Source organism: Chelonoidis abingdonii, chromosome 9 (assembly GCF_003597395.2).
Source record: "Chelonoidis abingdonii isolate Lonesome George chromosome 9, CheloAbing_2.0, whole genome shotgun sequence".
NCBI lineage: Eukaryota > Metazoa > Chordata > Testudines > Testudinidae > Chelonoidis > Chelonoidis abingdonii.
In genome coordinates this window covers 59,018,674-59,162,852 of record NC_133777.1, presented here as the reverse complement: position 1 = coordinate 59,162,852, position 144,179 = coordinate 59,018,674, and the positions used below count along the sequence as shown (strand labels likewise).

The 144,179-nt window shown below is 42.1% G+C and overlaps 2 protein-coding genes and 1 pseudogene across 3 annotated transcripts in view; 2 read left to right on the top strand and 1 right to left on the bottom strand.

Moving 5' to 3' along the window:
- Nucleotides 1–54, top strand: part of LOC116821170 (tetratricopeptide repeat protein 24-like) — a 20,431-nt pseudogene extending 20,377 nt beyond the window's left edge.
- A 54,800-nt stretch (nt 55–54,854) lies between these two features.
- Nucleotides 54,855–125,726, top strand: LIPC (lipase C, hepatic type). Its single transcript, XM_032774121.1, has 9 exons — nt 54,855–54,936; nt 102,197–102,384; nt 105,153–105,332; nt 108,573–108,690; nt 112,762–112,995; nt 114,500–114,742; nt 121,154–121,274; nt 122,744–122,962; nt 125,603–125,726. The coding sequence occupies exons 1-9, from the start codon at nt 54,855–54,857 to the stop codon at nt 125,724–125,726; spliced, it is 1,509 nt and encodes a 502-aa protein (XP_032630012.1).
- An 11,235-nt stretch (nt 125,727–136,961) lies between these two features.
- ADAM10 (ADAM metallopeptidase domain 10) overlaps nt 136,962–144,179 on the bottom strand; it is a 133,783-nt gene continuing 126,565 nt past the window's right edge. For both annotated transcript variants that reach the window (XM_075069588.1, XM_075069589.1), the window contains 2 exons: nt 139,832–139,958; nt 136,962–139,224 (listed from right to left, as the gene is read on the bottom strand). In XM_075069588.1, the coding sequence (XP_074925689.1) occupies nt 139,130–139,224; nt 139,832–139,958 (222 nt within the window). In that variant the 3' untranslated portion in view covers nt 136,962–139,129. The remainder of the gene's footprint in view (nt 139,225–139,831; nt 139,959–144,179) is intronic.

Genomic DNA, 144,179 nt, shown 5'->3' with positions numbered 1-144,179 from the left:
AGGAATGTCACTTTCAGAACAGATTCAATGTAATCTCACCTTATTCCACAGTAACAAAGGTGGTGGCAGGTACTGCAGATATAGTTTTAAAATGTTCCATTTATTTTATATTTAGGGTACAAACCCTTGGCTTTCTGATGCCTCACGTCTGAGCCTCTGATAGGTCAGTTTTACAGAGTAGGACACGGTTTGAAATATACAGACCTTGCATTCATGCAATTTTCCTTTATAGAAAAACTGACCCTGGAGGAGAGAGGGAAACAGAACAGGAGGATGACTCCATTTCTGGGCACATGAACGTAGAATCACCGATGTGGGCCAGAGTCTTCATTTCCTTACGTGTATGTGCACCTGGAGGAACACCATTGAAGTTAGTGGAGATACACCATTGTAAGAGCAGGAGATGTAAGAGCAGACTCTGGCAACATGGAGGCAGCACAGGCCATTACACATACACAGACTTTTCTTTAAATCCTGTGGTAGAACAAAGGCTGTAATAACCAAGAAATGGTAAAACATTATGAATCTAAGACAACACTGAACATTAGATTAAAATATAGGTAGGATTCAATGTTTATCTTTAGGAACATGATATTAGATTGGTTTAATATCAAAGACATTTACCCTGAAATCATTGAGGACAATAGGATTTTGCTATTGACTTCGATGGCAGCCCAATTAGGCCCAAGCAAAGTGCATTTAAAAAGAAGGGAGGAATAATAATTTGTATGATAAAATAGAATTTAAAAAAGTCTTCTTTGAAATAATAGCAACAATGATGGTGTCATTTAACATTTGTATAGCTTCTTCCATCCCAAAGGATCCCAAAGCACTTTACAAAACTACTGGATAAAACGGTACTAGAGCATCAACTACTGAGAATTCAGCCACCTCTGGGAAGGAGATTGGCAGACAACTGCTTTACATTGGGATTAGAGGATATTTTAGTCAAGAACACAGGCTAACCTCTACTGTCATGGAAGGTGTGTCAGATTATTTGATAGTCACACAAAACAGCAAGGTCTTCTTTGACTTTTAAGGTCTCTTCCAAAACACTGAAGTATACACTGTAATAACTGTGCTAACTTTCTCAGTATGTTAGTTCCACCCCAGGAGCTGTAAATGCAAGAAAGACAATTAACTCCTTGGAAATGCCTCCGTTCAGCTGATTATTCTAGTTTCTAGTAATTAAGATTGCATTTCATGATCCTCAGCCTTATTAAATTAGTGTTTACAGTTCTGTATGCTACAAAAATAAAACATGGTTATTTTAATTAAATTATTCATAAATGGCATTGGTTCCACCTCAGATGTGTGTATAATGAGAACGGGACCAAGCAGAGTCGTCATTCATCATACATTTTCATGTATTTTTGTCTGCTAATTGGAGATACATGGAACTGTTCAGATTAATGCAAATCTTTCCAATTTCTCTATCCTCCTCCTTTCTTAATCCATTTCCTTCTACAGGCCCATGCTCAGAAGTCTTATTTACCTGCCCTCCCTCCCTGGTTGTGGACCCTTATTTCTGGGGATATTCTTCCAGTCCTGACTGGTTTTCAGAAGCTCACTGATTTGCCAAATTGCCTGCTCTGTCACAAAACACACAGAGAATATTAAAGAGCAGTAACGACTGTCTTCACTATTTTATATAGCAACACATATGCTGTCAGTAATTCAGTACAAAAGGAAATCAAGTCTAGTTTTAAAAGAATGAAATATTAACAGTAGTCAGAGCAGCTCCCAACATATTTGAATTGTAGATGTTACATATTGCTGTTTGCAGCCAAAGAGACTGTTCTAGTATTGCAGTTCTAGGAGTGATGAGCCCAATTCTTCTGTCATCCTGATCAGAATTCTGATTAATCCCATTGAATTCAGTTGGGTTACACTAATTTATTCTGAAACTGAGTTACTCCAGATCTACACCAGTGTAACAAAGCTGAATTTGGCCCCATGTTTCAAGGTGAAAGAGAATTTTGTGACAGATTTTCTGTCCTGTGAACAGGCAAAGGGGAACAGAAATTACTGGCAAATTCCCAGCATACATGGCCAGCTCTTACACCTCTCACAATGCATCCACTGAGGTACGGGATGTTTTGGGGACAGAAAAGGGACCATAGTCAATCAGCTGGTGAAAGCTAGGTCAGTCCCTAGGCTGCCCTAGTCTGTTCTGGGACTAGTACAGAATATCAGAGAAGGTTCCTGCTTGTGTAACCAGAACCGACCCTTCACCCAGTCATTAGTTTAGAACTGGAGGAGAGATTCCCTTAGAAATGCTTTAAAGTAAGGCATGATCCAAATTCAAGGCAGTATGGAAAACATAGCTTGAAATGATAGGTTTAGACCAGGAATCGGCAACCTTTGGCTTGCGGTGCCCCAGGGAAAGCCCCTGGCAAGCCAGGCTGGTTTGTTTACCTGCCGCATCCACAGGTTCAGCCAATCACAGCTCCCACTGGCTGTGGTTTGCCATTTCAGGCCAATGGGGGCTGCAGGAAACAGTGCAGATCGAGGGATGTGCTGGCCACCCTTCTCACAGCCCCCATTGGCCTGCCTGGAACGGTGAAATGCAGCCAGTGGGAGCTGTGATCGGCCGAACCTGCAGATGCTCCAGGTAAACAAACAGTCCTGGCCTGCCAGTGGATTTCCCTGACAGACAGCGTGCCAAAGGTTGCCAATCCCTGGTTTAGACCATACTCTTTTCCATTTGCCCTCCCAACACACATTTAACTGACTGTTCTTAAAAATACAAAGAATTTCTTTGCTCTTCTCCTCTTCCATTCTGTATCAACTCCAGAGAATGCCAATAGAAGTTCCATGAACAAACCACAAATACAGTCCAATAGAGACTGGCACTATAGATAATGGAGAATGCTGACCTTACTGGCACAGTCTTAAACAGAGTTTTGTTGTTGTTTTAAACAAAAGTTTTATAACTGTTATTGCACAAATCAGGGCATTTAGGAGCTATTGTGACAGCCTCTTCATCAGTACAATTAAGCAGAGAAGTTCCATTGGAATCTAATATAAATCTGAAAAAAGTGCTCTACAATTTAGACTGAGTAGCTAGGTAACTTGACCATTCCTTCATTTGAACCCAATCAATGTCCTGCATAAGGGCCCAGGGGGTAAAAGGCAGGGGGTGGGGGGAGTGGAGAGAGGGGAATAAATCCATAAAGAACAAAGATCACAAAAATGAAACAGCTAAGGAGCTGCAATACAAAACAAAAAGCATGTCCACAGACACAATCCTAGGTAATGCCAAAACCACCAGCAGCAGCTTCATCCTCCTGGTCAGCAGATTATTGCCTACAAGTGACAAGTAAGCTGTACTGTTCTGGAATGACAGTCATGCATCTGAAGAAATGAGTTTTTTACCCACAAAAGCTTATGCCCAAATAAATCTGTTAGTCTTTAAGGTGCCACCAGACTCCTTGTAGCTTTTTATTTATTGGTCAACTTAACCCTGCGGGGTTTCCTTTGTCTGCTGAAGAACAGTCTTCTTTGGCTGGCGTAAGGCAGGTATTCTTTTACCATCTCTCCCTATATCTCTCTTAATTCCTAGTTTTCTTCTAGTGTCCTCTGTATGTGCTTGAAAACAGCTGGGGTCTAGTACCTCACAACCACTCTATAGCAATCTGAATGTAAGGAGCAGGCAATAAGGGATTTGAGAAAGCACTTTCTATGGTGAGTAGGAACCGGAGCTTTCATATTAGAGAACACTGCTTTGAATAGCAGAAGAGCTAGAAAATCTCTGGATTTACATCCTTCACATTGCCAGGATGCAGTCATTTCTGACAGCACTGAGTTGCACTTCCAAGTCTATTTGCAAATCCCAATGTTCTTTCCAGGTTGGAATTCTTCCTGAGCAGAGCTGCTGAAATTCAACATTCCTTCCACAAACCATTCCTTATCACAGTTTCTTCAGAAAGTTGTATCTTCATTTTTCTGACTGTTAAAAATGACTCTTCAGTGATTAATTAGTCTCAGTGCTGGTAGCCATGGTACATTGGAATGTGCTTTATTCTATGCCAGTAATAGTAATGCATACACAGTGAGAAATCATGACTCAGAGCTTAAAGGGATTAATTATTTTTCACATTCGGTTAGTCATTTCTGATGATATTTCTTTGAAATATTTCTACCAATACCTTTTTGTCTTTTTTGAAATATATACTCAGGATCTGTGGTGTGTGTAGCCACAAAATCATAATGCCTTTGTTTCTCATGTAAAGTTGTAAGAACTTTAAAAAAAAAAAAGTTAACATAGAGCCAGTAGTCATTTTGTTCTTAAAGTTGCTACAGATGACACACACACACACTGCTCTTCCATGGAGAAGTTATATTTGCTCTTTCAGGTTTTCCTTTATCTAAAATAAAAGTCTTCAGACTAAAAGTATATGACTACTCTTTGTGTTTGAAAAAAATATATCATCTCAAAACTGGAATGGATCATACACCAAGTACAAAAGGAGACAGGAAAGTGTCACATGACCAACAAGCTTATCCCATTTAAGTTTCCTTTCCTCCATCTTTACCTCCTTTTCTTCAATTCTCACCAGCGAACTACCATTAGGGCAGCTCTAGCTCCACCAGAGATAACAGAAAATGGAAGACGAGCTAGCGCAGACCGGCCACTGGCTTTTTCACCCCCATGTTGTCTAGACCTGCTCTCCCCTTTGGGGATTTCTTGATGGGGGAATATCTCTGAATTTTCCTATCCCACAGGTCTGTGCAGTCCTCGCTATGCAAGAGCCAATAGTTATATTCTCTCTCCAGAGGGACACACAACACTTCAATTATAAACATGGCCACATGCATGAAGAGGTCATAAAAATCTGTATTAAGAATAATTAACTCTTCTATAGTACTTTTCACCTCGAGATTTCAAAACAGTTTACAAAGGAGCACAGGGGTCAGTATTCCCATTTTACACATGGGGAAAGTGAGACGAAGAAAGGAAGATCACAAAGCAAATCAGTCGCTGAGGTGGGAATAGAATCCAGCTCTCCTTTCTCTCAGTTTACATGGCTACAGGCTGGACCACACAGCTTGTAATTGTAACTAATACCAATGCTATGACTTCCTGGTGACACCTAATATGCTCACATTATTGGAAGTCTGGGTGGAATGATCCAAAGTCACAACAACAATGGTGATTCATTAAAATGGGAGGTTCGATTAATGGGTGTTTGGATAATAAAGATTCGATTGTAACAGCACATAAAGGCAAGCATTGAAAGGGCTGACCTATGTGAAAATGAAATATTTGATCCAAAATATTCTGATTTATTAGCATCAATGTCACAGTCTGTGGCCATTTATTTTCCTTTACAAAAATGCAAGAGCAACAATGCATAAGCTTCCTTCTCCCTGTGCTTTCTGGCTTTTTGCTATTGCACTGACTGTATGGAGACAAACATTACTTCTTGGGGGACTGCTCATCCAGTAAGGATTCTGATGCCATGAAGTGGGGATGTTATGTAGAATATAGCACTGTGCATTAAGACTGTCAATGCAGAAATAATAAGAGACAGGGCCAAATTCAGTGTGGTGTAAGCAGAGGCAATACATTGGCTTTAGTAGGGCTGATTACACCACAGCTGACTTTAGCCCATGATACTGGGCAAGTATTCTTGCCAGCAAGTTAAAGAAGTATGGGCAGGATGAATGGATTATAAGGTGGATAGAAAGCTGGCTAGATCGTCGGGCTCAAAGGGTAGTGATCAATGGCTTCATGTCTAGTTGGCAACCAGTATCAAGTGGAGTGCCCCAAGGGTCGATTTTGTTCAATATCTTCATTAACGATCTGGAGGATGGTGTGGATTGCACCCTCAGCAAGTTTCCAGACGACACTAAACTGGGAGGAGTGGTAGATATGCTGGAGGGTAGGGTTAGGATACAGAGGGACCTAGACAAATTAGAGGATTGGGCCAAAAGAAATCTGATAAGGTTCAACAAGGACAAATGCAGAGTCCTGCATTTAGGACGGAAGAATCCCATGCACTGCTACAGACTAGGGACCGAATGGCTAAGCAGCAGTTCTGCAGAAAAGGATCTAGGGGTTACAGTGGACGAGAAGCTGGATATGAGTCAACAGTGTGCCCTTGTTGCGCCCTGGTTGCAAAGAAGGCTAATGGCATTCTGGGCTTGTATATGTAGGCGCATTGGCCAGCCAGATTGAAGAGACATGATCATTCCCCATCGATTTGGCACTGGTAAGGTCTCATCTGGAGTACTAAGTCCAGAAGGGGGGTTCCAAAGAGGATGGATCTAGACTGTTCTCAGTGGTACCAGATGACAGAACAAGGAGTAATGGTCTCAAGTTGCAGTGGGGGAGGTTTAGGTTGGATATGAGGAAAATCTTTTTCTCTAGGAGGGTAGTGAAGCACTGGAATAAATTGCCTAGGTAGGTTGTGGAATCTCCATTTCTGGAAATATTTAAGAGGAGGATGGATCTAGACTGTTCTCAGTGGTACCAGATGACAGAACAAGGAGTAATGGTCTCAAGTTGCAGTGGGGGAGGTTTAGGTTGGATATGAGGAAAATCTTTTTCTCTAGGAGGGTAGTGAAGCACTGGAATGCGTTACGCAGGGAGTTGGGTTGATTTAGTTGGGGTTGGTCCTGCTTTGAGCAGGGGGTTGGACTAGATGACCTCCTGAGGTCCCTTCCAACCCTGATATTCTATGAGTCTATGACGTACTATCACTTCAAGAGCTGGTGGAACTCAGTAAAAAGCCTGAGGCAACAGGAAGAGGTGATTCAGATATTCTTATCTTTTTTAAGGGAAGAAAACAGTCTATCACGACCACACACAGCTACAGCCAGCCACAATTGGCTCTTATCAGATTTTGTTCAGAGGTGTTGCCAGGGAAAGACAACCCACTCCACAGTGAGTGGCAAGAAATGCTAAAATAAATGGTTGGCTCCTGAGTGCAGTCAGACTTGAACTCTTTCTTGAGTGTTTCAGATCCTTTCACAGCCTTCCATTCACTTGAAGCATAGAGGCTTGAGTTCCTCTGTCTACCAAGACAAGAGGTACAGCACTGGCAGTGGCTGTTGGGTTTCTAACTTGACCTTTGGGCTTCAGACAAAGGTCTGGGGGAGAGAAGTACACAGTGTTCATGCCCACACAGGTTTTTAGCTCTCCACACTGCACTACAAAAGTATGAACTTGTTAATTAATGTCAGTTGCAATACGACAGTGTTTCTGGTACTGTAAACACCTGCCCACTCTGAACTGGACTGGAACCACCAACTCATTTCACACAAGCCATCCTACAATCGTTAGATGTCAACAACTTTTGGTCATCATCACCTACAGAAAAGCCAAGGAGATGGTGTTTGGATCTCATTTAGGAGAACATTTGGGGCTCAAGGTCAAGGCCAAGACCAGGGTAAGGTTTGTTATTAGTTAGTAGCACATTCTGGTGAGATTTCAGCACAAAATAATAGTTGCAGTGAAAAATCTCAAGAAATCATTAGTTTGTGAGATTGCCACCATCTTGAGCCAAACATGAGATTTTAGTCTCATCCAGATCCAAACCTGACCATAGGTTCTTCTACTGTTCTAGTTATCACCTGGAACCAGAATTGGAGGGTGGGGGTGTGAGAGATCCAGAAACATGAATTCAGATGTGAACCTAATCCCCCTACACTTCATGCAGTCTGATGTTTTGTTCTTGGCCTATCTTCTACCATTAACTTGGGCTGCATTCATCCATTGATCTAAAGGTGAAAGAGCTGTGCAAAAATGAAAGCCTCTCTTTTCTTCTGTGTTGTCTCTGTTCTCACTCCTCCCTTTTTATTTCCTTCTACTCTGCTCTCTCTCTCTGCTGTACCCTGCGTACGTGAGCAACAGCAGAATGAAAATGACTAAAATCCTGATTTCTGAAGTGCTTCCAGCAGTGCTCACTGGCTGGGGGCAATGATACAGGAACTAGAGACCCCAGCAGCTGGGCCTACAGTGTGGTTGAATGCAATCTTCGTGGCTGGACTTGTGTTTCAGCTGCTGTTTATCCTAGAATGGAGGTTTGAATCTTGTTGCCAAAAGGCCACAGCTCCCTCAAATAAAGCAAAGAAAACTCCCACTGCACACGCAAGAGTAGTGACAAGCTTGCCTCAGCTAAATAAACATGCTGCACTGGCTTTGGTGAGATTATTTATATTATGGCCACACCTAAATCCCTCAGTCAGAATGGGGCTCCTTTACACTGAAAGCCACATAAGGACATGTGCTCTGGCCCTGAAGAATTTACAATCTAAGATGACATTTGATATACAAAAGGAGGGGGAAAGGAATATGTAAAATTTGTCTATTTTACTGTATGATCACTTTTTTTTCTGATGATTATAAACAGTAAATCCAACTATCCTTATCTTACCCTCAATCAACTCATTTCATATATGCACCAAGCCAGCAGTGGATCTTGAGGAGATATTTGGAATAGGTAGCAAAGATCTTACAATCCATTTGCTCATTTTTACTGGAGTCATACCCTGAGCTGATGAGTACAAGGATTTCATGCACTAACTCCCAAATCCCAGGGCTGCTAGGTATGCTATATCAATGCTCCATTTCATCTGTATATCTCACAGTATTAATTTAAGTTTGTCTGTATTCACTTTATTTTCAGTCTACCTACGCTATCATCTTAGAGATAAATCTTCCTGAATATTCTTCAATTTATTTATCTTCAATTTCAGTATCCTCAGCAAATAGTTATCTTACAATTGATATTGCTATCCATCATAATTAGATACAGCAATCAACAAAAGGATATCTCATAACTGACCCCAAAGGAAATGCACCATTTTCTAACAGTCACTCAGTTACTTGTTTCTGAGACTGATCTCTATCCATTAAACTATTTTCCCTTCTCACATAGAGAGTCTTTACTATACCATCACCATGGTACCTTAAATTTTTTTTTAAATGTAAATTTATTCTGTATTATATCTCCTGTATTAGCTGTGCCAATCACAGCAGTGATACTGTATCTTTGAAGAAATGCGAGAAGATAATGAACCAAGACCTCCCTCTCCTAAATCTAGCTTGATTGGATCTTATAAAATTAAGTTTTTCAAGGTGTTCCTTCACAAACTTCTGCAAAACAGACTGCTGATATTCTCAGCCACAACTGTTCTTGAGGTAACTACGCTACTCTAACTGCTTGCCAATCTTTCCTAACCTTTACTTTGAATTATGTTTACCGCAGAATCTGATCATTTAAATAGCACATTGGGATTTAATTTCTACTCCTATTTTCCTTAAAATTCATGGGTATGTATTATTTGGACCTGCATTCACTCTTAGGGTACATCTACACTACCTACCAGATCGGTGGGGAGCAATCGATCTATCGGGGATCGATTTAGTGTAGACACAATAAAGCGATCCCCGATCGCTCTCCCGTCAACTGCTGAACTCCAGCTCGGCGAGAGGCAGAAGCAAAGTCAACGGGGGACTGGCAGCCATCGATCCTGCGTCAAGAGGACACGCAGTTAGTGATTCTAAGTCGATCTAAGATACATCAACTTCAGCTATGCTATTCTCGTAGCTGAAGTTGCGTATCTTAGATCGATCTCCCCCCCCCCCAGTGTAGATCAGGCCTAAGAATTCCAGTGTTTAAACAACTATTTCCACTCTTATCTACACACTAGCTAACACTTCCTGTGTCCCAACAGGAAATCTGATCTCTGCCATATACAGTTCTTTATCCTTTCATTCCATTTTAAAGCCAGCTGAAAACTAATTGTTCTTTAAGGGCAATGAAGTAAGTGACAGGGCATCCATAAGCTTCAGTAGGAGCAGAATTTGGCCTTAAGTCTTCTACATCCTTATGGGATTTCCCTAGACTCCCCCTGAATTTCCCCAACACCCCAGTTACATGCAATGTTGCCAATTTAGTTGTTGGTTGGAAATTTGAACTGAAATTAAAACATTAATACATACTTTAAAAGCATATACAGTATATGAGAAAATACTTGTACCTGAGAAAGCATAGAATATCACGGTTGGAAAGAACCTCAGGAGATCATCTAGTCCAACCCCCTGCTCAAAGCAGGGCAAATTCCCAGATTTTTTTTTTTAACCCCAGTTCCGTAAATGGCCCCCTCAAGGACTGATTTAGCAGGCTAATGCTCAAACCACTGAGCTTTCCCTCCCTCCCATAATGGGTTTGAAAAGTATGAACAAAGACTAGCTTCCTCATACAGCTGTTACTTATGACAATGTTGGCACATTTATTTCAGCTGTCTTGGCACACCTAATCATTTCAAATTATTATTTATAAGCAAGGTCTGAATGATCTTTCCCCTGACAGCTAGTGATGAACCAGGGATGGTTGGAAAGGCTTCAGAACTAGACTATATTTACATGAACACACCTTCTCTGCTTAGGTATCCAACAGACAGAACTGTGATCAGTTTTGGCTGGTGTTGGTTACAAATCACTTAAGTATTAAATGTGGAGGTTATGAAATGTCATTATCCTTATTGTATGAGTAAAGAGCAGCAGAACTGTACTTAGCCTGACTGAGGGCTTGTCTACGCTGGCAAGTTTTATTGCCAAAAACTGCTTTTTGGCGACAAAACAGAAATAGCGTACACATTGCAAGGTCACTTTTTTTGAAAAAAACATTTAGATTTGGCGTAAAAAAACTTCCACCCCAGCGAGAGACTTTTGTCTTTTCCCCTCCCTTTATTGTCAACAAACAGCCAGTGTAGATACTACAGAGTTTTTTTTTAATTATTTTATTGGCCTCCAGAAAGTATCCCGCAATTCCCATGCTGCCGCTCTGGTCAGCAGTTTGAACTCCAATGCCTTGCAGCCAACCCACCCTCCCCTTTGCAAGCCTCAGAATTTTTAAATCTCATTTCCTGTTAGCCAGCTTCTCAGAGGAGCTTCCCAGGTGAGCTGGCTGGCTATCACACCAAACGCTCTCCCGCTTGGACCACTGCAGAGTTGTTGGATCTGATCAGTATATGGGGAGAGGCATCTGTTCAGTCACAGCTGCGAGTGACCCATAGGAATCAGGACATATATGGGAAAATTTCTCAGGGCTTGTGCGAAAAGGGCTATGATCGGGACACGCAACAGTGCAGAGTGAAGATAAAGGAGCTGAGGCAGAAGTACCATAAGGCGTGGGAGGCATGACCTCACCTCCATCGCCAATTGCCCCGTGGATACTTTGCATGCAGCTGAAAGAGGGAGTAACCTGGAGGCTGAAATTGTGGATGAAGAAGTCGAGCTAGAAGAGGATGCAGTGCTCCCAGGGGGTTGCCTGGTGGAGCAGCCAGCCAGGAACTTTTCTCCACTCCAGAAGTGCTCAAAAGGGAGCAGGAAGCAGATGAGATGTCAGGTAAGTTGCTGTGGCTTGTGTAGGGAATCGAAAAGTGGGAGGCAGGTAGTGTTTTCTGTTAGCTGGACACTGCCCTGTGTAACTAATCTGCATGGCCAACCAGGGTGTCGATGGACATCGAGACCTGCAGGGAATCCTCCAGAGAGAGGCTCTGGAAAGTTTCCAAGAGGTACTCTGCCACAGATTCCAAGGGATTGCAGCCTTGTTAGTTCCCCCATTGTAGGTAACTGTTCCATGCCATTTAGCAATCACTGAAGCTGGGACCAAAGCAGCATATAGCTGAGATGCATATAGACTGAGGTGAAAGCTGTAAGCATTTCAGCAGCTGAGCCCTGGTTTCTCTGGTCACCCTCAGTAGCGAGATGTCAGCCAGCAGGTTGGCCGCCTGTGAAAAATTGTGGGATAATTTTAGAATGAGATCCCTGCTAAGGTGCCCTGCAAGCTGTGACCTTTTTGTCTGTATGCACAACCACCTTCCCCCACTCCTGAAACTCACCATGATTGGGGTGCTCGCAGAGCTGTGTACCTGCCTAGTCTCAGAGAGAAAGTGATTTCTACTAGCAAAATGCCCTTTTTACTAAAATGTTTCAATCATTTGCTGGAATGTAACAATCCCACTTCGGTTCAGCACAGACCTTGAAGAACATACCATGCACCACCATGAACCGGTTGCGGCAGATAAGAAAAAAACCTAGGTGCAGCAAAGAAGACATGCTCCGTGAGGTTATACAGCACAATGAGACACAAATCAGGGAACGGAATGAGTGCTGGGAAGTCAAAAGGCAGGCCAGAAAAGAGAATGCTGAAGTCTTTGATACAGCTGCAGACTGAGCAGATCTGAGTTCGAACGCCACTGCAGCAGGTGCACAATAGGGCTGCTATGTGATCAGGACAGAATAGAGAATTTAGAACAGAGAGTGGAATATCATACGATGAATGAATGAAGATTTAACTTCAACTTCTTTATCAACACTAGTGGTTCGACCCAATCTTTGTGCTATGTTTCCTGGGATGAAAGAAGTAGGAATTCATCTCTTGCTACTCCAAGTCACAAAAGTTACAGCTGAGCATACTTTTTCCTCATTGAATAAAATTTTGTATTCTGAAAGAAGTCGCCTTCTGCCTGATCATGAGCATATCATGAATGACTGGAAGTAACGGACACACAAGAAGATACCAAAGAGTGCAAAATTACAACAAGAAACCAAGACGGATGTAGATGTAATGCTTTGTAGTAGGCTTGAGTGGCCAACTTTTATTTTTGTGACGATTTTAAAACATGAGTTAAAGCTAATAAAATGGTTGTGAAACATTTTTCAGTTTTTACTATGGAGCCATACAGCAAACCTTTGCCCTCACGGTCTCGACCCTCATTGGCCCTCACCTGCCAACGCCTCCCCTAATTTCAGTTCCTGGGGAAAACACTGCTTACTTTCAATCTGTGCTTGCCACTATAATGAGTGGACCAAATACATGCAGATGAGCGATGTAGCTGTCTCACAGAAAGGATAACCTTTAGTTCATGTGGGAGAGGCCTGTGGTTTCACAATTTAAAAAAAATCTAAGTTGCTCTCCTGAATTCCTGTTTGTGTGTGAGATTTATACAGTAATTGTGTCTATGGTCATATGGATTATTATTCAAGTGACCTTGTTTGGGAATATATTTGAAGAACATGTTAATTCTGCAGTCTCTTTAAAAGGGTGATAGCGCTGTGGCTTCTATTGTAGAACCCACAAAATAGTGACACTAGCTGGTGAAACTATTCACTGTCTCTAAAAAGTGAATTTTCATCACTGTTTGAAAGCTTCACTTTACAGTGAAAACCATGTCAAACTGTAATCTGTTTCAAAGTCAGGTGAAAGGGAGTGTTCTGATTTTGTTATATACTATAAGATAAGGAGGGCCAGATTCTGGTATAACAGAGGTACTTCTGGAGTAACGTCACTCAAGTCTGTGGAGCTGCACTGATACAAAACTTGAGAGATCAGCTCCAAAAAGCTGGAATCAGAAACTTCTATGCTACTTTGGAGTGAGAATTAAGTGGATGTCCTTCCCCTAGCTGGCTCACCTAAGATGTTTATGAGTCTCCTACTGTTCCCAGATAACAGGCCTAGTTCTTTAGCTTAAACAGCAGAGACTCCTTGATTTAAAAGCAAGAAGCAGCAGGCTTTTATCCCCACTGGGTATCACATTGAAATTCTGACATTCATGTAGATTTCATAATTACTTCAATACAATTCCACTATTTACCCTCAGTTAACTAAACAATTATATGGATTTAGGTCACTTAGGCACATCTGAAAATTTTACCATAAGTTATATTTTCTTTTATATTAGTACATCTTCATATTTTCTTGTATTGTTCCTACCACTGAGGCTATAACTGAAGAAGATTGAAGAAATACAAAGCACAAAAGAATCAGGGTTAAATGCCACTAAAATATTGCGCTAAGATTTTGTAATTTCAATATTTAACACTGTGTTCTAACACCAATAGATGGGTACTTGGCATCACAGACTAAAGCAGATGTTAAGGCAAGAAAACTGGTAAACACTCAACAGTGCAAAAGGGTTCTATCATGATTCAGAACTTGCTGAAAACATGCTATGATTGGCTAATATTGTGCCTGCCAATTAAAAAGAGCTAGTTACATTATTTATTTAAAATGATATCTTCTGAAAAATAACCCTTTTCTTGTTAGTGGATTGTTCAGGAGCTGATCATAGTTTCCTCAAATGCATGCATAATTCATTAGTATTCAGTCTATGGGGGTTGTTCATAAACTGTTCACTTTGATTAATCACCATTTGTATTATAGTCGCCTGGTATAGATTTTCTGTTCCCTGACTGGATGATAGATTTTTAAGTCTAGAGAATAACTTCTGTTTTCCCATATACAAGGAGCAACCCTACACTTTCAAACACAATTACCTCTATTTTACATTAAAAGGAACAAGAGAGCACAATAGTAATACAGATACAAGCTACGTACAGCAAGAATAATGATTATAAATGCTAAATAATGAATAACCCACTTCTGAGATGAATGTTTCAATAACGTGAAACAAACTTCTGGGATCTGCAGACATTTTACAGCAAATTGCACTTAGATATTTTATTCACAGCCATTCATAAATGAAGCGTTTGGGTTTTTTTAAATATTTACGCAATTCCACAATAACTAATTATTCAATTCCTTAACGGGTTCACATTGTATGTCCCTCCTGCACTTTAAAACGTCTGGTTCTCACCCAGCCCTGTGTTTTTGGGGTGCAGATCCATCCCCAGAATCATAAGGAAGCCCAGCAATCCAAGCCACTTTAACACTGCTTCCCTCCTCCTACATCAAACACTTGCACGCATACAGTATCCTACCGAAATCAGTTTCTCTCTCGCACAGGCCTTGGTGCCCAAACAGTGTTCCTAGTGTCCCAATCAAGTCAATGGGACTCCGAGCAAAGACCCCTACACTGTGCTGTGCCCCACACCAAAGCCTGTAGGATGCTACATGGACACCAATTCTGCGCTAGTGGATTTCATGGCAGGGCTAGGGCCTTGGACTGGAAGCTCCTTGGGGGGAGGACCATTTCTTGTTTCTGTTAAGCACCAAGTCCTCTTTTGGGCAAACAATTTTTTTTTTTTAATGATGGGAATAAATGGCTGATTTTTCCTGACTTTCTTTGCTAAATAATGAAGGAGAAAGGCACTGTTTGCACTTAGCAGAATGTGAGTACGCAAGGGTAGCTGTGCTGTACCTACTAAACTCAAGTTGTCTGTGGAGAGAAAACCTTCATGTTCTGGGACATAATCTCTGCTTTCAGGCTGCTGGATAAATCAGGCAGGCACGGTTTTGCTTCCATTCACAGCATGGGGGCAAAGGTTAATGGAACTGGCAGCCTCTAGTAGAAAAGTGGTTCCCTACATCCATTGTATCCATTTTGCAGTTTGAACAAAGTGTTATTCTGGCATGTGGCTATTCCCTGGGCAAACAGGATTGCACAGATCAGTTATTTATTTAGCTGCTTTCTTTTTTAAGCTGTTTGTTTTAGAAATAGTCTAGCAGCTGAGCATCTACACCTAAGAACATGAAAGGTTAAAAGTTCAGGTGCTATGAGGTGTCTGGACAAAGAGACAGGAAACTGAGCGTGCTGCTGTGATTGAGCAGTTTAGGAGGTAGATAAAACTTTTAAAAGGCTGTCATATCTTATGCTGTCTCATGCTTCCGTGCTCTCAGTTTCCAGGCAGAGTCTGAATCTCCTTTTAAGTATCTCTGACATCATTTAGTTCGACATGTAGTGCTACAAGAGGCTGAACACCAAACCTCTTGAATAGTTTATCAGGTCTCTCTGCAACCTCCTTCATCTTTACTTCTGGAAGATTAACAACAATCCTGTTAGCTAACCCCTTTTTACAGTTATCGATACCCACAAAGCATATGACTGAGTCTCCTATTACAGGTTTCAGAGTAGCAGCCATGTTAGTCTGCATCCGCAAAAAGAACAGGAGTACTTGTGGCACCTTAGAGACTATTACAATAAATCTATATCCTTCTTTTGCTTCCCAGTATTCTCTCATTATGCTTTGCTGCACAGTGAACCGATCCTTTGAATCATATTCAGTGCCAACCAGTACCTGAAACCATAAGCACTTCATTTCCCTATATAGTATTACTTTTATCTGTCCAACAACATCTCCTGCCTTTTACCTATTCACCATTTAAGAGCAACTAGTTTTATCTATACTGTGCCTCTAAAACACCCTCCACACAGTTCTCAGACATTCTGGGGCTAAAATGATAACACTCATACAGTACCTTAGATCTCGAAGCACAGTACAAACTATGCCCACGAATCACTTCATACACCACTGAAACGAAGCAACTCATAAGCTGAAAGGCAGCAACTGCTTAATAGCAGTTAGGTCAGCAAATGGTGAATAAATTTGTTCCATTTGAACCTGCTGTTGGGATTTAGGGTAGGGGTAGGCAGAATGTAATTACGGTAAGTTGGAATTTGACCAGGACAACAGTCTCGAAAGATGCTTTGGGAGTTTTAAATGACCACAAGTGGTCAGGACCTTATTTTTACATTTAATCTGGAAGATGAATGGTCACTGTGTTGTCAACGAACCTCTAACTGGTTTGCCTCAGAGCTTTTAAATCAATACCTTCTACCTCCCACTCTCTATCAAACAAAGATTTTACACTCAGTACAATGCAGTCCCCCTGTTTCAGCATGACAGCATGGTTTTAAAGAGAGGACTGGGAATGCTTATAAATTTACCATGTGTGTTGAAAAAACTTTCGTTTGTTTTGAACTAATTGTCTGGTCTGAGCAGGCAGAAAAAAAACCAAAAGCTTCTAACTAATAGTCTGGGCACAAACTAGGCTTCTATTAGCAACTTTTAAAAAAAATGTTCTCTGAGCTCTGCCACCTCCCTTGAGCAAAGGTCAAAAAAGAAGGGTTAGTGTCCTTTTCTGTTCTCCCTCCTGACAAAAACTAAACAGTGTCACTTCCCAGTGAAAATACCTTGAAATGTGGGAAATAGCCATTTAATTATTTCTACTCTACAGTAATTCTATGACTTGATTTGCATTAGTTCAATACAAAATAAACCACACCCTGAATTTAGAGAGCTGTGAATGACTGGAAAAGTATGTGTGCACTGCAATTAGACACCCACGGCTGGCCCGTGCCACCTGACTCAGGATCCCAGGATTTGGGCTAAGGGTCTGTTTAATTGCAGTGTAGATGTTGGGGCACAGTCTGGACTCCAGGCTTCAGGACCTTGTGAGATGGGAAGGTCCCAGAACCTAGGTCCAGCCTGAGTCCAAATGTCTACACCACAGTTAGACAGCTCTTTAGCCTGAACCCAGCAAGCCTGAGTCAGGTGGCATAGGCCAGCTGCGGGTGTCTAACTGCAGCATAGACATACCCAATGAGGCCAGAAAAGAGAGCAAATACAATATGATGACCACTGACACAGGTGCACAATTTCTCTCAGATTCACCAAGTTCTAAGATTCCCTTTATGTCAGGTGTGGCAAACAGAGCTCCTGGAGCAGTACTGGACCACCTGATGTTTCATGTGGAACCACATAAATACATTTCAATTTTTCAGAATTTGAGTTTTCATTTAAAAAAAAGTTTCAAGCCTCGTGACTGCAAAGAAAGTTTTCCAAATATGAAACTGTGTTGTCTTGACTCTGCAGACAGCCATAAACATCAGTTTGGAGGTGTGAAATTTTCTGCCTCAGATTCATCTCATCAAGATGTGAACTCTAAGCCTAATGGTGACACTTCAAATGTGAGCTATTTAACCAATTATTTAGTAGTTGATCATTTTAGCAGATGGAATGGGAGAAGGGGTGGGAGAGAGGGAAGTGTGAGGCTGAATCTTTTAGCCTGTAAGCTTTTTAGAGCAGAAACTGTCAGGGCCTGGTTGCAGCTACCCAGGAGAGTAAGACCACCCACGATGGCCCTTTGCAGTTCCCTGCACCTTGGATCCAGAGGTAGGCAAGAGAACAGGGGCAGCATGCTGTATTCCATTACCCAAACTCTTGGGATAAAGAAAGGTGGTGGAAAGATGTACAGCCTGCAGCCAGCTGGCCAGCAGAACTAAGGGCTGGCCTACACTGAAAACTTGCATAGGCATAGCTACCTCTTTCAGGGGGTGTGAAAAATCCACACTGAAAGAGATGTAGCAAAGCCAGGGTAGACGGAAGAACTCTTCCATCAACCTAGCTACCGCCTGTCAGGGAGGTAGATTAACTGCAGCAATGGAGAACCCTCCTGTGTCTGTAACGAGTGTCTAGGGCAGTGGTCTCCAAACTTTTTTGATCACACACACTCCATCAGTAAAAAATTTTGAGCACCCACTGCCGCACCAGCTCTACCATTTTTGCCAAAACCAAAAAAAAAGCCGCTCGGACTCCTGCCCAAACAGCCGTAGCAAAAAAAAAAAAAGAAAGGAACTGCTCATCCTGCCACGCACCCCACTTTGGTGACCACTGGTCTAGGGAAGCACAAAAGCTGTGCTGCTATAGCGTTTTAAGTGTAAACATAGCCTTAATCAATACCAGGGGATGGGAGCAAGCCACACCTGGAAGTTGTCAGTAGCAAATTACTTATCCCTTCCCCACTTCCTATCTACAGGAGCAAGAGGAGATGGGCTCTTCCCGGATGGCATATATTCACATAACCCTGTACTCAGGGCATCAGGCAAAGGCTAGGACTATAACAGGGTTTAAAAGAGAACTGGATAAATTCATGGAGGTTAAGTCCATTAATGGCTATTAGCCAGGATGGGGAAGGAATGGTGTCCCAAGCCTCTGTTTGTCAGAGGGTGGTGATGGACAGCAAGAGAGAGATCACTTGATCATTACCTGTTAGGTTCACTCCCTCTGGGGCACCTGGCATTGGCCACTGTCAGTAGACAGGATATTGGGCTAGATGGACCTTTGGTCTGACCCAGTACAGCCATTCTTATGTTCTTATGTAAAGCCCCAATAGTTCAGTTACTGCATAAAAGCCAGGACTACGCTACAAACTTTTGCTGACGTAGCCTTGTCAGTCAAGAGTGTGAAGAGGTGTGATTTGTGACTGATAATTGTGCTGGAAAAAGCCCCTTGTATAGCTGCTCTTCTACCGATATAGCTTTTTAAATTATTATTTTGGTGGAGCAGTTGGGAATATTACCTGGACTAAGCTATAGTGGTAAAAACACAGTTTTGCTGTTATACCAGCAAAGCTTTCCAAGTGTGGATGCAGCTATAGCATACTGGTGTAGCTATACTGGCAAAACGATCCCAGTATAGACCTGCCCAAAGGCTATAACCTATCCTTGAGCCTTGTATCAACCTCCCACAGGTAATTCTGTTGTGGGTGAGAGGAATACTCTCTTAAACTTACTTACTGGCTTATAATTAAATATAGATCAAATATAAATCAACTCACTCACAGAACAACTTTGAGTCCCCTGCATCAAGATGGGTCTGTAAAGCACATTTTCCAGAAAGACCTTCAGATTCTACAGATGAATCCCTCAAGTGAAAATCCCTCTTCAAGGCTCCCCACCATACTGCGTAATGTATATTAATATGTATCAAGCTTCCTATATGTACCATATAGAGAAGGCCAGGAGAACATCTGGGACACTGTTTCAACCTCTAGGTAAAATGGCCTTCCTCAGAGCAGGCAGTTTATTGAGGGAGCACTGTATTTTATGATAGGACTAAGACAGTTCTTCCTTCCTACATAACGAAGTTGGAGCAAGCAGTGTGAGACTTAACATCTCTGTGACTTCCACCTCAGGAGGCCACAACAAAGCAGAGTACTTTTTTCCAAAAGTATTTTATTGTAAAAGTGAATGAGTAATATTAATGCCTAAAACATGCACCAAGGGAGCAATATTAAATTAACTGTAGACCAGATTAGCATAGCTTTGATCTGCAAGAACAGTACTGGCAATAAATTTTAACTTTGTACTGAATTTTTTTAAACCTCACTGTAGTTTCTTCTATTTTTGTGCGTGTGCCTAATCTTAACTTCAAATTCAGCATGCAAGTCACCCCACATGTTTAAGTCTAGCCCAGATTTATACAGAACACACATCCTCCTTCTTCAAAGGTTGACTGATCCAAGTCCAACAACTGTAGTCAAAGGATGCGTTTTATTTTTGGTTTAATGTTAGCAGCTGAAGTCGAAAGTTTGAAGTTCATACTGAATGTGTTTAACAATGTTATATTTTAATAATTCAGATAACTAGCCAAAAAACCAACCCTAATACTTATGTTAAAAAAAAATCCTTTTAGCCACTTTAAAAGACTGTCAAATTTGACATCACAAAACGCACAAAGGTGATTTTTATTCCCTCAGGTTATTAGCACACCTAGACAGAAACTATAACGATCATTTTTGAAGTTTTTCCATTTTCTATGTATCTGAGTTTCTGCCACTCAAACCAGTACAACGAACCTAAGTTTAGAGAAATATAAAAATGAAGCCTATGTCCCAGAAGGCACTCTCATGCTTTAGTTAGTACATTTGTAACATATTTACAATTTAAATATTTTGCACTGATTTCCCTCTCCCTGCAACTGAAGCTTTTAAGGATCTCTGTCTATTTTTTTCTAGGGTTGAGAACTATTCTCCTCATGAACCTTCTCACTTTGACAGGGATAGGCACAGCATTTTCCTTTTGCTAGGAAAGTTGCTGATTAGCACTTTCTATAATGTTGCTGTTCAGTTCAAGAGCCATGGAGCTGTGGCCATCCTGCCATGAACCCAATAGTCTCCCTTTTATGAAACTCCAAAGTTCCACCTGCTCAGGAGGAGCAAGCTACAGGCATTCCTAAACCTGGAGCTGCTGCACACTACAGTGCAAAATGCAACAAGGCCACTAGGGCCATTCACAAGGCCTGCTCAGATGGGTCAGATTTTCAATGGGCCTCCTTGAGTGTACCTGCAAACAGATTGAGTGCATCCATTTTGCATACTGAAAAACCACCAGCTGAATCATGAGTGCTTAGACTGAACAGAAAAGGAGACTCCCACTCATAAGCATCAGAAAAAAATAAAGAGCCTTGAAAAGGAAGCACTTTATATGGGAAAATGGCTGTACGTATTGGCATTTTACATTTGAATTTTTGCTTATTTGGTATAAAGGAAAATTGAAAACGTTATACAATGTCAGCTATTACCATGTACATAATAATTGGGCCACATAATTCATTTCTAGTAGCTATTAGTAGGAAGCCAAGTGTAAAAGAAATAGTTTATGAGCAAGCCCTTTTTCTAAGGATTTATGGTTGCATGTGACCTTCAGTTAGCAAAGCTAATGTGATTCATTCCACTGAAGGAGTCGGAGTATGTTTTCCAAATCCTTATTTTGAATCTCTAAAATCCTTTGTCTTTTGGTTTCTTCTGTATTCATTTTGAAGAGTGTGTAATTTAACACATGAGGTAGTTTTTCTTCCTATAATTGGCTCGTCCATTTAAAGATAGGAAAGCAGCAGTGCTAGCTTTTTTTTTATTTAATTTCTTTGTTTTTTAAATTAAATTACTTCCCTTGAAACTAAATAATAATGGCTCCAACTACAAAAATCAAAATAAGTAGTGTCAGCAAAAAGGGGGTGGAGTGCTCCACAAAGAATACAAATGGAAGGAAAAGATGAAATATCCACGCTTGCAATCTTTATACAGCCAAAACTCCCGGTGAAGCCAGTAAGTACATGCCTGACTGTAAGTGATATGCTCCATTCAGTGTTGATGGTTTTGCTAAATTCTCTACAATTGCAGTGATCTGCTAAAGCCTTAATATATTTGTTATGGGATCCAAAATGGTAAGGTCCCTATCCTATCCCAAGTAAGGGCTTCCTATGCAGGGCAGGGAAGAAAAGAAAAACAACTAAAAAATGAAATGAAGGGTAGAGATATCAAAAAATTATGGTTAGATCAAAAACAAATACAACCTGTACTCCGCTCCATTTCTTAGTGCTCTATCAATTTTGACATAGGTCCTGAACTATGTGCAATCTTAAAGTCAGAGTTTTAATAAATACAGGAAATGACACTTGATTCTATTCTTAGCTCTTCAGAAATATTATACAGTGGATAGATTAAAATATAGACGTGTCTGAGGATTTATTAGTCATTGTTTGGAGTCTGTCATTTCAGAGCTAAGGGAAGTCAGTTTATAACTTCTCCCATTAACAAATACTGATTACCATGTGTAATCCTTCAAAAGTTATTTCACTGATTTGGAACAAAGTCTGGAGGACAATAATTTTTTCTAAAAATCAGTAGTCCATGTGCCTGTCAGAAACACAACATTCTGTTTTACTACTGAAAATAAGAGGATCAAAGTAGTCTTCTAGCACCCTTAAAAAATAAATTCCCAAGTCTTTATTTAAGAACAGAGTTTTAAACTTCTTTTTCAGATAAGATTTCTACTACTGAATTATGCTGTATATTTCACAGGCTCTCTCTGTAACAACAAAACAACTGGAATTATTAACAGAACGTTCATTTGCATAGCACACTCACAGCTCAAAAGCAGAATAATATTTTGCATTTATATAGCACCTTTTATCCCAAGGGATCTTCCAAAGCTTGTCACAGGCTATACACATTAAACACCACTGAAACATACAATGCCTTCTGATTTGGGGAAAACTTCCACTGAAGTCAGTGGGAGGTTTAAATGAACACAGTGTAGAATCCGGCCCATTGAACTTGTGATTGCCAGCTAGAATATACAAAGCATTAAGATTTTTTAAGTATTTTGGTTAGGATATTGCAGCAAACCAAAGATTTCTGACTTACCTCTATAATTGATAGTATTCGTTGCAACTGGATTTTTTACTGCTCTTCTCAAACAGCCTATTTGCAAGTTACTCCTGTTCATATTTCTAAAGATGATAGCACTGGATCCTTTGAGTGGGATGGAAAAAGGATTCCAACTGTAAACAGTGGATGAATATGCTGGAGGAAAAAAAGGCGAATTCCTACTAGTTTATCAAGCCAGATCCCTGCAAGTCAAAAAGTTAATTTGTAATATTACTAATAATTTGTGTTGTGATGGTGACCAGAAATCCTGGCTCCATCACGCTAAGCACATTACAAAAGACAGCTCCTGCCCCAAAGATCTTGCAGTGAAACTAATCATGCAGGGTGAAATTCCATGCTGCATCTGAGGGTATGTCTACACTATGCAATTGGGTCAATTTTGTAGAAGTCAATCTTTAGAAGCGATTTTATACAGTCGATCGTGCGTGTCCCCACTAAGCGTATTAGATTGGCGGAGTGCGTCCTCAATACTGTGGCTAGCATCAACTAGCAGAGTGGTGCACTGTGGGTAGCTATCCCACAGTCCCCACTGCCCATTGGAATTCTGGGTTAAGCTCCCAATGCCTGATGGGGCAAAAACATTGTTGCGAGTGGTTTTGGGTACATGTTGTCAGCCTCCTCTCCCCCCCTCCCTCCTTGAAAGCAACGGCAAACAATCGTTTCACACTTTTTTTCCTGGGCTACCCATGCAGACACCATAGCACAGCAAGCATGGAGCCCTCTCAGCTCACCGCTACTGTTGTGAGCATTGTAAACACCTCGCGCATTATCCTGCAGTATGTGCAGAACCTGGCTAGGAGATGCCAGCATGAGGATGATCGTGAGGAGGACATGGACACAGATATTTCTGAAAGCATGGGATGTGGTAATTAGGACATCATGCCAGCAATGGGGCAGGTTGATACAGCGAAACTCCAATTCTGGGCCTGGCAAACAAGCAGAGACTAGTGGGACCACATAGTGTTGCAGGTCTGGGATGATTCCCAGTTGCTGTGAAACTTTTGCATGCATAAGGCCACTTTCTTGGAGCTGTGTGAGTTATTTTCCCCAACCCTGAAGTGTAGGAATACAAAGATGAGATCTGCCCTGACAGTTGAGAAGCGAGTGGCAATAGCCCTGTGGAATCTTGGAACGCCTTACTGCTACCGGTCAGTCAGGAATCAATTAGGAATGGGCAAATCTAGCATGGGGGCTGCTGTGATCCAAGTAGCCAAGGCAATCAGTAACATTCTGCTAGCAAGGGTAGTGACTCTGGGAAATGTGCAGGTCATAGTGGATGGCTTTGCTGCAATGGGTTTCCCTAACTGTGGTGGGGCGATAGAAGGAACGCATATCCCTATCTTGGCACCGGACCACCTTGCCAACCAGTACTTAAACTGCCAAGGGTATTTCTCAATGATGCTGCAAGCACTGTTGGATCATAAGAGACATTTCATCGACATCAGCGTGGGATGGCCGGAAAAGGTGCATGACGCTCGCATCTTTAGGAACTGTTCAGCTGTTCGAACAGCTGCAAGAAGTGACTTACTTCCCAGACCAGAAAATTACCATTGGGGATGTTGAAATGCCAATAGTTATCCTTGGAGACCCAGCCTACCCCTTTCTCCCATGGCTCATGAAGCCATACACAGGCAGCCTGGACAGTAGTAAGGAGCAGTGCAGCTATAAGCTAAGCAAGGGCAGAATGGTGGTAAAATGTGCCTTTGGATATTTAAAAGCTCACTGGCACTGTTTGCTGACTAGGTTAGACCTCAGCACAACCAATATTCCCATTGTTATTGCTGCTTGCTATGTGCTCCGTAATATCTGTGAGAGTAAGGGGGAGATGTTTATGGTGGGGTGGGAGCTTGAGGCAAATCGTCAGGTGGCCAATTTTGAACAGCCAGACACCAGGGTGATTAGAAGAGCACATCTAGATGCACTGCACATCAGAGAGGCTTTGAAAACCAGTTTCATGACCAGCCAGGCTACGGTGTGACAGTTGTGTGTGTTTCTTCTTGATGCAAAACCGCCTCCTTTGTTGAATTTACTTCCCTGTAAGCCAATCCCCTTCCCCCCTTCGACCACAGCTGACAAAGAAAATAAAGTCCCTATTGTTTTGAATCCATGCATTTTTTATCTATTTAAAAAAAAGTGAGATCACTAACAAGGTAGCCCAGGTGGGGTGGCGGAGGAGGGAAGGACAAGGCCACACTGCTTATTGTAGCCACACTACAAATCAAAGCTGTTTGAATGACAGCCTTCTGTTGCTTGGGCCATCCTCTGCAGTGGAGTGGCTGGGTTCCCAGAGCCTCCTCCCCTCCCTGCGTTCTTGGGCGTCTGCATGAGGAGGATATGGAACTTGGGAGGAGGGCAGGCGGTTATACAATGGATGCAGAAGCAGTTTGTGCTCTTGTTGCCTTTCCTGCAGCTCCACCAGATGCCTGATCATGTTTGTTTGCTCCCCCATTAGCCTCAACATCTCCTCCTGCACGTTCTGATCACACTCACTGAATGCTTTCCTGGCCTCTGCCACTGAATGCCTCCGTGCATTCAGCTGTGCCCTATCAGTGGGGGAGGACTGCATGAGCTCGGAAAACATGTCATCACGAGTGAGGTTTTCTCACCTTCTAATCTGCAATAACCTCAGGGAGATAATATGGGGAGCATAGAAACATTTGCACCTGCGGGAGGATAAAAAGGGAGAGTAAAATTTAAGAAGATACACTTCTGAGAACAAAAGGGAGACTCTTTCACAGTGAATCAAGCAATTCACCGCAGACAGCATATGCGCTTTAGGTACAAGGTTGCATTTTGCCTTTTATACTGAGTGCCCTTCGGTATGGTGACACATCACACGTGGCTGGGCAACAGAATTTAGCTTCCAGGCAGCCATGGTAAGCCAAAAGGTATGCAGGGCTGGCTTCTTCCACATTCATAACATGTAGGAATGGTTTCAAACTCCAGCGCCCTCCCTTCCCATTGCAAGAAATGCCGGTTGGGTTTGCTGTTTAAAAGGAGGGGGCTACGGTTTTGGGTTGGATGTGCAGCACACCCCTCCCCCCACCGCATGGCTATTCTCACGGGTGATCCCTTTTAGCCAAGCACAAACAGCCCAGCGTGAACAGGGTCCTTTTACTGTTCCCTTACAAAAATTCTCCTATTTCAACCAGTTGACCATGGATGATATCACTCTCCTGAGGCTGACACAGAAAGATAAAGACCGAATGTTGCATAAATGCAACCAAAACCTAGGAACATTCGCCGCCATGCTTTGTGCTGTAATGATTCCAGACTACTTGCTACTGGCTTGGCATGGTAAAGTGTCCTACCATGGAGGACGAAATAAGGCAACCCTCCCCAGAAACCTTCTGCAAAGGCTTTCAGAGTACCTCCAGGCATAGGCGCTGACTCCGTGGATGCTCCAGGGCTCGAGCACCCATGGAAAAAAATCGGTGGGTGCTGAGCACCCACCGCTAGCTCCCCGTGGCCCTGCCCAGCCCCCTGCTCCACCTCACCTCTGCCTCCGCCTCTTCTGTGAGCGCGCCACTGAGTCCTGCTTCTCCCCACTCCCTCCCAGTGCTTGTGCCGTGAAGCAGCTGATTCGTGGGGCGGGGGGGGGGAGAAGGGGGAACGTGGTGCACTGTGGGAAGAGGTGGGGCCGGGGAGGGGATTTGGGGAAGGGATCCAGTACGGGCAGGGAGGGGGCAGAGTTAGGGTCAGGACTTTGGGGATGGGGTTGGAATGGGGGCGGGGCCAGAGGTGGGGAAAAGAGCGGGGAAAGGGGTGGGGCATGGGCACCCACAGGCGCCGGAGAAAGTTGGTGCCTATGCCTCCAGGAGAGCTTCATGGAGATGTCCCTGGAGGATTCCTGCTTCATCCCCAGATATGTTAACAGACTTTTCCAGTAGCTGTACTGGCCATGAATGCATCCCAATTCTTCAGGGCAAATCAAACATTAAACACTGGTGCTTTTAAACCCTGTACTGTAATTACAAATGTGCACTCACCAGAGGTGCCTTCTCTGCCTTCTGGGTCTGGAAACCCGCCTTGGGAAGGTATTGGCTCCAGGGTGATCAAAAAGGTCCTGATTGCTGGGGAGAACGGATTCTCCACTTGCCTGTTGCGCATTCCCCTGGTCCTCTTTCTCCTCCTCCTCCTCATCCACAAAATCCTCCTCTGTGTTGCGTGAGACTCCCCCCCCTTGCAGGTGTCCACGGACAGTGGTGGGGTACTGGTAAAGTCCCGCCCTAGAATGCCATGCAGCAGCATATATGGGGCTCTGACCCAGAGTGACTATTTGCCTCCTATGTCTTGTAGTAGGCTTGCCTGAGCTCCTTAACTTTCATGCGGCACTGCTGTGTATCCCTGGTGTAGCCTCTCTTCACCATGCCCTGTGAGATTTTGGCATATATATAATTAATATTTCTTCTTTCTGATCGGAGTTCTGCCTGCACAGATTCTTCTCCCCATATAGCAATCAGATCCAGTGTCTCCCATTCGCTCCATGCAGGAGCTTATTTGCAATTCTGGGAATGCATGGTCACCTGTGCTGCTGAGCTCGCCACGCTGACCAAACAGGAAATGAAATTCAAAAGTTCCCAGGGCTTTTCCTATGTACCCGGCTAGTGCATCTGAGCTGAAAGTGCTGTCCAGAGTGGTCACATTGGAGCACTCTGGGATAGCTCCCGGAGCCCAATACTTTTGAATTGCACAACACAGCCTGTACACTATCCCAAATTCGAACCAAGATTTTAGCACTACTCCCCCCACCAGAGAGAAGTACAGCAGTCAATTTTAAGAGCCCTTTAGGTCAACGGAATGGGGTTGGTTGTGTAGTCACATGGCTTATAAAATCAGCCTAACATGGCTAAATTCAATCTAACCTCATAGTAAAAGCAGCAGAGAATCCTGTGGCACCTTATAGACTAACAGACGTTTTGGAGCATGAGCTTTCATGCGTGCATACCCACTTCGTCAGATGCATGTAGTGGAAATTTCCAGGGGCAGGTATATCTCTGCTGCTTTTACAGATCCAGACTAACATGGCTACCACTTTGATACTTAACCTCATAGTGTAGACCAGGCCTAAAAGGCACAACACAGAACTCACAGCTCAAAGGGAGATAGGCTAAGGTGCCTTTAAGGCTTGCTGCCCAATCATAGAAGGCTCCCTGGGCTGCCCTTTGCATCTCAGAACTACACAGAATATCATAGTGCTCAACAATGTGGCCTGGCCCCAGACATGCTTCTTCTACCCTGCAAGTGCAAACCCCAGTACATCTCCTAAACCAGGGCTTGAGATGGGGTCCTCAAAGGGCAGCCTTCCATACTATCTGCATCAAGGGAATCCTCCCAAGGATACAACCAGGACATTTAGGGTATGTCTGTGCTGCCATAAAAGATCAGCTGCAGCTGATCCAGGTCAGCTGACTTGGGGAATGGGCTGGGTCTCAGAGCCCTGACTCCAGCCTGAGCCTGAACATCTGTACTATTATTTCATAGTCCCACAGCCTGAGTCCTGAGAATCTGAGTCAGCTGACCTTGGCTCAGACTTGGTGCTGTGGGTTTTTTAACTGCAGTGTTAACATATCCTGTGAGCCCCTGTACACTGCTCCAGCCCTTTTACCTAGCTAAAGCTAACAGAGCAATGGTCAGGTTCTGAGCCTCAAACTTAAACCCTCAACAGAATTAGCGAGGCTGTTTAAACACATCTGATCAGCTTTAATCATGAATAGTTATTCTGCATTCTCTCTGTATAAACAGTTGGGGCTAATACACTCATCCCAAGCTTATACCAATGAAACATTTGTACAACACCCAACCATTATGCATTTTCTCCACATAAAGAGCTGTCCTGTAAGAGTTAAACATATAATGGGTCTGAAAGCAGCTCAGTGTTCAGGTCTTTCCAATCTTTACTTCAGTTCCAGAGTCACTTTAGAGAACTCCAGACAAAAGCTTTCATACTCTGGAAAGGCCAAGATAATCATAAAGTTCATCCAAATGGGAAAACAGGTAGGGCAGGCGCCATTGAGCAAGCATTTGTTAAAGTGAAATCTAAGAAATCCAATGCAGTTTAAGTGCATCACTTTTTCTCTCAATAAATGTTTTAAAAGAGCACTCAGTGTCTGGCTTCAGGATGTTTTTATGTTTCTGGTCTTACAGTTTCCATTCTATGTGTTTAAATTCATTTGAATTATTTAGTAGTCTCAAAAAATGATCAATGGGTAACTAATTATTATAGGCCATTGTGACTAAGCATGGGATAAAGTAAATGTCTAATTTCAAATTATATTTATTTACTTCGAACTCTCAAAGCTAGGCAAGCTCCCTCCAGGAAAAAAAAGTGTGTTTATATAGAAACAGAAGGGAATTGTTTTAATGATCACAGAACAGGAACTGAATAATTGTGCACAACTAAGGCGGTGTCTTTCCTGCATCTTTGTTTTTCTTTTTGAGGGAAACAGAAAGCTTCCTGGCACCACTAGATGCAGTTGTACTAAAAACATGAAGAAGGCTCCTGTTCTAACTGAACACAATACAGCAGAAATGTCAGAGAAGCAGCTGGATTGTTTCGCAAAATCTTCGTTGATCTATGGAGTACAGTACGCAGCATTGTCATTTGCAATATGGCAGATTAACAAAGTTTGAATTGTACGTATGAAGAGTTAAAACAAATTCCTTATCTTCCCGCATATTGTGAAGGAAAAACAGGATACTAATAAGCTTTAATGAGATGCCTCCTCTTCCTCTCATGGTCATATTTAGTCAATTGGATTGTGCAAGAAACTTTTCAATAAACAGAGTTAATATTCTTGCAAACATTTGAACAAAGCACACACTTCTTTCCTACTGGGATAGTGAACACAGAGTTTTGTCAGTTTCCTAGAAGTTAGGATAAGCCCCAACAAACTGTAAAGAGAGAGAGAGAAATTTACATCATTTATGTTGTAGGTAATGTTTCCATACTTTAACATAAGCTTTTTATACATGTAGCAGTATTTTTATCAGAACAGATGTGTTTATTTCAGGGCTTTAGAGCTGTGCTCCGGCTCCGCTCCAGCTCCACGCAAAAACCTGCAGCTCCACTGCTCCGGAGCTGCTCTGTACTTCAGCTCTGGGCTCGACTCCAAAGCCCTCATTTATTTATAACATTCATTTGGACATTCTCCTTATTTTCTATCAACATAAAGAGATCCCAAATAAAGGCTGATTTCATTCAACATAACTCGTGTTAGATGTACAGACGGTTACACTAGGGACAAGCACTCTTGGATACTCCAGAAGAAAGGATGCTAACTTCAGCCCTTAAAAGAGGGGGAAGCAGGACGGGTGCAAAGATGTTCTTGCCCTAGGCAAAACTTCCACCTTGCACCCCACCCCGAGCCCTGTGGCAGCTTCCCACCCCCCCTGCCCTAAGGCACCCCCCCCCACAGCAGCTCCTCACCCAGTTCACCTCTGCTCTGCCTCCTCCCCAAGCACGCTGTCGCCACTCCACTTCTCCCGCCTCCCNCCCCTGCCCTAAGGCACCCCCCCCCACAGCAGCTCCCTACCCCCCTGCCCTGAGGCACCCACCCCACAGCAGCTCTCTGCCCAGCTCACCTCTGCTCCGCCTTCTCTCCGAGCACGCCATCACCGCTCCACTTCTCCCACCTCCCAGGCTTGTGGCACCAATCAGCTGTTTGGCGCTGCAAGCCTGGGAGGGAGAGAAGCGGAGCAGGGCAGCGTGCTCAGGGCAGGAGGCAGGGCAGAGGTGAGCTGGAGCGGGGAGCGGTTCCCCTGCGTGCCGTGCCCCCCCTTACTTGCTGCAGGCAGCCCTCCCCGCACCCCCCTGCCCCAGGTCCCTCCGCCTAAATGCCAACAACAACTGAGGTGGCTGAAGATCTGGCCGCGGCAGTCGCCGCTGAAGGACCCGAAGTGCCGCCCCCCAAATGCTAGCACTCTACATGACCACCTACGTTGCCTAATGGGTTGCACCGTCCCTGGGGGGAAGCAAGTCTTCAGAGGCAAGGGAGATGGTTATTACTCTCCTCATATGATACCAGGAGGAAGTAGATTAGTATTACCACGCAGAGAGATGAACACCCCAAGATGTATCAGGCTGATTACAGAATAAGATTGCTTTGTAGAGATTAGATTAGTGGTCTCAGAAAGAAGTATAAAACTCTGGAGTGACATGTTCAAATCATAGCCAGCATGACTTAGTGCCTCATTCTTCAGTTATGTATCTAGAGTAACAACCTGTTCATTGTATGGGGGCCTTTCAGATATTGGCACAGCTCAGATGAAGTTGGGCATAATTTGTGAAAGCCTTTGGAATGAACGTGCAATTCTTGCACTACTTTCACATTTCAATAAAGTGCAATTCTACAGTAACACGTTCAATGTTTGATTTATAATAACCCAAGCAAATTTTCTAACCTGAAGATGTAGATATGCACTGAACTCTTCTATTTTATCAAATCCTATTGTCTAAAATAAATTACTCAAAATCATTTTGCACCATCCAGCAATAGATCACAGCCCATGCTCACAGGCATAATGTTTAAAAAAATGTGGTTGACATGATGCAAGCAAAATTTATTAACAGCACATTTGCTTTCATCTATCCAAAAGTACAGAATAGTATGATAAAGCAATACATTGCATTATTTACTTCAAAATGAAGCAGTGTATAAGGCAGATTGTAACAAATCGCTAGCTACGTAAGATTTCATGGTTGTCTTCAACACCATTGCCAAATGGACCTTCACAGCAAAATCGGGAATAGAACTCTGGTCCCCCTGCTCCAAAAGTATAGGCTTCTAACAATTACATTAATGGGAATTCTCCTATAATTATGGGAATGAGTAGATTAGTTTTGATTGCATCTAATGGAGGGCAGTGGTATAAGGACACTTTAGCTGGTTCATTGCTAGTATATTTGTCTCTAGGAAAAATACCTATTTTAACACGAGCTTCCAATCCAGTAGTAGGAATTGCTTAAATCCAGCTGTTTAATAAGCTGCCATCACTCCACCTATAGGCTAACACACTGCACTATACTTTATATAAAATGCATAAAATGTATCTGTCCAAATGTATCTAAGATTTCTAATGGAATTCAAAATGAGTGATTTAACGCAATCATTCTGCCAACGCATCACTGCTCCATTATTTTACAATTGTTCTGAAACCATGACTAAGAATATCTCCATTAACTGACAAAAAACAGATTAAAGAGACCAACATGGCAACAACAAAACTGATTGTAAGATGTTAATGTGTTCTGAAAATTTTTGTCTATCTGTAGTTTCTCCTTCAACATAACAAGGCAGCTTACAGCAGAAGTGGCTTGAGCTGAATCTGAATTCAATGTGGAGCAAAGACTCTCATATTTCCAACCATAAGCCTGTAGTGCTTTTCGTCTAAAAAGGTGAATAACAGCTTGAAAAAGCTTGTAACCAGGATTAAAGCTTAAAACCTCCACAGACCTTGCAAAGAGCATTAAAAAAAACAAAGGCAGCAGATGGGAAGGGTAAACGCCTTTGCACATTGCATTATCAAATACCTATGAACCTGGTATTATTTGAAACTGATCTACCCAAATGTTGGCTTATGCAATCAGTAAATTAACAAAGTTTAATTTTATAGCTAATTTCATATTTTAGCAACTAGAAAATCAAACAGTAGAAAATGTCAGACATACTCTAGCTAAACAGAATAAGAAAAAAAAATGTTCTACATTGTTACTAGTATCATCTTAGAATTAAAAATTTTTTGTGTAGTTTGGACAGTCAGGAAAATCAGATTTTTATGTTGACTCCAAAAATGACCCCCTCCTGGGTTTGTGATGCTTCCCATTGCAGTTAGGAGAAGGCTAGTGCTCCTTTGTATTTTAATTAATTAAATTGTGGAAGTGCGATATCCAAAAGCAGAGTCTGGGAGGCCACCTCCTCTTTCAGTTATTCCTCAGGGAAAAGCATCACTGCAAAGGGCAGATAAGGCAGTGGGAAATGGACGGGGATTGGAACTGGTGGAGTACACTCTGGAGATAGCCTCTAGTACACATCGGCTGGTGATTATTCCAGTCACGCCTGATAAAAATAATGACATAGGTACTGTAGTTGTCCCAAAGCCCATCAGTATTGAACCAGAAGTTGAAACAGTGACACTTGAGAGGGTTGTGTGTTATGCTTCTGGGAAGAGAGGGAAGCAGGGTGACCAGACAGCAAGTGTGAAAAATCGGGATGGGGGTGGGGGGTAATAGGAGCCTATATAAGAAAAAGACCCCAAAATCAGGACTGTCCCTATAAAATTGGGACATCTGGTCACCCTACAGGGAAGGCTAGTAGCCTTAGCTTCTCTTGTCTTGGGAGCTGTGCTTAGTGCAATGAGCTGTTCTTTCCCTCCTCTGAGATGAGAGGCAGTACCAACCTATAGTGCCACAGGTGCCATGGGAGCAGACCTGGGTTTTGGCAGACATGACTCTTGGTCTGCAAGCACTGGACTGGTCTCTTTCCAATACTGATCATGGGTATCAGGGATACTGAAACTGGGTCTTCGTGGACAGCCCATTCTGGAGCTTAGCGTCCAATTTGAAGGAATGGAGGTGCATTTCATGGATTGCTCAAAATGACACAGTTTAGAGAGGTGTCCATATATAGGGGCAGACCAAGCCGTGATTAGGCACATGGCTTTCACAAGGCAAAACAGTCAGCAGCTATGGCTACCTGTGAAGGGAATTAGTCCATTACAAGACAGGCTGGGCTTAGGGTTTTGGATCCACCATTCCAGGCAGTAGAGGTTTGAAATGCCAAACAAAATTCATAAAGAATTGTTTTTGTTTTGTTCTAAAAACAAACCTACGATGGGAAAAAATGAGTCAGAAATTGAACCCTGACTGAGCTAAGATAACAAAATTCTACCCAGAAAGTGGCAGACGGCATTGGTTCCCTCCCACCACCACAGGCAGGAAGAGGGACCTGCAAAACGGTTGTAATCCTTTGCTTTTATGTTTTGCATAACTGCAATCTGTAATCTAAAACACTAAATCAGAAGTTTTTGGTATGGGAATGTACAGTTATGTGTAGGTAGAAATGTATTCCTTTAAAATGTCTATTCCTTTAATATTGTTGTATGCAGTGTTGTTATATCTGTGTCAGGTCCCAGGGTATTAGAGAGCCAAGGTGGGTGAGGTGATATCTTTTATTGGACTAGCTTCTGCTGGTGAAAGACAGGCATTCAAGAGCTTGTCTCTCTCACCAACAGAAGTTGGCCCAATAAAAAAGATCTCATCCACCTTATCTCCTATTCCTTTACCGGGCATTCCTTTAAGTGAGTTCTATTGTATAAAAATACCAGAAATTTATAAAGGAAAAAACAGTCAACACTGTTCTTAAGCTCTACCACCACCAGCTAGTCTGAATACATCCTCAAGCACTCAGTCTGGGCCAGAGCTAACTTTTTGACTTGTGGTATTTGGAGGAAAGGTGCTTATAAAACACTTTATGGACAATTCACTCAACCTCATGACACGCTCAAGAGGTAGACATTATTAAACTCTGTGTACAGATGGGACATCAGTGCCACAGGGAGGTCAAGTGACTTACCCAAGGTCACACAGGAAGTCAGTGGCAGAGCAGAAACAGAACACAAGTCACTTAATTTCCAATTCTGTGCTTTAACAACTAGACCACACTCCCACACCAGTCTTTAATGAGCAGAATTTTGTCATTTTTTAAAAATGGCTTTTCAGGGGAGGAAAACTGTTCTGTTCAGCAAGTTTCAGAAACCAAAAGGCTACTTTTCCTGTTGTGTGGGGTTTTCTCCCTTCAACTTCCAAACTAAATTGGTAGTGTATCTAAGCACACCTGCACTGTGTGCCTTGTATCACAGCTTTCTGTGAAGCTGCACAGGCACCTGCACATCATTTTTTCAAAGTGATACTTCTTTCAACTTTTAAACGAGACTGTTAGTCAGAAGGAGGCAGATCTGTAGATGCTTTGACAAGCTGCTACTCAGGAGAACTCGCTGGTTTCATGGAACACCAGTATCATGGAGAAAGTATAGGAAAGGAGAAATAATTGACAATGGATAAAGATGAGGCAAGGGAGAGACAGAGATCTCACACTAGCAGAATATAGGAATAAGGGGAAGCTAAAGAGAAGACAGAAAGAGAACACATTAGTAATGTTAGCAGCAATATAGTTGATTAATATTTTTTCTATTAATAATAAAACAACCTCTGCCACCACTATGTGTTTTGTTTTAAAAAACAGAAGGGTCTTTTCCTCCCAGGTCATATATAAGTGACACACTAAATAATGTTCCAATACTTTAAATTAACTCAGCTTCCAAGCGCAAAAAATAGTTTGCATTTATGCTGTGTGTAGCATATGAAAGAGTGGGCTGTGACATGCTCTGTACCTCGGGGGAACACCCTACACCCCCATGTTCATCTTTATAAAATGACTGTGTGATATCCAATACAAAGTTTGTCATGGGTGTCTGTGGAAGGCTCATAATGCACTGAGCATAGTTGTTATAGTGATGTTCCAGTAATTGTTACAGTAAAGTTACAGGAAGGTTATAGGTTATAATTTCATGTATATAGTTATGAGGCAGAAAATGTAGCCTCATGGCTCAAAGCAAGCCCATGCAAAAACTCTCCAAGAATAGAGGCAGTTCACACCTCATCAGGGCATGGATGGGACAAAGCCAGCCCAGCATCACAGGAACAATGGACACTGCCTTAGGCAGCAACAAGAGAATCTGTTAGACCCTTGAGGGAGTCACCCCCTTCCTTTGGGCAGTTTGGGACTGCAATGAGGTAATGCTCACCTGACTCTGAAGTGGGGGGGGCAAATCCAAGAGGAAAGAAAGGACATGATAAAAGGGAGAAACATTTTGCCATGCTCTCTCTCTTCCACCTACATCTACAGACACCACCACCATGCAGCAACTGAAACGCTGATCAAAGGGGAGAGCCCGATTGAAAAATAACCAGCCAGCCTGTGGTGAGAAGCATCTAAGTTTTAAAGATATTGATCAGCTTAGATATAAGATCAGCTTAGAATGTGTTTTGCTTTTATTTCATTTGACCAAATCTGACTTGTTATGCTCTAACTTATAATCACTTAAAATCTATCTTTATAGTTAATAAATTTGTTCGTTTATTCTACCTGAAGCAATGCGTTTGGTTTGAACAGTGTCAGAGACTCCCCTTGGGATAACAAGCCTGATACATATCAATTTCTTTGTTAAATTGACTAACTTATATAAGCTTGCAGTGACCAGCAGGCATAACTGGACACTGCAAGATGGAGGTTTCTAGGGTTGTGTCTGGGACCAGAGATACTGGGTAGTGTCATTCACTTGCAAGTAGCTGGGAGCAGTTTACATGCCAGAGGCTGTGTGTGAACAGCCCAGGAATGGGGGTTCTCACAGCAGAGCTGTGTAAGGCTGGCTCCCAAAGTCAAGGATTGGAGTGGCCTAGCAGATCACTGGTCCAGACAACACCCGAGGGGAACATCACAGGATGGATCAATGAATTTGAGCTTTCATGGTATTTTGTAGATAATAACTCTGATTTATCTGTGATGTGCGTTGTGGATTCATAGATTTTAAAGCGAAAAGGGACCATTCTGATCAGCTTATCTGGACCTCCTACGTAATGAGAATCATAGTATTTCACCAATAATACTCGCATCAAACCCAATAACTTGTGATTAAATTAGAGTATATCATTTAGAGAGACTTCAAGTTATGGAGAATTTCCCATCCCTCTTGGTAAACTGTTCCAGTGCTCAATTGCCCTCACTGTACAAATGGTCATTTTATTTCCATTTTGAAGGTTTCTAACTTAATCCTCCAGCCACTGAATCTTGTAACACTGTTTGACTAAGACAAAGGAGTCCTGTAATATTAGAAATCTTCTTCCTGTGTAGCTACCCATAGACTAATCAAGTCACCTGTTGAGATTCTCCTCAATAAACATAGACCAAACTCTTTAGTTCCAAGGCGCATCTCCTAGACCTCAAATATTCTTATAGCTTTTTTTTCTAAACATTCTCCAGTTGTTATATGGGACACTGACTGTTGTTAGTAAGGTTTCTTATGGACTTTTGTAAGTCTGCCATGTTTTTCTGATGTCAGTTCACGCTGAGAGTAAGAGACAGTAGGACAAAGAGTAAAAGTAATCTTGAAATCCCTAAATTTTCAAGGCCATACATCTAGCAGAAGGGGACGGGGAATATACAGAAAAACCTGCCTAAAGAGAAGAGTTGCTAAGCTGTTTTATTGTGTATATGACCCCATTCATGTAACACTCACCTGTTTCCCCTCCCACAGAACACACCTGATCAGTCTTGTCATCTGATTAGCCCTTTGCTAACTTTCCTCTTTTAGGCAAGTATGTTCATTTGCTTAAAGCTACTGGCTGAACGAAATCTGCTTAAAAAAGCAACAAAGCACAAACTGGTCCTTTGGCTGAGTATATCATGGCTACACAACCATCACCATCATGCTCTCTCAGTTACCACATTTTCACTTGTGCATATAGCATATGCCTTGTGACTTGTTTGCAGTGCCTTTGGCTGCAATAGTTGCTACTCACCGATGGAGAGCTAGCTTTGTGCTAGCTATTTTTCCCCTGGTAAAATATTTCCACATATTAAATTAAATACACCCAAAATGAAGCAAAGTAGAAAGTAAGAGAAGATTCCGATGTTTTCTATAAAAAATTCCCTCTCTCCTAGCAGACTCCAGAATGCTAAGACTGGGTTCCAAAGATGAAAATGGGTGTTTCAGGGCCATTGAATACTGAAATTTTACTAATCTGTTACAATAGAAACATCTGTGCTAAATTCCGTGTTTAATAGTTTTCCTAATTCCTCATTTCAACCGTAGAACATCAATATTCATAGGACACTAGCACAAAACAGATTGTGAGCATGAATTTAATCACTTAGTTTTAACAATGCCATGTTCCTACAAGTCACTGCCATAGCTATGGACACCCGGATGGCACCACAGTTCATCAATTTTCTTGCAGTTAATCAAAGACTGCAAGTAACAAATAAGTGTTTCACAAATTGCCAGTGGACTGCTGGTATTTTTATTTATGCCAACAGAAGCTGACAATTTCTAAAGCATTTTGCAGTGCTGTCACTAAATTCCTCCTCACCATTGCTATTACTTTCCAATACAAATTAATTTCCTAGATACAATTGTCAAGATGAAAAAAAATAATGAGTCACTGAACACTACAAACATTCACATATGTTAAAGAAGGCACACTTCCAATTTGCACACACTAAAATACTGTCCACGTCTCCAAATAGCCATTCCTATCACTTCCAGCCCAAGCAAAAAGGGAAGAATGATGCACATGTTCCATGCATGAGGCCTTCTCATTTCCTATGGGTGAGATCTAGCTGGAATGACAATGGAAAACACACTGCTGGGGTCCTGACTGGGATGGAAGGAAGTGGTGGTGACGTCTCATGCATAGACTGGGCTTGAGCAGAGTATGGTTGGGGAATCACCCTTGGCTCCTGCCCTCTTGGCCTGACTGCACAGTCCCAGTGGGCATTCATGGTTCCCCCCATGAGGCAGGGAGCAGCTTATATTGCTTCTCCTGGACATGGGCTGCCATTAAAACTGTTTTCTTTCTCCACTTGCCCTTCCCATGGGTACTTGTTTTATTGTGTCTGCTGCTCAATTTCCCAGTTTGTCCTGGTTTTTGGCCAGCCCCCTTTTTAAGGAGATAAGAAGGATCTTTCCCAATCACAGCCTGGCTGTTATCGGTGTACGTTTTTCACCTTCAACAGACTGCACAGGAGGTGTTTCTGAGGAGGAGTATTGGACTGTCAAGCTGCCTAGAGCGGTTCATGAACGTGGATGCCAACCTTAGGGCAAGCTGTTACAAACCAGCACACAAACCTGAAAATGGTTGCGTTCTATAATGAGATTTCACCAAGCAAGTATCAAGTGTTAACTGCTCAAGCACTATGCCAGTATTAACATGGAGTCACAGACAGCCCCCTTGAGCTCTCCGGTCTATCTTGCCACCCAGGCAAGCCTGTCTTTGTGATAAATGGCCCCTCACATCAAAAAATCACAATATTCCGGTTACTCCCAATCACTTACACCATGTCAATTGTACCTTAGATCTCTCAAAGACAGCACTCGTAACCAGTTCTATAATAAACATTTAGTTTAATAATTACAGAAAAGAAATAAGTTACTTTCAAGGTTTAAGCTGGTAAACACACACGAGTTAGGTTTCAAAAAGTAATAGATCTTGCACATTAAACCAGCTTCTATTTGTCCTTTAGGGCTAACCCAAACTAAGCAGCTTGGGGATCCTTGTTCATGCTTAGAAATATTGCCTTCTCCAAATTTCAAGCAGCAGAGTGATAGAGATCTTTCTGGTCAGGGATTTTTATTCCCTTCTCCCAGAGTTCAAACCATGATGAGAGGAGGATTTTTGCATATCCCCTATTCATGGGGTGTGGGGAGCAAACAACAAAATATTTTGTCCACTGATGTGCCACAATAGTCCATTTGGTATGTATTGGCTTTCTTTTGTTGGCTAGGAGATAACACCTCCTATGGAAAACTAGTATCTCACACTTGGTAAAGCTTCTCTCCTGACTGTCGGGGTTTCCAGTTTCATAGCAAACACTTTTATAGTTACAAAGCAAATACTTAAACATTACTTTATAACGTAGGATACAGATATAATAAGTGAGATGAATGCATGAAGCAACTCTCAAGTGTTTCATGAAGTCCAAACACATCTCTATAGATCTAATACCTAGTTTAACAATACTATTACAGGTGAGTCAGACTATTTTCCACCTATGCATTTGTCAATGTTCAGTGAGGTCTAGGGACCTTAGTATGAACTAACACCTGGTCTGCCAGCATCACACGGACTATCGAGTTATTTGCACCAACTGTATAGCGCATGTCCAGTATAGGTTAACTGAGATACTGGGATCTTGAGTTATTGCTGAAGCCCTGAGCACTGGCCAGGTGCAAGCTGGCTGGATCCTTACTCTCCATTACCAGCTTCAATGTCTGGTGCAGAAAGAAACTTTTCACCTCATCCCTCGCATGAGGAAAGCCAGAAGGTGGCGGAGAAGAATCTCTCTGGTCTTCCTGGTCCTGAATCCTGGTAGGATTCACAGGAGGGGGCTAGCTGTACTCCCCTCATAAGGGCTGCTCTGTCTTCACAGCTGTTAGTTTGCAAACTGCTTTGGAGTTATCCCGGCAGGTAGTTTGTGTGGGATGATGCCACCTGGCAGTTTCTCCCCTGGGTCTGTTATGTCACAGATAATAGCACTTGCTGCCTTGGCTTTAACTAGACCTCTTTATGAATTATTCAATGAAGTGTCCAGACCAAGTGTGCTATTATACCCAGCACAGTTGAAATGTAAACACAGTCTTCATGTAGATGGTCAATGTGGCCATTTCTTTTCACTCTAATTTTCCTACTTGTATTTAAACTGGAAGTTATCTGTGGCTTTAAGACCAGCCCAAGGTCAGAGGGCAAAGGGCTCCAAGATACCTGGCAATGAATTGCAGCTTGCTTAACCAGTTCAGTGTACCCCAATTCTTTAATGTCATGGAATGTATCTGATAAGTATCATGCAGAGTACCAATGAAAATCTCATGACTCAGTGGTTATTCATATGGCATAATGCAAGTGCAAGCAACTGATGCAGAGTTGTGAAGAAACTGAAATTATATTTCCTAAAATGTGTTTGCCAGCTGAGCAGGAGTTACCCCACCTTAGACAAAGGAATGTGTTTTTTCCACCTGGAAATTACTGCCAGAGTACTTTAAAAAAACCCAATGAGAATGTATTTACATATTGCCTAAACAGGCTCATCAAGCTAACAAGGGATGGAGGCAAATCCCACACTCTCATGGGGGGAGGAGATTGACATCCACAGATTTAATGTTCATGTAATTACAGCAGAAGGGGCAGGACCTAATAATTTGCATTGTAGCAGACAATGCAAGTGTCCCTGTGTCTGGTATGGTTTATAGCTGAGAGTGCCAATCTCAGGTCAGACTGTCAGAAATAGGGCAGACACCCCAAACTGGTGGTATATCCTATAATTAGATTTCATCAAACCAGTAACAAATGTACACTCCTGGACTACTATGTTAGTCTTGCCATGGACAGTTCCCTTAAGCTCTCCAGCCTCTCAGACAAACTGGAGTTTATGATGGAAGGTTATTAAAATCAAAAATTCACCACACATTAGGTTACTCTCAACCCCAAGGGACAAATCACTTATCCCAGGTCAATGGATACTCTTGATCTCAAAGACAACACTATAGCCAATTTCTCTAGTAAACTAAAGATTTATTAGCTAAGAAAAAGAAATGAAAATTATTGAGAAGTTAAAGCAGGTAAAATACATTACAAGTGAGTCTAAGTTTGTGGTCTAATCTGCTAGTTCTCCATAAGTCTCTCCGGGGTTGCCCAAAATGGCTTTAGCAACCTCGGTCTTGCATCTGGAACACCCTCGACAGCATCCAAATAGATCAGAGATACAAGATCATTCCCTTGAATCAGTATTTATAGGCCCCACTCACAGAAGGCATGCTGACCAGCGTCTTGCCCCATTTATGTGCTTTCTTTGATGACGAAGATTAGGAAATGCAGACTGGGACTGTAAATCCTTTGTCGTTTAATGGCCCTTGCTTTTTCATTTACATTTCCAAGGCGCAAACATAATGTAAACACAGTGTGATAGCCAGAAACAATCTTTCATTAGTTTTCATGAAGTTTTACATAATAAGTGAACTCACATCTAAATACTAATATAAATTTGTACTTAGTTAGCCCTAGGTCAATGTAAATCAACAAGTTTTAGATGAGTGAAGACAACACTATTAGCATTCCTCTAGATTTCAAGAATTTAGGGCAAATGTAATTATCGGGAATATGCCATGTATATGAACATCCCTTTTTGTTCTGTTCTAACAAGTGCATTGGTTTGAACACACTATGATCTTTTACCATTTCTTTGGTTTCTTTTAGCATGCGAGTGAATTAGTCTGCTGCCTAGGTTTTAGCTGGCAGCCTGCTAGGCAACGTCACACTCAGCAGGAAACTTCCTTCACCAGTAGATTCCATGTTTCCTTCCTCACAGTTTGAGTGAACTTTATGTAGGGGTAACTCCAGCTGAAGTAACGAACTGTTGGATATTGACCCTAAAGGAGCAGCAAATTAACTTTTCGCTGATTGTTCCAAAACAAGTGTTTCTGGGGGGAAATTCAGGGCTAAGGAAGTGTAGAGTCACTACCAGATGTTAACCAAGGCCGGTGGAAGCCTGGAGTCTGCAGACAGGTTCATGGATCAAAGGCATTGGACCAGGGCTGCCCCATACATAGACAGAGGGCATGCTGGTTGCTGACTGTGAGCATCCCAGGCAGAGAACTACAGTAGAAAAGCTTTAGGCACTTAAGGATTATGGGGTAAGAGGTAACAGCTTTTCATCTGGGATTGCCCCCCAGAACATAACTCCATCTTCCCCCCCATTTCAAATGAATTTGGTGCTCACAAAAAAGATGCAACAGTGAAACCTCAGAGAAAGAGATCCTCAGAATGTGTGTGGCACAGATTTCCTCCCCACCTCCAATCAGCATGCCTAAACACTGCCCTGAAAATAACTACAACACACATTCAGCTATCATTTGACTCAGCAGCACTAGTGACTGTGCTAAGTGTAGAAGACGTCTGTATAAATGGCTGAAAGCCCTTATTTAAAAGTTTGCAATTCTTATGGCTTTGTCCGTTCATCATAGGACAGACAACAGAAATTTGCAGAGCCTGTTATCTTAGTATAAGAAATGGAAATTCTTATTGCCTGCCTTTATGAGACCCAATCCTGCTCACTTTGTACAGGCAAAGCAAACTTTACACAGCTCTTCAATCCAAGTTACAACACATTTTGGACCCTTAATTTGTAGTATTTGCAAATAAAGCAGCATTGAAAAACCCAGACAACTAGCAACAATCCTTATGAAATACATCCCTTAAAGACCACATCATCCAGAATAACATCTGCAGTAAACAGACTGAACTTTGAAACACTCTTGTTACTTCTCCAAAAATATTAAGGGAGAAAAATGCAGACAGATGACTGCAATATCTGCTGGTACAAATCCCATTAAAAACCATCACATTGTTCCTCATAAATCAAGATTGGGTGCACTGACCAGAATCTTTAAGAAAATCATGATCTGAACTCAAACTGAAATTGAGGTTCAAAAACGATGAAACATTTTTAAAAAATTATTTTAAAGATATCTGATGTATGCCTCTGCCTAGCTCCAACAGAAACTGCTGAAAATATTTGTATCCAACATTGCAGATTCAGATAGTGCTTCTCTAAACTTTCTGAACAAACTTCTGTGAGCTTAATCCAATTGAACCTCTGAACTTTCAAGATCTTCCATCTCTAAAATAAACTTACTTCCTACCATATAATCTTCTATGAACACAGGAATTGCCATACTCCATCAGACTGGTGGAGTATCTAGTCCGGTATCCTACCTCCAACAGTGGCTACTATCAGCTGCTCTAGAGAAAGGTGCAAAAAGCCCTGAAATAAACAATGATAGGACAACCTGCCCATAGAGAAAGTTTCTAACTAATGGGATTCAGGAAGAGTTTGAGTTCATCTTATAAACCCTCATGCTTCAAAATATATTATTCTGCACTTTGCGTTTTGTTTATCATGGCTGTTTCCTTACCCTTTCATAGATTCCCATTTTCATTGTTCAGAAATATTTTCAGATTTGATGTGTATTTTACCCATTTCTTCTTTGATTTTTGTCTGCTTAGTCTTTTCGTTATTTTATTAAAGACAGTTTCAGATACATTGCCTCTACAGAGGGATTCAGGTTTTGCTCTCATAAGCGGGTTAAGTCCTAAGAGTCACCATCAATCAGCACTTGAATGTTTAATGTCTTTCAATATCCTTTGTTTTGCCACAGTTCTAGGCCTTTTATTATAAGAGCTTCCAAGTGTATCCCTCTTCAAATATGTTGCCTAAATGATCCCTGGTTGTCTTGTTCTGCTGTCTTCTTTATTCACAGGAACTATAAATCAATTTCTGAAACAAGCCTGCTCTCTATCTAGTATCAGAAACATTTTGCCTCCTCCCAAGTGCATCCAAGGAAAGGGAGGTGAGTAAGCATTGTTGTTTTTACCATGCAGCCATCTCTTTGAGATGTACTTTTATTTGAAGTGAGGGAGGTGAACGAGCAAGGCTGCTTTAAAACAGAAATTGCACTTATCTTTCCTTAAAACCTTGAAGCTCTGTTCCCAAAAGGAGAAGAAAACAACAAAAACACAAAAATGCCATGCATGAGGCTGGGTTGGGTTGCAGTCTTTTAATGAAATACTTTATGTATGTTTGAGTAGTTTATCTGACATGTAGTACAATGAAGGGAAAATACCTTTTGCCTGACCAAACACAAGCACATGAGTAAGCACAGATTTAATGCACTTTGTCACACACAACAGAAGGCTACTAGTACACCTGGCAGTCATGCCTGGTTCTTACTAGGGGTTCCATGAAATATCTATCATGCTTGTAGGGGAAATAAGTTCCTTAACATGTAAGCTTTGCCATGTAGAGTTATGGTAGGCTTCCCCCTCCCCCTATCTTGACCCCCTACATCATCACTGACCAGGTACTGATAGAAAAACAGGGTTTCTTAAATACACAAACTGTTCATAAAATCAAAACCTAGAATCCATAAGAAGATAGTTGTGGTGGAGCTCACTCATTCTCGCATCTCCCCTTTGCATTGGTAAGGGGTGTTGCCATGATCTTTGGCTCTACCAAGATCTCCTGTCAGCTGCCTGCCTCTGGCCCCCACGCTTCTGTGGCTCGGGCCTCAGGCCAAGTCACCTAGAGTTCAATCCCATTCTTTCAAGACAACTAAACACATTACACATTGTTCCTAAATAAAGGGCACTGAAGGAAATAGACTGAAAATGTAAATATTTTATTTACTGAAATTACACAGAAGAACCTACTATTACTATTCAGTTTTATTTATGTCTGGCTATTGTTTGATTTTAAGTTCTCTAAAAAAAAAACCATTTCAAATACAAGTTTCTCAGTGGTGCTGGTTGAGGTTTTTCATAGTTATCAATGAACACAGCCATATAGAATGTGGTAAACTGCATTTTTTAAGCTACAGGAATGCAATTCTGAGCCCAACATACAGATTTAGGGCAAATATAGGTGACGTCAGCTTGACTCTGAGTGACCAGTCCAGAAGAGATGTCACATGCATCATAAGCAACAAAACAGACTGCATCTCACAGAAGACACTCATTTCACAGGGTCAGGTCCATGCACACTAAGTTATTTTACTCAGAAGATGAAACTTATTGGCCCCTTAAGACACTGGAAAACATTACTACAAAGTGCATAGGACCTACTGCTTTTCACCTCAAGCCTTGGGTAGCTTAAGGGAGTTATGCCAGCTGACGATCTGGCCCATAATGTTTCTTCTCAAGCTGAAAGACAACTTTGTACTATGATGCTCTTTGTCTGTAGGTGATTGAAAAAACCCCTGGAGAACATAAGGAATATTGCACATCATTACTGAGCTTTAAAAAAAATGGAAGTAAAACTACTAAGTTACAGAGCTCCAAATTCCAATATTTTGCCTTGGAATGCACCAAAACTTTGGCAAATACCAAACTCCCCAGTCTGACAGACACCTAGTACCAGCAACCTCAACCCTGTACCTCAAGAAAGGACTACAGTGTACTCCCATTTAGCCAAAACCTTATTATCTAAACCATCCCATAATCCAAATCCCTGCCTTGTCCCCCAGCATGCAATACATGGAAGGGATTCACATAATGCAGAGGTTCAACTTCAGATAACAGAGTAGACCGCCTCACCCCTCGCCCTGGATTGTGAGGAGGATGAGCCCCTGGCTGCAGTGGTGGCTGCCATGTGGCTGAATGGCTCCTGGGGCAGTGCAAGGAGCCAGGGCCAAATTATTTTTTTGTGGGATTGGTGCCAAACATATCTGTGGACCCCCATGGGGTAAGGAGCAAGGTCAGGCCATGGGCAAGCACAGCAGGGCAGGGCAGGCAGACAGGATCCCTCTGGGGTGGCACGGAACCGGTACCTACCTCTCTCTTCCAGAGCCAGGTCCTTCCCAGCCAGTTTCTCTCTCTCTCTGAGCTGCAGCTGCTCTTCCCACCCTCCTGGTGGGGAGGCTGACTGCAGTTTCTCCTGTAACTGGACTTTTAGTGTCCGGTCAGCAGTGCCAGGAGCACTTTCCAACCGGACTTTCTGGTCAAAAACCAGACACCTGGCAACAGGGGCAGTGGAACAGCAGGAGCAGGGGGCCACAGCCCCATCACTTTTAAAACGCTATCTCCTCCCACTTTTTTCCTGCCTGGGGGTGGGGGGCAGGGTGGGGAAGAAGCAGAGAGGAGCAAGGAGTGGGTGAGGCCTTGAGGAAAGGTGGAGCGGGGATGGGAAGAGACAGACTGAGGTCAGGACCTTGAGGCAAGAGGCCAAGTTTAGGCAGGACCTCAGGGTGGAGCAGAGGCAGAGCCACAGGGGGAGTGGAGTGCAGGTGGGGCTTTGGGGGGAGGACCAGAGCAAGGGAGGCTACAGTCCAGGTTCATTGCCACCCCCCCACACACACACTTCTCAGGGCCTTCCAGCACTACTGCCTGGCAACCATAATCCTGGCAGGGCAGAGCAGAGTTCCAGCTGGGGGGATGGGTCTCTGTTCTGCCCTGCACCTTGAACCTGCAGTGATTGGGTATCACTGGCCCAGCAACAGCACAGGAAACCCTCTGCAGCCCCACTGTCATGAGAGTGAGTGAGTGGGGCAGAGCTAAGACCTGTCCCCAGCCAGGACTGTGAAGAGAAGCAGCCTTGAGCTCCCGGTGCTGAATGACTCCTGCCCTCTTAGCTATCCCAACTCCCAATAACCTGAATCAAATCTATGTCCCTCTTCTCTGCTATTCAGATAATCAGGAGTACACTGTAATGATTAATTCTCTGAAGCCAGATCGGGACACAGCACGGTCCATGTGTCCCAGGAGCCAGCTTCTCAAGTGCTTTCCCAGGTTGCCTTTCCAGTGTCAAGTATCAGAGGGGTAGCCGTGTTAGTCTGGATCTTTGCTGCTTTTCCAGTGTCAATATAGTTGTGTTTAGAATTCTCCAGTTCCCAAGTCCTGTGTTTCCTTAGCTTTGTAACTTCGGACTTTATTCAGCCAATGGTGCAGGGCCCTCTACCGTGGAAATCCTACCCAGGGGAACTGCTGCTGCTACAATTCTTGTTTCACTTGCGGGTCTGCAGTCAATGCATGGATCCCAAGAGCAGCCAGCTTGCCCAAAGGACACATTCCCCAGCAGTGTCCACCCATGGGACTACTATGGAGTTCCAGACAGACTTTAAAGCCACCTTCTTTTGGCAGCCCCTCCTCCCCACCCCCCTTCATACCACCAGCTGTCCTCTTCCCAACATAAGTCCCCAACAGAGCACAGCAGCCCCCCTCTAAGCAGTGGGATAAACACTGTATTCCACACACACCCTAATGCGGGTTCCATAAAACAGTTATCATAAATATAAGCTATGCAATTTTGAATGGCTATTTTATCTAAACCAAATAGAAACTTCTTATCACCTCATAAGAGATGTACATTACCAAGATGTAAATGTTGACATAACTTCACATTTACATATAGTTGAGTTGTGTGTGAAAAGCATGCCTTTTAATGTCACCACACAGCCAGATCACAATGGGCACAGGTGGTACAGAAAGATCCAGCAGGCATCCTGAACTTGGAAAATTCTAGCTTCAATAATTCTCTATATGGAAACAGACATCTATGGTATGCCTTAAATCTGCTGCAGTCACTATCTACTAACAAACCTATTGGAAGCTAACTTCCTTTGATAATATGAGTCTTCCTTCAACCAGGGGATATAGCCTGTGAATTGAAACAAAGGAATACCATTCACGAAAATGATCATCTGTTCGCATGGTCAGTGCCAAAGGGTTAACAAGCCAGTAATTGCTGAAGCATAACCAGCCTTTCTCTGCCTTTCCTGAAAGCTTGTGTGTGATCTCTGTGTGTTACTGACTACAATTTAGTAATGAGAGCCAGTCTGCTACCCAAATGAGACAGAGCAGCTCACACAAAGCTGGCAACTCATTTATTGAGTGACCTGTCAAACATGTGGTAGGATTGGCTAAGTTACAATTTAGGTAAGAAGCACTTTTTCTGTTCATCTAATCAGGAAACCTTTACCTCTAAAGTACATTATATTGAAGGAGATCCAGTCTTCTCTTGATGAGTGTGTATTAAAGTTAATTGGAATTACTCATGTACATCAAATGGAGACTAGACCTAGGAAAAAGAAAAAGACCCTGATCATATGTAGTGTGAATGGGATAGCCTTGGAAGGGGCCATTGTGATCAGTGACTTTCCTTAGAAAACAATGGCATCTGTTTTCTATTGACTGATGTGCCATAACATGCAATTTTATGCTACATCAACTTATCTTAAATGCATGCTGTGGGATTTCTCATTCTAATACTGTAGAAGTATTCCCAGAGCTCTGCTTGGTTTTCTAGCCATTATTGCTTGTATTACTGTCAATGCTGAAGGAAAATTACTAATGCTGCTAGCAAAATATGAATTACCGTTATATAGCAGAAGTATTACCTGGAATAGGAGTGTTGCAATAACATGACCATTGACTTCAATGTGGAATTTGATGGAGGGGAGGGGAAGAGGGTGATACCACACCCATGAGAAAGTGTTAATTGTGAATACTAGTTAGAAGTGATACCCCAGTTAGAACTTTTAGACCAAGACAGATATTGCCATGAAGGAACACACACAAGCACAATTTGTTAAAGATATTAAATTGTTTTAATTCCATAACCCCTTCAGTCTAATAATATCCAAATGACTTTTAAACCTCATCTGAATTAAGGCTCAGCATCCTTTGAGGTAAATTGTGTCATCATCCTAATTTTTCAAATGAGGAATGGAGGCCTAGAGAATTTAAGTTACTTGAACAAGGTCACAAAACTAAGTGTGACAAAACACCAGAAGAGAACTCAGATCTCCCTTACGTAGGACATGACTCATGATTAGGTTCCTCATACCGAGGACCAGAGCCACTTCCAGACAAAGCAGAGGTCTGCTTGTTTTTGTCTATCGCCTGTTTTATTGTGCTTGTTTTCTAATGTTCTGGTAGTATTTTTTCCTATCAGCTTGTTGTGACAGTCTATACTATTATGTTCACCATTGGAGAACTGAAGAGACAGTTATTCGACAGTCCAGACTGTACCCTGGGTAATGTCACAATGGTGTAAACATCTTACTTGGGTTCATTTCCTCTCTACCCATTGTTTTCCCTTGATCCTTTTACCTGTGACATATCTGCGGTATCATGAACACATGCAGCCACTGACTTTGTGCGAGTTTTTGGGGTATGACAGAGCTGAAAACACCTTCACGCTTTCTCTTGAGCTCCCCTCAGGCTTCTGAGGAGCTCCCCATAAACAGCCACAAGCCCTCTGAGGCAGGGCCTGTCTTTTTGGTCGGTGTTTGCACAGTGCCTAGCACAATGGGGGCAGGGGGCGCGAAGAGTTGGGAGGGAGGTTGTCCATGATAAGGGCTCCTAGGCACTAAGGTAATACAAATAAAGACAGTGGAATTCGTTCCAGGTTTTTGTTTATAAAGCCTAACAAATCAGTTTATAGTACTAATGTAGGATTCAAACCCATCTGGGCTTCTGAGCTACCAAATGAAAGAAGGTTCTATAACAAGTAACAGTTTGCTGAAGGAGGAAGAGTTAAGAGTAGACATTAGAAAATAGCTTTTATTGGTAAAACCAATTGAACAATGAAATAAACTGTGACCATTGCCTAGAATGGATCACCCCAGAGAATGCCACACTCAGGGCTGAGACACCTCAAGAACTAGTGCTTTATTCTACCATCAGAGTCACCAAACCAGTAACAACATGAAGTTCTGTAGCACCACATTGGTTAACAAAAAGACAGACTGAAGACCCCTTTAGGCATTCTAGATCCTGGTTCCAGATCCAGACAAATTAGTCTAATATAGTGAGAGGTTATTGAAAACCCAATTCACTGTACATGAGATTCTACCAATCCCAAAGGATGAGATACTTATCCCCAGGTCAATATATATATATTTAGTATCTTAGCCAAATATCATGCTGTCAGCCAATTCTTAGTAAACTAAAGATTTATTAATAATAAAAGAAAAAAGAGTTAAATTGTTAAAGAATCATAGACTAGTGATTGGCAAATCCTCAGATCCGAACTGTAGCACTGATGTTAAATTTGCTAGTTTGCACAAAAGTCTCTCTGGAATCATTCCAATAGGCCAGAATCCAAAGGCAGTTTACATGTAGAGTCAGTTCAAGTCTTCCCACTCATTTTCCAGGGTATTCCAAGTAACTACTTGGAAGATCTCAGTCCCTGTTCAAAAGTTCCCCTTTCCTTGTTCAAAGTTCAGCAGACTTGAGATGCAAAATCAGGCCCAAGGTTTCTCTTTTATAGCTGAAAGAGATTGTCAAGTGTTTTGAGCACTGCATGTGACTGCAGCTCCTTCTTTGTTGAGCGCATACTGACCCATTCATGGAAGTTAACATTCCATTTCCTATGCATACACAGGTAATCTAATTACACTGATTTACATAAGGGAATTGCTGGTTATTCATTAGGAACAGAGCTAGATAAACTGAAGAAAACATAGATATTACCAGTTTCCTACAGTGACTCACATCTTTGATCTTCAGGTTAACTGAACACAGTTGCATGCGTAATATAAAGGCAATTAAGACATGAAAGGGATTTAGCATCTATACACTAGTTTATTTACATTGGTAAACTAACACGATATAGATTGTGATGGGGCAAGGCCAGATGGCTACAGTAAAGTACTGAGAAACAGGTATGTTAGCCCCAGGCTAAACAAATCCCTAGGACCATGGTAACCAAATGGCAGTTGCTCCAGGTTAATCAAGGCACCTGGAGCCAATTAAGACCTTTCTAGAAGGCACTGGAGATAGCTACTTTAATTAGAACACCTGCAGCCAATCAGGGCAGGCTAATCAGGGCACCTGGGTTTAAAAAGGAGCTCACCCCAGTCAGGCAGGGAGGAGCCAGAGGAGAAGGAGTGCGAGTGAGGAGCTGGGAGCAAGAAGGCAAGGAGCTGAGAGTGAGAGAGTGTACTGCTGGAGGATTTAGGAGACAAGCATTATCAGACATCAGGAGGAAGATCCTGTGGTGAGGATAAAGAAGGTGTTTGGAGGAGGCCATGGGGAAGTAGCCCAGGGAGTTGTAGCTGTCATGCAGCTGTTACAGGAGGTACTATAGACAGCTGCAATCCACAGGGCCCTGGGCTGGAACCCGGAGTAGAGGGCGGGCCCGGGTTCCCCCCAAACCTCCCAACTCCTGATCAGACACAGGAGGAGTTGACCCAGACTGTGGGGAAGATCACTGAGGTGAGCAAATCTGCCAAGAAGCGCAGGACCCACCAAGGTAGAGGAGGAACTTTGTCACAAGATACATAGGCAAACATTTATTATCTCCCTTGATTCCTACAACTAATGAATGGGTTAGTGATTGCTGGTCTACTTACATCTCTTTGATATTCACACACATGTGAATTGTACTGATTACAATTGCAATGCCTGTTAAATTATGGGTCATACACAGGAGTTAGCTGGTTTGCCAGCATAACAAACTACTAAATGTTGCAATCCCAAGATGATCACTATGTGCTCAGAGACAGTTTAGGTGAGTGAGAATGATAGGAGCAATCATGCAAATTAAGAGGTTGAGACAATACAGTGGAAAAAAACACCATTATGGGTCATCCTAACTATTTTTCTAATCTTTCAGCTTCTGGTTTCAGCTATTCTATCCCATGCAGATAGTTCTGGAGTTCTTATTAAAACATTTTCTCTCTATTTGCTATTTCTAAACAGCAAATCCTTGCAAATACAGTATAGCAGAGAGTTTACAAAATACTCCTTAGAGCACACCAAGTCTACTTAACCATTCCGACAATATTGTTCCTGTGACCCTTACATTCTCATTAATTAGGTCCTCCAGGTTGTGGGGGAATGGGGAACCTCCACTTGAATCATATGCCTTTGCTATTAGCTCCACTTTTCCTAACTTTAAGAGGATGTCTCAGTTCTGATTTGTAAAGGAACACATGAGATGTGGGTAAAATGCAGGATTTGAAGGCTGAAAAGTTTATAGAACTGTAGAAACATTTTTCCAGTTGAGATTCAGGAGCAAATGTGCATTACATTTTTTTTTCCCTCCAGTGGGAGGAACTTCTGAAGTTCTCTTGGTTTTTTGAAGATCCATACTTTTGTGCAGCTGTAATCTCTAGGTGACATCAGTTAGTCAATGTCCTGACCACATAAGTAGTCCTCCTAACTAGCGCTGTGTGAAGCTTTTATAACAAAAGGAAAGAACTGATTAAAAGTAGTCAGTCTGGGATTTCAGTGTGCCTGTGGAACTCAGGATGGCTTTCACATAATGGTTACCACAGCTCCCTCAGCTGTTAGTAAACTTGGAGAGAGATTTGAACACATCTGACTGAACTGTGATTTTGGGTGGAAAAAACTGAATTTATACAGTCATTTGTGCTTTGTTTTGTTTGAATGGGAAACTCAAAAATAAGCCTCAAGGGACTACGAACTCCCATGAAGTGCCAAGTGAAAAAATTTCATTTGAAGTTCTGTAAAGGGAGAATTTGGTCCACAAAACTCCATTCTCAACACCTGCCAGCATAGGTGGTGAGATACCAAGATGAGGAATGAAACATAGGTATCTACACAGCTGGGTAAAGATTAATCCAATGGCATTAGGCAGGCTAACCTGCAACACCCAGATCATCTCCTATTCCATAAGGGAGGGAATTTTTTAGGAAAGCCACATCAGGCTCCACTCAGAGAGCAACCCAACACTATTTAATTGCCTTGACCCAAGCAGAGTGCCTGCCTCCAAATCTGGTGGTTCCCCTAAGATCCACTGAGGTCCTGTGCCTCTTCCTCTCCTCAACTCTATTGAAGGGGGACTAATAGGGATTCCCCTAGCTGTGGCTGCTCTTGGGACACCCAGGAAGGTCTCCAGGAAATCCAGGACAGTTGGGAGCTGTATTCATGTCTCCAGGGAACCTCCTTGGGGCTAGGCAATCCTTTGTCCTTGGCTGCTCAATTTCTAAGAAGTCTATGGGAAGGCAGTGCCATGGAGACAGCTAAGCCCGCCACTTCCCTAATACTGTAGGAACCTAGCTTAAACACTTTTTAAAAATTTTTTTTGTAGAATATAATATTTCAGAAAAGTGGAGTGATCATCAGTGACCTTTTCAAGTTTATAATAGAAATGCTCTAAATTACAGTTAAATCAGGATGATAGGAACCATGAAGTCAAGCTATATGTAAAGTGGTGCACTGGATCAGCTGGTTAAAACACTCCCATATTCAGCAAGGTTTCTTCCTTGAGATAAAAACAATGATAAGTCCTTGTGGCACCTAAGAGGCTAACAAAATTATTTAGACATAAGCTTTCGTGGGCTAGAACCCACTTCATCAGATGCATGGAGTGGAAAATACAGGAGCAGGTATAAATACATGAAAAGATGTGATTTGCCTTTGAGGTCAGTCTAATGAGACAATTCAACTGACAGCAGCATACCAAGGGAGGAAAGATAACTTTTGAAGTTGTAATGACAGTGGCCCATTTTAGAAAGTTGACAAGAAGGTGTGAATAACAGTAGGGAGAAATTAGTATTGGGGAAATTAGGTTTAGGTTTTGTAATGACTCAACCACTCCCAGTCTTTATTCAGGCCATGCATCTGATGAAGTGGGTTTTAGACCATGAAAGCTTATGCCCAAATAAAGTTGTTAGTCTCCAAGGTGCCACAAGGACTCATTGTTTTTGCTGATACAGACTAACACGGCTACCCCTCCTTGAGGTAGTAATCTTTGAATTCTGGAGTGAGTTTGTTACAACAAAGTAGCACCTTATCCCAAAAGTAGTTCCAGTCAATTTTGTGGGACTGCATTTAATATAAGGCCCTGCTCTACTAGAGAAAGGGTGTCAGAATCCATCCCTAGGAGGAACTCTATCACCTCAAAGCAGTCTTTAATAAAAAAAAAATAGTTTGCTATGTTTCTTTCAAGTGCCTGACTGGGCCCTCAGCACTACACCTCACACATGACCAGAGCAGAAACAAGCAGTGCTCCCTGCCTACTTGACAACAAGGCCTGTTCACCCGCCACAGCACAAATAGATTACACACCTTTATAGTGACATTTGTACACATCGCAGTTATTAACCCCTGCTCTGATTTCCAGTGGACAATATACTATGCAATGACTTTTCTTTGAAGTCACCCCTACGCTTACTGCAGTTATTGTTATTAGTGGAGGGAAATGTCAGTTAATTGTGCTTTGTTAATGAATTTCTCACACAAGATAAAAATCTGCCTGCTTATGTTAAACTAAAAAACATTTTTTTCTTGTACAAAAGCAGTCATCTATTATAGCTGAGGTTAGCAAAACTGTTTAAGTGAGGCATTTCAGTCTATCACATTTGATTCCCCTCCCCCCCCCCACTGGCTCCCCTCTACACACACAAACCCCAACTTGGATGTCTCTAGATTTGTGAACTATTTAGATTAGTCTTCTTTTCCTTTAGTCATTTTGCAATATGTTCAGACTGAGCCAACCAACTTTGAGCTAACTACCCACGACCTTCAGCTGCATTTCAGAACAGAATATTCACCCTCATTGTGATCTGTTCAAAACTGAGCATTGCTGAATAAGGTAGAGATCCAGCTCTAAATTTAATTTCTGCCAAAATCAACATAAAATGAAAATGTATTTGGATGAAAGTAAATTCAGTTCACAGAGTGAGGCACAGAAAGAAAATATTGGAACAGTGAACAGAACACTTAAAGGTTAAAGGTTAACGATTAATGGGTAACCATTTCTTCCAAAGTATTGATAATCTTCTATGTCTCTTTGGCAGCAGAAAATTAGTAGTGAAAGCCTCAGCGTTCGTGTGGAAAGAGAAGAAATGAGAAGTTTCCGATTTCTCTCACTTTTGTTGCTTTTCTTCATCTTTACTCAAGCAAATACACATGGAGGGAAGAAAAAAGGTAATATACTGGATAATGTAACTAGCAATCATGATTTTTGTTTCAAAGTTTGTGCTATAAAGATTGAGATACTGAATCCTTGGGATTCAGTATGCTTTTTTTCAACATTACGTGCATGGCTATTAAAATGACATTTATAAGAAAATGTAGCTGTTTTTAAATGAGGAAACCATTCTCAAAGAATGCAGCCGTAAGGTAATCTGACCTCTAACATGTTTGTTGACAGTTTAGTTAAAAAATGTATTTGTTTGAAAACTCTCTTGAACCAATAGTGCAATCTGCTCTGTGAAAGAATATTTTCTAAAACAGAGGAAAAGGTCTCCAGAAATTTTACAAATTGCTTCATTAATTTATTTATTGGTGGAGTATCGTTGGAGTGAAAGGGGTATATGTTTGAAATCTTGTGCTGGAGGAGTTGTGTGTACAATCATTAAGTTGTTGCACCTGCATTTTCCATGGGGTTATGCCACTTTATGTCAGTGTCCCTTTGATTATTGAAATATGACAACCACAAAACTGTAGTACTAAACCTCTCTACTGTGACAAAGTTAATTTCATATTCAACCTTGTAAACCATACATACTAAGTAGCAGTTTTCCTTCTTATCTAAGGTTATTTCCAATACTTTAAATCTGGAGGGGATAATATAGTTTCAGCCTTGGACTGAGGTGAGATGTAGAGTTGTACATCTGCAGTAGAAGTATGTCCTTTGCTGGTAGCTGTGTAAGGTTTTATGATAACAATTCTATTAACTATTTCCCATCAGAGGATACTATACATATCACTTGCACAGTGATTTCAATTTGGGGGCAGGGGAGTTCTGCACCCCAAGTTTCACTTTGTGTTTCAGGTCTGACAACAAAAACTTGAAGAAAAACCTCAGTCAGAACCAGTTTCACTCAAAACTAGAATCTGTTCCAGGTTCCCACACAGCTGGGCCCACAGGTACTTGAAAGGCTGACAACTCTTAGCAAAACATTGACAGGCCTACACTGAGTTTCAAATTTTTAGTACAACTCAGATGGAGATTTGTTTGTAGTCTGAGGTTTGTAATGTAAGTTTACCCATCTCCATTCCAAACCTTGTGTGTTAAAAGTTCAGGTCATTCATCAAAAACATGACAGTAGGTCACTGTACCCCAGTTCCTCTAAGGTCAGAAGGCTCACTTGATGCCAGTGCCTACTCTCCCTCCCTTACCATCTCTGGCACCTTTTATAACATTCCTTTTTGTAATCTAGGCACAATTATGTCAATGGACTCCACTTGTTTGCTCTTTGCTTCCCTAGCTTAGAACCTACCTAGGCTTCCAGGAAGCACAGTAAGCATGTGTCCCCTTAGCGTTAGCAGGCACATCCACATTAGTGTTTTTTTTAGACAAGATACTGTTGATTTAAGAAACAAGAATAGGTAAAGCTAAGAAATATTTTTTTAAGAAAATCTGCTCTGTTCTTATCTGCACAGAACAGGGCTAGAATGGTCTGCAGAGCTTAGTTACAAAGCTTAAAATCTGGTTGCAGCAGCCTTGCATACCAGTGTCAGATTCTTGTCTCACATCAGTTTTATACCACTATAACTCTTTACCTCAATGGAGTTATTCTCAATTATTCAAGTAATAACCATTATTCTTAAGGATTAAAAAAATCAAAATGTGTAGAGTAGTCTAAGTTTCAGGTTTGAAGTACATAGAATAACATTCCTTTCAACTGGATTTGAATTTGTAGTTAGGTTATACTTGGCCCCTCACCCTTTCAAAGCAGGGAAATTAAGCACCGGCTAGTTTATTGTGTGAGGGTATTTAGGATGGGAAGACACTAGCAGATGTTTTTTACTTCAGTGGGATTTGTGGGTCATTGTTGACTCAGAACAGTCAAACTCTTTAATTTTAGGACATGTACATATGGATTTAGGAGTTAAACTAAGTATCCACATTTGAAAATTTTGGTCCAAAGATTGGTCTGACTGGTCTCTGCTTGGATGTTGAAGATCCAGATCCCATTACATTCCTTGTGTCCTTTGCCAAAATTCCCCACCCCTACACATATACCATCGGTGGCTGCATTTCATTAGAGAAACTATATAGACATACAGTAGCAAAGTCCTTTGGAATTAAGAGTTCTATCACTTAAAGGTTACTGCTCCTTTGAGGGCTTCATTGAAGATTTTCAAGATCTGGCTAACCTCAAAAGTGAAACTCCAGACAATCTTTCCCATCAAAATCCAAAATATAACTTCATTCCAATTAATTAAAGACCTTTTTCTTTTATTCATGGAAATACCCAATACTAGGGTCTAGAACAAAGAACTAGCCATGCATCAAACAAGCTTCAATGTTTTCTTCTGATGCAAAGACTGAACATCTTAATGAGGGGCTTACATTCAGTAGAAGAAGAAAACATAATAGGCATTCACTTGACTTGTGCATTGCTTTCCTTTTCCTGCTACTATTCACACAGTAGAAATCACATCTCACACTAAAAAAACTGGAACAAAGTACATCTACACAGCACTGAAGAAATGTTGTTAATTGTTTGTGGTTTGCTTCATTCCTTTCAGAATAGAAGAGGTGATATCATTTTAATGGGAAATGTCAATAGATACATTTATTAAATTATTTTCTGAAATGCTTGTTGTTGTTTACCACTGACTTGTGTGGTATATCTTGTCATATGAGAGCTACGTTCAATCTACTTGAAGTTTCAGGATTAATAGTGGGATTTCATTAACTACATTAATAATGCTGTTTTCAAGTTTACACTGCTCAACAGAGTAGCCTTAGCATAGTGACTTCTTTTCCTACGTATTAGGTACAGCTAAGAATAGTTTGCCGAAACTAAGTCAGACTTCATATGTAGTCAGAGAGCGTGGCAGTGTTTGGATGGGCCAGCAGCCACTTCCAAGCAGCATGCATAAGATTCCTAGCAGAATAAGCAATAACTGGCAAAAGAGACAAAAGGGGCCATCTATCTGCACATGCCAAGACTGGGTGATAAAATTCATTACTTTGGCAATGGGCCAAAATGAATTATGATCCTCTTCAGATAGATGTGGAAAACAAACCTTAAACTATTCCCCTTTCTAAACAATTTACTGAAGAATTTCCCTCTAAAATAGTTTACTCAACAATGCATTTGTGAAAAATAGAGGCAGTTTACACAGTTAGGAACTCTTACTTGTTAATTACTCTGATTTCATAAAAGTTGCTCCAGTACTTACCCATTCGTGTGCTGTACCTTCCCTGTAAGTGTTAACTTGTAGAAGAATAATTTCCTTCATAAGCAGCTAGCAACAGTCTCATGACCTCACATTATGATCAGCCAATGAAAGTTTATTCTGTTAAAGCATGCTTCATGGTCTTGGCAGTTGGATGTAGGGCAACCTGACAGCACATGCTCATGCGCGCACACACTGTTCAAGTTGCTTGTGCAATTTCAATTAGGTTCATTTGAATTAGTCTTTTACCAGTAATACAAAATAGATTTTACTCTTCTAATTGGCCTCCAGATTCACATACAACTACACCAAGTGCAACATGTGGTAAATACCAAAAAGGAGGTGACAAAGAGGAACCCATTTGAAACTGATTATGAATGGAGAAGCTATTCATACATACAGCTCTCTGTAACAAATTAAGCCACCTTGCACCACACAATTTGGATTTGCACTATAGCAGTCCTATGACTTACTACTATTCAAGAATTTGATTCTCTCACTCTTACTCCCATGGCATACAACCTTACTCTGCAGCTGAAGTTACTGGGACCACTCACAGAGTAAGGTATTATACAATGGGAGTAATGGTGTCAGAATAAGGCCCCAAGGCAGCAAACAGACCCCTATTTCCAGTCATTGTAGCTTTGGAGTAGACAGACTCCCACAAGGCTCTGCTTCCATGGCATGTTATCCCACACGTTCTTTGCTAAGCAAACATATAAACACAGAGCTAAGATTAGATTGGTCATTTTCATACATCTGTATATTAAACCATTTACCCATAGTTCTCTTATTTCAGGGTCAAATGTTCTGTAGCGTGCCATGAGTGATTTTATTCCCCATTTCAAGTGCCACTGCTCTACCATTGGGTAATGAGGGGTCATGAGGCATGTTGGAGGACATCAATTAATGTTTAACTCTGTGTTCATAACTCCTCATTTTATAAGACCATTCAATTAGAAGCCCAGTCAAATGTAAACTTGTCCTCTTCAATCACTTACAATAAATGCTGGCTATAAAAAACAGTTCAGATGAATTCTGATTTACCAGGATGTCCACATTAATAAATGTTAGCAATTACTTAAACTTCAGACATTGTTCAGGAACAAATCCTATTTGCCTGGAAACTTAAAAATGTTTCTTTATAGATACACTAATGTTTATATTTTACAGGACACACACCATGGTAAAGTATGGTATTACATTTACTTACACCATGGTAAGATGTGGTATTAGAGGGTCAAGTGGGTGGTGTTTTGGTTTGATCTCATCTCTAGTTGGCAATTTTCTGATTTGGGGATGAGAAGCAGCTGGTGGTTTTAATTTTTATGTAACTGAATTTTAACCTAGGCCAATAGCTTTCAAACCCTCAGGGAGTTTCTATATTCACTACATATCAAATACATAAAATATTTTGTATTATACTAGCAATATTTCCACTCCAGAGCTTACATTGTACTGATGAAATATCTTTAAACCATTTGAGAATGGACTGTGTCTAGGATTGTTGCTGTTGTTTGGGGGAATGCTTGAAGTGCTGCATTTCTCACCACTGATTACAACCTCTGTAATGATATATTGTTTATTACAGATATGGGGAAATAAATACAAATATGAACTAACTGATGTATGTAAGCCATCTTGAGGGAAGCTTAACCTCCAACTTATCTCAGATACTTGATTAGTAAACTATGTATCTTTGCTAAATTGCATTATATAAAAAACTACGGGCCTTTCCATGTTTATTCAACCAAAGTTCTTAGGAGCGATTTAAACACCATTTTAAAATGTCTAGTCCTAGACTCCAACCCAAGTGCTCTCCCCTGGAAGTTCACTAGGGAAAATGGTTACCAAACCTTTTTCAGGCAACTGAAATATAACAATAGCCAGTTTCTATTCAAATGTGTATGTCTAACCAACAGAGTTCCATAGCTATGAATCCCAGTTTCACAAGTGCATACAATTAAGAGAGCTGGCTAGCAGTAGCTTATCTGGACCCAGAACAGAGGCTCACCACTGAGAACTAAATTGTCACAGCCTTTACTCAGCCATGCAGGGGAGTAAGGTCTCCTCTGTTTAACCGGCTTAGATTGTAACACCAGCTGCAGAGAGGAAGATGGTGCTGCTTCACTGATGAGATTTGACTTTGGTTCAACCCACCTGAACCCCCAAAGTAAATGAACAGGTGCAGTAGGAACAGTAAACTGTTCTGTGAAAAGGATAAAGTACCTTCCACCCAAGCACAAGGGAGGAATTGTAACCCAACCAATTCATTCTCTGGTCTGCTCCTGGGATGGTGCAGCTATGAGATTGTAGGAAGGTTGTAAAATGGCCATCTAGACCTAAAGTAGAAAAGAGGGCTTAGATTATCAGTCTTGCAAGTCTTAAGCACCAATACCAGCAACTGGGGAGCAACTGCAGTGGAATACTGCATTGACAGCCAGCTGGCTCATCTCCCAGTAATTTATTGTGCTCCATCTCCATCATGCTTACCTTCTGCTTACTGGGGAATAGAAATTGAAATCTGCATCATTATGCAAGCTTGTTCTTTTAACGGAGAACAGTTTTTTTTGTAAGGAAAATAATAGATTGGAATTTTCTTAGCAAATGAGATCAAAGTCATGACAGCTGAGGATTTAACAAGAGGTGCTGCATGGGAAATCCTAGGCGACTGATGAGGTTTTAAAAAAGTATGGAATGTAAGATGTGCACTTGTGTGTGGTATTGAACTTTTGTTCTTCCTTTAGTTACTAAGGGTGCAGTTTTGCCATCTTTACTGGATGGCATTTCAGTTGGACTACTTTACTGGTACTGAGCAGTAAAGTAGTCCAACTGAAATTCATAGGACTGCTTGTGCAGAAAGGTACTACTCAAAGGCAGAATTTGAGCCCTAGATCTTAGGGTTATCTTTACAAAAATAGTGTTCCAAACAGTCTAAAGTTGACCTGTACCTGTTGTTCACTTGGGCAAGACAAGGTCAACAAGAAAGAAATGAAACACCATGTGCACTGTACAATGCTCACAGATAAGGATGTTTCAAGTTCAGTCAAGGATCCGGAGCATACAGAGTTTACTGAATGAAAGAAGTTTTGCTCTCTGGGAGCTAAATTCTAGCACTTAGCCATAGCTCCGCACTGGTGGACGGGTGGAGCTATTTTAGGGTGATTGGACAGCAAGTGTGAAAAAAATCAGGATGTGAGAGAGGGTGGTAATAGGCGCCTATATAAGGAAAAGCCCCAAATATCAGGACTGTCCCTACAAAATTGGGACATCTGGTCTCCCTAAGCTAAGGGGGGCACAGAGAGGCTTTCAGAATACCTTCTAGTGCACAGAAGCATATAGGTATGATATACCGTTTCAAGAAAGGAGACATAATCCTCTCCTTAAATTTATTGCAGCAGGACCATTTCTAAAAAGAAACATGACCCCCCACACACTATGGAGTCAATGTTGTGAGGAACGGAGTACCTCAACACCCATAGATATGGTAGTATCCTTCGCAGAAGGAAAATAAAGCGTGACTTGGTTGTAACAACTACAAAGGAGATTCTTAAGTGAAGCTGCTGGACACATGCAATGTGGTTGTCTCTATCTTCCAAACTAAGTAGAGCCTGTGCTGCTTATTGTCACTATTTCCCCAAATCCCAGCCTGGACTAAGAAGAAATGGAAGAGGCTGATTACTACACTTCATACTTCAATGGTTCTGGAGGGCACTCGAATTTGTAGGATTGAGTTCTTGACATCTAACATTTAAAAGTACAGTAGCAGAAAGTTAAACTAGTTTCTCCATAGACCCCTCCCTTTGCAGTCTTTTATGCATGGGATGGAGGGAACTAAATACAAGTAATGCCAGAGAAGACAGAAGAAAGGAAATGGAGTTTTTGTGGCATGCTTCTCCCTCCTTATGAAACAGCTAGCAGCAGTTTCAGGACTCCATGTGACTTGGTCTTGAATCTTTTTTGCTTGTTGTTTTTATGATTCTATACTATATGCCTCTTTCCAGCTCAATTTATATATCCAGCAGTCTGTTTGTAAAATCAAATATTTTAAGTAAAATAAGGACGTGCTAGCTCTAGACTGGCATATCAGAGGCGTCTGTATATTCTCAAAACACGTTCAGCTTCTTATTTAAATGAAATGTTCTCTGAATATCTGTGAGCAGGTGAGTTCTCATAAGCCAACCTGAAATGTTTAGGTTCTGAGCTGCTTTCCATTTATGAAGGACAAACATTTTAGAGGTTAAACTGGCTAAACTAAAAATTCTCATCTGTTTTTCTGTTACGCTGAATAATTCTAGTCTAAAAAAGGAAAAAAACATTGAAACATCAGAAACTGACACCTTATCAGCTCAGAGACTAAAATACCTAAATATGCACAAAAGGACACACTACAGAACATATGCATCAGATTAGCAGTCAGTGCTCTCCAACTCAGGTCATTGTTTCTGATCTCTTCTTAACCATCGTGGACTGAGTCCAGGGCAACCTAAACAAATGAGTCTCAGGTTTTTAGTAAGAGCTAGGTTTTCTATGTTGTATGCTCCATAACCCACTATTAAGGCTTGCCTACACTTACCAGAAGATCAATGCTGCAATGATCGATTTAGTGGATCTAGTGAAGACCCGCTAAATCAACTACCAATCGCTCTCCCATTGACTTCTGTTCACCACCTGATCAAGAAGAGTAAAGAGAGTCGATTGGAGAGCGCCTCCCATCGACATCGCATAGTGTGGACCCCGTGGTAAGTAGATCTAAGCTACATTGATTTGAGTTACGCTATTCATGTAAATTGCGTAGCTTAGATCAACTTTTCCCTTTAGTGTAGGCAAGGCCTGAGTAACTCAATTCATTCCCTTACTACCTACATTCATTTTCTTAAATACAATAAAAATGAATGTTTGTACTCAGGAAGTAGCCAAAGGACTCCAAAACTTCCCAGAAAGAAGGTGTGTCGGGAATATCCTTTTATGTTGGTGTGAAGTACTTATTTCTGCAACAAATTCTCTTAATAAGGATCCATGTCAGCTTCCATTTAAGTCAATGGCAGGTTATCCATTGAATTAACCGGAGCTGGCTCTGGCCCAATAAGAGATGCCAATATCCACAGTAGTTTGTGCGCTGCAGTAGAGCATCTAACAGTTAATACTTAGTCCTGCCATGACTGCAGGGGACTAGAATAGATGACCTCTCGAGGTCCCTTCCAGTCCGATGCTTCTATGAAGGGTGCCATGTAAACGAAAATTTTCAAGCATGCATGCCTACAGTCTGGCACCTCAATCCATAAGTAGGTCCCTAAAAAAGCTTTAGCTAAAGCACTTAACTGTAAGCAATCAAGTGTAAACATTTTTGTCCTGCTGCTCACAACCCACCCCACTAATACTGCTCAAGGGCAAGTGGAGAGATGCCAAATTTAGAACCCAATAGAAAAGTCACAGGTTCTATATTTAGAACAGAAGAGTTGACATTCTAGATCCATTTAGCTCTGGAGAAATATGAGGTCTAGTCTGCCTGATTTTTGTTTTATTTTTTCTAGCCACATTCCAGTGGGAGCAGGTGAGTGCTCAGCACTTAAGTCCATAGTTAAGCACGACTTTCAAGCATAAGTGTAGGTTCCTGTTTTAGCACTTCTGTAATCACATTTGTATACAAGATTCCATTCTGTAGATATCCTCAAATCTGACAGAAGTAGAAATCAGCCCCAACTTTCAGCCCCAGTAAATTCTGCTATTACTACTTATTCCCTATTAGATAAAAACCTAAAGACTGCAGTGGCCAGATTCTGATCTTAGCTACCCAATAATAAAAATTGGGAATATCTCCATCAGCTTCTGTGACTATTTTTCAACTGACTGCTGCACAAGAGCAGAATTTGGCCTTTGTTTTCTTAGTAGTAACTGTAGTGATTTTATTTGCAGTTCCTGGCTCCATTAGAATGTATAGGGCATCTTTCTCCTCTAATTTCATGAATTGATTTCTAATCATTTTATCAGCAAGGAAAAAAAAAACAGAAGGAGACAATTCTGTCACTCTGCTGATTGCTTGTGAAAGGTTTAAGGAGGGGGGGGACTTTTCTGTCTGATGCTAATAATATTTACATTAAGGTGGTCTAGGGCACACTTCCCCTTGAAAAACTAGAGCTAATATGATTATTGGCTCCATAGTCAACAATGTAGTTTGCCAGAAAATAAAAACCTCTACCTCTGAGCTCTCTGGAAATTTGCCCAAATTAAAGCCTAGATTTCCCTTAGACCCCTTTGTGCATACTTACGCAAATGAATTCTAAGTATTGGAGAGAAAAAGTTTAACTATGAATGAATGATCCAACTCCTGTTCCAGTTTTCTTTCCAATATTGCCAGTTTAAACAAGGTGATTTAACTCAGAATATCAGTCTCTGTAAGTAATACCCTACAGTGGGATAGATTTGACAGATCTGTTTGCCCTTCTCTGCCGCATCTCTCTCTCTCTCTCTCTCTCTCTTTCTCACACACACACACACACACACACACACACTTTTAGATCATTACTCTGAATTTATACTAAATACAGAACCATGAGAGCATGAGCGTTCACAAATATATTCACAGAAATAAAATCTCAGTCCTCCAAGGACCAGAGCCATTTCTTTTAGGCATTTCAGTGCCAAGGCAGGTCAGTGAAGTTATTATTAGTATTAATTAGCACTCCTACAAGCTATTGAATTCTTTACCTGCAGCCAAGAGGCATGCAAGACAATGCAGAATTCTCTTACTTCTTTCTAAGATTTAACTTCCATTCTCATTATTACAAAGATACAAATATCACCAATGCAAACTGACTTTCGGTAAAGTAAGATTTGACCCATGTACCCAAAATGGCTATACAGAGATCAGATAAAAACAAAACTTCAGCAGAAAGAAACTCTCCATAGAGAGTCTGTTTAAGAATTTGTAACGAAAAATCATTTGGTCCTACTAATTACAGACAGACCATGTGTTATATGTGGTATAACAGGTCACAGACAGATAATTCGCACACTCAGCTCAATCATGACAATGTACTTTCAGGTCTGTGCTTTATGAGTCTGAATATACATGAAAATTCACTCCTCCTCCAAAAACCTGAACTACAATTATCAAGGCTGACTCAGAGGTCCATAACCAAACTGATATCAGTTATGAAGTGGTCTAAGAATTGATGAAAGTCCACCAGCACATCATTCTCTATATTGCCACTATATGCATATTCTAACAAAGTGCCATGAGATCAGAAGCCTGACAGTAGCTCTCATTATTAAAAGACACTGAGATTTCATTGAGGGAGCTGCTGGAGGATTTATTTGGGAGAAAAAAATATTTAAAATCAGTGATTTTATTGGGATTAAGAGACAATCCACAGGGAAATCTTAAATCCAGAGATACAAATACTATGAAAAATAAAATACAGCTATTACATGAATTAAGAAACAAGATATTTTGTAAAACATGACACCAAAGTACTAGCCTCCAAGAGAGAAATGCATCAATGGGTATTAGCCAAGATGCTCATGGATGCAACCCCATGCTCTGAGTGTCCCTAGCCTCTGACTGCCAGAAGCTGAGAGTGGATGACAAGGGAGGGATCATTTGATGATTTCCTGTTCTGTTCATTCCTTCTGAAGCACCTGGCACTGGCTACTGTTGGAAGACAGGTTACTGGGCTAGGTGCACCATTGGTCTGACCCAGTGTGGCTATTCTTATATCCTCCACCTTACCTCTCATATAAATCCCATAGGATTAGAAAGAAAGTGGAAAAACCCTTCAGTCAGCAGACCTGGATTCACTCATATGCACTCTGTGAACGTGCACATAACCCACCCACCACCCATAATTTTGGTGTGGGGGGCCAAGGGGGAGCTGAACATCAGAAAAAATGGCCACAGCCCAGCACCACTCACTCAGATTTAGCCCACTGCCTCCCCATCATGATGGGGGCGGGGTGCAGATGGGCCAGTTTTGAGTGAGTGACATTTGTGACCTGGCTCAAAGGGTCACAGTGCCACTCTGATCTGGGGTTCCCCAATATCCATGCAAAGGCCCCAACATTCTTTGGCTGTGCAATGTTACTCAGCATTCCCAGTGAAACTGATAAGCACAGTGAAGAAGCAGAGGAGGCCAAGAAAACAAAAAATAAGCACTGCATGTCTTGGTGAGATAATCTAGGTACAGTAAGAGTGAATGGGAGGTCATCAGATGTAGACAGGCAAGTGAAGTTTAGCACTTCATTAACCAAAACTAACTAGTCAGCTGAACACAGATACTTTCTGTGACAGGCTGGGGGCATTTCTGTCAAACTGTGAATTCCATTTTGGTTTGTGAAAGCCATTTCATGATTATAACCTTCATTGTGACCTCGTGTTGGATTATGGCACCCAGGTGGTGTTGAAAGCTAGTCTAATCCTGACAAGGTCAGTCTATTCTTTGTGCTTATGCTATCGGTGGGATACCTACCATGGGCCTAAACAAAGAGCCATCAAATCTGATGGCCCAGTAGTTTAGACTATCTGCAAGAACAATTAACAAGGAAGGAACTGCAGTTCCTCAGCCTCAGCCACATGGACCAGAAGGGGAGAGGGAGACTTTTAAAAAGATGGCTACTTGTCTGAGGTGGGAGCCAAATTGCACGTTATGGCGGCTAGCAAATAGACAAGGTTAAGGAGAGGAAGCGCTGCTTAGCCTGAGGACAGAGATCAACCCCAGGACTCAGAAAAGGGGTGAGATCACACAAGGCAGATTGGATTCAAGGACTGTTTATTTTCCAAAGATCTGTAACTCTCTAGTACTTTCAAGTATCTATGGTTAAGAAATTCCTTTGCTAAGTCTGTACTCCTTGCTTTCTTGACAGTTTAACTAGAAAGCAGAGCTCCTCCAGCTAGGTGGACTTTGGGGGAATGTATTTAAGCAACTGGGGGCACTGGTAGCAGGGTCCCACTGGCCAAGAGGAGTGTCAGACATGGGTGCAGCTATCATATCAATGTTTTTCAGAAGGCCAGTTGAGTGCCACAAAGCAAGCTATCATTCTGATTGGCTGCCAGTAACGTCATTATCTTTGTCAGTAATATGCAGTAAATGCACAAGTCTAAGTTTTCCTTGTTCAGATATACCATTTCGTGACACCAAAGAGCATTCATTCTAAGTTGTGCATTGCTGGGGTAGTCACACACCACTAGCCACGAGTCACAGTAATTGCCTGAATGTACGTTGCGTCATGTCTTTTTGCTAAAATGAATTAATATAATGGGAGTTGTGGACCTGACTCCCCACATATCAAACTGAAAACAGCCTTTAATGACATAACAGAAATGAATGTCAAATCTGTCATGAACCTTTCCCTTCGTGCAAACATTAAGCAAAAAAACTTCCCTCCAGAAACAAGCCTAGCTAACAGCATCACTAAAGTATAACTCTGTGGCTCACTCCTCCCAATCAGCTTTCAGAAAGGAGGAGAATTAAATATTCAGACAGATTATGATAACAAACAGTTTGGTCACTGACACACTAATTCATAAAGTTACAAAGCTAAGTAAAGGTTGCCAAGCACTGATATTGTAATAGGTCCATATCCTGGCTTCAGATGTGCATTTCGTGCCTCCAGCAACCTGAAAAATGGAAGATTAAACACAGATCAGAAAGAATAAGGCACTTATTCTGGAATTTTCCATTTTGCTCTTAAGCTAGGGGTGAATTTTTTTTAAACCACGTGCAGCCTCCAAATTCATGCAGTTGGAGGATTCATAGAAGATCAGTGGCTAATATATATTTTCTTTAATTGAGTTTTATTAATTTCAGCATTCCATAGTAAGATTCTCTCTTTGCATGACAAGACTTCAGTATTGGTATGGTTGGGCATAGAAATACAGTAGTAAGTTTACTTCATGGTGCTTTGTTCTAATGCTCAGTCTGCTGAGAAAAGCTTTCAGTTGAAAATAACCTAAAATTATTATATAAATATATATGAGCAAGCTAATTTGAAATAACATGACATGCTTTGATAAGCACATTTCATCTCATTCCCCAAACCAAGACTCAGGTCTGATATTATGTAACATGACAGTCACCCACAAGTCTCTCATTAAATCAACATGTATATCGATGCTCTGCCTATGACATTTTCCTTTCGTGTAATGGACCTAAAGCACATGAACCCAAAAAAATACACCTCATGCATTCAATATACTTGATCTTCAACAGCCAGTGATTTCTAGGACAGTCCTGTGACACTTCAGATATTCCAAACATGGAAGTGAATAAACTATCTCAGGATGGCAACCACACAAATTACTTGAGTCAAGTTGTTAAAAAAGAAAAAAAATGCTGTGGTTATCATCATTATAGTTCAAACTTGATGAGGGAATTGTACTACTGGTACTAAGCCATGTATTTATTTTACTCTGGCCTAAGCACTATTATATCACATATAGAAAACACAAACAGGTTCCCTGTTTATGAAAGAATATGTAGCTAAAGTATGAAAATTCTTATTTCCACTTGTTAAAAAACGTTATTTAAGCATGAGAATATAAAGTACAAATGTGCGATAATTTAAGTCTGAATTGCCTGAAATTTGGAGAAACATCCACCTGGAAACTTTGTAACATGGTGTGAACCAGAAAACATATTTGAGTGAACTCTGAGGCTCTTAATTTTTCCTTTTCCTCCCTCATTCAGTTTCTATTGCAGATGACAATATGTAAGCAAACAAGAGCTTTAAAATCTGTACATCTATACATATTAAATCAAAGACTGCGTCAAATTTTGCTGTCAGTTTCAATTCAAATCCTGCTCCCACACCCAACTCCCTTCCATGAAGGAAGAAGCTTGTGAAGCAATGGAACTGGCATCACTGAGCTGTGCAAAAGTGGGCACAAGATTTAGGAACTTTGCACAGAGGGCATTCACCTCCTGTGAACTGCAGAGTTGCACCCCATAGGATCTCCTTGTTCCCAAGTACACAGAGGTTTTTGGCTGGAGCAAGAAGATCCACGATTAGTGCACCAGTATTGGCATCTACTGCAGTACAGCTCTGCTACAGCTCTCTGACCTGTGATGGCTTATTTTACGGTTCATTTAACATGTGAAGTTGTTTTGGATCAGTTAACAACTAAACATTTCAACTATCATCCCTGCTAACCAGTGTGCACCCCCTTCCTCCTACATTCCAACAAGCAGCACTACAAGATAGTGGAGAGGCTACAGTCAGCAGAGGCTCTATGTATTTTGCTGCCCCAAGCACAGCAGTCAGGTGGCTTTCGGTGGCACGCCTGCAGGAGGTCTACTGGTAACGCGGATTCGGTGGCTTGCCTGCGGGAGGTCCGCTGGTCCCGTGCCTTTGGCGTACCAGCCGCCAAATTGCCACCGAAGCTGCAGGACCAACAGACCTCCCGCAGGCAAGCCACCAAAGGCTGCCTGACTGCCACCCTCATGGCGACCAGCAGGCCGCTTCCCACAGCTTGCCACCCAGGCACATGCTTTCTTCACTGGTGTCTGGAGCCACCCTGATGGTCAGACAGGTAATCACCCATCCATATTACAAAAAGTTCCCTTCGCTGTCAATCATTAGAAGTTAATAGTGGAGACCAAGGACCTTATCTCCAAGGTAGCTCTATCCAAGCCAACCTAGACATGTCTATGCGACTCCCACCCAGTCCATTCAATGCTTGTTCTCATGCTCCCAGCAGGAGTGTCTTTGGAAAGAAGCTAGCTTCTTGCAACCAAGTAGGTAGCCATACAAAGCAAATGGATAAACTGAGTCACAATTTTCATAAAAATACTGTAATTTCCCACAATCTCCACATCTGGCCTGTAGGTCTCAGAAAAGGGACAGGATATTTGAATGATATGTTATTATGCAGACAAAAAGCTCATAGCAGTGAGCTGTGGTGATGAGCTCTATAAACACACCAAAACAAATGCCTAAATAATAGAAGTGACAAGCTTGTGCAAATACGCTGTTGCATTGCAGTGTAGCCAAGTGAAATACGTATGCAACTTTCTTAAATAGAACTTCTAATAAAATGCTTCTCCTTTATTACATGAAAGGCTGGCTGTCAGAGTCACTAGCAATACAATGGCCAAATTAAAATAAAATTAAAATTCCTTTTCTAGGCACCCAGCTTTACACTAAAGCAATAACAGACGCATTCCTTCTTTGTTTTTGGTATGTAGGTTGCCAGGAAGAGGGGCATGGTTGGTTGGGTTTTGAAGGGCTTTTAAAAATAATTTCAGTGAAGCTTCTAATTTAATACTGGAAATCAACTATGTTCAAGAAGGCAGCCAACATTCAATCAGCAAAAGAAAAGGTATGTTTTTTCTTGCTGCTCTACTGTGAGTGTTGGATTAAAAAAAAAAAATCCAATGCACACAGTGTTGTTGTAGGTTAACAAAAATGGAATAAGGAAATCCACATTTGTGAAACTTGGGAACATTGGCTCAAAAGTATGAAAATATTCTTAAGGGGACAATTCACCCCCCATCCATCACTGTGAGGAGTGCTCACAGTTACTTGAGCTTAGCAACGGACAAAGGTTTCCGAGTTCTCCTTTCGTGATGCAGAGCCAGATTATGCCACTCAACCTAGGGCCAAGGTATTTATTTTCCTCATTTTACCCTAATCTGAAAAAAAATGCATTAAAGGACATTTTATGATAATGTATTTTGCTTGGAGCAGGGGTCCTAACTTGGCAAAGATCAATTCCTTGGAGGCTGGATTCTACAAGTAACAACCCACATGTCCTAAAACAACTCCTCACTATTCTTTTCTTTTCCCTTAACTAGTCACAGCTGCATTACTAGTTAGCTCTTTAAATAGCTGCCTAACTGCAAGCCTTGGAAATAACACCAAAGAAGGCTCTAAAGCTGTGTGTATTCTGATTTGCAAACCATGATCTGAGAAGTCAGGAACAGCACAGCAGGTTTTGAGGCTACATTCACTGTGAAAAAAGTATTGCTTCACAGTCGTTCTGTTGACATGCTCTGGAACATACTGATAGCTGCAGCTATCAGAGGCCAGATCTTAGCATGTCATTGAAGCCATCAGCATGGACATTTCTCTGAAGTACAATGGCCACCCTTGTTTGATTGCTGAAGCTTTAAAACAAGGCTCTTTAAAGAATTTAATGAAATAAAATGGCATATCCAACAAGCATTGCTATATAAAGTGTTGTGCTGCAGTAAGATTCCTTTAAAAATATTTTATTTAAAAGCACATTAGTAACTACAAAGATAAACCTTATTCTCCAACTGATGTGATTCACAACTAGCAGTGCTTGGAAATTGGAACAGTACAAACCCAGATAACCGTTACATTCACACATGTATTTCCAAAAAGAAGCTTTGTAAGGAGCTGTGACTAAAATAAATGGGCAAATGCCAGGCTTCACAGGACTTGTATTTTTAAAAAGTCACTGTGCTATGTCAAATCTGTAGTATTATCAATCTTTTATGAAATACTCACAGTATATAAACACATTGTACACTGTGGTGACTGCAATACTTCAGGCGAACGGCTCCCTACTGTGATTTTGGAATTTCTTGTTAGAGTTGTTAACATTTTATGAAACCTTGCTAAGAAATTACCCTCAGAAGTGCCTTATTTCCAAAAAATAATATTCTAGCACTATTTTACTCATCCCTATTCTCAGCTTTATGAGGTGGGGCAGAGTCCACACAGAATAACCCATTGACTAGAAAATGTTTACGCAGAATAACTTTGTACGACTTAGGAAAACATTTTGGTCCAAGGAAGTTTTCAATCATCTTTGGAATGAGATTGCCCCACAACTTTGTTATGGCCTCCACAAGCATTTGTCACTCATCCCTGCCTCACTGGCCAATCACAGGCTCCATGGAGTAACTAGCAGACACATTTCAGAGAGGTAGCCGAGTTAGTCTGTATCAGTAAAAACAAGAGTCCTTGTGGCACCTAAGAGCAAATACATGTGTTAGTCTCTAAGGTGCCACAAGGACTCCTCGTTATTTTTACTGACAGACACATGTACACTCTACCACATGATCCCCAGGTACCTCATACTCCAGTACTTTTTCTTTCAAAAGATGCTGCATTTGGCATTCCTGCTAAGATAGACTTGTATGCAGTATATATCTTCCCTCACAAATGTGTCAAACCATTTGATTTCAGCTGGCAGAAAATGCAGAGGCAACTGCTTTCCACTTCCTACAGTTTTTCACGCCTATCCTTTTTATTGTAATACAAAAGAGTCCATGTGGCGCTGTAGGAAGAATGAGATCATATGCAGCCTCAAATAACTCTAAGTATTCTTTGTTGAGGTAGTTTTAAAACCATGCCCATTTTGAACAGCCACATCTCTAAAAATCCATCCTCAGTTCATTTACAATGATGACATCACTTTATAAACCTCCTTAGCAACTGGAACTCCCACACACTTAACTATACCAAGCCTCATAAATGTAACCCTTCTGCCAGGTGGGGCTGGCAGCAGCTAGGGCCAATTTCAATATCTAGGGGTTCCTTTTAACGATACAAAACAGAACTGGCTTAAGCCTGGAGCCCCACTCAGAAATTTACCACCATCCCAGGGCCCCTCTAAGGGAATACCTCCCAAACTTGCAAGCACTGAGTCTGTGTATAACAAAAAAAGTTTTAATAAAAGGGAAAGAGAGCCAAGCTTTAATATGGGGAAACACCACAACCACGTTCAAAAGCATAGGACGATAAGCAAACCCAACCTCACTGTGTGTTGAGCTGTGTCCTTTGCCCCATTTCCCACCTTGTGGTGGGAAAGTCCAACAAATCAATGTCCCTTTAAAATATTGCTCCACTTTCCCTCCACTGCACCCCACTTACAGTTGGCTGTCCTTGGTCAGTGAAGACTCAAGGCCTTGGCTACACTGGCGCTTTACAGCGCTGCAACTTTCTCGCTCAGGGGAGTGAAAAAAACACCCCCCTGAGCGCTGTAAGATACAGCGATGTAAAGCGCCAGTGTAAACAGTGCCGCAGCGCTGGGAGCACGGCTCCCAGCGCTGTAAACTAAACCCCATCAGGATGTGGAATACATGCAGTGCTGGGAGGTAGCAGGGAACCTCAGAGCTAGTGCAATCTCCATGCATTGTCCCCGCACAAGGCTTAAGCCTTCACTCCTAGACTAGCTCTGAAGTGATGTCAGCTCTAGGAATCACCAACCAGCAACAAAAATTCTGAACTGAGTCTAATCAGCTCCATCATTACACACTGGAGAGGGGCAGGTCAAACAGCATCTAGGACTCTTTGGGCAACATCCCCACCCATACTCTTATCTAGTTGGCATCCATACCCCGTGCTTAGGCAAGTGAGGTTGAGTTTAGGGCAACTCCCTTAGTAAGGGCATACTAAGCACAGTTCTGCTGCCCTTCACTCATAAAGTAAGGGAAACATTTAATTAGCCCTGCATTCAAATACTAGAGTGATTTGTAACTCAAAACCAGCCAAATTGATCGATTTGGCAAAGCAACTCCATCTGCTGCACCCCTAGATAGAATAGGCACATGTATGCAAACATGGTCTGCTCCTGAAGTGTTCTCCCTGCCTTATCACTAGCTGCCAGGGGAGAACTCATTCAGACCTTGCTTACATCAGCAATATTTTTAGAAGCCTTCTTTGCCTGATAATTTCACAGCCTCTAGTCTACCATTCTCCTAATGAATGCAAATTTAAAAAAAACCATGATAATTAAACAGAGAAATATTTCATTGTGTCCAATATTTGGCTATCTGGAACATGAGGAGAGGCTGGGATGGAGAAACTGATTTGTCTCCATAGCAATAAGAGGAAATATACCTGTAAAACTGTCTGCATTGATCTGCTGCAAAACAATTATTAGAAACCAGTCCAAATATCTAAGCAAGTTTCAAGCATCTTTCACAGGCAGTGGTGACTAAAAGACCATAGATGGTTTAGTTACTGCCCCACCATCTGGTTAGCTTCCAATTGTGCCTTTGTCATGGTCAGGCTTCATTTTCTTGTTAAGGCTCACAAATGGTGCTTGTCCTCACCTAGCCATATCTATAATCCAGGACAAATTGTCTTACTTCAAAAGTAGTTTTTAAACTAATGATTTGCAGGACTTAATAAGGAGGAAGGGAAATAAATCAAGCAGGTACAAAATAACCATTTGTTAGTCAACCACTATAGAGGGCTCTGCTAGGAAGGCTCTCTTTAAATGATAGAGAAATTCTATTCTCATACATACTGTATGCAACCCACAGCTTTGCTCTAGCTCTTGCACTGCCCCATACATCATATGCCCCAAGGAAACCCTTCTGTTCCTTGAAAGGGAGAACATTTCCTTCTACCAAAAGCCCACCCTGTACTCAAGCAGACAGATGTGAGCCATTGTGTCTTATCAACACAGTGGTATGGGACAGGTGTGGGCAGTCGGCAATACCTTCTTTAAGTATCCACACCCAATGCCATGTGCCTAATTGCTACAGTATTAGCTCAAGAGGATGATGCTCTGGGACCATGCCTTAAGCATGCTGGGTAATGAAGCTGGACCAGAATTTTATACTCCGATTTTTCCTCAAGCATTAGCTCTGGAACAGAATACTTTCACAATGGCAGGGCTTCTTCCCAGCTTCTAAGTGAACACTGCCCCATCCTTTGAATACCTTTATTGGCCACACATGAGCAAAAACACAACTGGTTCTTCAGCTCACTTCTCTGCCAGTTTTTATACAGCCAGTGCTGCTTTCTACCTGCTCTGTTACTTTTCTGGAACAACAAGTCCAGGGCAACCTTCCTGGATACCTGGCCCCCTGTTCAAAACCCCCACCACAGGAGTTAGCTCTACCGCCCAGGCACAGCCTGCCCTAATCACTCTTAAATTTGTCCTGTGGCAGAATTCTATAGACCCAAGTGTAGCCCTGCCCCTTTTAATTGGCGTAAGTGGGCCCACCTGCTCTCAGACAGGGGTGCTAGGCTGGTCAACTCAAAGGGACCACCTCTTCTGTGACAAATACTATGACTAACTTTTGGTCCATCCACAGACATTTACAGGGACATATTTCAGATAATTCACTTAGGTTACCTGCATTTTCCCCCACCCCATCCCCAAGTATCAGGAAGTTTGAGTTACCCAACTATATTATGGACACTATAAATATACAACAGATGCAGCAAAAGGATTCATTAGTTCCACGGAGAAGCTCTCTGAGTTATTTTCTACCTCCCATCTCCATGTGAGTAGGTTGATGAAGAGAATGGCGTGATTCCTTCCATAAAGGGTTAAAGCCTAATTGGAAAATGTTATTTTAAGTGGCAGGTGAACCTGACATTTTTGGGTAGATAACAAGCATCCAGGTGCACACTTGGCCTTTGTCACACTTGATTAAGGTTACAGGATTCTTGCATGGCAATAATATCAGATACTAATTAGGAATGGGTAAAGCGGTTTGGCTAAATCAGCAATCAAAACCTTTGCCCAAAAATGAAATCAAACCATATCTTAAGCTCGAGAAGCGTTGTTAAATTTTGTTGTTGATTTTTCTTTTTCACTTCTTCAGACCGAGACCACAAACCTGCCAAAATACCATGAAAAAGGCAGTCTTCATGGCATTGCTGGAATTGTGCAAAAAAGCATATTCTTCTGAAATTGCCAGCTCAGTTTTTCAGACCCGAGAAGTTCAGTCTGCTAAAACAAGCAGCTACATTTTTGCATGTTTGTTCAAACTTTGGTTGGAGTGTTGTTGTAGCCAGGTCAGTTTCAGGCTATTGCAGACACAGTGCGGGTGAGGTAATATCTTTTACTGGACCAATTTTGTGACCTTTGCCCTACACTAATATTAACACTAGATCATTCTGACATAAATTGTACTAGTTGCAAATTTGTCATTTCTACAAAACTGTCTTCTAATTTTCATGCAAAAACATTTCTAGTGAAGGATGCAGTTTAAAAAAAAGTACATCCTGCTCCTGTTGCTCCCATGCAAAAGTCCTTGATATACTTTGCCAGAGCACTGACTCTGGACCAGTGTTTGTTTTGTTCATGAGAAAAATTGTCCTGCACTAAGTAGATGTGCTTTTACTGCAAACCTTCTAAGAAAAGAGGTAATAAAACTGAAGGATTGGAGGGGAAATTATGTTTAGGATGAAATGAACACTTGTTTAAAGGAATAATTCTCACTACATTTCTGCAAAATGTCTCCTTTAGAGTGGCTTCCATGCAAAGTACTAACTCAGGACTATAGAGAGCTTCAGAAAAAGCTTATCAGTTGACAGATTAGAATAACTGCTACATACCTTTGAGGTTAGAATGCTTAGAATACAAATACTGTAATTCTATAGTACTGTAATTATAGTTAATAGTTACGAGAAAGGTTAAAAAGAAACTTTGCAAAATAAAGGAATCTCTCTCCATTTAATTGAAGGTTTTGCTATTAGATTTGTCAGTCCTAGATGGAGGAGAATGTATTTCTCTTTTCTTAAAAACAGCATGATCTTTATGTGAATCCAGAGAGAAAATTATGGAAGTTATTAAACCCTCTGGTAGAAGTGTAATAGATGGAACTGGGTGGATTTTTGTTGCTTGCAGTGTGAGTTGTTTAGTTTAGGCAGCCTCCATAAATCTGAACACAATCCATGATGTTGCTACACAGCAAAATGAAAGAGAAAGAGGACACATACATCACATAATCTCCATGGGGGTTGGGTCAGTTCTTGGAAATGAAAGTGACTCTAGCTCCAGGTTTTATTTACAGGTTATACTCAGGAGCCTTAGAAGCAAGAGAATTTCAGACAATTCTTGTCACCTGACATGCTTGGACCTGGAGTGCCTATTTATCTAATACACCTTTTAAAATGAAACTTGCAAGGCACTATAAAAGCTATTCTAATTACTAAATATCTACATAAATAGAATAAACAATGGTGGAAGCAGTCATTATGGCATCTTCCTAACTTTGAGAGATAATAAAAGCAACCCTGCACCTGCACACACAAAAAAACAAAAGATACCTTCAAAGGTTTCTGTGAAGTATTTGTATATTTCCTGCAAAATTCATGCTGGCTCTAATAAAAGAAGGACTAGAGCTCACCGTACAATAACTTTCAAAGTCTGCTGCCTCTTAAACTTCCTTGCTGTATTTGCATTTCCTGCATTTCATACCCCATCAGCACTTTTATTAGAGTGAACGTCTTGCTAGGAAATAAAAAGCAACAAAGAGTCCTGTGGCACCTTATAGACCAACAGACGCACTGGAGCATGAGCTTTCGTGGGTGAATACCCACTTCGTCAGATGCATGCGTATTCACCCACTAAAGCTCATGATCCAATACATCTGTTAGTCTATAAGATGCCACAAGACTCTTTGCTGTTTTTACAGATCCAGACTAACACGGCTACCCCTCTGATACTTGCTAGGAAGTAGCAGCTCTCATGAGGAAATGTCAGCACGAATCAGCAATAGACGCGACCTCTCTCTCTAGCTAGGTAATTACACGCCCCTTTCACTTTAATATCTACCTGCCTCACAAACAATGAATTTATCCATAAACATACATGGAAGTTAAGGAAGTACTGTTTTTCCCAGTTTACAGAGTGGGAACTGAGGTATCGAGAACTCCTGAGTCCCAATCCAGTGCCTCACATGCTCATTTCCAAGACCATCCTTTCTCCCTGCTGTGTTTCTAAAAACTGGTCTCTAATGCAAAAGATGGAGACTTAGGGTCTTGTAGTCAAATTATGGGAGTTCTCCTTTAATTTAGCCAGCTGGGATTCATTCCAGTAATTTCTTTTATACCACTCTGCAGTGTTTTTCTAGTAATGGCTGATCAGCTCAGACTAGCAGCAAATATAGAAACATGTTAGATTTATTTTTAACATGCGAGGTAGTGAAAAAACACAGACAAAAGGTAGATGTTCATCAGTTGTTACTTTCTTCTTAGGTGCTTTAAGTGGATCTATCTATATGGTATATGATTAACTAAGTACCAGTAAGTGTGATGCATAATATTGTTACAAATAAGTTCCCACAAGGCTTTTACCATTTGTTTACTTTATATTTTGTTTCTACTATTTAGGGAAACATTTCCTTAAGCTAAGATCATTCTAGAAACAAAATCTTGAAACACTGACAAGTAATTTAACATTTGTTTCCTGGTCCAATCATGGGCTCTAGATCAGTGTTCCAGACACAAATTTTTATTCATAGTCCAATAGCAGCTAAGGCAGAGGTGGGCAAACTATGGCCCAGGGGCCACATCTGGCCCACGGGACCCTCCTGCCTGGACCCTGAGCTCCTGGCCTGGGAGGCTCACCCCCAGCCTCTTCCCCCGCACGTGCAATGTTCTGGGCAGTGGGGCAGCAAGCTCCTGGGGTAGCGCAGCTGCAGAACCTGGCCTGACCCGGTGTTCTGTGCTATGCGGTGTATGGCTGGCTCCAGCTGAGCAGCATGGCTGCAGTGCCATCAGCCACCAGTGCTCCAGGCAGCGCGATAAGGGGGCAGGGAGCAGGGGATGGGGGGGTTGGATAGAGGGCAGGGCAGTTCGGGGTGGTGGTCAAGGGGCGGGGATGTGGATAGGGGATGGGGTGGTCAGAGGGCGGGGAACAGGGGTTGGATGGGTGCAGGAGTCAGGAAGGGGTGGGGGTTGATGGGGTGGTGGAGAGAAGTCAGGGGCAGGGGTTCCAGGGGCAGTCAGGGGACAGGGAGAAGGGATGGTGGATGGGGGCAGGGGCCCCAGGGGGGCAGTCAAGAAGGAGAGGGAGGGTTGGATGGGGCAGTCAGGGACACGGGTTCCTGGGGCAGTCAGGGGACAGGGAGAAGGGATGGTGGATGGGGGCAGGGGCCCCAGGGGGGCAGTCAAGAAGGAGAGGAGGGGTAGGATGGGGTGGTGGGGGGCAGTCAGGGGAAGTGGTTCCGGGGGCAGTCAGAGGACAGGGATTGGGGGGGTGGATGGGGCAGGAGTCCCAGGGGGGCCGTCAGGGAACAGGGGGGGTTGTATAGGCCAGGAGTCAGAGGGGACAACCAGGGCGCCAGAAGCCATGGGGGGGTTGGGTAGGGGGTGGGGGCCAGCCCACGCCCCCCCTCCCCTAACCGGCCCACCATACAGTTTCCAAAACTTGATGTTGCCCTCAGGCCAAAAAGTTTGCCTGCCCCTGATCTAAGGGCCCTAGTTAGGGGCTCCTGTGTGCAGGGTCGGCTCAAGGCATCAGCTCAGCAAGCAAGTGCTTGGGGCAGCCAAGGGAAAAGGACAGCACATTGGGCTCTTCAGTGGCAATTTGGCGGCCGGTCCCTCTCGGAGGGAAGGACCTGCCGCCGAATTGCCGCTGAAGAAGAAAGAGTGGTGGAGCTGCCACCGATCGCAATTGCGGCTTTTTTTTTCCCCGCCACTTGTGTCAGCAAAAACCCTGGAGCCAGCCCTGACTTTGTGCTAGTTGCTGTACACACATACACAAATAAATCTACCCCCTTCACATGACTGGAGTTGGTATACACTATCTTCCATGGTCACCAATTCCCTGCCCCTAGCCCTAGTGCATACTTTTCCATTTAACTGAATTAAAGCTCATCCTGTTTAAATGAGTCCCTCTGACTGTAATTTCCAGATTATTTTGTAATTTTGACTTTCACCTAGGTGCAATTCCTAGTCCCAGCACACAGCCAGGCAACCGGGCTATTTGCAATGTGGTGTTGCCCCTTTTTCCCAGGCAGCTAGAGCAACAAGAGAAACATTTCCACAGTCACAGTTTCACCTCCACTCCATGGTGAAACACCTTCTCCATGGTGAAAAATTAGTGTAGATCCCATTCATGCTGTACCCAGCATCCTGTGTCTCCCAGTCCCAGTAGAATAGTCAGGGCATTCTGTGACTATGGAGACAGGATTTGCAAAATCCTTGTCAGTTAACAGCTTCTACAGATTTCATCTGTTTAATTTTCTTTACATTCCACAGGTATAGAAATAAGGGTTAGGGGGTTAGGAAAAAATACCTCTGTGGGCAAGTTATTCCGTAAATGTTCACTGCAGACTGACTTGCACCTTTCTCTGGAGCACCTGATGCTGGCCATTGTCAGAGACAAAATACTGGAGCTAGATGGACCACTGGCTTGATCCAGTGTGGCAGTTCTTATGCTCCTAATTTAAGTCACTTTGTCCACTGTAATTTTTACACAGAAAACTACCGGGCTGACCTTGCATGATTTGTTCTATTTAACTGTTTTTCTCTTCTGAGTCTTTACAGGAGGATTTCTTTATTACACATTAGAAAACTAGTTGGTGATACCTGAAGGTAGAGGACTGCCTTTCTCCAGTCTCTTAGTTCCTTGAGCTCCTGTTTGTCACGATTTTTCAGAAGATAATCTGCAATTTCTGTATCTGGTCCCTTGGCTAGCTGAAATCGAGTCCTGCTGACTTATCTTCCTCCCTTCACTTGCATACTTAATCTATCTGTAACCCTTCTGCCCCTCTGAGTTGGCAGCAACAAGGGCCAGGTTCAGTATCCAGGGGTTCCGTTTCAATAACACAAGGCATAACCGGCTTGAGCCCCCACCCAGTGACCTGGGACACTTACATACCATACCCTCCTGGGCGCCTCTAGATGCATGCCTACAGTCTGGCACCTCAATCCATAAGTAGGTCCCTAAAAAAGCTTTAGCTAAAGCACTTAACTGTAAGCAATCAAGTGTAAACATTTTTGTCCTGCTGCTCACAACCCACCCCACTAATACTGCTCAAGGGCAAGTGGAGAGATGCCAAATTTAGAACCCAATAGAAAAGTCACAGGTTCTATATTTAGAACAGAAGAGTTGACATTCTAGATCCATTTAGCTCTGGAGAAATATGAGGTCTAGTCTGCCTGATTTTTGTTTTATTTTTTCTAGCCACATTCCAGTGGGAGCAGGTGAGTGCTCAGCACTTAAGTCCATAGTTAAGCACGACTTTCAAGCATAAGTGTAGGTTCCTGTTTTAGCACTTCTGTAATCACATTTGTATACAAGATTCCATTCTGTAGATATCCTCAAATCTGACAGAAGTAGAAATCAGCCCCAACTTTCAGCCCCAGTAAATTCTGCTATTACTACTTATTCCCTATTAGATAAAAACCTAAAGACTGCAGTGGCCAGATTCTGATCTTAGCTACCCAATAATAAAAATTGGGAATATCTCCATCAGCTTCTGTGACTATTTTTCAACTGACTGCTGCACAAGAGCAGAATTTGGCCTTTGTTTTCTTAGTAGTAACTGTAGTGATTTTATTTGCAGTTCCTGGCTCCATTAGAATGTATAGGGCATCTTTCTCCTCTAATTTCATGAATTGATTTCTAATCATTTTATCAGCAAGGAAAAAAAAAACAGAAGGAGTGTATCTAGAGTCTTAAGGGAATAAAGAAAAATCAACTCTGACATCCCACAGGTGGAGAGATGTGAGAAGGGTGCAACTGGGTGCTTCTAGCTCACAAGGAGCCTGGCACCTCAACCAGGCACAAAATACCTGTCCCCCAACCTCTCTATTCACAGGGTTTGGAATCCATGTCCCTTCATCATAGCAAGTACCACCCAACTGAGTTGAGTCATGTTCTGTCACAAGCAGGTCCCACATGCTCGGCAGTCTGGGATGGGAGGCGTGCCTATGCAAATATTTGAGATTTCGCATTCCAGACATTCTTTCCACACTTCCCATACTTCACCACCAGATGTCAGGGTACAGCTCATCCTGACTCTGCTTACATATCAAAATCAATTTGTTATACTTAAATTATACGCATAGCTGAAACTTGGTCCCTGCTAAAGACTAGTGCACCAATACCAGTCAGAATACTTTCTATTGCCATAAGACACAGCTCTTAATGCACATAAAACAGGTGCACAACACATGAACACATGCACAGTTAACAAAATTTCATCTCACAGAAAGTTCTTACTGAACATTTTCGTAAGAAAACTTTTAGCTACAAAGTGTTCCCACCCAGCCACTGGATAGGGAGGTTTGTACTTGGGGAGAGGGGAAGCTAGTTAGAAAACTCAATAAATCAATAGAAGCAGTACTCAAAAGATATCAGGTTTCAATTTTACTCTGAACCTTGAGCAGAATTCCCAGGTTCATTTGGTACAAAATGATTTTGTAACCAAGATTTCCCTGTAGAATCCTCCCAACTGAGTGCCCAATAGCTTCAGTCTAGTAACAACTCATTTGGGGATTAAATTGTTGGATTGGATTATTCCAACTGCATATATGTTTTGTAACCTTTCTGCATGCGGTAAGGATAAATTGTTCAGCTGTCTGGTCCTACACTACAGAAATTATTGCTAAAGAACTTTTTGATTTCTCTCTTATAATCTATATATATAAACTACCTATTAACTAGTTCTTGAACTATATTCTTTGCTAATGCTGCATTTTTTAACTGAAGCTTTAGACACTTGGTTAGCTTTTAAGAACACAAAGCAACCCACTACAACCCTTTATTACTATTTAAATATCATCCACTGTTCAACTCCTCTCTCCTCACACTATGGGGACCACTCTGCCAGGTGTGTATAATGTGTGCTTTGGAGGAATAGGCACTGGAGAACTGTCCATGTTGAACTAAGGAATATTCAGGCCTAGACTATCACTTCTCCACTATAAGCTATTAATTCTCAAGCTCTCTGGGAGCTCAGCAGGAATTCATTTGGTACCTATTCCTCTTCCCTCAGCAATATCAGGAGAGGCAGAAGAGTGGATAATTTTTGCAAATATTTTTGCTATCATTCTCTGTCATGCCTGGCCATGGTACAGAGACTCCACTCATTCCTTTAGCTGATGATCTAGTGACAGTGGACAGAGGTCAAGTGCCCATGATGATGATATTAAATTTATTAGCCTTTGATATGGCTGAGCACAAAGTATTGCTGACATGCCAGCAGGATCAAATTGGCCAATGGGATTGTCCTTTAGATTCTCTGTTCTTCGCTGCAGGTCTCAGAGAAGAACATGGGAAGTAGCAGACAGTGGATAGCACCAAGTAGCTGCTCACTTGTGGTGGTGACACAGGGCTCCAATCAGCCCTGGTCACTGCTGCACATATACAAGGCTACTGCGGAGACTGTGAGGCACTGTGTGTTGCCAGTAACACTCAGAACTAAGTCTCTCTTTCATCAGGCTTCACTTTGATCAGAATTGCCATTGCTTGCCCAAGACACGTACACTAACTAACTCAGCTGCAGCTCAGTCTGAGGTGGGCAGAGGTGATGCTGGCAGTGCAGTCTGCCTGCTTAGCCTAGGGAGTCTGACAGCTGCGCATTTCATCTGTGCTATGTCCATTTTTAAATTTGCTTCCCACTTGCTTTCAGGGGCAACTGACGGTGTTGGTGCTAATCTAGTAAATCCTATATACTCTAGAAGTGGCTGTCTTTGGGGCCAGCTCTCACACTCTGCTTTATCATGATGGCCATCAGCAGCAGAGATATTTTTCCTGACAGTCACTGCTTGCACACTCTTGGAGAATGGAGGGTCCCCAGGAATTCAGTGGCTGTAACAGCCTCAATTTATTAATTGGAGCATGGCAGCAAACACATCGTTTTGGTCAAACCTGATGATATAGTGTGTTTGGTTGGGGAGGCATGCAGAGTAGGGGCTCCATGCACTGCATATTTGGGACAGATTAATTTGTTGAGCCTTTATTTACAGTAAGTCATGATCCAAGATGCCACAGCACTGGCCATGTAAAAACCATAAACTAAACAGGACAGTTACAGTGGAGGCTTACAAAAAAATCATCAAAACATAACTTTTGATGCACTTTTCATCAGTAACAAAGGAAACTGGTATAGTGAATATTTGACAGACACAACTGGAGTTCCAAAGGGGCAGGCATGCAGGATGGAAGGAAACTACCTACTGCAGTGGGGAGAGTATTAATCAGAAACAAAATGGACGTGTAACCCGCTATTCAGTGTGTTACCTGTCACCCCGTGGGCCTGGTCCACATAGAGGCTCATGCTTTAGCTCTGCAGATCTTGGGGTCAGTCACTGGAGATGACCAAGCTGATGGGTGTCACAGAAGCACTACTGTATTTCCACAAAGATCTGTAAAGCATAACAGAAGGGAACAATTTTATATTATTCTTGATTGATCGCTGACAGTAAGAGCAATGTGTGGTGTGAGTTCTCTATAGGCACACACCTAATTCCCACAGATTTATACATCGTTGGTGAAAATACCCTAACACTTACAGTGTGACCAAGTGGCCAGAGCACGCAGGCCTGGAGGTCAGGATTCCTGATCAGCCAATGAGCTTTTGGCCTTCACCAAGTCACTTAACCTGTGTGTGCCTCAGTTTTCCCATTTTTGTTGTGGGTGGTGAACTACATACCCATCTCTGAGTGCAGAGGTTAAAATAACTAAAATGGTTTCAGCTCCTCAGCTGACAGGCACTATACACATACAACCAGTTTTATCATCACATTGATGAAAGACAGTGCATGTTTTGACTACACAATGAATTTCAATACAGTGGAAATACACGGTCATTCTTGGCAGAGGCTGAAGAAGTATGATTTATGCAGCATATCCTTTCCCATTCTGAATCACTGCTCTCTCACATGCATGAACTGCCATCTCACCTTCTCTGCCCTACAGAATGTAACAGATGCTGGATTCAATACACCAGCCAAAAACTGGGAGCATGGGTAGATTTATTACATCCACCATGTGCTACATAGTATATACACAGTAGGGGAAGGTGACTTTTTGGTGGCAAAAAAATGTTAAGACGACAACACAAAATTAACCTCTTCTAGTTCACCTGTCAGGATTTTATTTACACAGCTGTTCTCATGCATAACCCATCTTTCCCCTTCTGACTCCTTCAGTTGTTGCATCTCTGCTTTGCACAAAAGGGCTGGAAGGATGTCACTCTTGCATGATTTTAGTAGCATTTGTACACTTACAGATCTAAGCAGTAGCAGATATTCACCAAGTGCCATAACAGCTCCCTTACTCTTCTACCAAGACATTACTCTCTCTTTGGACTTTGAGCATGTAAGAGTTTGACCTCCTGGATAAAAAGTAAACAGTTCATTTTTTCCAGATTCCATTCCTTCACATTAGAGATACTGTGGTAAGCTTTGCTGCGTCTCCCCATTTGCTACAGGAACATTAAGGAGGAGGATTCTCATGACTGTTTTTACAGATTCTTTGTAGGTTTTCCTAGTCACTTGTATGGAGTTTCACATTGCCATCCATACTAAATCTCAAGAAAAACTTCCTAATGGTGGAACAATAGGACAATGAAACAGACTAACTAGGGAGCTGCTTCACTGGACATTTTCTAAAGGAGGCTGGATAGCGATTTGTCTTGGATGGTTTAAATACAACAAATCCTACATTTTGGCAGGGCATTAGATTTGATTACCCTAGCTCCCCCTCCTAACCCTATGATTCTACCCAGTATGGTTTATAGCAGCGGTTCTCAAACTTTAGCAACCCAAGGACCCCCATTTTGATTTACAAATTTTTGGGGACCCCCCAGGTTTCTGCTCAGCCCAAGGTCCCACCCCCACTCCATCGCTTCCCCCAAGGCTCCTCCCTCCACTTCCCAGCCCCCACTCACTCCATCCCCCCTCCCTCCGTTGCCCACTCTCCCTCACCCTCACTCCCTTTTACCAGGCTGGGGCTAGGGATTTGGGTGCAGGAGGGAGTTTAGGGTGCACGCTCTGCTTAAGCATACACCTTTCCCCCTCAGTGCTTAGAGGCTTCACCAAACAAAGTTTTGTTTTTCAGGTTTGGAGTTTTAGGGATAATTCATCAGCTATGCTGAATTGCTGGCCAGCTGTGGTGGGGAGAAGCTGAACCAGCTGTAAGCCAATCCTGGGGTCAGTTTCTAAGGGATGGTCTAACCTGCACTGGTTTATAATGGCTTCCCCGTGGGACCAGCATGGGTAACAGTGCACCCTGGCTATGCCCAAGAATGCCCCTCCCATCACCAGTACTGGAAGAGGAACAGAAGGGGCTGGCTTTATGCCATCATGCTGGGCAAATCCTCAGTGGCCCTGTTAGGACAGGATTAAGTTCCCTTCACACTGCACTGACAATACAAAGAGACCTGAGTAGGGCCAAGAATTTGGCCCATATAATCTAATTTTACTTCCTTGACTATCAACCTGTGTTACGTCTAATACTCCTAGGTGCTAATTGTGCACATGACCAGTCTATGCAATGCATTTCTTTTATTCTCTAGTCCCTCCGTTTGCTACAGCCCTTCGTTGCATCTTCTCTTTAGCTAGGGCCTGTTCCTGCAACTGGATAAACAGGAACATACCCCTTGTGTGCACACAGGATCCTAGTGATTTCAATGTGGTGCTCAATGAGTGCAAAGATATGTCCACGCCGAAGTAACTGCAAGATCAAGCTCTTATACTGTAAGCTCTTCCATATAGGGAAGGTCTCTTCCTGTGCAGTTGTACAGCACCTAGCAGAATGAGACCAGAGGCTGATGGTGGCCTCTGGGCACCACTGCAATACAAATAAGTAATACTGTCATCCTCTTAGTAGATTTGGTAGAGTTATTCTGCTCTAATACTGGAGTAACTAAGATCAGAATTTGGCCCAGTTCATAAGGAAATCCAAGAGAATTTGTTAAATGAATAGTTAATATTAAGTAGAATTTAAATCAGCTTACAGTTCAATTACATACACATGACATAGACATTAAATATAGCCAGTATCGAGTGTATTTAATTTTTGTTTTTCACTGGTTGCAATATCTGCTTCTTAAAATATGTATTTCCCTTCCACATCTCGTCCTTTTCACCTAACCAGTGGGAAATTGCCGTGTTTATTAGCAGCCAAAAAATCAATGAGGTGATCAGTGATGTCAATAAAGCTCTTGGCATGTCTCTAGCTGGCTAACCTGTACTCCTCTTTTTTGGGCTGATGACTCTTTCTGTACCTAGAGAGCAAACATGCTCTGGTTGAATCATTCATAAGCACCAAAGAGTGTGGGGAGGGAGCTAAGAGGGAGGGCATTTTTTTTTTAATAATAAGCTTCCATGGTGACAATGTGGTAGGTTTTAAAACCAGAAATATTTTAAAACCTTCAAGACGTTCCCTGTCAGATTATATCCATTGCCACTGTGTCCACTTAATAACTAGCTACTTGCGCTCTTAATATTTTTTAATTTATAGGCATTTTTACGGTGCTTATCTCCACAGCATCTCAGCTTTCCGTAAACTTTAATGAGTCTGCAACACTAATATGAGGCAGAGGCCAAACTAGAGATTACAGAGAGGTTAACTGTCTTGCCCAAAGTCATAATGCAAGTCTGGGGCACAGCTGAGTGAGCCAGGTATCCTGACTCCTTGTCCTGTGCCTTGCCCACAAGTCCATCCTTCCACAGTTGTGAGTGCTACTGAGTCACAAAGAAGAAACTGCCCTGAATTTCAGAGGTGTTCAGCATCCAGTAACTGTGGTGGAAGTTGTGGGTGCCTGCTGGAAGGCACTTGAGCAGCTACTATGTGAGGTCTCACTATATGTTGAAATGGTGCTGATTATCCAGGACATCCTGGTCATTGCTAATTAATTTATTTTCCTCTATTATAAGCACATTTACCACTCTGTGCTCCTTGCTCTAGCTTTCAGCACATCACCACAGGGGACTCAGCAACTATGATAGTCCATCCACTTATGAGGGTGGCTAATTTTGAACACCCAAAAATTGTGAGTAGGGGGCTTGCCTCCATTGACCAAAGCTTTCACTCCTTCACAGGTGTGCACTAATTATCTAACTGACTGTCACCTTTCCACCTCAGAAGTGGCTGCATTTCACTAATATTTTATATATGTCATTTGAGGAGCACACTGTCCTCTTGAGGATGAAAGGCACTAGAGCAATTTTCAAGATACCTACAGAAGAAAAGTAGGGATCTGATATTGCATGCCAAGAAAACTAAGGGCATGGCTACACTTGCGAGTTAGAGTGCATTAAAGCAGCCCTGTGCGCTCTAACTCCCGACACGTCCACACTGGCAAGGCCCGTAGAGCGCTCTGACTCTGCGACTAGAGCGTTCCTGGTACTCCACCTTGGTGAGTAGAATAACATTTGATGCGTCCCTGATGGAGCACCACAGCGTCAGCATGGACGCCCTGGTCTGTTAATGCGATCTGATCGGCCTCCAGAAGTGTCCCACAATGCCTGTTCTAGCCATTCTGGTCATCACTTTGAACTCTACTACCCTGCCCTCAGGTGACCAGCCATCAGACTCACCTTTTAAATTCTCTGGGAATTTTGAAAATCCCCTTCCTGTTTGCTCAGCAAGGTGTAGAGTGCTCTCAGTGAATCTTTCCAGGTGACCTTGCCTCCACACACCAGGCAATCCCCAGTTGGAGCAATGGCGAGGTGCTGGACCTCATCAGTGTTTGGGGAGAGGAAACTGTCCACTCCCAGCTGCACTCCAGTTGTAGGAATTACGATACCTTCAGGTAGATATCAAGGGACTTGATGGAAAGGGGCCATGACTGTGATGCACTGCAGTGCAGGATTAAAATGAAGGAGCTGCAGAATGTCTACCGCAAAGCCTGCGAGGCAAACCATTGCTCCAGTGCTGCCCCCATGACCTGCCGTTTCTACAAAGAGCTGGACACAATACTTGGGAGTGGCCCCACCTCCACTCCGAGTACCACCATGGACACTTCAGAACCTAGTTCAACAAGGCAGGAGGAGGAAAGCAGAAGCGAGGGTGCTGAGGAGGAGGAAGACACCCCGGCATCCCTAGATGCATGCAGCCAGGAGCTGTTCTCAAGCCAGGAGTAAGGTAGCCAATCACGGCGGCTGGTGCTTGGGAAAGGACAAACACCAGAGGAGGTTCCTGGTAAGAGGCTTTTATTTTGAGAAGGAAGTTATTCAGTGCGGGCTCTTGGGGCAAGGAGGGTTAGGGCTGCATGCATGCCTAGATGAGGAATATGGCGTTGATGTGCTCTCTCACATCACAGTAATCGGCCTCAGTGATCTCTTCAAAGGTATCATCCAGGAGCTGAGCAATGTGCTTGCTCAGGTTTCTTGGGAGAGCCACTATGGTCCTTGTCCCAGTCAGGCTGACATGTCTACAGCACTGTGCCATGAGGGGTAGGGGGACCATTGCTGCACGCAGGCAAGCTGCATATGGGCCATGGCGGAAGCCACATTGTAGAAGAAGACCTTCCCTTGCTTCGCAGGTCACCCTCAGCAGCAAGATATCTTCCAGGACGAACTCCTGTGGAAAATGTGGGGACAGTGTTCAGTATAGGGCCCCCCTGCAGTTGTTGGCTCTCCCCAAGGCACAGAAACCCAGAGGGCAGTACAGCCCTGAAACAATCATTCCCCTGGACCCTGTGCTTACTCACCATTTTGGGGCTCTTGTGGGTTATGTGCGCTCACTTAGGGACGGGCAAATTATGCTATTGTGTAGACTGTGCTTGCCCTTAAGTATGGGGGAATCATTGCTCTGTCTGGTGTGAACAATGCTGCCTCTGGTAAGTGTTGCATTTTCCCTTTACAGATGCAACCCTGAGATCTCAGCCATCCATCTTATCACCATCCGAAAGACTCCAAAGAATTAGGAAGAGGCCAAGTAGAAGCAAAGAAGACATGCTGCATGAAGTAATGCAGCAGTCCCTTATTAGGAATCTAAAAGCACAGGAGTGGAGGGAGAGTGAAAGGAGGATCTGTCAGTAGAATGAGGAGCACCAGCACAAAAACGTGGAGCTCCAGCAGCAAAGTACAGATTGGCTGATAAGTATCATGGAGCACCAAGCAGATTTGATCCAGGCAGTCGTAGCCATGCAGGCAGAGCACTACTGTCCCGCCCTCTCCTGCAGCCCTTGTCCCAAAACTCTTTCCTTTGTGTCCCAACATCACCTCCAACCCACTTTCCCCAACATCCAGGTTCTTATCGCTACCAGCTGCATCCAACACCTGTATCTTCACCACCCAGCCCTGAAAACGACTCTTACCCACTGCACTCAACCCCCATCACCATGCAGTATAGCCGTCCTGAAGTGCAGCACTCATTGCACAGCACTCCAGACAGGAAGGCTGAGTATAACTGGACATACACAAATCTGTGATTGTACCGTTCCTCACCCCACCCCCTTGCTCTTTCTGTTTCCCAAGCAGTTGTGTTTCTTTTCAATACATGAATTTTCTTTTCAATAAATGGATTTTTTTGGTTTTGAAAACATTCTTTATTATTGCATAAAATAAAAGATACCTTAGCCCAGGAAAGCAACAGGCACTGCAAGTCAGCGTAGCAAACAATGGAACCACTGCACTTCACTCCCATGCAGGGCACCAGACATTACTGGTGGCTTTCAGCCTCAAATTGCTCCCTCAGGGCATCCCTAATCCTTGCAGCCCCGCGCTGGGCCCCTCTAACAGCCCTGCTCTCTGGCTGTTCAAATTCAGTCTCCAGGTGTTGAACGTCTTGAGTTCCATGCCTGAGTAAATCTTTCACCCTTCTCTTCACAAATGTTATGGAGGGTATAGCACGCGATATAACCACGTGGATGCTGTCATCGGTCAGGTCCAGCTTCCCATACAGAGAACGTCAACCCTTTAAACAGCCAAAACACACTCCACAGTCATTCTGCACCAGCACAGCCTGTTGTTGAACTACTTCTTGCCGCTGTCAAGGCTCCCTGTATAGGGTTTTGTGAGTCACGGCATTAAAGAGTAAATGGGGTCTCCAAGAATCACAATTGGTGTTTCGACTTCCCCTACGGTGATCTTCTACACCTTTCTGAGCCAACCTATGTTAATGTCAATAAAATGCCTACAGTGATCCACAAGGGCCTGGAGAACCAAAGGGAAATACCCCTTCTGATTAATGTACTCAGAGGCTTTGTGGGCTGGTGCCAGAATTGGAATATGCGTCCCATATATCGTCCCTCCTCAGGGAAACCCATTTGTGCAAAGCCAGCCACAATGTCATGCACGTTCCCCAGAGTCACAGTTCTTCTGAGCAGGATGCGATTAATGGCCCTGCAAACTTGCATCAACACGATTCCAATGGTTGACATTCCCACTTCAAACTGGTTAGCGACCAATCAGTAGCTGTCTGGAGTTGCCAGCTTCCAGACTGCAATAGTCACCCACTTCTCCACTGTCAGGGCAACTCTTAATCTCATGTCCTTGTGCTGCATCTTTTGGAACACTGGCCTGGGACTAGATGCTGTGAGGTGCTGAGCACCTGAATCTCCCATTGAAATTAAAGGGAGTCAATAGTGTAAAGCATCTTGTAGTTTCCAGATCCAAAGGAGACATCTGACTTTCTTTACTGGGTGAGGGAAGGGGAATGTCATCTTAGTGTCTGGCTCACACATAGCCTGTATGTATCTGTATAGCTGAGTTTTGTTTCTCACTTTTTGAGATTGTCATTCCTTTAATGGTATTAACATACAGATTTTTGTGCCTTGAGTTTCCCTCTTCTGTTAAAACTCTTAATCAAGAAGAAAAACAACTGCCACATCAATATGTTATGGCTCTGGTTCTATAATGTCTTCAGCTCTTATACATCATTAGATTCATTGGGCTAAATCCTTAGAGCCTGACCAACCCACTGAGGATTCTCCCAGCCTAACACCTGCTATGCCTGTCACCTTCCCAGATTCTCATCCAAGGGGTGCAGCTGACATCCCTTTGACTTAGAGATCCATGGCTGCTGGAATGCTTTGGAGTGTGAGCCTCTAGTGTAAATTAGAGCATACTTCAGGCTACTGTAACTTGCACTAGTGGTTCAAACAATCACAGCATCCAAAGGCACCTTTTCCTCTTTCTTCGTCCTCCACTTCATAGTCTTCCATGCTGAATGTAGCTTGGCTGGACAGGATGATCTTGCCTATGTTGTTTTAATGGACATACGTGTAGTATTCTTAATATGTATCCACAGCACCAGCACACACTGAAGAAAAAGGTGATATCTCTATGAAATAGCAACAGGATTCACATTCAGAGACATCCAGGGAGAAGGAGCGTTCAGATCCACAGGAAAGAGCTACAGGACCCACCTGGGAGATCTGACCCTATGTAATTTTAGCTGTGAAGATTCCTCTGCTGCAGCTGCTGGGCGAACTTCTTATCCCAGGCTGAATCAGTCTCACAGACAGCATCATATCACGGATAGACATTCAGGGAGAAACCAGCTGAATCACTCTGCAAGCACAAGTCTATTCAAGGTTATCCAAAACTAGTGCAGATGTTCTATTTGTAGAGTCTTCATCTGTATTAAATACTATAGTCAGGGCCTTAAGAAATATTTTGTGATGCATGGATGTGCAATGAAATTTTAAAAAACTCTCATTGACATTTTATGTACGTGCACCTTACATATTAAGCAAAGACCAGCAACTTCTAATTCCAAACTTCATTCATATTATGTGCTGTAATTGTATAGAAAAAATATAATTAGATACACAAATTCATACATCACAAACTTATACAAAAATATGTATAATATACCCACACACTTTTTATCTACATCTATAACTACACATACATACCCACTCCCATGGTGTTGATAATCATATGACAAATTGCAAAGCCGTACAATATAGTGTATCACAGGGGTCGGCAACCTTTCAGAAGTGATGTGCTGAGTCTTCATTTATTCACTCTAATTTAAGGTTTCGCGTGCCAGTAACACATTTGAACATTTTTAGAAGGTCTCTTTCTATAAGTCTATAATATATAACTAAACTATTGTTGTATGTAAAGTAAATAATGTTTTTAAAATGTTTAAGAAGCTTCATTTAAAAGTAAATAAAAATGTAGAGCCCCCCGGACCAGTGGCCAGGACCCGGGCAGTGTGAGTGCCACTGAAAATCAGCTCACGTGCCTCCTTCGGCACCCGTGCCATAGGTTGCCTTCCCCTGATATATCACATGATTTACCGTTTATCAAGCAACTTCGGCCACCTCATCACTGGCACTGACCACTGACCCATCTCCATTGACACTTACTTTCAATATTCCAAACTCTCAGCAACTTCCAAGAGCTGCCATTTTTTAAGCAACTTGCCAGAAAAATGATTCTCTCTCTCCTCTCCCCAAATGTGGAATTCTCCCCAAACTATTAACCCTGCCAGAGCAAGGAAAACAGTGCTAGAGCAACAATAGGTTAAAAGGTTAAATATTCTGTGAGCCAGTAGTGCTACAAAAAGGCGGCTTTACACCTTTGGAGACTGAGATTTATAGCTTCCAATGGGACACGCATCATTTACTACTAGCTGCCCAAGTTAATGCACCTTATAATGACTTTTAAAATATAATTTGCTACATCCTCTTATATAGCTGGGGTCATGGTAACTAAGGAGATCTGGCTTTACAGGGAAAGTGTTGCAAAAATCCTAATAAAAAAAGTTTTAACTCCTTAAAATATTTTTTCTGTAATGTAAGTGACATACGGTATAGTGAATACAGGACAAATGTGTGATACAAAGGTTTTCTCAGCACTCATTTTGGACTGCCTGCATAACTCACTAAAAACTTTGCCAATTTTAAATAATGCATCAGCCCCAACTTAAGCTAAAAAACCCTTTATATCACACTACCATAAATCTCTTCCTGTAATATATTATATGAAAGATCTTTACGGATTATAGCTGGAGTGCTTGATATCTATGAATTCAGATTAATGAAAAAGAAAATACCTAAGGAGTGTATAGTATATAGAATCTACATGAATTCAGTCTAAGGTAAATAAGCAGGAAATGTATTTAACTTGATCTTAATGGGGCTGGAACGTTCTCTAATTCCAAGTCTTTTTTGCTAAGAAGTTTTCTTCTAAACGCAATGCATGAACAGACAGAACCTGCAGTGCATACCAGTTCCAAGAATTTGTTGCAGAAATAACTGCTTTGGATCATCTCTTGTTTATCCGGCACCCACTGTAAGAGATGACTGTGGAGAAAATTTAGGACATGCCCAAAACCTTCTGGGCCCTTTGATCTGAAATCAGTGAACATATTAAACTGTTATGTAGATGAACACGCCTAGTGACTCTCAAAGCAAACAGCCAGTATGTGCTTCAAAACCAGGACTTCCCAGGCAGCTATTTTTGCCTTACTAATTCTTCCAGACTAGAACAGTAAAAACAAAATAAAGTTTTAAAAAATCCAAAGGGTTGGATGAAAACTAAGGGAAAAACAAAAACAAAACAGGAACACTAGAAGGAAGAGAAAGCGAAACCAGGAAAGCAAGGGGAAAGTACTAGCAAATGAAGGTTCCATGGGAAATATGTACTTCAATATTTTTAGCACCGTTTCTACTAAAATCCAATTCTCTTGGAACTGCAACAATTTAATATACTCGGTCACTAAGTTATTTATCTTAGACCAAAACATCTGGCTTTCTGGGAACTTGCAAAGACATCAGATTAATTCCCTGTAGCTTTACCATATGCATAGCTCCACTCCAGAGCCACTCATCGCAATGCCATGCAAGAGAGCTATTATAGTGCCAGTGGGTTGGAAGGCCTTCCGTGGTTGTTATTCTGATGGGTAAATTCTACCTCCCTTAAAGAGCAAATTTTACACAGGAGAACATCAGTAGAACAATCCAGGAATATTTCAACCTTGTCTTTCTCATAAACATTCTCACTATTTTAGCTAAATTTCAAATACGAGGTCATATTTCAAACACTTTATGATCCCTCTTCTCCTTCTATCTAATACTGCAGTACAGAAGTTACAATGAAATTGTGACATCTCAGCCATTTCCAGGGCAAGTTGTCATCAGGCTAGATTGTCACTTCACTGCAAGATCACGCAGAAAGAAAAAGCAGGGATGTGAGGAGGAAGAACACTTCTATTTCTAGCACAGATATCTTTAAACAGAACTCCAAAAAAAAAAAAAAAAAGTCACATCCTTTGCAAAACTGTCCTCTTTTCAAATTTTCCCCTGTCATTATAGCCCTGCTGTAAACTGAAATGGATGCGGCAACCATACAGCTATGCAATTTTCTCCCTCTCTTTTGCAAGAATATATAAGGAGAAGAGGAGAAAACGAAAGAGAAAGAGAAAGAAATCACAATGTTCTGACTTGGTTATACAAGATATACACACAGTTTGAATCCTTGGATCAACATTTCCTTTCTATCTCCTACATTTCTTATTTAGAGATGGATTGACTATTCATAACAAATAATTCGACAAACTTACTCATCTTTTTTCACAAATTATCCATGAACAAACTTTGATTTTACTAATTTGTTCCTTATTCAAAATTGTTTGGCTCAGCTGTTGTGCAGAGACCACTGTAGATCAGTGCCCAATATATTGTCTCATTGCTCATTTCTACTTGCCTGTCCATTTATATTCATCTGTTGTCTCTAGTCTTATAGTGAGACTGTAAGCTCCTTGGGGTAGGGACTGTCCTTTAGTTCTGTCTGCACCTACCACTATGGGGTCCTGGTCTATGACTAGGGCTCATAGAAGCTATGGTAATAGCAATAGAAACTATGAAATATGTTTTTTGGCCTTATGAATATTCTTAAAAGCAGGAGGGAAATGAGAGCTCAAGATGGGCATATGCACACTTCTGGCATGTATCTTGGCTAAAAAATTTAGTCACACATTTTCATACAAATATTTTCAGTGAATATTCCTATAAAGGGGGAAACATCATTGGGATGAATGTGTGCAGAAAATAAATAAAAAAGGGCACATGTAGGCAGAGTATATTCGCAGTCGGTATTTGAACAAGTGTCCATGAATCCTTTTTTGCAGGATTTGCCCAGTTCTAAATCTGATCAACATCAATAGAATTTATTTCCTGTGGGAGTTTTGTATAAATAAGGAAGGGCGGGGAGATCATTACTTCCCTTTTACTTATGTTTTTAAATGAATGTATGTTGAGTTTGACGTTTGTGGTACATACTTGTCCTAAGAATTTCTGACAAGACTTCTTTTTATTTCCCAGTATTGCTGTGAGTAGAATTCAGGATAGGTCAGGTGAAATTCATTGATTTCAATTTAACAATCGCTTTCATACAGTAGAATACTGGGCAATTCCTCATGAGCTTGAAAAAACACTATTTAAGAGTTCAGAAAGGTAAATAGAACAAGTGTGTATATTTAGAGGGATTAATTCACCCTATTTTATGAGGTCCCTTCCAACCCTGATATTCTATGATTCTAAGATGGGATCTCCTCTAAACCAGTAACTAAACCTATATTATTTGCTATATTACTGTGACTGACAGCACTCACTACAAGGCAGAAGCATTAAAATCATCAGAACACTCTGACTAGGGGCAAGTCCACCCTTATGCAGTGGGCCAACACAAAGCCCATGCACCATATAAATCTCATTTAAGCTCTCAAATTTAAGAGTCCATGGACCCTAGATGAACATACCATGAGGAAAACCTTGTTACTTAGTAATTAATGAAAGATGCTTAGTCCTTTCAGGGGTGGTACATCCTCCTAGATTTCTTTTTATAAGAATAATCTACACTGTCTCCCTTTCAGAGATCATAAAGTGGAAGTCAGGAGACATAGGTTCTAAACCAGACTCTATCCAAGGACAGTCTACCTTTCAGTTTCCTCAGCTGCTGAGGATAATCACCACTTGACTGTGGTACTGAGAAGACTAACTGATGTTTTTAAATTGCTTTAAGATGAAAGATGCTAAAGAAGTGCATCTTCTTTATTTTATATTAACCAGAAAAGGAAAAAAAGGCCTCCAGCTTTTGAGACTCAGTCTCTTTCCATAAGGTTTTGATTTTTAATGAATGTGAATGTTTCAGTCTTTGCCCGTCTTTCAGACTAACCTTAACTGCTGCTACACGTGGCTCCACATAAAGTAAACATACTTGGAAAAAAGATTACATTGAAGTTTTACACAACAAAAGGGAGTTTAATAGGGGAAGAGAAAGATTAAGAAGAACAAAGCACAAGCACCAGAAAATAAATGTCTGTTTGGATGGGTTGTGAGCCAATACTGTATTTAAAACTAATGAGGGAAGCAATGTGGATTTGGCAAGAGGAGAGACAATTAACATAGCATTTGAGCAAAGAAGAAGGAGAATCTGTTCATTTCTGTTTTTTGACATACAGGTTGTACTGCATGTGCTGCTTCCTCTTTGAAAACCTTGAAACAAACACAGTATTATTTGACTCATGTGAAGATGTAAGGGAGATGTTTCAGAATAGAGAACAGCACATGGGAACTAAACTATCACAGTACTGAGCTTATGTTCAAAGTCATCTCTTTAAAGATCTGTAGAAAGGTTTTTGCTGGTCTTTTTATATTCTCAGAATCTGCAAATAATTTCATTTGAGACACACTTAGGTATTTGCATCTCTCTCTTGGTCACCAGCCTGAATGCTTACAGGAGAAGGCAGTTCTGAATAAACAGCATCAACAGGAGTGTGACTAGGATATCATAATAAACAGGTGATAAAGATCTCTGATCAGTTATCCTTGATATAAGAAGCCTTTGCAGGTAGCATGTACTCATTTATGTTTTAAACCCAAGGCCAAATTAATGCAGGGACTTTAGGGGCAGCAGCCCATGGCCTTGGGCTAAGGGGAGCCCCGGATGCGGCCTGCTGCTTCTTTCCATCCAACCCACAGCAAGTCTCTGCACCACAGGCCAGACACTGGTCCCTGAGCCTCAGCGCTTCCCCACCCCTGGGCCTGGAGCTGCGACTGCCAGCTTGCCAATGTGTCCCTGCGGCCTCTAGGCAAGGGGCATTCAGGGAATCTCTGCACACTTCCTCCAGAGCCAGCTCTGTAGCTCCCATTGGCTGGGTACCACGGCCAATAGGAACTGTGGGGGCGACACCTGCAGGCACGGACAGCATGCGCCGCAAAGAGTGGCCTGGCCCCTCTGCCTAGGAGCCGGACATGCTGGCCACCTCAGGGAGGAGAGCAGAGTGGAATCAGGGCAGGTGGGGATCCTGCCGTAACCCTGCTGCGCCACCGACCAGGAGCAGCCTGAGGTAAGTGCCTCCTGGCTAGATCCTGCACCCTGCAACCCCTCTTGCACCCTAATCCCCTGCCCCAGCCCCGAGCCCAAACCCCCAGGTGTCCCACAAACTCTAATAGCTCTGAGCCCACAAGAGAGCTCATCTAGTCCTGTTTAAATCACAGATCAAAAAAATTGTACTTAATAAAGAAAAGAGCAGTTGTGCTTAACCTGAATATTATTTACAGCTGTTTGTTCTACTGACTTGCATCTTCAGTGATATCAGTGTTGGGTATTTCTTCCAATTGTTCCTTCTGTGGAAGGTAGTTAAATAGCTTCTGTTCTAATCAAATTTGGACACTTAGTGTATAGCTCTAAAGTTCTTTCTAACATGTATGCACATTCCGTGACTTCCACGACCTCCATGACTAAATCGTAGCCTTAGTCATAGCTCATATAAGCTGTGGCCGTGGCTTTAACCAGATCTGTGTGTGGTGTCTTATTCACTGCAATATGCAGCCCAAGGTTCTGTGGATAGTTTTCAAACTTTATTAGTCTTGTTTTAGCCATATTGGTCCCAGGATATAGGTGGATGAGATAATATCTTTTACTGGACCAACATCTGTTGGAGAGAGACACAAACTTTTGCGCTTACACACACCTGAAGAGCACTCTGTGAACTCAAAAGCTTCTCTCTCTTACCAACACTTCTTAAGCTCATTATAACTTAAACTCTGATTTAAGAGTTCCACACAACGTTAGCTCTAATTTTCTACATTACATCCTGCCATTTTGTGTCAGCTTCAGCAGATTATGCTTTGAAAGTATACAGTTTGGGGGGTTTTGACAGGCACTTCAAAGTGCAAAGAGGCTTGTGAATAGGGTTTTAGATAAACAGCAGGAACACTGACAACATTTCTAGCAAGAAAACCTCTGAAAAATAAATTTGTGAAACTAAAGCACTCAGAATACATCCATTTCGTTAACCCTTGTTCCATGGTGGACAAATATATATATTGCATCTGGGATTGGGGTTGCCTCCCTGACCATCCTAGCTAATAAACATTGGTGGACCTATCCTCCATTAACTTAGCTAATTGTTTTTTGAACCCAGTTATAGTTTTGGCCTTCACAACAGATGCATTGAGCTCCACAGGTTGACTGTGAAGGGTTCTATGGTGCACTCCAGTCCACTAGTCTATGCTATGCCTCCCCATTACCCAGGTCACAAGCTGCTACTCCTCAGTGGCTTGTGCCAAAATTTCTGAAAGTATCTACTAATTCTGGGGGCCTCAGTATTTGGGTGGCCTGATTTTCAGAGGTGCAGAAGGCCAGTGACTCTCAACTAGCCATCCAAGCATGGAAGTACACCTCTGCCCCGATATAACATGACTCAATATAACATGAATTCGGATATAACACGGTAAAGTAGCGCTCCGGAGGGGCGGGGCTTCCCACTCCGGAAGATCAAAGAAAGTTCGATACAACGCGGTTTCACCTATAACATGGTAAGATCTTTTGGCTCCCGAGGATAGTGTTATATCGGGGTAGAGGTGTACTCAGAATTTGAAACTCAGGTCCTTGGCTTTATTAACTTGAGTATTTCTACGACAGAATCAAAACAACACAATTGACTAATTCAGCAGCCAACAGAGTCCAGGTTTTTCTGGCTTTCAGCAAGTGAGGATGAAGAGGAAGTATTCAGGAAAAGGCTGCCTAAGGGGAAAGGTATCTCCTAGGCCTCCTGCTAGGTCTCCATGGAGGGACATTCCATCAGGACTGCACCTTAACTCTAACCTTACAAAGACTGAGTAGGATCATTCCTTTATAGCAGTCACGCAACACTTAATCATGTGCCCTGTCTGAAGGCTACCACTCTCAGCCACTCCGGGTAACAGATGTGCTGGTCTTCCCTGTCCTTCCAGGTCAGCACTCTGCTACAGCCCTCTTGTAGGTGTCACAAAATCATCATTAACAGAGAGCAAGGCTGAAAAGACAAAAACATACTGTAACTGGAGCACATAAGGAAGCCATAATGGCATTTCCTGCAAATGGTCATCAGGCTGCTTTGCAGAAACCTAGACTATTAGTGTGAAGGTTTGCACTTATAGAATCACAATCACAGCTCTGGATCTCACTTACTTGAATAAGAGATAATATTTCCTATGGAGGAAAACCCTGAAATTGAATGTCAGCTTCCAGGAAAGTGACCCTTGTTTTATGTACATATTTATTTTCATGTACAGCATAACACATTTTGAGCTGATCTCACTCTTAATTCTCTGTAAGAGATCTTCCAAGTGGGTCTTAAAATTCTTAGTCCTTGATTAGCACTTGATTTTTGAGCCTTTTTATTTTGAAAATATAAATGCACTATGGAACTTTGCAATTATATTTTACTATGTAGTTGACTAGCTTCTAGAAAAACTACAGTGACAGAGTCCAGTCTGGAAGCTCAAAATTTCATACACTGTTTTCCTCTTGAAAGCATTATGTGCATTAACAGATTGAGGCCATGAGCAGCGTGTGACTCCCGCATTTGGGGAGGCTGGACCTGAGTGCTGGAAGCTCCCTGGAAGTGGGGAGGCCACAGGTGCCTGGACCATGTCCCTACTCCCTGCTTTGCCCCAAGGCCTACCCACAATCAGCATCCTCCCCCCAAGGCCCCACCCACGCTCCACCGCAGGCCCCACTCAGCCCTCTCCCCTGAGGGCCATCCCCACCCCACCTGCTGCTTGTACCTCTCTCCACCCTTTCCCCGGAGGGGACCCGACACACACATCTCTCTACCTCTCAGAAGGCCACAGGGGACGCGGCAAAGAGTAACAAGAGACAGGCGGGGGGGCCACAGAGGGAGGCGGCGAACCAAGAGCACAAAGAGGAGCAGTGTGCACAGGGCCACGGGAGAAGAGCAGTACAAAGGAGTGGGGCCTCAGGGCAGAGCAGCGGCAGCACTCCAAAGGCAGCAGGCTGGCAGCATGCCTCCAAAGGAAGGTGTGCTGTATGCTGTTTTGGGATACTTAGCCTCCCCTGGCCTATTATACCTACCCCCCATGATTGAGGAGCTCCTTTGTCTCATAACACAGCAAACTCTGCTGGAACTTTTCACCTTTGACAGTCATGAATAAGTTCTTCCTCCCAGACCTCCCACCAAACCAAAAGTTCACATCACAACCACCACATTCATACAAAACCCCCAATATAGTTATTTATTGCTGAGGAACATCAATAATATATATGTCAATGTATAAAATGCAGAACGGCCAGTAACTAGCAGGAATTCAGTAAGAGAGCAAAAGTGCCACAAAAAAAATGTAAGAGGGGAAAAAAACAAAGTAGAGGTGTTCATTTTATGATGTTCACTAGGTTTTTAAGTGCTCTTCTCATTTACTAAGAATGCAATACATTTTATGCCTTGCTATAGATAATATTCATAGCTCCTTAAAGTGAGTCCATGGTTAAGCATATCTGCTTCTTTAAACTATCCCCCTAGTTTGCTGTGGCTTGATCTTTTCCTAATATTGCTCTGCTCTAAAACCAAAGGCCTCAGATACAAAGTAAACAACTCATGACTGTATGCTATGAAAAAGAAATGATCAAGCTAAGTTCTAAATAGCTATCTGGCATACTTTGTAGAGACAAATCACTTGAGATCTGCTCTAATGGCAGCAGAGGTCACCCAAAACCCTAAACAGAATGACAGGATTGTATTAAATGGATGCTTTGTCATAATGCTACTTGCTATGCATCTGCTAGTACATACATTCTAGTTATATGTTTCCTGCAGAGTTACTATGCAAGCAATAATGTTGTAGAGTCACAACAACTGTACCTCATCCTTGTGGTAGATACCGTACCATGCACCATAATTATAAGGTCCATATCTCCCGTGTAATTGCAATTATTGAAAGAGACAGGCTCAAACCAAACTCCACATTCAAACAGCATCAAACTTTGAAAGAGGTCAGGTTTTGACCAAGCTTTGCATCTTATGCTAGTTATTAATGGATTGTGTTACGCAGCATTTCACCCAATAGAAGTGGATATTTTTAAAAATAACTTTATTCATCTATATATTTTAAGCTGTGCTGCATAAATTGTCTTCGCAGGTTTGGTATTCCTTGTTATTAGGTATGTTATATACATTTCATTTCAGAGGCACTGGGGTCACAGCTTCAGCACATTAGAATAAAGAAAAATCAACCCAGCTCAGCAACCAAATTTCGACTCTATACAGACACAACTGAAGAAGGCTGTCTGATTTTGTTTGATCAGTTGGAAACGCTTGACAAATGCAGTTTCAATACCTCTCTTCCTCTGGTGATGATAGTCCATGGATGGTCGGTATGAACTTCACATTATTTTCTTTTTAATTTAAGATGCATCTGATCTGACTTCCTTCTCTTCTTATTATGTTACTACCAAAGTATCTGCCAAGAAAAGGTTAGGAAAATAATGGCTGCAGATTTCCTTAGTAGAAAGCATATCTTGAAATAGTCCAGAGTCTGTTACTCCCATTGAATTCTGAGACAGAATATCAACCTATCATGTAGGAGACCTGTGTTAGAGATTATTTTCATATTTCCTGGTTTAAAACCAACAGAATCTGAACAAGTAGCTGAATTAATGTGCTATGTCAGTAAAGGCTCGAGTACTGATTTCATTTCTGTTCTATTTGCTAACAGATATTTACAGATTGTTATTGAAAAGAAGTGCTCAAAATCTCCCCACATCTCTTTGACACATACCTTGAAGAGAAATTCTCTATAACACGTTCAGCTGAAAATGAAGCCCTGAACAGCAATAAATAACCACTGAACTGGTTCCAAGTTAAAAAAATATAAAAAGCCCGTTCAAACAGCCGTTCTAGTCTAGATCAGTTAATTCTGATCAGCTCTTCAGTTAAAAAAAATGTTCATTTAACAGACATTCAAAGCAGAATCTTATAGAAGCCTGTAAGGGTATGGGACTCATCCCTGCGGCACCTCCTACTGGTTTCTCAGGGAATTAGCTTGATTTCTCGCCTGGATTCCCCTCTGCAGGCTGGTGATCCACTACCGCTTGGCCCCCTGTGTCCCTCTCTGGACTCTGGTGCCCTGTTAGCTGGGGTGCTGCCCCCTGGGAGTAACTCTTTTCTCTCAGGGGCTCCCCTCCCTGGGAAACCCCACCCACTATCTCCACCTCACCTCAGTATCAGGCTACTGCCAGTCTTTGTCTAGACCCCACATCCTGGGCCAGACTGCAGTATCAACCTATTCATCATTGGCAAGTTTGGGTTTGGACCTGCTGCCTTGGCCGACCCCTGGGCTGCCCTCTGCAACCCCCAGTACCTGTTGGCCTTATGCTAGGCTGCAGCCTGGGGCTTTTCAGGCTGGAGCTCCCCAGCTCCTCTGCCTTTCCACAGCCTTGCTCCACTCAGGTACCCTGTCTCTAGCTCCCTGAAGCCAGGCCCTTCTCCCTTTGCAGGCAAAGGGAGACTGAGTGGGCTACTGGCTCACTGCCTCTTATAAGGGCCAGCTGGGCCTGATTGGGACCTGGCCACAGCTGAGCCTATCTTCCCTAATCAGCCCAGGCTTCTTGCCCCAGCCACAGCCCTCTCCTGGGCTGTTTTCCACTCCGAAGGGCAGGAGCAGGTAACCACCTCGCTACAAAGCCGCACTTACTAGCAAAAGTGGACAAAACTGTTTGAGCAAATCTTTCATCACAGAAAACTTTATAGGTCGTTGCTCCATAGCACTTGAATGTAATACCTTTTGGCATTAGTAGGAGCTACAGATGAGTAGGGATGGAGAACGCGCCACTAAAATTATTTCAGTAAAGGACCCCAAACAAAAATGTAAGGGAATAAAAGATAAACAACTCTCTTCTGAATTCCAATGGAGCTTTTCGTAACAAAGTGGAAAATGACGGTACAGTTAGAAATTGGAAGAAGAATACCATTTCAGAAGTTTGGACACAGTGAACCAGGGTTTCGACTTGTTCTCAACCTGGTCAACAGTTCCAGTTTTGTAAAGCTCAAGTGAAGTTCCCCAAATCAGGTAGAGACATGTAAATTTAAGAGCTTTTATTTGGACCCCCATCTACAATGACGGTGAAATCTTGGCCTCATTGAAGTCAATAGCAAAATTCCCAACAACTTCAGTGGAGCCAACATTTTACCCTAGGTCTTTAACCAAACTAGGGGGCCTTATTCAAACACTGTCTTCATTGAGCAAACAATGTGCCTGATCCTATTCCCAGTGAAGTCAGTGACAAAACTTATTAACTTCAGTATGAGAGGGATCAGGCCCTGAGTTGGAACTCAGTGCTTAAGCCAGATTTAAACATGGATTCTCAAACTCTGTTAGAGGCTCAGTGGAGAAGAGATTTAGAAGTCTGTAAGTGCCCCAGCAAAGGAAATGTATTCAGTTAGTTTAACTTAATTCTGACAGCTTTAGCAATTAAAACATTTGGTTGTATTAGGTTAGATAGAAACTAAGGATTCTTGCAATCAAGAAAGCATTAGGAATGTATGGCCCAAAGAATTAAATGCGACTACTCATGTGAATACAGGCTTCACGATCAGACCTTTAAAAAAAAGAGAGAGAGAGAGTGCATGTGAGCAACAAGAACAAAAATGGAGCAGGACAGATTTCAAAATTATTGATGGAATCTTCTAAAAAATCAGGAGTTTGGAAATCGAGATTCCCAGCAATCTTCCACCACACACCGACCCCTTTCCCTGTACCTAGGATTATTGGAGGTTAGCTGCTCTAAAATGAAATCTGAGAAATTATTCAGTTATCCCTGGAAGAGAGAGTAAATACAGTGGCAACTGTTCATTGTCAAGGGCCCATGTCAAAAGGCCCAAAAGTTGAATGCTTTTGATATTGGCTCCTGAGTTTGTTTTATCCTTCCGAGCTGACTACTATATGCAAACATTCATCATCCTCGGAAGTAACATACAAAACCTTAGAGCTCCCAAAACTTGATTACTAAATAATCCTCCTTGCTCACATAATCCAGTTTTCATGCAATAAAGACATCAGGGCAGCATCAAGCAGTCAGGAATTTCATAGGAATGTACTTAGTAAAGAAATTCTCTTTTTCTCCCCCCAAACCCTTTTTTACAGGTAGATGGAATGTTAGAAGGGTGGATCTGGAAGATGGTAGCAGCCCTGAAATCTCAGCATAAACAAACAAATGTGATTATTGCAGACTGGCTTACACTTGCTCACCAGCATTACCCTATAGCAGTACAGAATACACGCCATATAGGGCAAGAGATAGCAGGTTTCCTGGAATGGCTGGAGGTAAGAGCCCCAAACCAAAAGGTGTTTCTTTGAGCAAGAGCTATTTTCTCCTTTTGTTTATGTTTTCACCGCAGTTCGAAGTTATGATGTTGGTTAATGTGATCTGCTTCACTCACTTATGTTCTTTCATTACAATGCACAAACAAATTTCTTCCATAAACTTTAAGATGACTTCATAAAAATTGTATTGTGCAAGAGAGAGACAGCAAGTGGCCTTCTGTTTATTAAAACATTTTGATATTACTTTAGAGATGTGATCGTTTCATGCTACTGTAATTTCCTTTGTTCTGTTAGCACTTCTGCAGGCAGCTGTTTGTCTGAGTTATAGACCTGTACTGGATATAAAGCTCAAGTTCAAAACACTTAAACTGATGGTGGTCAGCAGAAGCAGGTCAGAATGAAAGAGTAATACATTTTCAGAGCCTGGTTTTGCATGAGCATCATTTGCAAGAAGAATGGCTTCACTGGACAGCGGCTGCAGTGTTTTGGCTTCAGTTCCCAGCTCTGCCACAGACTTTATGCCACAGACTTATGGACAAGTCCTTGGTTCAGTTCTCCACAGCTGGCACTAAGCACTTTGGTCCCCACCCTCAGATCCTCCCCAAAGTGGTCTCAGCTGCTGTGGAAGCAGCAGCAAGGCCTGAACTATGCTAATGCAATGACTTCCAGCGCTGGCCACTGTGCCTGGTCTCAGTGAAAAAGGGAGCCCGCTCACAGAGGCAGACTCATGCACTTCAAAGCTGCCCTAGCTGTGTCAGGCAGCCATGCCAGAGCTGCATTGGTCTGATGGCTACCAGCTACTGCTGCTGCCATGATGGTGATGGAGGAGCACCAGGATGATATTTCAGCTGATGGGGGTGTGAACAATGAGAGAACAAGAGCTACCCATAAAAATTAGATGCTTTAGGCAGCCGCCTATTTAGCACGCGCACACACACACACACACACACACACAGCTAGTCCAGGATTCCCCATATGTAAAATGGGACAATGCTTCCCTACCTCACAGAAAAAATATGAAGTCACAGGCCACATCTACACTACAGAGCTTTGTCGGCATAGCTATGTTGGGTGAGGTATGAAAAACACACAGGTCTAGCCAGCACAGCTGCCCCAGCAAAAACCCCAGTGTAGATGCAACTATGCTGACAGAAGAGTGCTTCTATTGGCGGAGCTGATGTCATTTGGGGAGATGGTGTAGCTATGCCAACAGAAAAACTCCTTCTGTCAGCAAACACTGCATCAACACTCAGGTCTCACCAGTATAGCCATAGCAGCAAAGTCTGTGTAGTGTAGACCAGCTCACTTCCTTTTAGTCGTGGCTATGTCTACACTGAACTTTCTTTTGGGGGAAAAAAGTCTGTGAAGCTGACTGAGAAATTTGTAACAAACACTAATAAGAGCAAAGCAGCTATCACTGGTGATGGCAGGATGATGAGTAGTCATGAGTTCGTCATGTCCAGTTATGGAGAGTGGACACTATGCCACAGAGAGCAGGAAGATAACAGGTGTCACCCTTCTACTTTGTGAGATTAAAAGTAACTTTTGCTCTTGTTCAAATTGGGCCCAAGGTGGCAGTGACCTGAAGTTATATTTTGATAGCTGGTTAGTGATCTACGTGAGACAAGTGGGTGGACTTAGTGCAATTCCCAGAGGAGAGGTGGCACATCACAGAAATCACTGACCATCACACTTGCTAGCTGTCTCAGCAGACAAACCAAGGACTGACTACAGCATGGGACTGAAGAAGTGATTCTGGGCACATTGCTTTGGCAGCATGGGTGGATTCCTCTATGCCGTGTGTCCAAGATTTGCACTGACTGTCACCTTTCACAATTTTAAATTCCATTGAGCGGCAGCAGCGGCTCCAAGTACCAGCGCTCCAAGCGTGTGCTTGGGGTGGCAAGCTTGGGGGGGTGCCCTGCTGGTTCCTGCGAGGGTGGAGGGAGGTCTACCGGTCCCGCAGATTTGGTGACAATTCGGCAGCGGGTACGCTGAATCCACGGGACTGGCGGACCTCCTAAAGGCAAGCCTGCCTGCTGTGCTTCGGAAGCAAAAAAGCTAGAGCCATCCCTCTTGAGCGGGAAATTAAATTCACTTGAGAGAAAGTGTTCATAAAGTAAACATTGCTAACAAAATACAGTTCTGTTGAAACTAATGAAACAACAACAAAAAGTACCCCTAGTCCACTTCACAATGAGAATTTTCCTTCCACCTTCCAGAAGTGTCTTTCTGCTGTGTATCCACCTGCTCAGAGCCAGATGTGAACACCTGAAATGTCCACAGTGGAAGTATCAAATATTTCAGAGGTGTATATATTTTAATTGAAAATGCAAAAGAAAGCAAATCTTAGAGTTATTAGTCCAGGAGTTTAGGAGGCATCATCTCTAGCTTAGCAACATCTGTTAAGAAAATTATTAGTTTCAGATTTCCTAAGTGTAATTTCTGTGAATCATCTTTTTCCCCCAAGAATTTACTATTTTCCCTCTAAATACTTCTCCCTAGTGGAGATTGAGAAATGTAGCAGAATAATTCGGCCTCTGGTAAAGTCCACCCTGAAATGTTTGGATATTTCTGTAAGGGATACAAATACCACATTTTTCTTTCCAACTCAGAAAATTCTTGTGCCTCAAGAGTGTAAGTGAGAGAGCTAAGATATATGCAGTATTGAGTAGGAAGAGCGATGAGCCCAAGGCCATTCTACTTCAGTAGGCTTGTTTCAGATCAGATATCCAGTTGTACAAATTAGTCCAAAAAATGACATTGCTGTATCACTTTACATTTCTGATGAGAAGTGCTGTGATACATTGCTTGCAGTATGCATCAGTGTCTCAGTATGAGGTGACAGGACACTATATGTAAAGGATTGTTTTAGACTGTATTTAACACACATCCAGCAATTGAAAAGTAGAATACTGCAGACACAGATAATACAACACCAGCAACATTTCTAATGAAGATCAACAACCCCCTGCTATTTCTACCCAGGACCTAGCTGAGCAGAGTATCTGACCAACAGTGTCTAATTCTATGGCAGTTTCCTGAGGTATGTACATGTCCAGTAGAAATTAAATGAAGTTAAAACCAGCAAATGCCTTTCATGACGTAAGCACGTCATTCGATCATTGGCATCAAAATACAAATTTGCTTGTGTTGTAACCTATGGGAATTCTTAGACAGCAATTACCAGTTTATTTTTCACTTTTTGTGCTCCTAAATCAAGCTGCTGATGTCTTCCAGGAATCTGTTCAATTTTCCAGAAGCAATGTTCATCTAATTGGGTACAGCCTAGGAGCTCATGTTTCAGGGTTTGCTGGCAGTTATATTAGTGGCACAAACAAGATTGGAAGAATTACAGGTAAAAAAATATTTATAACTTTAATAGAACAGACAGCTGGCTTCATTGCTCAAGTGTACTGATACTTAGCCTTATGTTACAGCTTACATTAGAACTATAATTTTTTTTAAAAAATTAGCAATCTTATCTTCACTGATTGTGTTAATATATAACAGTGATATTTGCACTGGATTTTCAAAGGTTTTCCTGTAATTAATGTATTTCATCAGTCCTATGATGCAGTGCGCTAAATAAATTCATGTTGTGTACTGATCTCCTTTTCTAATATAATTATTCCAAATTCTAACACACACACTGAGCTCCTGATTCTGACAATTCTTAGACATGTAAGCAGCTTTGTGCACTTGAGTAGTCCCAATGAAACTCAATGGAACTATGCTAGTGTGAAAATTTACTCGTATGTGGGGTCAAAAACTGAAAGATCTGCAGATATTGTTCTCTGTGGATGTATTTTAGTAATTATGTAATTATTGCAGCTATTCATGTCTTTAAAGGAAGGCCCGTTGTTTTGTATAATGTAGTGCTGAACAGAGGTAAGCCAGACACCGATCATTTGGAACTGGATCCCCCAAAACTGGATCCTTTTAAATACACTGTTTTGTTCAGGCCCAGTGCTATGAGGGAGCAAAAAGTAAAGTCTATAGCCTCAAGCTCCATATATGTTACAGTTTGAAGGACATCCAATAAAGGTCCTAAGGTGAATCCTAGGGCAAAACTCTTCCGATTATTAGGTCTTATGTGTAAATAAAGATTTCATGAAGGTCATGGAAATCATGAAAATGCCTCCAAACTGATCTCTTAAGTATTTGTCCCTGAAACTGACTACATTTACAGGTGAAATTCATTCAGTCTTTGAAACTGACTAACAGTTGTAAAATTCATTCCATCCTCAAAATTGATTAATTTCAGTTGTAAAATTCATTCCCTGCAAACTCTGTGAAGTTCAATACTTTACCATTTATGCTATGTTGAATTTTATTTAAAAAAAAAGTGATTTACACAGGATCCGACTTATGAGCCTTCTTACTTATTTGCCTTCTCCAACCTGATCAAAACCAAAGTCCACACAATATCCAGAGTCCAAACATAAACTCTTCCTGGGTTTGCCTGTTTAACAAAGGAATAGGAGATAAGATAAAATTCAGCTCATGCCTTTGCCCCAGGCGTGACTGCTCTCAGGATTCCTACCTCAGACCTGCTCTTTCTACACCCTATATTCTCTATTCCTGAAGAACTGCTCCTACCTCCCTTATAGCAGATGTCAAAATAAACCACTGCCTTCAGTAAGCCAGCAGAACCCACTGGGTATTGCTGGGAAAGGGTCAACACCTGCTCACAGGGTGGGGTGTCTCAGGCACTGCCAGCCTTCTACAGATCTGTACAAAGAATACCGCAGCGTCCAAATGCATTTTCTCAATTCACCACATGACTGTTTTTCTTTGACAGAAGCTGTAATGAGTGGTGATATAAATGGAAGAGAAGCACATTTAGAGTCTGCCAAATGCTTGATATTTAAAGGCAAAGTGCACCCTTCTGAAAATATTTCTCTTAGCTGCAACCACTGTACTTTTTCTTGGCTGGCCAATGCCTGTGCAACGCTTCCACAATAAAATATGCAATTGTTGTATTTTTAGAGCTGTGAAATAGTCCATTTTGGACTAGTTCTGCCTCGACTGCTGTTTCGTTCTCCTTCTAATATACATTTTCTTGAAGTTAATGATTTTCTGCAATGGAATGGTAATTAGAGCCTTGATTCTGCTTCCACTGAAGTCTGACAAAATTCCCATTGACTTTAGTGGTGCAAAAAGCAGGCCTCATCAGAAAAACCATACAGACTCCACTTGCAACAAGGAAGCAGAATTTAACACTTAAGCTTCTAATTTAGGTTTCGGTTGGAAAAAGGCAAATTTCTCGTTGCAAAAAGTTTATGCTCTGATGGGAACTGGATTCAGTTTGGAAGCTTCTCCCACTGGTGTAGAAATGGGGCTTAAATTCTCCTAAACACAGAATCTTACGATATCCAATGCTTCAGTGTTCTGAATTGGAAGAATTACAGTAAGGATTTTTCTTGCCATATTACTGTACACCATCTTCCAGCCTCAGCCCAAACCAAGGAAGTGCAGAGGTCCACAAGCATCAACCAAAGGATTCCACTCAAGTATGGGTCAAGTTTTGGGCAAAGGTTCAGAATGCTTCTTATTTTATCCTAAGTAGTTTGGCCATCCCTAGCAGGAACCCTCAATATACCCTTTAAGGGTGAGCAAGTGAGAAAATGCTCACAATGCCCTTTGTGTCAGCCCCATCTTAATGGACTCAATCAAGGACCTTAGAGTTGGACCACATGCACCCTATTGACTTCCCACTTCAACCTTTATCTTTTTATCCACTCCTGACAATGTCCCAAATTAAGTCACTCATTTGTGGCCTCATCTTGTCACTGATCTGACCGACAACTGTTCTCCCCTCAGACTCCATTGTGCTCATATCTTCATCATTAACAATGAGTTTTAAAAGAAAATTATACTAAGGAACTTGACTAGTTGTACGTGCGCTTTCCGATGTGGACCCTCTCTCTTTATAGTGACTTGAAGTCAATTCACTTGTGACAAAATTATAGTCCTGGATTTTATTTGACAAGAACCATATCATTAGAGTATCCCTAATACATACTTAATGTTAACATGAAACTTAACTTTTACACTTCATTATGCTGACTAATGGCATTTTGGCCCTACTGTAATGTAATGTCATACCAATTATGAGTATAACTTGAATGAGTGTATGAGATTATTCACATAGTAGAGCACCATATCACGTAAACGTATAATGACATTTTTAAAAAAAATAGAATGGAAATATTACATGAGGTCCATGTCACCTGCAGTGTTTAGGTTATCAACGAAAATATTTGACTTTAATCTGGTCTGGGAATGAGGCAAACTGAGACAATTATAGTTTTAACTCCTAGTTCTGATCTTAGATTCACTGCTATATGCCTCCAGTTCTTGGGTCTGCTCATGCATCCAAAGTAGCTAATTTTACATGATACACCCCTGTGTGTATGAGCTGGTATCAAAGCCCTTAGTTCAGTTTATTCACATGTTTAGTACATTAAGCCATTGAAACAAAAATATATTAAAATACATTATTTCTAATTATAATTAGGTATATTCTTCAGCACCACTGAAATAAGCTTGCAACAATAATCTTCATTAACTGAACACTGAATGGAAAATATCTACAAAAATTGGCAACATATTCATTATAGCCAACTTTACTTTTAGCACACGTGCCAATTCTGCTCCCATTAGACAGGGGGATTAGCAGGACTATCAGAGCAGTGTCTGGCCCAGACTAGCCCTCTAGACACAGAAAAGCAGCTAAAAATGTACATGCGGCATTAAAAAAATCAGTTCTTTCAATAGCCCTCAGAAAGTAAGGTGATAGGCCCCTTAGTAATAATAAACTAATAATAAACTAAATCTAACAGTCCAAAACTGGAATATTTTTTCTAAAGAGGGATACTTATTAGCCTTGATATACAGTCATTTGATGGGGGAGAATCATTATGAATAAAAATAGCTAACCAAACAGAGAAGCCTTTCTATAAACAAACCAAATATTGTGTAGTCTCAGGTCCCAGATGTAGGGTAAAAGTCAAGCTTAATGTGGAACACCTGTCTGCAATAGGGCCTCTGCTATGTGTGACCTCTGCAGGATCTAAAAACCAAAATTAAGTAAACATCACCCAGGCAGACACAGCAGCAGTGAACACTGCTTGTCTACAGCAAACACATCTCTCTCTTCAGGCTAGTGTCCTTATGTGTGTAGTAATTACTGTTTGTTAGTGTCTATATTTGCTTTTAACCCTTTGGGTGTAGTTGTGTTCCCCATACTGGTGGTCTTTTTGTCCCTAGTCTTGTTTCTTAGTATAAAGAAGGCAAGCCATCGCTAAAAGTCTAGGCGGTCATAGAGTGTGTTTTTCTCAGTTTTATTGTGTTCATTCCATAACTTCTTTTGGTAAAACAAATCTACTGTACCTCTTAAACAGATTATTTGCATTTATTGTAGGCCTTGACCCCGCTGGTCCTTTGTTTGAAGGAATGTCACCAACAGACCGTTTATCTCCAGATGATGCAAACTTTGTAGATGCAATTCATACATTTACTCAACAGCACATGGGTCTCAGCGTAGGGATCAAGCAGCCAGTGGCACATTTTGACTTTTATCCCAATGGAGGCACCTTTCAACCTGGCTGCCACATCATGCACGTGTATAATCACATTGCACAGTATGGAATCACTGGTAAGAAGTGCTTTTTGTCATGTCAAGGAAGCATTGCAGTTTGACTGACAGCAGCTCTGAGAAACTTTATATGTCCACATGCAATTAAATAGCCTAAAAGATCACCCAATATAAACAACATACTGTAATAGGGAGCTTTTCTTAGCTAGAAACTGATTACCTGATTTGTAAGATGCCCTAAGCAACCACAGTTCGCCTTGACTTGAGTGAGACCAATGGGCACTTAGCACCTCTGAAAATTAGGACACAAGCATCCTATCAACCATTTTGGAATGATTCCAAGGATACTTATTTTGGGTACTGAGGCAAGAGGAGAGTTTACAGACACATTTACAGTGCAATTAGTTATTTAAAATCAAATAAAATTCAGTGCTATACTACTTACCTGCCCCCCCCCCAACCACCCACCACCCTCATGACCCTTAGGTACTACCCACTGCAAAGTGGGCAAACTCATGCTCGCTCGCTCTCTGTCTAGGACCTTATTGCCAATTAGACAAGAAACAATCAAAGTTTTATATATAGAAGCTCTGTCCTAGTGTCCTTAATGTAAATGTACAGAGATGCCCCTGAAGGAATTTGTTACTGCTGCAATATACTGCTGGAAGATAAGGCACTCATGCAGAGTGACAATTAGAATGATCTGCTGAAACACCAGAGCAGGGTAGAGTTTGCCCAGCATACTGCATTCCAAAACATTTTCAGCTGTTCTCACAATACCAAGAAATAAAGCTATTAGATATCCCATATCTGGCTTCAGCAGCTCTGAATTAGGAAGTTCATGAGTGAGGATGTGTTTTTATAGTCTACCATGGTATATATTAACCACACAGAGAGGAAAATAAGATCTAAAACTGTAATACTAAAGGAAAAGACTGTTACAAATTAGTTTTAATTTGAAGGTTGTTGATAGCAGCATGAAGAATAAGTACCCTAGTGCCAGGCTTGTTTCTCAACAATTTGCTGTGGGAATGATGCATTCATGTTGTTCCTGTTGAACAACAGCAGCAAATATAATTCACCAGGGACGTTAGTCACTTAAATAGGAGTACGATATGCCAGGTATTACAGGAACAGCCAAAGCACAGCACAGCGTTCTGCAATACAGCCCACAGCGACTGTCATCTGTAATATGAAGTGAAGTCCAAAAAGACTACAGATACCAGCATGCTATGTTCCAAATGGAACAACCAAGATGGGGCATTGCATTCTGGTACCTGTAGTCTGAACAATTTTATTAAAGAAGAGGATGGTTACAATCTGTTCCATTTTGTACACATTAGTTCCTGATGTTTGCCAGCTCAGCCAGATAATGCTTGGATGCTCCTAGATGGAATTAAAAATTCTACATATGTCTGCAGGGATTGTCTAACTGATTTGTAGTAAATATGATGTGTTGAAAAGGATCAATAAGATTTACATGGCAGCTTACTACACTACTTTGTAAATGGCATTAGAAGTGGGGGCACGGGAATGTCAAGAGTTTTGCTATTATATTTTCCAGGGATCACTCAGACAGTGAAATGTGCACACGAGAGGTCGGTTCATCTGTTCATTGATTCTCTACTGCATGATGATAAGCAAAGCATGGCCTACTGGTGCAACGATATCCACACCTTTGACAAAGGAATGTGCCTCAGTTGTAGGAAAAACCGTTGCAACATCCTGGGCTACAACATCAGAAAGGAGAGGCTCCAGATAAACAGACGGCTCTTTTTGAAAACACGAGCACATGCGCCTTTCAAAGGTTAGTAGGTACACTTGCTAAGGAGCCCAAGTAGAAAGTGAAGTTAGAGAATTAGCTAGGTTTTTGGATCTTTTTAACTCATTTGCCTAAGTAATAAAATCAATAGGTAAAAATCAGTTTGTCCAGATAGTTGTGCATGCTAGTGGGCTTTTCCCCCCAGCCATTCCATCAAGAGCTCTCTTAATATTTTAATGAGAGAAGCAAGTTGCATGCTTATCACACAGTAACTGTGGATTCGTGGATTCTAAGCTGCTCGGGTCCTGAGCTGCAGAATTTCCTTATAGCTAACTCAAACTGAACAATTGATATAACATATGCAGGCTGCCAGCCAAGCCAAAAAAAAAAAAAAAAAAAACGCCATAATTGCTCAGGGAGAGTGTAAGACCTCCCATTCTGACTGTGGTACAAATTTTATCTGTAATTAGTCTATAGCAGACACACAAATGATTACTTTTCAAACAGAAGGCAGAACAGAATAGTATGGGTTTTTATAGGGTGGAATTGTAGAACTAAAATTAAGCTACTGGAATTCTAGTGTTATCGTCATTAAATCATTTGGTCAGGAGCACAGTATAACAGCTCACTCTTTGAATTTGGAGAGAAAACACATACAGAATTACACCAATTACTATTGGGGAGGGGGTGGAAATAGGTCTGATAGAGAATTGTGGAATAGAGGCCTGTCTGCACTATAAAAATGGTCAAGGGACCTGGTTACATACTAACTACAACATGGGTTCTCAGCTTTGGGATAGAGACCTCCAAAGGGGATGGCAACAGGTGTCAAGGGTTCAAAGCCACCATAACCTTTCCATATTGCTATCAATAAGGGAAGTCCTGGAATGGAAGAGGTTAAGACCCACTGAGTTACAACACAGTGAACACACAATCCCATCTTGTGGTGTAGCTAGGCCCCATGTTCCCAAACAATGCTAAAAGTTGGGTAGGCCAAGTCATTAGCATGATCTGGAAACAAAGTAAGATCCCGTCTACATTGCAAGACAGAATCGGGTTTAATCATGTCTCAGGGCTATTGTGCTGTAATCGTGTCCACTGACACAATTGCTTTTGTAGCATAGATGGGCATTGGGTGGGCATTTGAAACAGTAAAGTAAACAACACATCCCTTTTCATCACTCCCAAGGTCTTTGGTGGCATCCGATTACCTCTGGAAATCAGGACTGAGTCCTCCAGCCCAGGTCATTTCTTATAAATAGTTCTTACAATAGTTAAGATGCCTTAACTGCAGGTGGCACACACACACTTTCCCATTCCTGACCCCCACAGCTGTGTGGGGGTGACATAGCATTAGATAGTCAGGAGCAGCCAGAGTAAGAGAGGGGAAGGAAAGGCAGAGGCTGGCAGCTTGGGGAGGATGTCGGAGGAGGCACCAGGACGGGGGCGGCTCCAGGCACCAGCACACCAAGCGCATGCCTGAGGCAGCAAACCGCAGGGGATGGCCTGCCAGTCGCCGTGAGGGTGGCAGTCAAGCTGCCTTTGGCGGCATGCCTGCGGGAGGTCTGCCCGTCCCACGGCTTTGGTGGCCATTTGGGAGTGGATTTGCCGAAGGCACAGGACCAGCAGACCTCCCGCAGGCATGCCACCAAATCTGTGTTTCCAGTGGACCTCCCACAGGCAAGCCGCCGAAGGCTGCCTGAATGCCATGCTTGGGGCAGCAAAATACATAGATGCTCCTCCCCTTTCCCCGCACTCGACAGCTCCTCCCTGTAGCGCGGCAGTTACCCCATTCCTAGAAAAAAGGCTAGGCTGATTGGGGATGCAGACACAGTGGGGCCATGCCCCAATCAGGCCATACCTGGCCCTGTTTAAGGGCTCAGGGAGGAGCTGGGTCAGTCTCTCTCTAGCTGTGGAGAGAAATGGACCTAGATACTGGGGAGAAAAGGGTACCTGGAGTGGAGCAGTGCTGCGGAAAGGCTAGAGGAGCTGGGGAACTCCAGTCTGCCAACTCCCCAGGCTGAGGCCTTGGTAAAGGCCTATGCAGGTACTGGGAGGTGCAGCCCAGGAATAGGCAAAGGCAGCTGATCTGACCCCCTTGCCAATGATGAGTGGGCAAGAGAGACTCCAGTTTGCCCCAGTGAGTAGGGGTTAGATGATGACTGTCAATAGCCACTGAGGCCAGGTGGGTGAGAGGGTTGGGGGTTCCCCTGGGAGGGGAGACCAAGAGCTTGGTGGAGTACTGCTGGGGCAGAACCCTGAGGTAAAGGGCCCTGGGGTCCGGGAGGGACATGGGGGCCAGTAACAGATGAGACACCAGCCACCAGGAGGCACTTCAAGTGCTGGAGAGCTAATTCCCAAGGCAATCAGTGGGAGGCACCATGCCACTGAGTCTTGTCAGGCTGTTGCCTGCATCACAGAGCATCCAGCAGTGTGGGAATTGCAGGAAAAAGTCTGTACTTCAGGAGATTCTGCTCTGACTCCACAGATGCAATGTACGCCAGCATCAGTCTAGCCCATACTGTCTCACATATTGTTAAAGAGAGCATGAAAATTGTCTGAAGGAGATAATGTGTTCAGTCCTTCTCCCTCCTTTCAGAAATAAGCTATTTACCATCACTTTGGATGCTAAGAGGTTGCCACAGGGAAAGGAGACACCCAGATGGTTTGCACATCCCTAGAACAAGCTTTGCTTATGTACAGAACTCTTAATTTTGCTGCTTATACTTTGCAGTCTGATGTCCCCAGTGTTCAATGTGTAATTCAATGTAATCCTTTCACACGTTTTTTGGGTTCTTTTGAAAGATTTTTGGAAACACTTCCTCTAATCCTAGTTTAAAATGCATGGCATTTACTCCAAATGGGGAGGCTACATGCACAGCTCTGTCTCAGCAACTCAGATTGGACTGGATTTAATCCATATGAAAACAGAAAAAAGTTGACATTTTCTGAATTTCCTATTTTATTTTTAATTATGTCGAAAGCTAATTGTCATGGAGCACATCACTTACCTCTGGACAGGTGCCTCCTCCTGGCCATTAGCTCAAGGCCAATACCCCATCCGTGGTCTGCACCCCATCACCCTTTCTCCGCAGTCCACCTGGAACCCCTTTCAGAATGTCAGGAGCCACTGCATCCTCTTCATGGCTCAGTTCTCTAGCCATGTGACTATCCATGTTCCCCCCTTCCAGGGGAGTTTAGTTCCTAGTCCAGCCGCTTCCCCAATGGTGACTGCAGTCAGCTGTCCTGCTGCTTCCTCCAGTGATGAGTAGGAAGGAGCCAGGCCTGCTCACGACTATGGGTCTCAGCCCAGGGACCCTCCAAATTGCAGTCGCTTACTGCAGTCCTTTCCCTCTACTATTGCTACATTTCCCTAGGCCACTTCCTTGTGGCCACAGCACCCTTCTCAGTCTCAGCAGCCCATCCGGAGCTCCTTCTCCTCTCCCCAGATTCCTGCCTGCATTGCTTTGTCCAACATGCTACAGGATTGAAGCTAACCCCAGACACAGTGCTCCCTCTTCAAGCACCAGGCAGCTATGCCCTGCTCTGCACTGAGGCTCTTTTTATATGGGCCTTCAATGGCTCTCACAGCCCTTCTCTTATTGTCTGCTTTTTGCCACAGCCTCTCTAGGGCTCTATTAGCCCCTTACTGGTGGATGCCCCATCACACTGCTCAAAATATATTTTGACATTTTAGGAGCCCCTAAGCAGTCACACTTCACTTGTTCTTCAAAGCAAAAAATTATTTTGGGTCAGCATGGTAAGATCACCTTCAGGATCCATGATTAAACACTGCTTTTAAAGTAAGGAATCTACTGACAAATGTGCCTTGGCAAAAGAAAAGATCATTGGTATTGTTTTCTTACTGGCATCTGGAACTCTTTTCTTACCATGAGCCTTAACTCTGTTGTTCCCATTGACTTGAATTTCACTTTTAAAGACATTTCAGTTCCTGGAACTATTCCTGATGTAAAAAGAAAAAGCCATTTTCACAGACCTTTGGGATATCAAAAGGTCAGTGTCGAAACAAGAGTTTTCTTTCATAGTAGACTGCAAAACAGTCTAACAACTGTGTAAGAATCTGTATCAAGTGATCTTGAAACACTTTCCCAAGAATGCTGTAAAGATCATGTGAAAAATTCAGACAGAAAACAATTAAGAAGCTCAGTGTTATACTTCTCATAATCTTAGTTTCTTTATGAAACTGGACATTCTGTTCAAGTTAATGACAGTATGTCCTGGAGTAAAAGCTGACCTGGTTTCATTAAAAAGATAGCAGTTGTAAGAAGATAACATATTTATAATAGCACCTTTCATCCTGAAAGATCAATATGTTATATAGACTGCATGTATGTACGTAGAGGGGTCCCTCATCTACCACTGAACTGCAGCCATTCTGTGCGAGTGATGCTACACATCCATTTTAATGAGGGGAAGTGAATACCTTTCCACACTATCAGGCAGTATTTGGTAATAGTATGTAATTACCTGATCTGTAATTTGACCAGGAGAGTAGGATAAACACTTGTAACTCTTGCTAAATGTGTCCTGGAGGCAGGACCTCTGATAGTGTTTTTAGCGCCCTATGCGCACGGCCATTTCACCTCCCTGCGCACTGGTCCCGTGGCTCCGGCGGACCTGCCACAAGCATTCCTGTGGAGGGTCCGCTGGGCCATGGCTCCAGTGGAGCTGCCGCAGGCGTGCCTGCGGAAGGTCCACCGGAGCCACGGGAGCAGCAGACCATCCGCAGGAATGCCTGCAGCAGGTCCACCGGAGCTGTGGGACCAGGGGACCCTCCACAGGCACGCTTGCGGCAGGGCCACTGGAGCCGCCTGCCTCACCCCACCCCCCGGCAAAATGCCGCCCCCTAATAATCCTGGCGCCCTAGGCAATTGCCTAGGCCGCCTAAATGGAAGTGTCGGCCCTGCCTGGAGCGGTGAATGCCCAAAATTGGTCGGGACATCTGTTACAGGTCTTATCCAGCAGATGGCTAGGAAAAAAACAACCTTCATCCAGTGGGGACAGTGAAAGGGTTTTTGCCTTTAGCTTCTGCAGAAATATGTTAGTATTTAATAACATGAACTTCCTTCCCAAGTCTCCAAATTCAGTGCAGGTCCAGCTTTAATTTTACATGGGTATGAGCATAGCATTTGTAAGAGGTGCAATCTGATCAGTATGTCTGATATACAGTGTCAGTGGGTTAAAATGATAGATTTGGTGTTTAGGAATGGATGGGTTTGCATACTTAGCCAAACCAACCAAGGGACCCATTCTATCCACCTCTCCGGCCTCTAGGTGCTGCTCCAAGCACCATATAGGGGCCACATACAAAGGGTAAAGTGCCAAGGAAAATTCCCCCAGGTGCACAGGATCAGATAAGACTGACATAAGCAGACCTGTGCTGTCCCCTTTCAAGCTCCAGCCTGGAGGGACGGGCCTAGTGAAGGAAGCAGTGTTTGCCCATAGGGCTCAGTATTATGGGGGATACCAACAACTCATGAGTGTTATGTTTCTTAATTTAAAGCCAGTTAATGTATTGGGGGCAGACAGAGAGTCATCTTGCTCAGAAATCCTCTGATAGATGGTACTATATGAATGCTTTCGGCAGCTGATAATGGCTTTTCCACAGTAAATGAAACTACTTTTTTTACCATTACTTCTGACAGGCTGACCAGGCAGAGGATAGACAAAAGTTGGGCATTCAAAGCTGTATGGCACAATTTGCACACACAGTCAGACGATGATTTTCTGCAATTTGCTACATGTGAAAACCGCACATGACACATATGCTGCTGCTCTCTCAGCCACTCTTCTCCACAAATGCGTCACTTTTTCAGTTCAAAGACTTTCCCAAACCCTCTTCTAGAACCCATCAAACCTCAAAGAAGTAATGACATATTCCTTATTGTAATGTGTCGAACAAAGTCATATTGTGAACAGATGCATGTTAAGCACAACGTATCATTATGCTATCAAGAACAGTCATCTGTTTCCAGCAGATCACAGTGAGCAAGGCTGACATCCAGAAGAGAGTTCTTGATCCACATGACTACTCCACTGCCCTTCCCAGTCCACAAAAGGATTTCTATCTCTACAGCTGTACAGAATCCAGGGAAGTCAGACCAGGAACTGCCTGCTTATTCTGTGTGACGCACATCAGAAATCTCAGAATTAAATCTTATGAAATCTGAAAGGTTCCCCACAGAAAACTCCCCCCCCACCCATTTCCTCTATGCCACTCCCTATAAAGAGAGTCGCAGGGACCCAAAAACCTGTTGGCTAATGCTGTTTGGCAATGATTGACAACTGCTAACTTTTTAATGGTGACCAATGCATTTAATAAAATAAAAGTGAAATAATGTTCAAGTGTCTGCTCTGAACTGCAAACTTCTGCTGTCACAGGAGTATACTGCCTGTATGACCATGACTTACCTTGCAATGTCTTCTTCTGTGCAGTTTACCATTATCAATTCAAGATACACTTCATCAATGAAATACAAGAGAAGCAGGTAGAACCAACTTTTACTGTCTCTCTGACAGGCACTAAAGAAGATGCTGAAAATCTCCCCATCACCCTGTGAGTACTAGACCTAAAGTCCCTATTTAGACCCAAAGTCTCTATTTTATGGTGGTGAAAAATGATGTCACATTTTCTAAATACAGGCTCACTTGTATAATAAATATGCATCATTTGTTCTGAATTGCCTGGTTTAGTACAGTCTTCAATAGAGATGAACTAGAAATCATGCAAAAAAAAACTTTTACAATATTCATGCAAGTCTTGATATGAAAAAAATCACTATAAAATGAACTAGTCAATCTTAGAAGTTTTCTTGAACATCGAGTACAGCATCCTGTACAGTGAAGTTCAGTCCATCCCAGTGTGAGCAGTTGTAGAATGCTGGGTCAATTTTGTGCAGTTAAAAGGCAATCTAACTTGAATTGAGAGGTTCACTGGTATGGGTTGCTGTTGTCGTGAGTCTAGACAACATACAAAGATACTGTGCGGTATCTTCTTATGCATGCAAGAAGGAGAAGAGAATAGAGATAAGAGAAGAACATATCCCAAAAGGTTCCTCTCCCACCAGGCCCTTAGCCAGCTAAGCACAAAGATAGAGTATTTGTGCATGGAGTGAAGTGAAAAACGCACCGCTAGCACACCCCACTTCCATTGCTATATGTCATGTAGACTTGACCATTACAGAGAATCTGAACTGATGTAAAAGCAAATGGGAACTTGGGAAGGCCTTCCTGGAGAAATACTGAAACATCTGGTGTAGTTCCTCGCAGTTTAGAGAAGTTTAGGGACATTTCTAGAGGGATTTTCCACAAAATCTAGGTGCTTTGTTTTTCCACCCAGAGGGAAAGGAGTTGAGTGCTGCTGGTAGGACAGACCTTGTAGTGAAGAAGAGGCACAGAGGTAAATCTTTTCTCCTTCTGTCAGGAGATACTGCTGCTCCACAAATAGTCCAGGCTCCTCCCATTGCAATCTGTCATGTTTGACAAATTCTCACACTTCACCATCCCTGGAGGAGCTGTGATTCCCCCAGACCAAGGAGAAGGGAAACTCCTTCTGATTTTAGCAATGGAGGGGAACTGCCCCCACCCACTTTGATCCCTACCTACAATAACAAAAACGGAGTCCATCAAGCAAGGTCTTTGAGGCAGTTGTCTTTGTTCTGTGCTTGTATAGTGCCTAGCACACTGGGGTCCTGGTCCATGACTGGGACTCCTAGGAACTACTGCAATACAAAGAACAAATGTCATCGACAGCTTAGTGGCTAATGCACTGATCAGTTTGTAAGTGGGAAGAGTACAACTTTATTTTAATAGTAAATGCACCACTGTTGTAGAATCTTGCAAGATTGTTTACAGTTAAAACATGCAGGAAGAAAAATACATTTTCTTCAAGTGTGGTTTAGATATTAGTGTCATCTGCTCTACCTCTTCATGTGTAAACCACAGATAGACCTATAATCCAGAAACCATCATTCACACAAACACATTTCAGTGTCCAGATCACTTTTGGTGGTTTTGCTTTTACAGCGTTGAAGGCATTACAGGAAATAAAACCTATTCCTTTCTCATCACTCTGGACATCGACATTGGTGAGCTAATGATGATCAAATTCAAATGGGAAGGAACTGCAGTTTGGGAAAATATCTGGGACACAGTTCAAACTATCATCCCCTGGACAAAGGGCAGCCGTCGACCAGGACTTATTGTAAAGACAATAAGAGTCAAAGCAGGAGAAACACAGCAAAAGTAGGTGTTATAGAAACTTCTTTGGAATAATTAAGGAGCAGTGTGGGCAGGGTGCTTTATATCATGCTCAGAAGTGCAAGAGAGGAGGAAGCAGATTTCAGAACTGTGCAGTCTCCTGGCTGATTATTCATTATATTAATTTAACGCAAGAAGTCTGTTTTCTGATAGACTTGGTAGATTTTTCTCCATTAGTTTCTTTTTCCCTGGTTCAGTCTTGGACAGAGGAGCTACTACTACTATGTGTGTAGTTTCAAAACTTATGTGGAGGCCCCTGCCCGGTTGGATAGTGTGTTAGTGAATAGTGGAATTTCCATGGTGGGTTAAGCATACACGTATAGAGATACTGGTGAGGAAAAGCACCACACATCACAACATCAATTGATCCCAGTGTTTGACAGTCACTCCTGCACTCTATGCTGTCGTTTTTCTGGTGTTGTAGATGATGTGATTAATTGGCAGGCAAACTGTAAAATCATTGCACTTTGTTTGCTAGGAGCTAGATTTTTTTGAGTAAAAACTTCCAAATGCAAGGCGAGGTTTCATGGTTTTCAAGAGCTATTACATCATCCCCCATAGACAAAAAATTACAGTACTGGTAACATCAGTGCTTAATTTGTGAAATTGTTTGTCTTTAAAACAAAGGAAAATTTCAGCCAGAAGACTGCACAGTAATGTTTTTAATGACTACCACTGCTTTAATCCCTTGAGAACTAGCCATTTTAATTAAGGTTAAATGGGAATAAATTGTCCTGCTTTGCAGAAGGCTCCAACCCTGAAGAGAGAATTATATTAGTCTTGCTCCTTAGAGGTCAGGAAAGACCTCACTGCCACCAATGATATCTGTTGCAGATTATTGAGGGTACCCCTACTATCTGCAGAGCCATAGTTTCCTGGTGCTGATTTGAAAGAGGGATTAGATGAGTGATTTACAGAAATTTACATAGTGCTTCAAACCTGAAGAAAAAAAATTATACATTTACTTGACCAAGATCTTTGTGCTCCTTTTGCTCTTACTCAAAGCATTTGTTTTATAAATATTTTCCTCCTCACAGAACAGCATCTCTGCCATAGAGTAGTGATCCTGAGTTTGACATCTCATGTTGGTATGAGTACAATAATGGACCTAATTTAGTATTGACTTAGCTAAGTTAGCTGCAGGATCAATTGGAGAGTAAGATGCACTGGGTGTGACAGAGACATGTTTCAACCAGAGTTTTTATGGTTTAAGAAAATGTATACACAATGTGAACGGAACATGTTTCTGCCCCATTTGAAATTCTTTCCTAAAGAGGAAGGTTCCTCCCTGATACTGTTGTGTGTGCCAATAATGTGCTGCAAGAGGACTCTCAAAATAGCTCAAAAGAATTACACTACTGGTGTGCTGTCTAGGGATTCCCACTGCTGTAGGTAAGGCAGAGGGGAGGGGGAGAGATTTGGCACCACAAAACTTTGTAGGTGGTTTAGCTACCCAATGACCTTGGCATTATTTTCTGTAAGTGGAATTGGATTTTGGTGTTGAGGATGTTGTAATAGGGGCTGATGAGGTGCTATTCTCTGTCTATGAAATCTAGAACTTCATAGGAACTGAAATAGTGCTTTGGGGTGAGTGAAAGCTAACTAGGTATTTCTAAAAGGAAGCACAAGGAACACTTCAGGGGAAAATCTCTTTGAAAAAAATGTGGGGGATGTATTTAAATAATTTACTAAAACTCCCTTGGAGAGACCAACTGCATGAATTTAATCATTAGCATATTGGGAATTTTAGGTTTTAAAATACTAGAAAAAACAAACCATATGTTTTGATAAGTCTTCCACTTTCCCAGGCACTTGAACAAACTGTTAACTATATTTTCATATCCACATTTTTCCCATTTTAATCATTTAAAACATCTGTTTGGAATGGTTTCATGTGCTAGATTTTCCCTTTGTGCGGAAGAGCGGGACACGTGTCAATGAATGCTTTTTCAACAGTGCTCCTTAAAGAGTGGAGGAAGGATGTTCAAGGATGGGCTAAGCTTTTATCTGCCTTTGAGACCTCATCCTCACAGCCTCAAAATGTTATTATGGCTGCATTTACACCAAGATATTTTCACTAAAATGTCCATCTATTGCTATTAATGTTTCAGCATCATACATGTTAGCAAGAGTGGGAGAACACTAGTGTAGGGTCCAGGCAGCTGCTGCTGTTTTAAGCACCATATAATCTAACTATCAGAACAGATCTACCATGACCTGGTTTATGCCCCTAGTGGCCATTAGCACCTTGCCCTTACTAGCATCCCACCACTGTGGCATTGAGAGCTAAACTGTCGATAATGGCAGTGGAGAATTCTCTCAAAAATTTCCTCATGAAGACAAGACTCACAAGAACTAGCATAAAGTTTGGAATTTCAGGAAGAACATACAGAAGCAGTAAACTAAATACATAGGAATCACCTGTGCCTCACCTATTCCCCCTTACCCTGCTCTAAATACCCTGCTGCCAGATGCACATTCATAATTAAAAGCAAATGAAAACAATTAGGGATCTTATTTAAAAAAGCAGAAAAAGGAATTGAAGCCAAGAATACTATGGGGAACAGAACATTTACACAAAGAAATGTCCAGAAAAGGTAACTTATACTTTGTGTTTCTATTTAGAATGACGTTTTGTTCTCAAAGTGTTAACAACGTGCACCTGCATCCAGCCCAAGAGAAAACTTTTGTGAGGTGTCCAAACAGCTCTCGGAGACTAAAGAGAAAATTCAAAGTAACAAGAACATGAACAGAGCTACCCATCAAGCATTAGTAAAATCCCACATACCTATGACAATAGTTCAAACATTTTAAATATACCAAGTTTAACAAAAAATAATGTATACTGACAGTTCCAGAGGGAACAAGACAAAAATAAAAATTTTATTTTATTTTTGGGATATAACAGTATACTGAAATGTGCATTTTGTTTGTCCTTAAAGCTGTTCCCAAACAGATCAGCTTGCAATTTCTTAGCCGATATCATGTGTTTATATCTAAATTGCTTTGAAATGTGGAAAGATAAAACCTGCTCAGTGGAAATGCAAACATGATTACTTCAAAAGACTCTTGCTAAAAGCTGACGTTGAACGCAGGGCAGATTTCTTATTGCTGACTCTTTAAAAAACAATTTGCTTTCCAGCTAGACAACTTGGAATAACAACAATTTGCATACTGCAAGGTAGAAAACAATTTTATTAGCCACAAAACAAGTAGTTCACAGGCTCCATGGCTCTAACCTGACTACTATCAGCTATAACACAGTTGAATTACTAACTAATGAACTTGGTGTGTTAATCACTTACTGCAAAAATATTCTTATTCAAGAGAGAAAATTCTCACTCCTTTAGAAAACTTTATGAGCTTTTAACTGAATAACCTGCTAACATTCATAAGCTAAGGAGTTATGAAGGTGACAGGCTCATCCTGCTTGTCCGATACCAATAAAACTTACAGCATTATGAGCCAAATAATTGTACCTTTAATAACATGTTTCCTTCAAGTTTATTCTATTGGAAAATGCTTTGCTGTTCAATGTAGTGACAGAAATATTTTAAACTAATTTGCTTTAAAGAAATGCTTAGTGTATTAAAGCACATTCCAGCTGATATCCTATTTGCAGTCATGTTCAGTGAACTTCTGCACATAAATCCTTTTCATCATGCTAGTGTAAACTCTAAAGTTACATTTTAGACTTAACATTTTCACAGTAGACTAACATGATTTACAAATGAAAACTGTAAAACTTCAGCCATCTTCATTACATTCAGAGAATTATGAAAATTCAAGATTATGCATTTCTGTTATTTCCTGTAGCTATAGAAAATATGGAAAAAAGAAAGATTTCCTCAGATAATCGTTATTTTCAGTTTATGATTGCATGTGGTAATCAGAAAAATAGTGTTTTGACACTACATTGGTCATTTGGTTATGCCAGAAATCAAGATATATCATTACAAGTTTGTTTTTACTACTGTGATATTTAATTTTATTAAAGTCTTCAAGGAATCTGAAATGTTATTCTCAAATATTGAAAAATGTTTATGGCTGCTGGTGGTCACGAGGGCTGAAACAAGCCATATCATCACACCAAAAACAGAGAAATGTTAATAAAAATACACAGAAATTACAAGTCAGGATGGAAGTGAGGATATTGAAAGATGTGGGAAATCAACAATTTAGGCAGATCTACAGGGCGAGTGCAAGGATGTTTCACACCCTAGGCGAAACTTCCACCTTGCGCCCTCCCCCCTCCCAAAGCCCTGTGGCAGCCCTCCACCCTAAGGCGCCCCCCCATGGCAGCTCCCCCTCTCCGCCCTGAGGTACTCCCCCCCGTGGCAGCTCCCCCCAGCCCGGAGAGCTGTGCGGCAGCTCCCTGCCCCAGCTCACCTCTGCTCCGCCTCCTCCCCCTCCCCATGCACGCCAGCACTGCTCTGCTTCTCCCGCTTCCCAGGCTTGCCACTCCAATCAGCTGCTTGGCGCAGCAAGCCTGAGAGGGAGAGAAGCAGAGCAGGGTAGCGTGCTCAGGGGAGGAGGCAGAGTAGTGGTGAGCTGGGGTGGGGAGCGGTTCCCCTGCATGCCACACCCCCCCTTACTTGCTTCAGGCGGCCTTCCCCGTGCCCCCTGCCCCAGGTCCCTCCACCTAAATGCCGACGATGATGGGGCGGCCGAAGATCTGGCCACCGCCGAAATGCCGCCCCTCAAATGCTAGCGCCCTAGGCAACCGCCTAGGTCGCCTAATGGGTTGTACCAGCCCTGCAGATCTATCAATCTTTAAATTAGTGAGTAATTACTAAGTGCAGGTCTACACTACAAAATTACGTTGATATTCAGCTGCCCCAATAATTAAATCACTTTTGCATGTCCACACTACACTCTTTGGGTCAGCAGTGCATGACCTCACTACCAGTGCTTGCATCAAGTCCGAGAGCAATGCACCATGGGTAGCTATCCCACTGTGCAACTTGCCACCACCTAACGCAGGGTATTTTGGGAAGGGATTGCAATTCCTCATGGGGGCAAACGAGTTGTGCATAGGTGACTGGGAACACGCTTTCAATGGCTCATGATGCAGTTTTCTCTATCCCATAATTTTATCTGCATCCTGTAATGTTTTGCACCTCTTTTCAAAAGCGCCACAAACATGCATGTCTGCCATTACTGTGAAGCATGGATCCTGCACAGCTCTCCACTATTGTGATGAGTGGTATGTGCACAATACACCTGATCGTGCAGTATTTGAAGAGCCACAGGGAACATGATGATTCCTTGGTGGCTAATTTGCTGTGGGACATAGAAACAATTCAAAGTTGTTGTTGGCATTCACAGAGCAGCTGCAGATGGTGCAGCAACACCAAAATGAGACCTGCTCTGACAGTGGAGAAGTGAGTGGCAATCGCTGTGTGGAAGCTTGCAACATCAGATTGATTCCCCACAGATGGGTCACAATTTGGAATTGGAGAATCCACCATGGGTGTTGCCGTGACGCAAGAGTGCAGAACCATCAATTGCATCCTGCTACGAAGGACTATGACTCTGGGCAATGTGCAGGACATAGTGGATGGTTTTGCAGCAATGGGGTTCCTGAACTTCATTGGGGTGCAAGATGCTGTGTATATCCCTATTTTGGCACCAGATCACCTTCCCCCAGAGTACATCAACTGAAAAGGCTACTTTTCTATTGTATTGCAAGTGCTGGTGGATTACAGGGGATGCTTTACCGACATTAATGTGGAGTGATCAAGGCTGGTGCATAATGCACACATCTTTAAGAACACAGGACTATTCAGAAAGCTGTAAACAGGGACTTTTTTTCCAGACCAGAGGATTACCATTGGAGATGTTGAAATACTTTATAAATACAGGGGAAAGAACTTTTGAAAGGGAAAGAACAGTCATCTTCATTTCACAAACACATACACCAACTCTCTCTCTCACAGGGCAGTGCATAGGCACCAACTTCCCCTCTTTCCCGTGGGTGCTCGACCCCCCCTCTGCTCCTGGCCCCAACCCCACTCCACCCCTTCCATGAGGCCTCACCCCTTCCTGCCCCCATTCCAACTCCTTCCCCAAATCCCTGTCCAGGCTCCGCCTCTTCCCCGCCTCCTCCTCTGAGCACACCACATTCCCGCTTCTCCTCCCCCCCGGAGCTTGCTAACACTGCCAAACAGCTGTTTTTTGGCAGCCGGGAGGGAGGGAGGTGGAGGAGCGAGGACACAGTACGTTCGGGGGGGGAGGGGAGGAGGTGGTGGGGCGGGGGAGCTTGGCTGCTGGTGGGTGCAGAGCGCCCCCTAATTTTTGGAGCATCTATGGAGTTGACGCCTATGGGGCAGTGCACGTGCAGCTGTAAATATCTGTTCTCTCCCCCGGGATGGAATGGTAGGGCAGGGCAGTGGCCCCAGACACCATGTGGTATGGGGGGGCAGGGCACATGGGGATATCTCAGAATGCAGTTCTCTATAAACTGCAGAGGGAGGTGAGCACAGGTCTGTTGAACGTGAAGGTCAACAAGGGTCTCCAGCACGTCTGCTTGCTGCTTGAGAAGTGCTAGCATCTCCTGCTGCACCTCTCTCTCCTTTCTCTGTGCTTTTCTCCTATCCTCTCGATCCCCGTCCATTCTGTCCAAAAGGCAGGGCCAGCGCTTCCATTTAGGAGACCTAGGCGGTCGCCTAGGGTGCCAGGATTTGGGGGGGCGGCATTTTGCCACCCTCGGTGGCAATTCAGCGGTGGGGGGTCCTTCCGTGCTCCGGGTCTTCGGTAGCAATTCTACGGCGAGTCCTTCACTTGCTCTGGGACTCGCCGCTGAAGTGCCCCGAAGACCGGGAGTGCGGAAGGACTCCCCCACTGCAGAATTGCCGCCTACTGGGAGCACGGGAGGGTGGCAGGCGGCTCCGGTGGACCTCCCGCAGGCGTTCCTGCAGAGGGTCCGCTGGTCCCGCGGCTCCAGTGGAACATTCACAGGCACGCCAGTGGCAGGTCCAGCGGAGGCTTGCAAGATCTCTTGGAATATGTCATCCCATGTCCTCTTCTTTCTCCTCCCTATCTGGCCGAGCTGCTCTGCTTGCGTGGTTGGAGAAACCCTCTCAAGGCCACATTTCCACTTGCAAAAGATACAATGCACAGAGGTACTATTGCGAGTGTTTTCACAAGATCTGTAGAAACTTGGTATATACACTGAACTCGCTCCCTCGATCCACACAAGTTACAAACACTACATTCTCACTTCTCCTTGGGATTCATGCAGCATGGCTGCAGTCCCGGGGCAGGGAGTGGGAGCGGAGGGGTTGGAACGATAAAGCAGGGTAGCTCATGGGCATAAGCATATGCAGATAAGGCAATTGAACTGAATACTGGCACCGTTTTCCACAGGCCATGGTGATTTTAACTGACATCTCACTCCTGAATGGAGGCTGAAAGAGGACAGCTCTGGCACATGTCCGCCTGCACACTAGGTCTATATGCTGCTAGCCTGTGTGCTGCAATGGTGGCTGCTTAATAATTGCTGAGTGACATGGGAAAGTGTCCTACCAGAGCAGAAGAAATAAGTCAGCCCTCCCCAGAAATCTTCAGCTGTGGATTGCAGACTACATCCAGGAGTTTCCTCGAGATCTCTATGGAGGATTCACGAGACTTACCAGTGCACATAACAGGGCCGCCCAGAGGATTCAGGAGGCCTGGGGCAAAGCAATTTCAGGGGTCCCTTCCATAAAAAAAAGTTGCAATACTATATTCTTGTGGGGGCCCCTGCAGGACCTGGGGCAAACTGCCCACTTGCCGCCCCCCAGGCAGCCCTGGCACATAAACCAACTCTTCTGCAGGGAACCCTCTGCCTAACTGTGCAGAGGAATAAGAAGCAGATAGCGACTCTACCTCCATTGGTTATTTCACTACCTCTTCTAGCACGATTAAAAAAGAGTAAATGAACAGATGTGCCCCTTAAATATCAAAGTAAACTGCACGCTTACCAGAAATTCCTTCCCCTGCATCAGGCTCACCTATGCTGGACTGTAGGGACAGACCAGGCTGCTCTGGCATCAAAAACAGGTCCTGGCTTGCTGCACCACTGGATGCCCCTGTCACCTGTACCTATAGTCCTCCTCATCCTCTTCCTCTGTTCACTTCAGGGGCCTGTGACTCCAGCTCCCCTAAAGTGTCCACGTGGCTCTTGGTGGTGGTGGTAGGGTCTGTGCTGATGATGGCATGCAGCAACTTGTAAAAGCGGCACATCTGCAATGGTCAGCCTCTTTTGCCTTCTGGTACACCTGCCATGGATCCTTGGCTTTCACACAGCACTGCTGCAGATCCCTCTTGTAGCCCTCTCCTCCTCATGCCCAAAGCAATCTGCTCATAGATATTGATGTTTCTATGTCTGAATTGGAGCTGTGCCTGCACAGCCTCTTCTCTCCACACCTCCAGGGGATCCACCATCTCCTGTGTACTCCACACGTCTGCAGCATGCAGCTGGCCTGGTCAGTAACTAGGTGAACTCTCCATGCCAAGCAAGCAGGAAATGGAAATACAAAAATCTGCAGGGCTTTAAAAGGGGAGGGGCTTGTATCTGCATCTGGGCAGTGGAGTTCAAAACAGTGACCAGAGTGGTCATGGTGGGGTATTGTGGGACACCTCCGGGAGGCCACTAAAGTCAACATAAGTAACACAGCATCTACACTGACATTGTGTCAACCTAAGCACTATGCTTCTTGAGAAGGTGGAATTCTTAAGTTGGCAAAGTGGGTGAATTACGTCAGTGGGAGTGACATTTTAGTGTAGATCAGGGGTTCTCAAATTGGGGGTTGTGAGCTGTCAGCCTCCACCCTCAAACCCCACTTCATCTCCAGCATTTATAACATTGTTAAATATAAAAAGTATTTTTAATTTATAAGGAGGTGTTGGGGGTCACACTCAAAGGCTTGGTGTGTGAAAGGGGTCACTAACACAGAAGTTTGAGAACCCCTGGTGTAGATCCTAACAGAGTTAGGTCAACATAAGTGGCCTTGTGGCAACTTAGCTCTGTAGTGTAGACCAGGACTAAATGTTGAGTTGGCAAGATTTGCTGACAGTTCATGATCAGGGGACTAGACCAGATGACTTTGAGGTTACTTTCAGTCCTACATTTCTATGATTCTATCTTATTAGCGCTCTCAGGCTTTTTTAAATAGCTACCATTCATTTAAAATAAGCCCTGATCTTAAATTCAGAAACCAAAAGGGTGATCGGTAGCCAGGACATAAGCTGAAGCACACTTAACTGGTAAACAATACACCAATTGCCTTCCCTGAAAATACACCCAGTTCAGAAGCTGATCTGGCAAAAGCAATGACCACTGGGAATAAGACCTTGATTAGAAGGAAAAAGTCTGCCCAAACTGGCTAAAAGGGCTTTGCAGTTAATGCTGATGGGGACAGATTCTAACCCCAGGAAGCAAATCTTTGGATCTTCAATGGACACAATAAGTTTTGTACTGTAATAGGTCTAACTGAAAGACGAAAGGTTAGACTTTGTTTAGCTCCTGGTACGAAGTTGTTTTTCAGTGCTAGTATCTGGGTCTGCAGAGATCTGACAGTCCAAAATTCAGCCTATGCTTGATACTTGTTCATTATCCTTATGGCTATGCCTGAATTCACTCCAGGCTCTGGAAGGCTATGTTCAGTCAAAATCCCCAAAGACCACACTCAAAAGTCATATCAAATAAATCATGCCTGTCATGGCATGATAAAAAGAATCTTAAGGCAAGGGGGTCTGCCCAGACATAGGTGTAATGAAGGATCAATTGCCAATTGTTGTCAAGCACCAAAAACACCAGGGCCAACGAGGCACTACTAGATATTAACTCAAGCTCTCACTTATTGGTAGGGCCCTACCAAATTCACAGCTGGCCTCCTCCATGAAATCTGGTCTTGTGTGTACTTTCACTCTATACTAGACAGATACCATAGGGAAGACTGGCATTTCTCAAATTGGGGGTCCTGATCCAAAAAGGGGGCTGCAGGGGGCAGGGCTTGCAAGTTATTGTAAGGGGATTGTGGTATTGCCACCCTTACTTCTGTGCTGGCTTGAGCTGGGTGGCCAGAAAGTGGCAGCTGCTGGCCAGGTGCCCAGCCCCAAAGGCAGCGTCCTGCCAGCAGCAGCGCAGAAGTAAGGGTGGCAATACCATACCATGTCACCCATTTCTGCGCTGCTGCCTTCAAAGCTGGATGGCGGAGAGTGGCAGCCGGTGGCCAAGGGTCCAGTTGTGCAGGCAGCAGTGCAGAAGTAAGGGTAGCAATATTGCCTTACTTCTGTGCTGCGGCTGATGGTGGCGGTACCTTCAGAGCTGGACTCCCAGCCAGCAGCTGCCACTCTCCAGCTGCCCAGCTCTAAATGTAGCACCACTGCCAGCAGCAGTGCAGAAGTAAGGCAATACCATGACCCTCCCCCTCCACAATAAACTTGCAATCACCCCACAACCCCTTTTTGGGTAGGACCCCTATAGTTATTATACCATGAAATTTCAGATTTAAATACCTGAAATAATGAAATTTACCATTTTTAAAATCCTGTGAAATTGACCAAAATGGCCCATGAATTTGGTAGGGCCCTACTTATTGGATCTTATGACTCTGTACAAGAAAAAAACTGGTGGGAAAGTGTATGAAAGATCCATGTGGGCAAGTCTTGGGAGACCCACTTTTTGGCTGAATGTTTCTAAGTCAGGAACTGAACCACTGACTTCTAAGTGCCTAAAGACTTGTCTACACTGTACACCATGGGGGCGTGATTTCTAAAGCACGCTAACGTGTCTTGCACTAACTGGTCCACGTAGACCCTGCTGGTGCCCACTGAGAGTTCCTTAGGACACTTTAACATAGTGCTATGGAACTTTCAGTGTACACCAGCAGTCTACACAGACCAGCCAGTGCGTGAAAGTGCTTTAGAAATCACACCTCGGTAGTGCATATAATCCCAAGGGGTACACAAGCCCTCAGTTACTTTTGAAAATGGGAATTAAGCACTTGTGAAAATTTTACCGCAAGTACCTGGAATTGAGACTTCCCACTCTAGCATGCTTTCCTTCAAAAAGTGAGATGATATATGGTTGCCCACCACCTGTGAGAAGCCTTTATACCTCTAGGAAGCAGGACTGTTTAGACCTTTCAAATGTGATCCCATGTAACCTAGGGAAAACGAGGGGAGAATTTACACATGAAATTTGGCTCATTGCACATAGTGTACATCATCCAAACAGGCTTATGAGCAGTTGAATCTCCAGACAATTGTTACTTTTCTTATAACCCAAAGCTTGTGTATTCCATCTTATAATAAAAAGATTCTTCTGATACTTGTGGCTATCTGGTTTCCTAGGTGAATTATCTCTCTGATGGAAACAATGTGGCTTTAAAAAAAAAGAAAACAAAACTGTACCTCCACTTTTGACATATCTATATGATAATTAAATCCACCTCTTGCTCTGACAGTGCTTTGACCGTGACATGACCATTGACAGGAAAACTTTACTTCCCTTCCTTCCAGTATCATAAACCACTATACTAACTTGTATACGGTCTGGGGTATGTAGACCATGCAAATAATCCACGGATCTGTTTCAACAGATAAATCTTAGGAATTTATAATGGACAAATTTGGATGTGTACGCCTTATGCAGATCTAGAAAGGTCTTGCATTCGCTTAGACACAAGATGCTAGTGTCTCCATCTAGAAGTGTACATCTTTACAAACTACCCTTCTCTGAGGGGCTAGAGGTCCCACAACTGTTAGTGCCTTCCCCTGTCTTTTTTTTTTTTTTTTTTTAAGGAAACTAAAACTGAATATATTCTAAAGAAGTGTTGGAGACAAAAGGTCTGTGGCCATCATATTGTATAGCCAAATTCATTTAGTTCACCTTGACTGGATTTTTTTAAAATCCAGGACAGAATAAAGAATGGCTTTTTCGATCAATTCAAACTGTAGATCTCCCTAGATTATCTTCAAAATTCAGCAATTTATAGTTTTCTGTGACTGGGAAGGTCTGATTCTGCTGTTGTGGCTACTGGTGCTTCAAGATATGAAAACTATGGTTTCTACCTTCTAGACTATGATCTGAGTGTTGCTGCAGTGTTGGATTGTACTCTGCCTTCCATTCTGCCTCTGCACCATGATGTGCCTCATATCCATTTTTTTAGGACTTGCTTCTATCAAACTAGAAAGTTATGATAATTAAAGACATTCAGTGTTCCTTTTAGCTTCCCTGAAGGCTAGAAGAACGTTTGTGTTAAGAAGATACTGAACTGATCTTGCTTTTGGGTTCTGGCCTTGGGCCCTTGCTCGAAGTACAATTCCTCTATAAGGCTGAAGTCACAGGCACCCTTTTGCTACTTCATATGATGAAAGGCACCCACATGAAAACTTAACAAATCTGCCACAAAAGCCACCATAATGGAGAACAGATTATAACAGCTGGTTTTGGGTTAAGTGTCCAAGATATCTGTGCACATGGACCAACATTTTCAAACTTGTTTTTGTAAAGTTAGACACCCTAATTCCTCATTTACACACCTAAATAATGGCCTATTTTCAGAGACCTATGGGTGCACAATACCTTTAAAAATCAGGCCACTTGAGTGCCTAAATGTAAATTTAGGGCCTAACTTTAGGAAAACCAAGTATGAAATATTTGGATAGTATCAAGATCTGTACAGAGGCTGCTGAAGCCTCAGCATCAAGGAAACCTAGGCTTAGACATACAAAAGCTAGTGCTTTTAATCACTTTACGGGAACTAATGTTTCCTATTTCTATTCACCTTTCTTTAAAATTAGTAACTTTCCCTTCTGCTTTCTTTATGTGAGATAGGAACAGTAATGAAAAAGTGAGACTGAGCCACTGATTCATAGAGTCTTTGCTGCTTTGATTGACTAGATAAAATGTCATGTTAAAGGGAATCACATTAAGACCTTCTTTCGGACATTCACACCATGCTGGCTGCACATCCTCCCTAAAGGAAAAAAGCTGTTTAATGAATAAAAACGTTTTAGAAGTATGAAGACAACTGAATTCAGACATATCCTGGGGAAATCAGATTAGTTATCAAAAATTAAGCCATTTACACACTTGTAGGTCTACAAGGACTAATTTAAAAGAAAACAGGAACCATATTTTTAACTGCTTAAAAGTCATTTTCAGTTCACAGTTAGGCATCTAAATCCCTATTTAGGCACATGAAAAGGTTATCTGGCTTTTAGAGGTGCAGAGCTCCCACTGATAATCTAATAATTCTTTTTGCACCCAACTGTACAATTTAATTCTAAGAGCAAGCAGTGATGTCAAAATCTTGAAAACAATACATCAAAGCATGCTCAGGAATTCCTCAGATCAATTGCTCAGTTAGAGAAAGAAAAGCTTCAAGCATATATTCCTTACACCGCACAAACTCTGAATGAAAGATGTGGCTGGCAGGCCTTTTAATATAAATCTTAGTCCAACCAGTTAAAAAAATAAATCAATTTTCAAAGATCTGTCCATTAAAAATTAAAAGCTATCTATATTGACAGTTTTAACAGACCATAAAAATCAGATTTTCCAAACACGTTTTGAAAACTTAGTTATCTTCAATGAATTTTATATTAATTGTCAGATAAAATGTGTCAGAAAGTGAATTTATTTTTCACAAGATCAAGCCAACTAAAGATCTATTTTATACACCTTCACAGTTATTAGCTTAATTTTTAAACATAACAGCAGAGGAGTTTAAAATACTTTGATCAGAAATAAGAAACAGAATAAAGATAATTTTAGAGCTTTATCTTAAAAAGAGTGTTCTCATGGACAAATTTTATTGTATTTACTGCATGAAGCTCAAATTGGGAGATGTGGATAACAATTTCTGGTGTATTCATAATGCAGTTATTCTTGATATAAGGGTATCTGTGGTGAAAGACAGAAAAAGTAGGAAGAAGCAGCATTTGTATACTCCTTTTGCTTTGAGTTTAAAAAGCAAGCAAACTTTCAAGATAATTTCATCAAGTCTATTTATTAATGCATTTCAAGTTTCAAAAAAACCATACATATCTTTGCACAATACTTTATTTTTTGCAATTTTAGTAAAAATTTCCAAAGTGAACAAAAAAGATACTGTATAAAACACAGTGGACATTAAATTGACAGTAGTATTAGATCTCGTTTGTCTTGATCTCTTTTGTTTTACCACATTTTGACTTGCAGTGGAGAGTTCAGTGCACATTTCTCTTTTCAGAAAACATTTAACTTAGACTCAAAATAAAATAGGGCAGCATGTACCTGCTGAAACCCCACCACAGGATAACGCTACGAGCGAAAAATTTACATGTCCCAAAGCTTATCACACTCAAGAAGTTACTAAGAACTCTTGCTGAATTAAAGTCACCATTTTAGAAATGCAAACCCACTTCCAGTCTTTGCACAGTCTGAAAACAAATGTATTTAAAATGATTTAAAAGCAACTACGTACATTTCTAACTTATTAAGATTGTTTGGAATTATTTATAGTCCATGGGGTTTCATGTACAAAATTTGTCTCTAAACCATGTACAAAAAGCTGTATTTTGAAAAAAGTCACCACATACTGTACAAGTTTACAAGGAAGAGATCCCATTATATTCTGTAATATTTTTGGCCTTGCTGGCTTGCGTCACATTATGAGAATGATTGTGTAAACTTTATACTCTTAAAAAAAACAAAACCAAAAAAGAAAGCCTGTCCAACCCTTAATAAGTTTTCTCCTAAGCAAAGCCAGAAAATTATAGCCATTTGCCTCTAATTAGCTTGCAGCTTTTGGAAAACAAGCAATAAATATGTCACAAGCTTAAACTTTTGTAATGCCCCTTTCATTTCTGCATAGCAGTAAGCATGTTAAGACATTAAATGCTTTTGTTTTCTTTTTTTAAAAAATGCCAATTATTTACATTCGTACTACAAACTTTGGAATGGGACATTGTGCTGTTTGAACTTCACTACTGTTATAAAATATTTAAGGGAAAATCAGTTGGCCTAACTACAATTTTAAGTCAGCTACAGTAGCTGGAATATTACTGTATTTTAGTGGTTATTCATTTACAGTATCATGCTGGAAAGTTATCTAAATATTTGATAAATTAAAAAAATAGAAAACTACAGCTTTTCATCCTTCCCATTTCTTCAGAATCATGAACGTAATTACCACACTACGAGTATCTGAACAACCCAAATAAACTGGTTGCAGTCCTTAAAACAAGTTGTATAACAGGCATATTTCTCTGCTAAAGCATGGAAATATTTCATCCAACTCTTCATTATTTAACAGAATAATCAAACGAAAATTAAAAATACTTATGTGAACTACAAGAAATCAGACATTTATATAAAATGTAATTTTGAAAATTCTGGCATATGCGAAGTTTGCACACTTGTTGCATGTATTCCAAAAAGAGGATTCAAATGTGTGTGCTGTGTCGCAGCAACTGTTTGATAAAAGATGAAATGAGTACTTGAACCAACTCTGATCCTAATAAAAAAAAGTTTGAATTGATTCAAAACTGCTGTGTAAAGCATTACAGAAGCCTTGACCATTATATACCTCCATCCTCTGTTATCCTGAGTAAGTCAATTAAACAGTAATTTCTTCATTAATAGCGGAAAAGTTTTATAATACAAAGAAACATCAATATTGCAATTCTTTTGTTTACAATTGCACACAGAAGTACAGATGTACATTAGAAATACATGTCTGCATATAACAATTTATATACATTGGCAGGTTATGTCTCCAATGTTGAGGTGGTCTAACTTCCTACCCTTGACTGGCAGTTGAAAAATATATACATATATATTTTCAATTTGTGAATAAAAGTTTTACTAGAGCCAAGTCTGCCTGCAAGTGAAGAAAATGCAGCAATGAAGAGCAGAAAAGGGGAAAAAAACAAGATAATCTAAAGACTTTTGTGCCATTAGGTTAAAAATATCTGTAAGAAAAATCATTTCTCTCTCTGGAAGGTCCAATAATTAAAAATTAAACTCCTCCACTTGTTTGAGGACATAACATCTTGCCTTTTTTTCCTTCTATTTTTGTTTGAGAGTTGGACTGGGGACAGTGACTTAATAGGTTTTCTTTGGAGTGAAGTTTTCCCATTGTAGGCACTAGGAAGAACCAAGGCAAAAATCTGTAGTTAACGTCTCATGTGTCCCATCTGATAACTCTCCCGGGGCCTCTGACGTGGTGGCGGTTGAGTTGTTTGTGGTGGTCTCCTCCTCTTTAAAGTGCCTGTTATAAACAGAGAAAAAACATGAGTTGTTGGGGGAAGAGGGGGAATCAAAGAATGCATTTTTAAAAGAATGACTGCCAATAAAATGAAGTACAATTCCAGGTAGGCAAATTAAATATGGAAAGGATATTTTCACGCTTTGTGAAAAGCACAATATTTAAAATTGCAATAAAAAAAGTTTCAACAGACAACTACACGGTGTGAACATGCAATATATTGTAAATAAACTGCTACATACAATGATTTTCTGACAAATGTGGTGTAGGGAGAAGGAGTAAAAGGAAGTCTACGTTAGTAATTGCAACAACTACTGCTATACTTTCTACATATTCCATATGTTTGTAGACCATATTTGGACTAGAAGGAAGTGAGATGTAATTTTATCTCTGTCTACACAGTAGACCAGATTTGTGAAATAGTTCTATGGGGTTATACTAGTACGAAAAAAGCAACACACATAACCTTGTAGTTTCACAGTGCCAGACTACGAACTATAGAACTAGCAGTACAGTTTCTCAACACTTTAAAAAGGGCAAGGCATATACTTGAGAATACAGGCTCTACCTTCTTACTTCTCTATTGTCTTAATCACTTGGATGTACTTACCTGGGAGTGGTTTAGGAGGCGGCAACTTTGGATTACTGCTCGGAGTATGAACACTGCATATTTTAATGAATCCAGCCATTAACATAATCAGAGCAATTCCCATAAGCAATACTGCCCACCAGTGAGCCTAAAAAACATTACAAAACAAGGTTTTTTTAAAAAAAAAAGACAGTACATTGTTAAATTTATTTGGCTGAATTCTGTAAGGTTTCCCATACAATGAAATATACTAACAAGTTATATAAAATAAATCAGTGGGATTAATGAATGTATCTAATAATTCATTTAATCATGGTTAGGCATTTATTGCATCTCATCTGGGTGAACACAGACACTAAATTCCCCTAAATTAATAGCTTTTTTGAGCTCTAGCACTGTTGTTTCAATTCACTTAATGATTAATTCTATTGCTATTTTATTATAGTAAAACTTATAGAAGTCTCAAATCTTCCAGTGCCAGCTATTTATAAAAGCCAGCACCTCCCATGGATTTGGCAGACATATTCCAAGGCAGCGAGTAAATCAATTCACACACTGCAAGAAAAAGTCAAAAGAAAAAGGACAAAGGATTAAGTTGCTGTATTGCAGCTTGGGGCAATTAAGCATCTAGGTAAGAATCTGTGTACTTTTTCAGAGCTCTTAGCTGACAAACTGGCCTTTGCTTTGCATGCAGAAAGTAATGAAATCTAGCCATAAAGTAAAATGCAGTTACAACTAATGTTTTGTCATTTTTTCATAACAGAAGACTGCAGAAATTGACTCTTAAATGCTGTTGAAATGAAAGTAAATATACCCTAGGGAGAATACACAAAAATATAGTCCATGGAAGGAAAGGGAAGAAGATTTCAAACAAGTTCTCCCTCCACTTCCAAAATTATGTTTCCACGGACTATATTTTTGTGTATTCTCCCTACGGTATATTTACTTCTATTGCAACAGCATTTAAGAGTCAATTTCTGCAGTCTTCTGTTATGAAAAAATGACAAAACATTAGTTGTAACTGCATTTTACTTTATGGCTAGATTTCATTACTTTCTGCATGCAAATAATAATAATATAATATACATATAGGATTTGCTTGCTCACACAGCAGAGCAGTGCCCATGTAGTATACATGAGACCTTGGATGAGAAATACTAATGGGATACACTCCCTGTATGATACAGTAACACTCTCGATTAGCCAAGGTTCTTGTTCCCCTACAGACACTTGAGAAGGGCTACCGGCAGGGCTTTCAGGGAGAGGTCCTTGACTCTGCAATTTACTCCTCCTGCCTCCACTTGAACCCAACACTGGCCAGGATTTATTACTTTCATGAAATACTGTAAACATTTCAGTTTATTAGAGACTTAAGGAGGAAAAAGTGAAAATGGAGAAGCTTATTTTACTGTTAGATCTTTTTATGGTACCTCTGACCTGTTCATTAAGTGTATTAATAATTCTTAGGCTACATCTACACTACACACCAGTTTTCATTACAAGCAATAATGAAAAGTAAGTGGTGGCCACGCTCCTATGTAGCTACATGTCAGTGAAAGGCTCTGGAGAGAAGCAGCAGCAGCGAGCTGATGGAACCTTTCCCCCACTGCATCTCACTACCAAAGCCTTTCCGCAGAGCGGGGAGAAAGCTCCAGCAGTGGTGAGCTAGTAGAGACTTTCTGCACAGCTCCCCGCTGTAGGACTCTCTTCCTCTGACAGGAGAAGGCTTCAGTGGTAGCCTGGAGAGGGACTGCTTGGGCTGTAGAGAGATGTGTGTGGTATAAAGCTGGGTAGATACCCACAGGCAGTGCTTCACTGAGTACGCTGCTATTAACACCCAGGGGGTTCCCAACTGGTGGACAGCAATATCAAAGACTATAGTTAGAGTTATCTAACACCTATTATAATCTTGTTTACAGTTACTGAACTTAGATAAACTGGTCATTCAGATGGGAATTTTCCATACTTTCTCTCTGCCACACAATGGAGGTTTTTATAAGACTGCCTCTTTCAAGAAATCGGTTAGGGAAACAGGTACTTTTGCCTAGGTTAAATTCTGACATTTTAAAAACAATTCTCATGCCTCAAGGATTCAAATTAGGAATTTGTTATCTGGCAGGGAGGATGTCTGAGGTTGGAGATGTGTCATTCACTGTCCCTGATGAAAGCAGACATATATTTGGCCAAGTTATAATATGCAGAGAATTTGCATATGGGTACTACAGTTTGATCCCTACTTGTCCTTTATTTTCTCTACAGTCCAACTGCATTGCATGTGCTCCCAGCCCCCAGATGAATCTCCTGCATTACATGCTTATAAGAGCAGAGAAAGCCTTCCAGATGAAACACAGGCTGCTTCCTGCCACCCCTCTATTCTTAAACTACATTTTAGACTAAAGGAAGGTGCACGGGGCTAGGAACAGAAGACTGAGTTCTACTCTTCTCTTTCCTTGAACAACATTAATTCTGTGTACTTCACAACCTATATTAAGCAAGCTTTCGTATTCTTAAATTTAGAGGAAGTTAAATTTTCCGCCCATCAAAGACAACTGAGGATCTGAGACACTGTACAGGTTCGCTTCTGACAGAGGTAAGAACAGAACCTATGTCTCTAATACAGCAAATCAAAATCTTATCTAGTTAGTCACAGTGCCTCTCAAAGAACGTGCCAAATCTATATGCTTGGTTATGTCATCTTATACAAGAAACAGGCAACAGTGAGCAACGTGCAAGCAAAAAGCAGAACTGACAAACCACCACCACCTACAAATTCTCTTTCAGACCTCTGATCAAATCAAAGGCCATTCTCCACTCCCAGATCAAGGAAAAGAACACAGCAATCCCAATTCCCAGCATTTCAGTGTGGCACAGCAAAAACCACTCTCAAATTGTGTGCCACAGTTACGAATGAACTTTTCTTTTTAAGGAAATTCTATAAAAATGACATTAAAAATCTTGTTACAGTTGAAAAGAAAAGCATTCCAAAGTTAAGAAATGCCAGATTTATTGTGCAACTTTAATTCTGCCCCTTTCCATTTTTGCTTTATGACAGTCTAATTACATAATTACATGCTATTTTTTCATAGGCCTCTAACACACTGGGAGGTGAATGCGGCAAGGTTTTGTAAGCAGTGAGACTTGAAATGTGGAAAATAAGATTGCATGCAATGATGTAATTAAAAACTGTATAAATGCACAGGTACAAAGGGACAAAATTAAGGTTGCACAGACAGCTGTTAACTTCTTGAATGCTTTAGTTTGCAATCTATAATAATTTTCATTTAGTAGTTTTTATATCACATATGAATGAGGCTGACAGATTTATTACATTCCATATCTTTACATATGACTTCTCTATTTGCTGCATACATTTAAAATCTGCATGCTTATTTCCTTAAAAATTCATGAGATTACTTATCTAATTTGTATATGCTAATAGTAGATGTAATATTTTATCAAACATTTCTCAGTGTTATATATTTTGACTCATCCTTTTGATTTGGTGTAAAATAGAACATTTTTAGTTCAAATGAAAGTTAAGCCATAGCAAATACACTTAAATTCCTGTTTAAGCATCTAATTCCCTAGAAGTGGGGTGTCAGTTTCGTATTTCATCATCCATACAAAGCTTAACATATTACCTGGCTGGTTAAAGCAAGCTACTTACCTGGGACTGGAGTTTGCTTGAAGGTAGCATCCTCTAAAGAGCCAACTCTTTGGCCCAGGTCCTTGATACACACTAGCAAGCTTAGTAGATAAAGTTCCAAACCCTTAGGAGGCAGTTAAAGTTAACCATTAATGCAGTTAGGAAAGAGTTATGTATTGGGTCGAAGACTGTTTGAAAGACAAGATACAGCTCCCCCTCACCCCCACCAAAACACTGCTACAAACCTGCACTGCAGAGATATCTATGTGAAAAGGAGGGCACTACTTGGCTGGCTCTGAGCAGAGACTCCAGCAGCTGCTGCCTCTTCCAGCCATGCCCAAGATAGCAGTACACATAGGCCCTACCAAATTCATAGCCATGAAAAATGCATCACTTGTACCCTATACTATACAGATTTCATGGGGGAGACCAGCATTTCTCCAGACCCAAAAGGGCTTTGTGGGGGGGTGGGGGTTAGAAGGTTATTTTGGGGGAGTCACAGTATTGCCACCCTTCCTTCTGAACTGCCTTCACAGCTGGGTGGCTAGAGCACGGTGGCTGTTGGCCAGGCGCCCAGCTCTGAAGGCAGTGCAGAAGGAAGGGTGGCAATACCATACCAGACAATTCTACTTCTGTACTCCTGCTGGCAGTGGCTCTGGCCATCAGCTGCCGTTCTCCAGCCACTCAGCTCTGAAGGAAGTGCTGCCACCAGCAACAGCGCAG

Bases quoted from the DNA above. Each gene is read 5' to 3' on its own strand.
- LIPC (XM_032774121.1), top strand. From the start codon at position 54,855: ATGAGAAGTTTCCGATTTCTCTCACTTTTGTTGCTTTTCTTCATCTTT. The intron at 102,385-105,152 runs GTATGAACTTCA...CCTTTTTTACAG, and splicing joins TGATAGTCCATGGATGGTCG to GTAGATGGAATGTTAGAAGG. The intron at 112,996-114,499 runs GTAAGAAGTGCT...TATATTTTCCAG, and splicing joins TGCACAGTATGGAATCACTG to GGATCACTCAGACAGTGAAA.